The sequence below is a fragment of the Macaca nemestrina genome, chromosome 7 (assembly GCF_043159975.1).
Source record: "Macaca nemestrina isolate mMacNem1 chromosome 7, mMacNem.hap1, whole genome shotgun sequence".
NCBI classification, from domain to species: domain Eukaryota; kingdom Metazoa; phylum Chordata; class Mammalia; order Primates; family Cercopithecidae; genus Macaca; species Macaca nemestrina.
In genome coordinates this window covers 2840055-2981240 of record NC_092131.1, presented here as the reverse complement: position 1 = coordinate 2981240, position 141186 = coordinate 2840055, and the positions used below count along the sequence as shown (strand labels likewise).

The 141186-nt window shown below is 55.1% G+C and overlaps 2 protein-coding genes, 2 long non-coding RNA genes and 1 pseudogene across 12 annotated transcripts; 1 reads left to right on the top strand and 4 right to left on the bottom strand.

Annotated features, from left to right (window-relative positions):
* The first annotated feature begins 38659 nt into the window (after positions 1 to 38659).
* Positions 38660 to 48752, top strand: C7H14orf180 (chromosome 7 C14orf180 homolog). Of its 7 annotated transcripts, none has more exons than XM_011755009.3 (8): positions 38660 to 38805; positions 39070 to 39121; positions 45278 to 45404; positions 46068 to 46110; positions 46512 to 46582; positions 46688 to 46814; positions 47198 to 47233; positions 47501 to 48752. In XM_011755009.3, the coding sequence occupies exons 3-8, from the start codon at positions 45294 to 45296 to the stop codon at positions 47704 to 47706; spliced, it is 594 nt and encodes a 197-aa protein (XP_011753311.1). In that variant the 5' UTR covers positions 38660 to 38805; positions 39070 to 39121; positions 45278 to 45293; the 3' UTR covers positions 47707 to 48752. The 7 variants fall into 7 exon arrangements, with proteins under 7 accessions (XP_011753311.1, XP_011753310.1, XP_011753316.1 ...); XM_011755013.2 differs by lacking the exons at positions 38660 to 38805; positions 39070 to 39121 and adding exons at positions 40692 to 41112; positions 43751 to 43930; XM_011755008.3 differs by lacking the exon at positions 38660 to 38805 and having other exon boundaries at positions 38837 to 39121.
* Positions 48753 to 50580: 1828 nt separating this feature from the next.
* Positions 50581 to 52692, bottom strand: LOC112428030 (uncharacterized; annotated as a pseudogene).
* On the bottom strand, positions 51274 to 64642 carry LOC105489836 (transmembrane protein 179). The gene is made up of 4 exons (XM_011755016.3): positions 64269 to 64642; positions 56485 to 56622; positions 54673 to 54751; positions 51274 to 52925 (listed from the first exon to the last, which is right to left on the bottom strand). The coding sequence occupies exons 1-4, from the start codon at positions 64571 to 64573 to the stop codon at positions 52746 to 52748; spliced, it is 702 nt and encodes a 233-aa protein (XP_011753318.2). The 5' UTR covers positions 64574 to 64642; the 3' UTR covers positions 51274 to 52745.
* A 17554-nt stretch (positions 64643 to 82196) lies between these two features.
* LOC105489835 (uncharacterized) lies at positions 82197 to 101363 on the bottom strand. Of its 2 annotated transcripts, none has more exons than XR_011625466.1 (8): positions 101096 to 101363; positions 98911 to 99110; positions 98328 to 98482; positions 95914 to 96116; positions 88751 to 88946; positions 85345 to 85405; positions 84638 to 84719; positions 82197 to 82695 (listed from the first exon to the last, which is right to left on the bottom strand). It is a non-coding gene; the product is annotated as an uncharacterized lncRNA (long non-coding RNA). The 2 variants fall into 2 exon arrangements; XR_011625467.1 differs by having other exon boundaries at positions 98328 to 98449.
* A 10306-nt stretch (positions 101364 to 111669) lies between these two features.
* LOC105489838 (uncharacterized) lies at positions 111670 to 140929 on the bottom strand. Of its 2 annotated transcripts, none has more exons than XR_003019884.2 (3): positions 140845 to 140929; positions 113581 to 113762; positions 111670 to 111886 (listed from the first exon to the last, which is right to left on the bottom strand). It is a non-coding gene; the product is annotated as an uncharacterized lncRNA (long non-coding RNA). The 2 variants fall into 2 exon arrangements; XR_011625318.1 differs by lacking the exon at positions 140845 to 140929 and adding an exon at positions 114508 to 115380.
* Between the last annotated feature and the right edge of the window lie 257 nt (positions 140930 to 141186).

The following is a 141186-nucleotide window of genomic DNA, read 5'->3' as shown; positions in this document are numbered from 1 at the left end:
TGGAGTGTCTTATAAATGACAATTAGGTCAAGTTGATTGACAGTGCTCAAATCTATTTTTCATTAGTTTTTCCTAGTTGCTCTATCAATTATTGAAAGAAGACTATAATGTTCATTTGTCTATTTGTCCTTGTAGTTCTATCAGTATTTGTTTCGGGTGGTTTGAAGCTCTATTGTTAGGTTCATAAACATCTATGATTGTTAACTCTTCTTGATTAACTGATATCTTGGTCATTATGGAAATGACCTTCTTTATACCCCAACAATATTGTTTGTTCTGAAATCTACTTTGATATTGGTATAACCATACCAACTTTCTTCTAACTAATGTTAGTAAGTGCATATTTTCTCATCCCTTTACTTTAAACGTATGTGTCTTTATAGTTAATATTTGTTTCTTGTAGGCAGCATATAATTGGGTCTTGCTTTTTTATCCAATGTTAAAATCCTTATCTTTTAATTTGGGTGTATAGGCCATTTTTACTTAATATGAATGTTTATATGATCTATTAAATTCTATTTGTCCCAATTTGATTTATAAGGCAGGATTTGAATAGATATTTAACCAAAGATGATATCTGAGTGGCCAATGAGCATGTTGGAGGATTCTCAACTTATTTTTCCATTACAAAAATGCAAATTAAAACTACAATGACATACAGTTGTGCACTGCTTAGAGGGACTAAAGTGACTGACCTCACCTGGTGCTGGTGAGAATGTGGATGGACTAGGGCTCTTATTCACTGCTGGTAAGAATGTAAAATAGTGCAAGAACTTCAGAAAATAGTTTGGCAGGTTTTCTTAAAGTTAAACATGCACCTACCATATGACCCAACCATTCCACTCGTAGGTATTTTTACCCAAGAGAAAAAAAGTTTTTCTATACAAATATCTGTACATTGATGTTACATCAACTTCATTTGAAATTGTCCAAACCTGAAAACAACTAAAATGCCCACCGACAGATGAAGAGAGAAATTGCTCCTCTATCCATACAGTGGAACATACTCAGCAACAGAAGGATGAACTGTTGATACATGAGACAAGATGGAGAAATCTCAAAATAGTTATTCTGAGTGAAAAAAAAACAGACAAAAAAGGGAGTACATATTTCATGACTCTATGTGTATAAAATTCTAGAACATGCAAACTAATCCGTAGTGACAGAAAGCAGATCCGTGGTTGCCTGGGGAGAGAAGCCGCAGGAGATAGGGAGGAAGGAGAAACGGAGTTCAAAAGCCAAGAAGACGCTTTAGGAGCAGGGATTTGTATATCTTGATTGTGGCGATGCTTCACAAATGTATACATATGTCAAAACGTATCAAATTGTCCATTTTTAATATGGGTCGCTAATTGTATGTCAATTATACCCCAAAAAAGCTGTTTTTCAAAAATCCACTTTAAACTTAGAATTTACCACCAAAATCATACAAATAAGGACTAGGCCTTCCAAAACCCTAAAGAAAAAAATAAAATAATTAAGAAAACAGTTCACAAAGCCAAAGATAGGGAAAGGAAAAGGATAACAAAACATAAATAACAGATGTGTCAACAAACATGTCTGTTTTGACAATAAACACTTTAAAGAAAACCATCCAAATATACACTCCTCACAAAGGGTATATGTAAAATAAAATACTTAAATGTTAAAAAGAAAGCAAATAAATGTTGGGCAAGCATAAACAATAAGAAAGAGAGCTGGTAAAATGAGTATCAGATAAAGCCAAAAAGTACTAAAAGAGACAAACAGTAATTTGATTCTGAAGAACAATTAAAGACCCAATGAGGGCACAGCAACCATTAACCTTTAAGCAGGGAATAATTTATCATCCAAATCTACAAAGCAAAAACTGTAAGACATAGAACTGGAAATTAGCAACAAAAAGGCAAATGTTAGCCCCAAGGATCAAGCTATATAAAGGCACACTTTAATTGTGTTCATTTTTTATTTGAATGGTGAGATTGTTTTGAATGAATGGGAGAAAAGTTACATCCTCCAACAGTGATTGTGGAACACGGCTTCAGGAGTGCACAGGGAACCCTCAACCCTCCTCCCCACCTGCCCAGCCCTACTTTGGGCCACGAGAAGAGGAGGCAAAGCAGAGACTGTCTTCAGCCATCAGAGTGATGGTGTATGAGAGGCTATTCCTTCTCCTCGTGGCAAACCCAGCTCAGAACTGGCTCTTCTTTCTCCCTAGAGCCCTCTCCCGCCGGAGGAACCACCTCATCTTGTCATCCCAGGAAGGATTGGTGCCCATTTATCTGCGGCTTCCTGACCCAAATAGCCAGACCTTCCACAGATTTGCCTACAAGAGGGTTAGCGTGTCCTGCAACTCAGATGCTTTTCCGTCACAATAAATGCCCATATTGAAGGAATCAAGAATAAACACCCACATCCACCATCACAGCGTGGTAAGAACACTACAAGGTCACTGATGAGAATGAAGCCAGATATCCCTGAACCCCACCGTCCTGTGTCATGTTGGCTGAAGCCTCGTGCTCTGTCCTGTAAGAAGCCAGCTGGGCACCTCTTAGGGTTCTGGGCATCCCTGGGGGATTACGCCCTGTGCTCACTCTGGGTGGAGGAACCCGACCCCAGCAGAGGCCACTCGCCCCTTCCTCGGCTCCTGCCACTGCTCTCTTCTCCTGAGTCCATGCAAACATTGATGCCAAGTTCCATCCTGTTCCTTATTTGTCCCAACACTCCTCCAAGAGTCCAAACTATTGCGGTCTCAGGAGGTGGAAAATGCTGGTAGCTCAGAAAGGCAAACATCTTGCACATCTTCCACCAGGACAAGCTGCTCCCTGCAAGAAGGACAGCAGCGCAGATGGTTAAACGACAGCTTCCGCACCCACTCCTCAAAGACGTCCATAATCTCTCGCCTCCTCTAGGTCCTGGGAGCCATGTGCTCTCTGCACTCTTGCCTTGAGCCCCGCCCCAGCTCTGGGAGGCATATGCTCCTGGCCATCACCCCTAATCAAATGGGGAAACTGAGGCTGGGAGAGGATGAGGGACTCAGTCGAGACTGCAATCACACGAGGTTCGTAGCCCACCGTGCAGCACGTCAGTACACAGAGGCCGTGGGCTGCAGCAGGGGAACACTTCTGTAATTGTAGGGCAGCCGGATGAGGAGATGGGAGGAAACCTCAGATCCACCTGTCATCCCACACACGCACTGTCCCATCTCAGGAGGACCTCACTGCTGCCCTTTCCCGGCTGTACTGATGGCCCAAAGGGATGCAGGAACCATCAGGACGCAGTCCCTCTGGGGGTGCGGCGTCCCCGCACTTCCCCTGCCCTCAGCGCACTCTCTATGGGGTGGCGCTAAGCCATCCCCCAGGCTGCGGGCGGAAGATGAACTAATCTGAAACATTAAACACGGCTTTGGAACCAACTTGGCTCTCCGGATGACAACTCCCTTGTTCCAGATGGTGTGGGATGGGCTCTTAAGGGGTCTGGGCAGGTGATGGGCTAAAGTGTGGGGATTGCTGACTGGTGGAGAAATGTGGAGGATGAAACAACTGCATTCCTGTACTTTATTGGTTCCTTGGTGGGAGTCTTCACACCTGTTGGCCTTAGCTGTGCTACTAGAATTCAGGATCTGAAAAACACCTTAAGCAATTCTTGGGTAAAAAGACCCAGGCCCAGAGAGTCTCTCTGGCGGAAGAACGGGGGAGCAGGTGCTCAGCCTGCCGAGGGACTCTCCGTGCATTAGAGCTGCGGGGAAGTGGGTGGAAGCAGCCCGGCACACCCTGGTCAGTGTCTCACTATAACTGCCTGAAGCCTGCTTGGATTATCATTAACCCTGTGAGGGTGATTCAGAGTGGAGTCAGGCAGGATCCAGTATGGGTTAATCTCGCAAGCTGACGCCAAATGAGAGCCAGATATTTGAAAATGCAGATTCCCCAGCCTCTCAGCAGCGCCCTCAAGTAGGTCAGTGGCTGCTCCATCTGGCCCCACATCACTCAGGCTTAAGTAAAACGTGCCTGGCTTCAGAGAGAGGAGTGAATGTGAGTGTGTCTGTAAGTGTGTATCTCTATGTCTGTCTGTGTGTGTCTGTGTGTCTGTGTGACTGTGTCTGCGTGTGTGTCTGAGTGTTTGAGTATGTGTGTCTGTGTGCCTGCAAGTGTGTGAGCACGTCCCTCCATCTGTGTGTCTCCCCCATGATCCCCACTGTGGGCCTGGCCCCCTGACCACACACACTGTCCCATCTCAGGAGGGTCTCCTCCTGAGGATCTCAGGATCTCCTCCTGTAGGGGAAACACATGGTCTCCCCCATGATCCCCATTGGGGCCTTGCCCCCCGACCACACGCACTGTCCCATCTCAGGAGGATCTCACTGCTGCCCTTTCCCGGCTGTACTGAAGGCCCAAAGGGATGCAGGAACCATCAGGACTCAGTCCCTCTGGGGGTGCAGCGTCCCCGCGCCGCCCCAGCCCTCAGCACACTCTCTATGGGGTGGCACTAAGCCATCCCCCCCAGGTTGCGGGAGGGAGATGAACTAATCTGAAGCATTAAGTATGGCTTTGGAACCAACTTGGCTCTCCGGATGACAACTCCCTTGTTCCAGATGGTTCCTATGTGCGCCCACGTTCGTTAGCATGCTAATTTATTCTGACTCATTCCGGAGCTGGCGCGCGGGCTGGCACACACCTCTATGCCAGCACGAGCCCCTGAGGCCTTCGATTCCCAGCTGGAGCGGCCCCTCCCCGGGGGCTGTCACACGCGCCGAGGGGAATAAAGGGAAGGGAACAGTTGGGGATGTGGCTTCAGTGGCAGCCCAGGCAGGCTGTAATTTCAGCCCTGGTGCCCTGACATTCACAGCAAGCTTTCGCTCTGACAGAATCCTCTCCGAGGGCAGCAACACCCTCCAAGGACGTTCGGCCTGGGAGGTTCCGGGTGGATCTCCCGCTGCAGCTAAAATGCCAGCCAGGCCCCCACAAGGAAACCCAGAGCAGCAAACACGGAGGAAGAAGTCGCTCCCTCAAAGGCAGCGTCTGGGGGCTGTAGGAGGCTTCCTGCCGCCGGCCCCACCCCTGGTTGTGAACTCTGTGACCAAGACAGCAGGGACCGAGGGCCACTCACACCCCACAAGCGGGAAGGATGGGAGCCGCCTGTCAGCGCCCTGCCCACCTCCGGGTGCCCGCCTGCCCTGGAAACAGTTCCACCCACTTCCTGCAGCCGAAGCAGTGGAGTCACCCTGGGACGGCCTGGAGAGGAGCCCCCAGAACGACCCGCATGAGGACACTGAGCTGCAAGAAGCACACGCAGGGTGGGGAGCTCTGGACCGTGGGGCCGAGTTTGGGGGACCCGAGAGAACGCACACATTCATATCCCTACATTCCTGGTTCAAGAGACGGACCAAACCCCAGGTGCTCGGTGGGACCACAGGAGAAGCTAACTTAGCTCAGGAAGGCACAAGGGCAGTGGCCAAATCGCCCCCAGGTTGAGCCCTGCCAGTCGCCCTTTACGATGTCAGCCCTGGAGCATCTCTCCGGTGAGTCAGGGCAGCCCTCCAGAAAGAGTGGACCTCCTAGAAGTCGGGGGGTCCTTGAATAACACTGTCATCCCCAAGTCAGGGAGGGAGTTCAGGGGACCAGGGGATAAGCAGAGTTCCGTCTCCTCAGAGGCACCGGAGGGCCCGCAACCCCACCCCCATGTCTTCCTCAGGCTCCTGAGGGCGTAGTTGGAAAAGCACCTCATGGAATTCCCACACTGGCCCCTGACCCCAGGACTAAGGAGCAACACGGTGGGACCCGGCACTCTCCTTGCTGCCAAACCCCAAAGCTCCAGCACATTCCTGGAGGAATTAGAGAGATGGTGCCATGCCCCAAAGATTTGGAAATGCAGTCAGTTCTCCCTCTACCCCCAAGTACACACAGCTTGGAGCTGCACCCGATGCGGGGTCCTCATGGGGCATTAGCCAGGCACCTGGTTTTCCCTCCCTTCCAGGAAATCAGGAGCCCTCTAACTCTTGGGCTGGAGGGAGGCTGGGGCGTCTCCACCACCTGCTCTCAGGGGCGCAGCAGCGCCCCTCTCTGTTCCAGAGTTTGGTCCACAGAGGTGATGGCCGCAGGACCACCTGGGCCTCATGCTGGCACATGTCGGGGGACTCACTGTAGAACCAGAGACTGGAACACGGAGCGCCTTACCTGCCAGAGGTAGGAGACAAGCCCCACTGGGTAGCACAGCTCTTGACACAGCCACGAGGAGGGAGTGGCAGGCGAGGGAGAGGGGACAAAGCAAGACCAGGCCCTTCCTTCCGCCGATGACCGCAGGCATCACCAATGCCCAAGGGTTAGGCGGAGGGGAATTCCGGGCAGGCGGCTGCAGTGGGAGAGTTCCAGAAGAGAACCCTCCCCGCGGGTAAGATCCTCACGTGAGAGATGGCCCCTGGCTCATGTTGGGCCCAGGGGGGCTGTGGACACCTGACAATGTGACACCAAAAGACAAGGTGGCCCAGCTGCCCCATGTGAACTGGACGTCCCCTGATCCGCTGAGCCCTCGAGCTGGGCCACGCCCAAGATGCTCCTTCCTCACCAGGTGAGTGCCACGTGTGCCGGGCCAGGCCCATGCGCCCACAGGCCCTCAGGTACCCACAGCTACATCTGTGGCCTCATCTGTGGCTCCCGGGCTGGCTGATGGGTGGTCTGGAGGCTGGTGGCAAGAAGCATCACCCAGCAGCCAGGCCTGAGCAGGGCACAATGACAGTCATGTTTCCATGAAGTGGGAGTGATGTGAAGCTAAAGTCCTGGGGGCCCCCAGGCGTGGCCAGAGGCTGGCCATGAGAAGGACGGAGCTGGAGACAAGGGGGAAGCTGTTGGTGGCAAGGATCGTTGGAACAGACACGGGCTGCACACACACCTGCATCCAGGTGACCACTCAGGAAGACCCAGATGGGGAGGCTGTGAAGGACCGGGTGACAAGACACCCCAGCAGGTGCAGCCAGAATAGGGGCAAGGTGGCTCCAGGGCGGTGGGGGCTCAGCAGCGCAGACTCCCCTCAGGGATGCCCCTGCTTGGATGCAGGTTGTCAGCAGCCACCACCCAGGGGACAGTGCCAGCTGCCTGGTGCAGGTTGGTTATGCTGGGTGGACAGTGACGCATCCTCTCTAGGAAAGATGGCCATTCGGTCACCAGCCCCTGGCCCCAGCCCAGCTTTCCAAATGTCTTATTCACCAGCAGGGTCCCCACAGAATGTCACTGCTGTCCCAGGAGCTCGCTTCAGAGGGAAGGAACGGAAGAGTGAGCAGGTGTCATAGGATGACCTGGTCTCATCCCGAACCCACCATGAGCCCCTGTGAACAGCTAGAAGACTGCAAAAGATGAGGGGCCGCAGCCCTCTTCCCACCACAACAAGCCACCAACACAGAGGCTCTCCATGCCCTGAGTCCTGGGGTGTGAGGTCCTGGCTGCACAGGACAGGGCCCAGCCCGGCTCCCACCACAGCCCCAACGTCCTCCCCAGCCCTGACTCCCACCGCAGCCCCAACGTCCTCCCCAGCCCGGCTCCCACCACAGCCCCAACGTCCTCCCCAGCCCGGCTCCCACCGCAGCCCCAACGTCCTCCCCAGTCCGGCTCCCACCACAGCCCCAACATTCCCCCCAGCCCCGGTTCACCACCCCAACCCCAATGTTCTCCCCACCCTTCGCTTCCCATCCCAGCCCCCCCACTCCACCCCAGCCCCAGCGTTCTCCCCAGCCCCGGTTCCCCACCCCAACCCCAATGTCCTCCCCAGCCCCGCTCTCACCCCTCCCTCACCGGTCTCTGGTCTGTCCCTCCTGTCCCTCCCATCCCCTCCCAGGCCTGCCCTTGGAGGTTCCACAAAGGAGGTTGTCAAATGCCTGTCCAAAGCACGTGCCAATCAGGCCCAGAGGGTTTTACAGCCTCCAAGGAGGAGGAAGAGTAGGAGGAGGAGGAGGAGGAGGAGTCGGGGAACCACGCCTCCCCATCCAGGAAGACAATATTTCACCATCAAGGACATGACCCTGGGTATTTACAGATGGTAATGAGACTGTCCACTGCTTGAAGTTACCATAAATAAGCAGTGAAAACTGCTGAGTTTCATGCAATTCTCCCTGATTGCCTGGAAGGCGTCATTATTTTAATAAAAAAACTCATCAGCCAGCCTACCCAGCTCTCAGCGTGTTAATTACAGAGGCTAGTGCCCCGCCTCCCTCTCTCGGGCCCCAGCTTGACTCTTCTCTCCACAGCCTTTGATCCCAGGGAGTCCGGGCAGGTGGATGGTATCGTCCAGTGGGGAGGAATCCCAGCCCTGTCCCGTCTCAGGTGCCCAGACGACCTCCCCACACTGCACAGCACAATCCTGGCACTGTCCTTTCCTCTCAACCACAAGGTCTCACTGGGCCATGGGCACAGAGCAACACCAGTCAAGCCCGAAATTCTATGTGGCCCCCAAAAGCAAGAGGACAAGGAAAATGGGACCCCAAGAACAGCAGATTTCATGAAAAGGACCCAAGAAGCCAAGGCGTGTCCAGCACAGCACGCAGACAGGAGCACAGCACGCAGACGGGAGCGCGGCACGCAGACTGGGTCAGGCATGTCTCCAGCTACACGGGCAGACGTGTCCAAACACATGCCGCACCCCTGCAAAAGCACAAAAGGAGGCACCATGCACATTCTTCCTCACTGTGAACGCCTGCAGTGCGTCTGTCATCATGGCTGGGGGAACAGGGCCCATGCTCTTTTATGGTAAAAGAAGTGAACTGAAAGAAAGAGAAATTGTGCTTCCTCTCCTTAAAGCACACCAGGATGTCCCCACCTAGGGGAGAACAGTGACAGCCTTCCCATGATCTCCTGGGCCTTCTGGGGACAGGACCTGCAGCCGCTGATTCTGCCCAGGCACCAGTGAATCCTCGTGAACATAAATATATCTTGGGTCCTCTTGCAGCCAGCAATGACCACACTGCACAGTTCTGGGCCACTGCGATGTAAGGAGCGGTCCTGGGTGGGTGCCCCAGGAAGTGCTACAGAAGAATAAGACTCAGCCATCAGTCTTGCGTCCCTCTTTCACTCTCTTTTGTCCTTGGTCCTGTGCCTTCTTCCTGCCTGGAACACGGATGTGATGCTGGACGTGAAGCAGTCATCTTGCAACCATGAGGCTAAAAGCAGGACAAAAGCTACATTGCGAATGAATGAACAGAAAGACAGAAAGAGCCTGAGTCCCTGCCAGCACCATGGACCCCACATCAACTTTGGGTGCCTGCTGAACTCCAGACTTCTTGATACATAGAAATAGAAAACTCATTTGATAAACCATGTTAGGTTGGGTTTTATGTAGTGCAAAGTTGAATGTATTCTTAATCAATGTTCCCAAGAATAATTGTTATTAACAACAAAACCAAAGAAAGCCCCTTGTAGCGAGTGGAAGCAAATTGGTGTAACCGCACAGTTCCCCAGCTCCTGGAACCTGCATCCCGCCTGCCCCGCAAAGTTAGGCATAGTGTTGGACTTGGCTTGGCTGATGGAATGGGAGAAGTTCCATGTCACCTCTGGGAAGCCGCATTCAGCAGGCAGTGCTCAGCTCTCCATCTACTTCTCTGTTCCTGTTTCAAAAAACCTGGGACAGGCGACACATGTTGATGTGGAAGTCAACGCTCAGGAGGGCAGCTGCCCTGGAGGCCTTCGAGGTGGTTCGGGGCTGGCAGCACGTGGAGCTGCTGCAGCTGGGAGATGGCTTGTTACTGCCACATGGTGCAGCCGAGCTCAACGTGTCACAGAAAATAGCAGGGGAGAGGTTTAAGTGGGTCTTTATCTTGAAAAGTAAAACCTCAAAAATAGTCTGCTATTGCATTGGATAGAGATTTGGGTTTTCACTGCCACCCTGCGCTGGTTGTTAGAATGTTCTCCAGGCATGGAGAATGTATTGTTTGAATTTGTTATCCGTTCTCCCAGGAAAATGATTGGCCACGCTGCACGGGCAGCTGCACGTGAGCTCCCTGCGACAGTCACAGGCCCCTCGACGCGGTGCTCAGACCATCTCCCTGCGACAGTCACAGGCCCCTTGACGCGGTGCTCAGACCATCTCCCTGCCACAGTCACAGGCCCCTCGACGCGGTGCTCAGACCATCTCCCTGCCACAGTCACAGGCTCCTCGACGGGGTGCTCAGACCATCTCCCTGCGACAGTCACAGGCCCCTCGACGCGGTGCTCAGACCATCTCCCTGGAAGCATCCGTCCCTCCACCTCACCTTCGATTTCACCTGGAATGGCTCAGCGGGCCCTGATCCGTCAGTGGCTTTGCAGGCACCTGGGCCGTCCCACACATCATTCTCAGCTCCCGAAACCGCGTCAGTCACAGGCACCTTAACTGCAGTCCCCGGTGACCGGCCACTATTGGGAGACTGACCGATATGGACTGGAAGGGAGTCAGTGCTGGGGCCAGTTTGGATGAGGGGGGTGAGCAGGCTGCCTCCCTCCAGATGTTCCCCAGGGGACCCCTTTTCCTCTCACTGTTTGCACTCCCAACCTGCCTCTCTCTGGGCTTCCTCCCTTCCTTTTTCACCCGGACGCACCTCCTGGCCCTACAGAAAGAAGGGAGGGCAGCACCCCATCTCCCAGGCCGAGGGAGGCAGCTCCATGCAGCGATGTCAGGGTATGGAGGGCAGCACCCCATCTCCCAGGCCGAGGCAGGCAGCTCCCTGCGGTGATGTCAGGGTATGGAGGGCAGGCGGGGCACGGAGGGCAGGCGGGGTATGGAGGGCAGGGGCTGGGAGCAGGGGTCTTCACTGCAGGTTACAGCCAATTCCCCCAAGTCAGGGTCAAAATTACAGCCCATCCCACAGCCCACCCATCCTCTGCCCTCCCGATCCAGTCAGGGTCCCGGTGGTGCCCTTCTGTCTCTGAGAAGGTCCCTCCCCACAGTGGGAACAAAAGCAGGGAAGAATCTCCAGTCCGGTGTGCCGGTGAGGGACTCGGAGCTGGGAGGGGCAGGCAGACAGTTCCCACTGGCTCCTGCTCACATCCAGGGCTTTTTAGGGACCCTGCCCCAAATGGGGTCCTTGAAGCCACTCGGAGAATGCCCAGCTGTGGATGTGTCCCGACAGCAGCCGAGGACGCTCAGGCCAGCAGGAACCGCTGAAATCAGCCAGGCCCAGCCTAGCCCAGAGGACGGCTCCCGCTGCACCCTCCCTCCTGAGCTGGGCCTGCCAACTCCCACAACTCCCCCTCCAGCCAAGGCCAGGCCTGACAGCCCCTCCTCGCTGAGGCTCAAACATCCACCACATTCGGCTGATGGCTACCCCAGCTCTGCCTCAGGTCCCTGGCAGGCCGGCCCCCTGCTGCTGGCAGCCACGCACTGGCGTGAGACATCTGTCCACACCCACACCTCCTCCTGGGGTCACGAGTCTTCCAGAAGGTCCCTCAGCCTCGAGGTCCGCCCCAGCCTGTGATGCTCCTGTTGGGGGCGGGGAGCAGCTATGACGGTGGGGAGAACCGTCAGTGCAGGAAGGACCCACGGGTGCCGCTGTGCGGGTGGTTTTGGGGGTGCCGCTGTGAGGGTCGTTTTGGGGGTGCCGCTGTGAGGGTGGTTTTGGGGTGCTGCTGTGAGGGGGGTTTGGGGGTGCTGCTGTGAGGGTGGTTTTGGGGGGTGGTTTTGGGGTGCCGCTGTGAGGGTGGTTTTGGGGGTGCCGCTGTGAGGGTGGTTTTGGGGTGCTGCTGTGAGGGGGTTTTGGGGGTGCCGCTGTGAGGGTGGTTTTGGGGGTGCCGCTGTGAGGGTGGTTTTGGGGTGCCGCTGTGAGGGGGGTTTGGGGGTGCTGCTGTGAGGGTGGTTTTGGGGGTGCCACTGTGAGGGGGTTTTGGGGGTGCCGCTGTAAGGGTGGTTTTGGGGTGCCACTGCGATTATGGTTTTGGGGTGCCCCTGTGAGGGGGGTTTTGGGGGTGCCACTGTGAGGGGGGTTTTGGGGTGCTGCTGTGAGGGTGGTTTGGGGTTGCTACTGTGAGGGGGGTTTTGGGGGTGCCTCTATGAGGGGGGTTTTGGGGTGCCGCTGTGAGGGTGGTTTTGGGGTGCCGCTGTGAGGGGGTTTTGGGGTGCCGCTGTGAGGGGGTTTTGGGGTGCCGCTGTGAGGGTGGTTTTGGGGGTGCCGCTGTGAGGGGGTTTTGGGGTGCCGCTGTAAGGGTGGCTTTGCTCCCGCCTGAAGGCAGAGCTCACCTCCCTCGGCTCTCCCTCCCCCTGGGTGAACAGCCCAATCCGGGACCTGTCCTAGCCCATGTCTCGAGGCCTGTTACTGCTGAGGACAGACCTGACAGCAGTCCCGGTAGGTCAGATCCTGGGGGCACCCGTGAGACCCGGGGCAGGAGGTGGGCAGGCGCCAACCTCGGGCACAACTCCGGTGTGCAGCGTCCATGCCCGGGCAGCTGCCGTGTTGTCCTGCTGTGGCCCAGCCTCTTGCCTTCGCAGGGTAAAGTAGCTGTAGGAAATCTACTTTGTAATAAACCTGTTCATAAAAGTGAAATGTTGATTAAAGGCTCTGTCTCCGTGGGGAATCGGTTTTGATGTCCCTGTGCGTCTTGCAGAAGCAGGTGCCGCGCCTCAGGGGCATCACAGGGAGCTGCGCCTGGCCAGGGAAAGTCTGGAATTGCCCAAAGAGCTTCTGCTCCCCAGGCCTGGACCCCAAACAGCTGCCCCTGGGTAACCTCCCTCTGGGAACCAGTGGGACAGGACCAGAGGGAAGGCTGGGGAGGGGGAGGACAAGGGAGTGAAGGGGGCTGGAAGGACAGAGTGGGAAAGGAAACCTCTCACCCACTTCCACTCACCAGGCGCCCTCCACTCGCCTCCACCAAATCTCGGCGATCTAACCTATGACATCTCGTGATGAGGCAGGCGGCATCACCTGTTTTATAGGAGCACCGGGTTAAGCCGCTGGCCGAGGGAGCCGCCCCCGCAGGGCCCGAGAGCGTGCGCCTCCTCCACTTGGCATCCTCCACGGGTGACGCATAGGGCCTAGTGGAGAAGGCATGTCTCTGCAGAAGCCGCATCAGCAAAGGAACCAAGAAGGAAGGGGACAAAAATAACCAGCTGGCCACTGCCGGGGCAGGGACACCCACAGCTGCTGACAGCCAGAAAAGAAAGAGCAGCAGAAGGGGCACGCAGCTCTGGGGGGTCACAGCAGCACCCCCGGGGGGTCACAGCAGCACCCCCGTGGGTCCTACCTCTAGCTGCACCTACCAATGCCAGGCCATGCAGGGGACTGAGGACAGCGGGCATGGTACCACTGCCACAGACACTGGGCACGCTCTGGGACAAACGGCCAGCCGCTGCAAAACACAAACTGCACAGGGGAAAAGACCAACAGAGGCGCAACCCCGTAGAAATAGACACAGGACACCAGGGGAGATGGGAACAGTAGCTATGTATGCGATGATTTGAAGACACTGTTTTTCATTGTTAGGTATAACCACATTGTAGTTACTTTTCAAGGCGGCCTTCTTGTTTAGTGATATTTACAGATGCATGAATCCAATACGGGGGATTTGCTCCATACCCCCCAGGTGTGGACATACAGATGCTGGAGAGGAGACAGGAGACTGGGGGTCGGCACTGGGATGCTGGTGGAGGGGGCAGAGTCCACGGCACTGTCCCCTCCCCGTGGTGTGCTTGGAATTCTCCACAACCACCTTTGAGGAAGGAGCTCACATAGAGACCTGCAGAGGGGCTTGGCCACTCTGGGGTGTCAGGGGCCACAGGGCCCTCTGCCCAACCCACCCACTCCGGGAAGGGGCCCTTCCTCCGTGCAGCCCCTCCAGTCCTCAGCCTGGGACCCCCCGTTGTGAGCCAAACACTCCCTGAGGCACAAGGATCCAGGCCTCCAGAATGGGGGGCCGAGAGGTGAGCAGGGAAAGCCTGGGGCGAGGGGACAGGAGGGCAGGAGAGGGCTGGAGCTGCCTGGAGGTCCCAAGTCCAGAGGTGGGGCACCCCATGGCCGCTGTCTGTCCGAAACTCTGTGGCACCTGTGGATCTGGCCAACACTCCCTCTGCAGTGAGGGGGGACTCCCAAGAGGAGAGGCCACCCCTGTCCTGCTGTTCCCTAAGCCCCTGCACCCACTTGCGTCCCTGAACCCCTCGCTGTGCCACCATCAGCCTTGCAGTCATCATCGGGCAGCCTCCTGCCTTCCTCCCGCTGAAAGGCCTACTTTGGGAGGTCAGTCCGACTCAAAGGCAAAGTTGCAGAGCTGGACTTTTGGGACCCCCGTAACCCAGCCACAGTGGCCCCCAGCACCCGCAACACACCAAAGGCATGCCTCTGTCCTCAGCCTCGCTGCCCTCCGGCAGGACGGGGCCTCCCTCCTGCAGTACTGGCTGTGGGTGGCTGCCAGGGAATGTCCAGCTGTCACCCCAGCCCCTGCGGCATCTCCTGTCCCCACACAACAAGCCAGGCAGGGCTCAGGCTGGGAGGAAGAGGCCCTGGGCCTCCCCTTCGTCTGCCTGAACTGTGAGGGCCTGGGGTGGTGTCCAGCTTCATTAAATAATGTCAGAGAAGCTCATCCTGCTGGAGCTCGGAGCCTCAACGACCACCCAGGAAGCCCTCAGAGTGGCTGCAGCCACCTTTCAAGGGGAGAGAAGGGCAGGAGCCACACTAGGCCTCGGAGGGCTGGAGGTATGCCCACCTCGGAAGGCAGAGACTCCCGGACTCTGCTCCCCGCCCACCCCTCAGCACCACTGTCACTCCTCCGTGCAGGGGGCAGACTGCACCTCAGAAGAGTCCCACGGCCCGTGGTCATGGCAGCTAGACTCAAGTCTGAATCTGCACGGGGTGACACGAGGAGCAGCAGGCCCAGGACTTCTGGAGGCCTCGAGCTCCTCTGCACCAGACCCACTGAGCCCATCCCAGGCCCAGGGAACCCAGGCCGGGAGGGGGGGCAGGTTGTCACCGAGCCATGGACACCAGTTTCCCCCCAGCTGCCCAGGGCACGGGGTAGCCCCAGCATCGCTTTGCCATGTTCCGAACCCACACCGCCAGGCCCCGTGCTCCACAGTGAGCCTGTCTCCGATCCAATATGCTCTCCTTCCTGGCTCATCCAGCTGGAGACTTTCAACCTCACTGTAATTTACAAGGCAGCTGGAGCACAGGATATTTTTAATAAAAATTAGGTACAAGCAGATACAGGGGATTAATAGTTGTATTATGATTTTATAGTTCTCCATATACAGCGTCACGGAAAAGACAATCAGAGAGCAGGGCCATTTCAGGCAGATAAAATGGGGCATTTATTTTTAATGGAAAGAGAATTTCAGGACGCATCCAGCCATGGAGAAAGCTGCTGAGGGCCTGCGCTGGGTGGAACAAAGAGGAGGCTAGAGTTTCGGCGGCCTCTCTGAAGAGCGCTGTGGAGAGATTCTGGGCTTGCGGGACCGGGGCAGGCTCCACCCTAGTGGGTCTCCAGGTGGGGACCAGCAGCCCAAAATCAGAGCCACATGAGCCCTGCCAGAAGAGGGACCCAGGAGGGGGCCCAGCCCCTCACCTGCCTGCTGTGCAGCTGTGGGCGAGTCTCTCTGAGCCTCAGTTTCCCCACCCGTACAGCAAGGACTGGATGAGCTCCTAGGAAAGCGGCCACTCTGCAGAGCCAGGGCGGGGGTTGTGGAGATGCAATCCACAGTCATCTCTGCTGCTTTCCCAGGGAGCAGACACCCAACCAAGCACCTGCCATCTGCCCTGGGGTCACAGCTTCCCTCAAGTTCAATCTCAGCGGTGTGTGGCCACCAGCGCCATCCCTGGGGACACAGCTCTTCTTCCCCCACCCCAGCCATATCCAGCAGGGGCTGAGCCTCTCCAGGAGCCACCAGGCTGGCTTTGAAGCCCAGAGCTTGAAAAAGGCACTATAGGTGGGAAAGAAGCCATCATGGCCGCTATCTTCAAAGCCAGAGGCTGTGGCAGCTGGAGCCCCTGCTTGGGCTTTCCTGGAGCACAGGTCTTTGAAGACATGCCCAGCCCTGCCCCTCACCCCAGGCTCCCAGCCTCCTGCAGGAAGCTCTGCACCCCTGGAAGAACGAGGGACGAGGGGGCCGCTCAGGAGCAGGCGGGGCACTCGGGGGTAGGCAAGAGGGCTGCAGTGACACCGTGCCTGGGCTGCCCCCCCACCTCCCTGGAGCCCAGGGCTCTCCTCTGGCCCAGAGCACCCGAGCTCCCTGTGCAGCCTTTTCCAAACTGGAGCTCAGAGGAAGCGGCCATCATGCCCCTCAAATCCTGTCCCAGCAGCACGCTGGCAATGGGCTGGCCCAGCCAGATAGGCGCACGTGGGCCAGAGGGTCACCCCCTCTTCCTGCAACTCAAGGAGAGGAGCCCAAAAGGAGATCCCCTCAGGGCCTCCCAGCACACCCAGACTGAGGATGCCAGAACCAAATTATGACCAAGGGCCCTGGGAAACTGAGAGAAGACAGGGAGGTCAGGGAAGGCAGGCTCTGCAGGAGCCCCCCAGGCCCCCTCACCTACCCAGGGGGTGATGCCCTGAGCCCCCACAGGAGCCAGACCCCCAGGCTCTGAAGGAAACAGTCACTGTGTCCACTCCCGGCTGGCCACCCCTCCCCAGGAAGAGTCTCTGACCTCACCCTTCCCCAGTTGCCCCAGAACCTTCCAGAATCAAAGGAAACCACAGACTTCTCTGCCATGATTTCCAGTCCCCAGGAAGCAGGAGACCCTCCTCCGCAAAGTCCACCTGAGGGTAAGGCTGGAGCGACTTCGGCTCCCCTGTCTAGACCCCCCTCCGGAGCCAGCAGCAGGTGCCTCACGGAGAGAAGCAGCTCCAGTGCTGAGAGGCCTAGCAAAGGCCATGGGGTCCTTCCCTGAGGTGTTCAGGCTCTGACGGGCCACGGCTCATGGAGAGGGGAGTGTGCCAGGTTTCCCCCTACTCTTCTTCCAGGGACCACCTCCCCACCATCCCAGGACACACCAGCAGACCCTGTGTGTCGGGCTCAGGAGCTGCCCAAGGGTCTGGTGTCCAGGCTGGTGAGGAGTGGGCCACCAAGAGAACGGGCATGCTTGGCTGGGGACTCCCAGCCAATCCAGGTGGGATTCGCTTAACTCTCTGTGCTTGACACCCAGAAGTCACCAAATGAAGGGACCACCAAAATCACTCATGGTGAACATGGCTCCGTAGGGATGTAGGCTCAAATCACAAGGGCCCCTCTCAGCTGGGAAGGTAGACCCTGGCTCAGCTGGGAGGTGAACTCAGACTTGGCCGGGAGGTAGACCTGGGCTCAGCTGGGAGATGAGCTCAGACTCAGCTGGGATGATGGCCCCAGGCTCAAATGGGAAGTGGACTCAGGCTCTCCTGGAAGGTGGGCCCAGACTCAGCCAGGATGTGACCTCAGGCTCGGCTGGGAAGTGGCCCCAGGCTCAGCTGGGTGGTGGACTCAGGCTCAGCTGGGGTGATAGACCCAGGTTCAGCTGGGAGGTGGACCCAGACTCAGCTGGGAGGTAGAATCAGGCTCAGCTAGGAGGAAGAACCAGGCTCAACTGGGAGGTGGCCCCAGGCTCAGCTGGGAGGTGGAGTCAGGCTCAGCTGGGGTGATGGACCCAGGCTCAGCTGGGAGGTGGAGTCAGGCTCAGCTGGGAGGTGGAATCAGGCTCAGCTAGGAGGAAGAACCAGGCTCAACTGGGAGGTGGCCCCAGGCTCAGCTGGGAGGTGAACTCAGGCTCACCTCGAAGGTGGCCCCAGGCTCAGCTGGGAGGTGGACTCAGACTCAGCTGGGAGGTGGAATCAGGCTCAGCTAGGAGGAAGAACCAGGCTCAACTGGGAGGTGGCCCCAGGCTCAGCTGGGAGGTGGAGTCAGGCTCAGCTGGGGTGATGGACCCAGGCTCAGCTGGGAGGTGAACTCAGGCTCAGCTCGAAGGTGGCCCCAGGCTCAGCTGGGAGGTGGAGTCAGGCTCAGCTGGGGTGATGGACCCAGGATCAGCTGGGAGGTGGACTCAGGTTTGGCTAGGGAGGTAAACTGAGGCTCAGTACAGGTTGAAGCACCATCACCAGGGCAGCCTGGTGACAGGTAATGACATTGGACTGCTTTTGTGTGAAAGAGGCAGCACTTAGTTCTTACTAGAAGAGACGCTTAATCTGAATATGGACTGGTCTTTCCTGGCCACAAGGCTTCTGCAAAAATGACCATCTTTCCCCATCAGCCTGGCCTTCCACACAACATTGCTGTTAGCCAAGGATCTCCCTTCAAGCTGCAATAGACTCAACCTCACAGAATCCACTGGTCTGGTCTGACGTCCCCACCGTCCGGCGGCTGCCAGCCTGATGGACTCGCAGAGTGGTCTTCGGAGACTCAGGGATGGCACCAGCTGGGTGGCGATGCCCTGTGGGGCCTGCCAGGGCCCTGCGGGATGCAATGCAGGCTCCCGGTCAGTGACGCACAGCTGGGACTCACAGTCTGGGGATCCGGGGCTGGAAATTGGGGCTTTTCCTGTGGTCACCCCTGTGACCCTTTAAGTTATAACTCACCCTTTGAGTCTTGCAGTCTGGTCCTTGAACTGCAGATGGGCCAGCCAATCTCAGAGCCAGGCCCAACGCCTCCAGGCCAGATGGACTCACCCACCTCCAGCCCAAGAGCATCCTCTGAGGAGGGGGATTAAACTGAGTCTCCAGAGACCACCTTCCCGCGGCACCTGCTTGTAAACTAACTCACCTGGGAGGTAGGGGACCACTGGGTTCCACACATGGAAACAAGGGTGGTGGGAGAGGCCGAGCTCCTCAGCAGGGTCTCCATGGATGGGACAATCAACAAATGCAGAGCACACCCAGGAGCCTGCAAAGGCCGCCCTGCTCCCACGGCCCCTGCAGAACCAAGAGGCTTCCACTTTCTAAATCACACAAATTAATTTAGAAATCAGAGCGGCTCCCACAGCTAGACTGCAGATTTCAAAATAGCTTAACAAATTACCAAATCCCCTTTAAGAAGACAAATTATTCCAGCTCCTCCACCAGCGCCTGGTTAATTATGCATGCACTTTTGTTAGGCGTTAAATATTCACTAGCTGTGGGTTTGCACTTGTGACCCGTTGCCTCATTTCCATGTGGGCTGGCTGTTGTGCCCCATGCTGTCCCAGCACCCAGGGATGCTGGCCTTGGGACCACCGTGCAAGGTGACGACCCAGCAGTGCCACCTTCACTGACCATGGCCACAGCTCACCTCTGCCTGCCCAGGGCTGCCCTCAGTGCAGGCAGAGCCTGCATCCCCCTACCAGCCTTCCAGGCCACACCATAGCCTTGGCCTACAAGGCCTCCTTGCCACCCTGCCTCCCTCCATCCTCGTCTCCAGGCACACTCACCCACTGGCGTCTCCCCGGGGCTGCTGTGGCCTTTGTCCCTCTTCCTGGTCTGAAGAACACCCAGGGATAGGCACGGGGTTTTCCTGACCCGAGGTTCAGGCCTCCAGTTCCTGACCAGCTTCTCCACAATGGCCCCACACGCAGAGTCTGCCTCGCCCACAGAGATAAGGTCATGTTCCCCGACCCCGGGCGTCCAGGGAGTGGGAGACCAGGAGGGCACCCAGGCATCCAGCGCTGCCTTCCTTCTTGAGGCAGGTCCCCAGGCTGCTAGAGCTGTGGCCCTGACTCCCTGGACAGTGGAGACACCTGGGCGGGACTCACCCCCAGGCCAACTAGAGGGAGCTGAGCCCTGGAAGGACCTGCACCCCTAGTGGGGCCACCAGAGAAACCCCTCCCTCCTCTTCCCCGAGACTCGACAGCCTGGCTGTCCCCTGAACCCACCCCTACTCCCCCCAGGCTGCCTGGGCGCCCCGCATTCACTGTTTCCACCCTTGGCAGATGGGGAAGGGGAAGCCAGGCAGGACGGAATGTCCCACCCAGGGTGCCCCCAGAACAGTGCCACCCAGCCCAGGACCCAGGCTGCCCAGCCCGGTGCCTCTGTGCCCATCCTGCTTCACACAGACAGGCTCCCCAGCTGCAGGGACATTCCTCGCCCTCCCTCTCCTCACACTGAGGGCTCTCCTGATTTGAGATCAACTTCCAAATGTCTTTCTTGAATGTTCCGCCTAATTAACTTCACATTAAGAGGACTGAAAAGGACATGGCAGCCGTGCCAATCCACAGCCCGCCCCGCTGCGACGGGGAGAAGTGCGTCCCACTCAGCCTCCAACGCCTGCAGTTTCATGCCTGCGGGCCTGGCTCCTCCTCCTCCAGGACACTCAGCCCTGCTGCCCGGTGCACACACACACGCGCACACACACACACGCACACAAATGCACACACATCCATGCAAGCGTGTATGCATATGTCCACACCCACATACATGGACACAGATATATACATGCCGCACACGCACACACCCGTGTACACGCACATGCGTGCATTGCACACAGGCACAAGCTTGCATGCTCACACATGCACACGGCTCGGAGCAAGCTCCCGAAGCCATTGAGTGGTGCCACCTTGTGCCTTGTCCTTGGGGACCAGTTGAGGAGCCACTGGGTGACAGGGACCACTCCTAGCACCCCTCTTTCAGGCACAGAGGAGCTGAAGCCAAGAGAGGGAAGGGGCTTGGTTCAGGGTCCCCCAGTGGCTAGCGGCTGGGAAGCTCTGCAAGTTTGGGTGCCTGGCAGTGCCTTCCACAGCCGCCCTCACCCCCTGACCCAGCCTTGTGACTCCCCTTGGCCCCACCAGCGTCCGTGTCCACTTCCTCCTGGGCCCACAGCACTTCACACCTGTCCTCGCCATAGCTGGGCCCAGACACACTCTTCAGCAGGCAACGTGGCCCCCTTCACGGGGTCTGAGTTGGGCACCAGCGTTCAGGAATTAGGAGGTTCCATATCTGTGTCCCCTGTCCTGCCTGGCTGGCAAAGTGGGGACTCAGCCTCCCTGTAGTCTCCACCTGCTTCCCTCCACCAGGCAGGTCTCCCCCTCACCTCCCGCCCTCCTCTCGCACCAGCTTCCCATCCCAGCCCCCAGAGGCCAGAGGGCTGGGGCGCCCTCCCCAGCCAGGTGGGGATGGGTGGAGGCTGGACTCTTTCCTCCCTGCCCCAGCTGCCTGCCCCACCGTGCCTGGCCTGCATCCACTCACAGAGCAAGAGATGCTCAGCTCAGCTTCCTGGGCTACCCAGCCTGCTGTCACCCTGCTCATCCCAAGAGAAAACGGACCCCCATTCCCTGCCTCAGGCCCCACCACAGATGCTGGGACTCCAGCGCACCCACCGGGACCCGCCCCTCAGCTCTTGTGAGCCTCACATGCCCAGGCCGAGCCACCGCCTTCCCCTTGAGGCTCCACAGGACCCCCCCAGCGTCCTCTGCAAGGACCGAGCAGAGACACAGGCAGCTGCCCTGAGCAGCACAGAAGCTGGGGCAGGCGGTGGGTTGGTGCCTTCACGCTCACTTTGGAAACTGTTGGTTCAGCAGTCTGGCCGACTACCTGCTCTGCGTGCCGGTGGCCTTAAAACCGTCCATGCTCATAAATCACCTGGGATTTACATAAGCGCCGGTGGCAGGTAATCTTTCAGAACGCCCCCACCACTCACACGCCGCCAGCGTGCTTACGCAGGGTCAGGATCCTGGGTGGAGCGGAAGAGAGAATGAACTGACGCGGGGCTGGGAGCCTGACAGGCAGCGTCACCAGGGAAGTTTATGGAGTTGGAGGCAGGGCTGCCTGTGCGTCCAGCTCCAGCTCAGCCAGGCACCCGGGCTCGGGTTGGAGGGGCCACGGAGGCTGCTCCTCCTGCCCCACGGCGGTCCTCACCTCTGCTCAGCCCCTGCCTTGATGCCCAGCCCGTGACTGGGACACCACCCAGCCTGCAGCCCTCCAACAACAAAGAGCCTCCGGGGCCTGCCAAGGGATGGGGAGCTCCTCCCTCTGGGATTTGCTGGCGAGAGCAAGTCTTGCTCCATGGAAAGGAAGTGCTAACGGCGGAATCCACACCAAGAGAAACGGCCACAAACAGCCTCTGCCCCAACAAGTCGCATGGGCCCCAGAGCCACACGAGGAGGACCAAAAAAAGGAGTTAAATACTTCCTGGAGACATTTTCCAAGACCACCCCCACCCCGTGGCAGAAGGAGGTGCCCCCCCAGCCATGTGTCCCTCCAGCCATGTGTCCCGCAACCATGTGTCCCTCCAGCCATGTGTCCCGCAACCATGTGTCCCTCCAGCCATGTGTCCCGCAACCATGTGTCCCTCCAGCCATGTGCCCCCCCAGCCATGTGCCCCCCCAGCCATGTGCCCACTTTGATGCTCCTCCACCAGCACGGACTCTCAGAGCCCCGCCTGGGTCAGACTGTGCAGGCAACGGTCAGGCCTCTGTGTGAGCAGGAATCAGGGCTCAGGGTGGGCTGGGATCAGAGCTCAGGGTGGGCTAGAATCTGGGTCCAGGGTGGGCTGAGATTAAGACTCAGAGTGGGCTAGAATCCGGGTCCAGAGTGGGCTGAGATTAAGACTCAGGGTGGGCTAGAATCCGGGTCCAGAGTGGGCTGAGATTAAGACTCAGGGTGGGCTAGAATCCGGGTCCAGAGTGGGCTGGGATCAAGACTCAGGGTGGGCTGGAATTAGGGCTCCATGTGTCTGGAATCAGGGCTCAGTGTGAGCAAATATCAGGGCTCTGTGTGAGGTCAGGGCTCCATGTGGGCTGGGATCCGGGCTCAGTTTGGGGCTGAGTCAAAACGCTCTGGCATGGCCTCACAGAGGTAGCTGGACTTGCTCATGGTCACACAGCAGGCGACAGGTGCTGGTGGAGCTCCTGGGTCCACGAGGCTCAGGCCCCATTGCTCTTCCCCACCTGCAGAAGCCACCACCCCCCTTGCAGCCCATGTCTGGGCTGTGAGTCCCTCGGAGCTCTATGGACACAGCTGTCTAGCCAGTGAAAGGGGTGGCCAGGGTCCCCTGGGAGCTGCACAGCACACGGGGTCCAAGCACATGGAAGGATGCTGGGCAGACACCCTGAGGCTCAGACCCACATCCCCCAGGAAGGACAGCTTGGAAACTACCCCACCGCTCCCCAGCGGCCAGAGGGAGAGGGTCTCCCTGATGAGCCCAGGCTGCTCCCAGAGGGAGGGAGGGAGGGAGAACAAGGCCACCTCTGGACACGCTGTCCCAGCCAGGAGCAGGTGGCTGCACAGAACAAGGGCCTGTAGGGTGAGCCTTGGGGCTGCCTTTCAAGGAAAGAGTCATCACAGACCCCTCCTCCTGTGCTGTGGGGGAACTGAGGCCCCTGGTCCCTCAGCCCAGCGAAGGCTGCCATCACTATCCTGGAACCCCAGAGAAGGGGCAGAGGACCCTCATCCATCTTCCTGTCCCACAGAAGAATCCCAGGGGAAAACCCCACCCCCAGCAGAGGAAGCAGCCGTCAGGACACCAACGCCCAACACCCCCACGGCCGCCAGATGCTCTGGGAAGGCCGCGCCCACTCACACGGCCTAACAGCCCTGCAGAGGGATCCCAGGTGTTAGGGAACAGACTGCACACCCACCCTTATCCTGGGCTGTGACCGTGAGGAGGAGCCCCCGCCCTTCCCCAGAACACAGCCTGGCTCCTGGCACAACAAAGAAACACGGGTGTGGGCGTGGCCCACTGCACAACCCCACCCCCAAAGCCAGGGCTGAGCCTACCAGCCCACAAGCCCTGAAGGGGCACGGGCGTGTGCTGCCTCCCTGAGCACTGAGCACCAGGGCCAATGGCCAGGCCGCCAGGCTGGGAGCCCCTCCCCAGAACTGTCTTCAGCCCCCTTGCCTGTGGGGCCCCTGACCCAGGTGAGGTTGTGTGTGGGGGAAGAGGGGATCCTGGTGCCCCCAGAGTGGAGCCAGCCCATGCATGAGGATGCCACTGGGGAGCCACGTGGCCCCACTGGGATTCCCCCGGGTGTCCCGAGGCTGCCGCACACTGCAGGCCTGTGAGTTTGCAATTTGTCCCAATAAAAAAGCTGCCCTGAGCCCAGACACCCACATGGGTCCTGGTGCTCCTACCCTTAGGAAATGCATTGCTCTCCCTGGGTTCCCCTGGGTAGCGAGGCTCCTGGGCCTGAGGGTAGTGTGGGACAGCCCCGCGGCACAAGTCCCTGGTCCCGCCAACCCCCACCCCGCAGGTCAGGCCCTGCATCCTGCATCCCTCTTCACTGGCCAGTCCTCCATCGCCACCTGGTGGCCGTTGCTCCACGACTGCCGGGACGGCCAACGTGCCCAACCCAAGCTCCTCCAGGACTGGCGCCTCCTGGGTGGACACTGGGCAGCTGTCCTGGACCTGAACTCGCCAGACTTTGGCAGAAGGCAGGGTTCAGGGGTCTCCAGCCCTTGTCCTGGATGGGGAGGCGCCCCGGTCCAGGCATTGCTGGAGCAGTGCCCTTGATCTTGAAAAGGAGCTTCAGTCATCAAAGGGGCTCCATCCCTGGAGGGCAAACAGCAATAAAAAGACACAAACAGGCTGCGTTACAGCGGCCCGGGGGAGGGGCTTCCTGATTGCGAATCCAATTCTCATTCCTGAAGGTCTTTAAAACCCTTCCTGAGCCATGTGATTGTCTCGAAAGAGCTGTTATTACTCTTATAAAAAAAACTTATAAAAAATTCTAATCAACATGGGTCTTAAACCGTAACGTCTCAGCACCCAGCGCTGCCTCCGCAACTTCGTGGGGCTGGCGGGAGGGACATTTACGAGCCATTCCATGCCCTGCGGCTGCCCGTCAACCGTGGGGCTTTTGTCACCCGTCAGAGCGATAACAACGGTTTTGTAACTCAAAAGTTATTTATTAACATCGGTATCTTCCACGTGAGGGTCTCTGGCAGCCAGGGTGGCGCTGAAAGGTTGGGGGTCCTGTCGTGGACATATATGATGGTCCCCAGCTCACCAGACCCGAGAAGCCTCCAAGACGTCACCACTTTCTGCTGCACCCGCTGTCTCGACGATGCATGGCGCGTGCCTCACCGGCACAGCGGGAAGCCAGGCTGACCTGCCGGCAGGACAGGGCGTCTGAGGCCCCAGGCAGCTGCTTTCCTCAAGGCCACCATCTAGCCCCACACACGGCAGCGATGCCTTTGGTCAGGGCCACATCCAGGCGTGCACTGAGCTAGAGCGCACCGGACCTGAGCGTGCAGCACCACCACTCTGTGGACCTTATCAGGGCAGCATCTCAGGGGCAAGTCTCCCCACCTGGTACTCCAGGATTAGCACCGCCTCGAAGTCAGGTTGGAGTCGCGCTCGGCCACGCACCATGAGTGACCTGAGCACGCCTCATCCCCAGAGCCCAGAGGGAGCAGTCCACGGCTCAGGGAGAGCCTTTGGGGACAGAGTACCCAGTGCCCCACGGCTCCTTAGTCATCATCTGGGGAGTCTGACTCCTCCTGAGCTGGGGGCCCCCAGTGGGAGGCTGCCGAGCCAGCTCTGGGCCCCGGGGCTTCCAAGGAGCCTGTCCCCGGGAGCAGCAGGTGAGCTGCGAGGAGCAGGCAGGTTTGTCACCGTGAGTGTGCAAGCTGTGGGGGCCTGGCCCCTCCGTGCCCTTCCCCGGACACATCTCCAAGGCAGGTTGCCTTTCCCCATTCCCTCCAGTTGCAGGTTCTGGCCAGTGTCCCCATGGAGGTCACACGTGCTGTCGGCTCCTGAACCAACTCCAGCTTTGGCCCAAGGGCAGGAGCCCAGCCTCGAGGACAAGGACAAGCGCCAGGGCCCTGGAGACAGAACCAGCAGGGCAGGTGGTGCTCAGCTCCTCGGGGCCCTTGGGGCTCCACTGCAGCAGCGGTCGTACCCTCTCCTTCCCCAGAGAGGGGCCAAGATGCGATTTGCTTCCTCACCTCCACGCTGAGAAAGGGGGGGCCTGTCCCTGCCTTGGAGACTGTTCCCCAGGGCTTTCTTGCACCCCGATGCCATTTGACTGACCCTTTCAGGAGGGTCTCTGACTCACCACCGGTGGGCAAGGTGTGAGCAAGCAGGTGCTCAGACAGTCACGGGTGCGGGCTCTGCAGGTGAGCACTGCCCAGGTCGCTTAGGGTTCCAGAGACTCTGAATGGAGAGAACCCCACATTCTCTGCCTCTGAATTGTGTGAACGTGACCTGAACTCGCCGACCACAGCAGAGAGCAAATGTGTCAGAAATGCCCACCTGTGAGACCCAGGCCTTGCCTCGGGCTTTGGAGAGGCCGGTTTGTGGTTTAAGGACAAGCCGGGGACAGGGTTCCTCAGGAGTGACCCATCACTGGAGGCTCAGGTGGCTGCAAAAGTCAGAAAGGGCAGAGGACAATCTGGGGATGACTCCTGGCCCGCCTGACACGTGAGGGTCATGGTTTCTCCTGTGCTCGTTGAGGTCTGTATGGGGCATGGTAAGGAAGCCCCTTGGAAGCAGAGGACCCGGGGCTGGCAGAAGCAATGACAGAGGGAATAGACTGCACCTCACCAGCCTCCCCGCACCCAGCTTGCTTGCCTCCACCCACACTGCAAGATGGAGCACATGGGAAGGCATTTGCACACACAACCCCTCAGTGCCCCAGACAGCGCCCTGGCCTGGGGGTACAGACGGGCAGGCAAGGGGCACACCTGACACCCGTCAAGCAAGACTTGCCGAAGTAGGAGGCTCAGGAGTGAGGCGGGACAAACACTGGCACAGGAGGCCCAGGCCCGCGAGCACCTAAAGAGGCCCCTGGGGGAGGAAGGGCCAGAGTGGGAATGCGTGTGACACCCAGCCTGGGACACGAGGAGCCACAGCCGGCAGTGCAGCAAGCAGGGGCCCTCTGGGGCCTGAGGTGGAAACCAGGGGAGGCCAGCACTTCTAGACAGCAGCTCAGTCACTCGCTCCACCTCTCAGAGTTCCTTTTCCAATATTCTCCCCGCATTGTCCGGAATCCAAATATTCCCACTTTTACAAGCAGCTTCCAGATAGCGGTGTGCAGGAGGCCGAGCCACACCGTCTTTGAGGAGGCAGGCGAGATGAAGATAAGACCAGAGAAATCCATCACACTGGCTTTTCAGGCCACACACCCTCTCCGGACCCTGCCGAGATTAAGATGCACAGTCCGTTATGGGGGCCCGTGAAGCCGGTGCTCCTCAGCCACAGACATGGAGCCGTAATTCAGCCCAGAAGCGGGGAGATCGCCCCCCAGATAAACCCCTAGCAGCTCTAGAGTGCTGGCGGCCCTGGGCGTCTGCCCCACTCCCAGCCCCAGGGCAGCCTGGGGAGGAGGGGTTCTGGAGGACCCCAGCCCCTACACGGCCCCCCACTCCCTAACACTTGCTTGGGCCTGGTGGGGGCGGGAGGCTAGACAATGAACTGAGGCAGCCCCTGAGGGCCACCTGCTGCAGCTCGGGGACCCTGGGGACAGGGCCAGACGGCCATGACATGTCTCAAGGGCCTTTGCCAAGCCTGGCATCCTTGTCCATAAAAGGACCAGGCCAGGGCCGGGTGCGGTGGCTCACACCTGTAATCCCAGCACTTTGGGAGGCCGAGGCGGGTGGATCACGAGGTCAGGAGATTGAGACCACCCTGGCTAACACGATGAAACCTCATCTCTATTAAAAATACAAAAAATTAGCTGGGTGTGGTGGTGGGCACCTGTAGTCCCAGCTACTTGGGAGGCTGAGACAGGAGAATGGCGTGAACCTGGGAGGCAGAGCTTGCAGTGAGCCAAGATTGCGCCACTGCACTCCAGCCTGGGTGACAGAGCGAGACTCCATCTCAAAAAAAAGAACAGGGCCGGTGGCCAGGTGCGGTGGCTCACAGCTGTAATCCCAGCACTTTGGGAGGCCGAGGCAGGCGGATCACCTGAGGTTGGGAGTTCGAGACCAGCCTGACCAACATGGAGAAACTCCGTCTCCACTAAAAGCACAGGGCCGGGCGTGGTGGCACATGCCTGTAATCCCAGCTACTCAGTAGGCTGAGGCAGGAGAATTGCTTGAACCCAGAAGGCAGAGGTTGCACTGAGCCGAGATCCCACCACTGCACTCCAGCCTAGGCAACAAGAGCAAAACTCCATCTCAAAAAAAAAAAAAAAAAAAAAAAAAAGGATGGGGCTGGCCAGGGGCAGGGCTTTCACCTTCACCACACCAAGCTGAGGACAGAACCCAGGCTGGGGCCGGGGCAGGAGGAACTGAGGTCGTTCAGGCCTTGTCTGGCCACCCTAAGGGGTCAGCCCCTCTGCCCAGGAGCTCAGCGATGCTGCCTGTGGCCACGGGGTCGCCTGCTCTACCTTCAGCCTCAGTTTCTCCCTTGTAAAGGGGACATACAGCCCCTTGGGAGCCATGAGCTTCGGCCACTACTTGTGAAGCACAGAGGGAGCTGGAGCACAGAGGCATCAGTCAGGCACGTGCTGCTGCCGCGGTCCACGTGGGAGGTTACGTGCAGCCCTGCAGTGGTGCTGGGTGTGGGCCCTGCACCTTCAGGGCCCCCCTGGTGCACCCCGGGGGCTGTGAGGCCAGCTCGCTGCCTTTCCAGCTCATCCACCCATTTCTCTGCTCTAGCCCTTCCCCAGGGCTCCTGCATTCAGCCCCTCCAACCCCAGCTTGGCGAGCTGCCCCTTCTGTCCTGCTCCCACTGCCACCCCCAGCACCAGCCCTTCCCAGTGCCCCTGAGCCCTATGGGACCCCTGCCCTGCCCCTAGGCACACCTCAGCCACAGGCCATGCCCGGACATCACCCATGGCTGGTCCTGGGGCCACAGTACACTGGACACAGGGTTCCAGTGTGCTACATGAACCGTGACAGGATCTGTGCAGCAAAGGGGGGTCCCCGCATACCCCGAAAGCCCCTCCTGCCCTCAGCCTCCCCAATACCTTCAGCAGGAAGGTGTGTGCAGGGTCTCTGGAGGCTGCCGCCCTCCCACCCACAGCAGCCATCCTGGCTTGGGGCAGCCGGAGTCAGCCAGTGCAGCTTTCAAACAGGATCATAGCGAGAACGCCACATAAAAGCTCTAAATAAACCCCAAAAAGGAAAATGGGACTGTTTTACCACTGAATCAATTCACCTCTAATTTTAATGCTCTGAAAAGTATTTTCTCTTAATGACTCCATTATTTTATCATACGGTGAGCAATAAACTCCCTCCGCATGTCTGCCACAGCCACAGCCTCTCGGGTGTCTGCCAGGCAGGGACTCCTTTATAGGCGGCTCTGTGCACACACAGCACCTGGCTCTCGTTTAGTGGTGATTTTATAGAAGATTCCCCCATTTCGTGTAATATAAAGTCTAGAACTTAATTAGCCACTGCCAGCTCCTCGGGCTGCTATGGAGTAGGTGTGCTCGTGCACCCGCAGACCACACACACCATGACAAAGTTACCGACCCTCTCGAGGCAGCGTCCCTGTGGCTGGCATGGTCACACGCCCCAAACGTGAAGCACTCAGGACCCCAGAGGGCTCCTGGCCTCCCGCCTCGTAAGTGGGTGCAGGTTATTAATCCCCAGCTCCCTGATGGCTCTCCCACTGGGACATACACATCCCTCATAGGCAAACGTGATCCCCATCAGGGAGCTGGCGGTCTCGGGAATGACCTCCATGTGGGCTCCTGGGGAAGCCCAGGCGACTGTGCAAACCCAGGCGACTGTGCAAACCCTGCTGGCAAGGGTGCCGCCCTCCACGGTTTTCCAGGCCCCAGGGTGGGCGCATGTACCGGCTCACGGTGGGTCTGCTCCAACTCAGTGGGAAGAAGAGATGCGAGGACGCAGCAGCAGCACCATACGTGGGAATGGGGACAGCTGCGGGGGGCAGGGAGCACAAGTGAGGGACAGGGCCAGGGCAGGTGAGGCCAGACGGATGGACATGGTGATCAGGGTCGGACACAGTTCCTCCTACAAGAGCCTGCTTGTGCCCTTTGATCTCTGACATCTCTCTTGGGTGCTCCACATCGAGAGGCCCCCAGGGCGCATCTGACCCCCTCCTCCAGTAAACCTAAATTAATTCCTTATTGTGCAACCTGGACAACTGTACATGGCCAATATTCAGGGGTCCCAACAAACTGCCTTGTAAATTGGAGGCCAGAGCCTGGCTTCCCTGTGTGGTGCTAGGCAAGGCACTGCAGCTTACACATGACACACACATGGCACACACGAGTCACACACGCAGCACACACATGCCCCTGCTGTTCCCACCTGACACTGGGCACTTACCCACACGCCTTCTCCCCCAGACAAAAGAGCAAGGGAGGTGGGAGGGTAAATGGGGGGCATGAGTAACCTCACAGCACCCTAGATGCTAGGGGAACAGGCACCGGTGGGCCAGGTGCGTGTGCACACCTGCCTGGGCATGAGCACAGCTGTGGGGTGTCTACGCAGGGCTCACGCATGCGGCCCAGAAACCTCCTGCGTACTAAGACAGCTCGTTCAATATCTGTAGCATGAGGGGCACTCCTGGAGGGGTCTTGGGCAATTCTCGACCTAAATGGCTATTGGCAGACTCTCCTCTCCCTGCGGGCCGGGAGGAGTCACAGAATGACTTTGTAACAGTGCGTTCTCCCTGCGTTTACCCCAGTGGGTTCTACAGGCTGGGCCTTGTCAAAGCGAAATGGGCAGGTGCTGGGCACTGGTGACAAGGCGGTGGCAGCACTTGGCCACACTCAGCCTCTGGGGGCCCCAGAGGTGCATATGTCGTGGTCCTTCCCTTATGAGCGAGGAGACAACAGGGCTGCGTGCAACTTGAGTGCCAGGGAACTGGGAGAGTGGGGCTCACGCGGCACGTCTGCCCACCTCTGCTGAAGCCTGGATCCACACAAAGCCTCTCAGGGTTAGAGCTTGCTGGGGCCCCGCCAGGGATGTGAGACAGAGAGAGAAGGTGTGTGTGCGCGCATGCGTGTGAGACTTAGTGTGCCTGGTTGTGCACATGTGACTGCGTACGTATGAAACACAGACAGGCGACGGTTCACAGGAACTTCTGTGGCACACTTGAGCCAGGGGAGCCCCCTGCTTCTCACTGTACAAAGACCTCACGCTCTCATCCGAGACCAGAAAGCTATGGATGGGGTTGGTGGCTCCTCCAGGAGCTAAGCTCCACCTCCCACTCCTCAGTCTGACCCTGGCCTCCCTCCCCAGCCCTCCCCAGCCCTCCCTCTTTCGGTTTTTTGTTTGTTTGTTTGTTTTTTCCTATCCCCACACTCCTCTCCTGTGGCCCTGGCTTCAGGCCCCTCCCCAGCAGAAGCTGCAGCAGCCCCAGTGCAGTGGTGGGAGGGGCCTGGGCAGACTTGGCAGTGCCCACTGTCCTATGCCCCTTGCCTGGCGCCCCAGCCTGGCCCCTCATGCCCACCCCATGCTGGGTAGGGAGGCCCCATTGTGAGCCTGTCGCTGCTGCCGCCAGAGGCCACCGGGGCCCAGCTCCCGAGAGGATTTTTCTCAGGCCTGTTTTAGTGACTTCCTCTGAACTTCTTGCGGCTGGCTGCACCGTGGGATTGCAGAAAGCCCCGAGAGCCCCAGGGAAGCGGGCATCGAATCACAAGCAATGGCACTTCCAGCACATCCAATCAGTTTTGTTGTTCGTAAGAAATGGAAACAGGACATGGCAAGAAAAAGCCAGTTTCAGGAACAGGGCTTCTCCCCTCAGGCTCCGGAAAGGGCAGGGAAAGTCTCGGTTGGCCCATGACTGGGACCCTGGAGTCCAGACCCGAGATCCCCACTCCCGGCCACAGGACATGGTCAACAGGTCCCCGCCTGGCTGCCCCACCTCTGGGAGCCCTCCTGCCACCCTGGCTGGCCTCCTGAAGGCTCTGAGTGAGGTCAGGCCCCAGGAACGAGGGAGGGGCTGCTCCTGAGTCCCCAGGGCCCTGGGCTGAGTGGACCCTGCTAAGCCTCCTTGGCCCTGCCCAGCTTCCTTCACGCAGAGCTGCTGGTGCACGTGCCCCAGAATGAGGCAGGCACTGCCCCACAGAGAAGGCTTGCCCATCCCTTCCCTCTGTGTCCCAGGACAGGGCCTTGGCTGCTGCCCAGGATGTCCTGCAGCAGCCCCTCCCCCAGCCAGCGTGTCCCTCAGTGCTCTCCAGCAGGCACAAGACCAGAGAGCCACATGCTCTGTGCTCACCCTGCACACCTACCCACACACCTCCCCCCAGACCTCCTGGTCCTCGAGTCTTTGCTTCCCACAGGCCCCTACCTGGTCATCCAGGCCAGCTGCCATGGCCCAGGAACCTGCATCCATCCTTCCCTTGGCCACAGTGACACCCAAGACAGTGCTCACAGCTCATCCCTGCCCTCAGGGCCCCTGAGGGGTCACCAGTGCCACAGCCAGTCATGTCATGTGGCACTGACTTTCCCAGCCAACCACCTGGGGGCCAGGGCTAGAGTTTTTCCTCCATTGTCCACAAATCATGGCTATCACTGTTGCATGGGTTCCTGGAGGTCTGGACCCCCTGCCACATGATGTACTAAGCATGACATCACGAATGAAGCTGATGAGCATCATTTTCTACAGACCAGGAGTGTCCCAGAGCACTGGATTGCAAGAGTAGCAAGAAAGTACCAGTGGCTGGAGCACTGCTGTCTCTCACAGTGACTGGGTGGGCCCCTCTACACTGAGGTGGTTGGGAAGGACACGCTTCCTAGACACACAGCACACACCCAGTGCCAGAGGATGTGGCGACTTGGTTCGGTCAAGGTACCGCATCTGGCGGCGCAGTTTCCATGTGGGCTGACTCTGGGTTGGGTTGGGTTCGTCCGTCACCATCGGCCATGGTGCTGCTGGGTTTTGTGGACCATGTGGGTGAAGAGAGTGGGAACAGTGGGGACAGTGGGATTGGCCATGCCTGTATCTTTTGAGTCTTCGGGGATGGTCCTAATTTCTGCAGATGCTCAGGATGTGTGGAATGACTCTCTTGGTCAGGGTCTTAGAAGCTTCCACTTATTTGTTTGGGTTTTTTTCCTGCCCAAATGGCTCATAATCATTAGGTCAAGGAACCAATGGGTGGGCTCTGCCAGCTGCAGAGTACAGTCAGCTCCTTCCCTTGGGCACGAGAGGCTGAGGGTCCCAGGACCACTGCAGGGCGGGCTTGTCCCCAGGTCTCCGGGACCCCTTACTCTGCCCACGGTGGTGTTCTGGGTCCCCTGATGTCACTGCCAGCTCAGAGCCTGCACCCACAGCTCTCAAAAGATTGGGAGAGTCTCCTGCCCAGCATATTGTTTCTCTGCCTGGACACTGTCTTCTGCCCTTTCAGGCCAGCTGCTCCTCACACGGCAGAAAGATCAGGAGAACCTGCACTTCCCAGAGGGCCAGAGGGCTCCAGGGGGCACCAGGGAGGGCGGCACCAGTGACGGGCACACCTGGGCCAAGGGAACTTTGGGCACCCAGGCTCTGGGCCACTCAGAAACTGCCAGGCAGGCACCCGTGTGGACCAGAACTGTGTGCCTGCCTGGCCAGCCTAACCTTGCCGCTTTTACAGGGAGGCACATGGGAGCCCCTCAGAACCTGCCACGGCCCTGCAAGGAGAGCATTCCCCTGGGGCAGGAGGCAGCGGCTCTCAGCCAGGCACTGACTGCCCAAGGTCGCAGAGCCAGGACAGGGTGTGGGCGGGGCCCTCCCTCCCCCCAGCTCTGGTGCCAAGCTCTTCCCAGTGTCTTGTGCCCCACGTCCCAGCAGCCGTGTGCAGGGCAGTCATGACCAAGTGCGGCACCCAGTGCCCTGGCTCTAAGCCCACTCTGTAAGCTGCTGCCTCACGACCCTGCAAGGAGCTTCCTCCTACAGAGCCCCTGTCCTTATCTGCCAGTGAGGCCAGGCCTGGGGCTCAGGGGGCGGCGGGGAGGGAAGGGGAGCTAAGCCCTGTGAGGAGCTAAGCCGTTGCACACAAGCATGCATCCTGCCCATCGAGCGCTTGGAGAGCACAGTTAACAGAAAGACCCAACTCCGTAGAATATGGAGTTTTATTCTGAGCCAGTATGAGTGACCACGGCCCTGGAAAAAGTGCACACACCCAGGGAGCCCTGAGTGGGTGGTCCTGAGGCAGCCAGAGCCCAGCTCTGCTTCCTACGAGCTTTACTGTGACAGAATTTCAGGCAGTCATAATTCAAGGAGCTTCTACATCGGTTTAGCACAGAAAGGCAGAGTGTCTTGAAGCAGTGGGGGGACAGGTCATCAGTGGAGCCAGAGATTCTTTCATTTGCAATGAGTTAAAGAAGTAAAGCTTTTTCTATGAATGTGGAGTCATCAGAAAGGAAAGTTTTAAGTTAAGATTAAGAAGTCTTTTAACCGATACACTGGGTCACAGTGGCTTGTGGGGTGCGTGACTTGACCCTGGTCTGGCGGCCTTCGGTCCTGTTTATAATTTGTGTCGGGGTCACAGTCTTCTGATCGCTAGGTTAACGTCAGTACTGGTCGGCCCTGCCTGAACTCCCACAGGGAACTGGGAGAGCGAGGCATGTCTGCCCTCCCGTCCCATCATGACTGGGAACTCAGTTTTTCCGGTTTCTCGGGAGTCCCTTTGGCCAAGAGGGGGTCTGTTCAGTGGGTTGGGGGGCTTAGGGTTTTATTTTTATTTTACAGCACGCAGCACTTTTGCACACTGACGGTGTGGCCTGCACAGTTCTGGGCACATGTCCACAGATGTGTGGCATGCCTGCGTCACAGAGAATGCACGCTTCTGGCGTGAGAATGAGGCTGTGTGTGATGTGTGGGAATGCTCGGCCCTGGGCCTGCCGCAGCCAGGTCCCTGCAGTGGGTCCTCACGCCCGGAGACCAGGGATGGTGCCCACAGTGGGAACCTGGGCTGACCGGCTGCCCCCAGGACCCACGTCTGCAATTGCCCCACTGAAGCCCAGACAGACCCCCCACACGGCCTCCCCTCCGAGCACAGGACCCTCAGCAGGTCAGGGTGGTGGTGGAAGGATCTCCCGGCCCCTCCAGCCAGCCCCTGAGATGCTGCTGGAGAAACAGCTGTGACAGGCAGCTCCGGGAGCGCCAGCTCAGTTACGGCTTATGTGCGGCCCCCCAGCCAGCTGGCTTTCAGGAAAAGACCGACTTTGTACATAAAATTTATCACTGTAACAATGGCTCCTGTAGAGAGAGGAGGACGTTCACAGCCTCTCGGAGGTCATGAATAATGGAGGAGAAGGAAAGGGGCCGCTTTGGTTAGTGTTCCGAGGGGCCCAGAGGCCCCCATTATCTCGGCTGATGGGAGCAGCAGGGGCCCCAGCAGCTATGGCTCTCACTCGCGGAGACCAGTGTGTCATCACCCAGGCCCCCGCCACACTCGGGGCTAGGGGGAGTGTCCATGCTTCCTGTATTCTTAATAAGGGCTCTGACTTGGTGACGGGGTGACCGTACATGGCCCTGTCAAAAGGCCCTGCCTCAGTCCGAGAATGACAAGCTACAGGCTCTCCGGTAGGGGCCTGGACCTCCCACTCCGGGCTGTGACCTGGGGCAGGACTCCAGCTGCATCCACAAGCCGGAAGAGCAGCATATCTCCAGGCAGCCACATGTCAGGGGCCAGTGAGCAGACACCGGAGCCAGAGTGTCACAGGTCACCCCCACACGCCCAGAGTCTTCTCCCCCGTCCTCCTACCTCCCTCCCCACCTGAGGTCTGTGGGGCCCTGAAGAGTCCCCAAAGGCAAAAATCCTTCTTTGCTTGCCTCCAGTGACGGGGAACTCACTACCTCACTGTCAGTTGTTCCTCCTGTGGGCAGCTCTGCCTGGTGGGAGGTTCTCCCCACTAGCCCCTGCACAGAGCAGCCTGTGCCTGAGGAGCCCCAGCCCAGATTCCAGCTCTCACCCAGAGCATGCGTCAGCCCCTCTAATCCCAAACCCACACTCCTCCCTCATTTCCCCCATTTCCTCTCCTCCTCTCCTGGACTCCACCCTCAGGCTTCACTCCCATCAACCCCCAGGGTGCCCGGGCCGAGCCTACCTGTGACCACCACGTGGCAAATCCTGTGGGGACCTCACTCCTTGTCCATCCTGACCTAGCACTGGCTGAGTGTGCCAGCAGCAAAGACCTGCTCATGTGGCCTCCGCTGGCCCTGGACTCACCCGCCACCCCAACCCCTGCCTGCCCTCTCCCACCCCCATGCCTTCTCTCCAGGGCCCCCTCATGATGATCACAGCTTATGGGGCCTCTCATGACCCCATCAGCCACCATCCCCACCCAGCTGGAGACCCTCGACCAAGCCCTGTCAGCGGGTTTCCAGCGGTCATGAAGCAGCTGACTACCCACAGCAGAGACGAGCACTGCGAAGACGTGTTCCCACTGCAGTAGAGGGAGCTGGGCTCAGGACGGCCTCAGCTGGGCTCTCCCCCTGCAGCCAGAGGGAGCTGGGCTCAGGACGGCCTCAGCTGGGCTTTCCCCTGCGGCCAGAGGGAGCTGGGCTCAGGACGGCCTCAGCTGGGCTTTCCCCTGCAGCCAGAGGGAGCTGGGCTCAGGACGGCCTCAGCTGACAGGGGTGCAGCCCTGAACCCTGGAGACGCCTGGAGAACCTTTGGACCCATTTCCAGCACAAGCCCTGGTGCTTCAGTCAGCACAGCCTGCACGAATTTCCCCCTAGGCTGTATGCCAGACAGGGGAAGGGCCAGCCTCCAGGCCTCTGAGCAAGAGCACCATGGCCCACTCTCACCCTCGGGCCAACGCTGGCCTCTCTTATGCCTGGGGTCCTTCTGCTTCAACCAGCTGTGGACCCCATCCCCATCTCCCGGACCCACCGGCCCTTTCTTCTCTGGCCTAGGTCAGTCTAGATACTCCACACCCTCCAGTCCCACCCAATCCCTGCCTGGAACCACTTATGAGGCCATGCTGAGGCCCAGGGCTCTCCACATTCCAACCAGACCATGGTCCAGAGAGGGCTGGGAGTCTGGGCCAGCACCACATGGCCATGACCGGAGTAGCCACAATCACCAGCCCTGCAGTCTCCACTCCCACGTGCCACCCCACCCCACCCACCTTCCAGGACCACCCCAAGGAAAACAGCCCAGACCAGCCAGCTCGCTGGACTTTCCCAGCACTCAGGAGTGCCCGGTCACCGGACATGCTCCACCCTCCCGCTGAATGACAGCTGGCCTCCGCTGCTGTGTCGCCGGGGCACTGCCCAGGGTGGGCGCACCACAAAGACCTGGGGAGGGAGGGTGGGGTATCCCATCATTCCCAGCTCACGGGGAGAGATGAAGGTGTGGCGGGGATCACCTGGCTGAACAGTGACAGAGCCAGGCCCAAACCTGGGCACCACGTCCTTGGCACCACTGCCTGTGGGCACATGGGCCCACCTGCTGGCTGCGGGCAGGACTGACACAGCCGAGCTCCTCCCTGGCACTGCCTGGCACAGGCACCGGGGACCCCCTGTGGACCCGGCAGCTCAGCACTCCCCTGGGCCGGCCTTATCTCGCCTTGCAGAGCCCAGGCTGGAGTGAGGCGCAGTGGACGGAGGCGAGGAGGGTGCAGCCAAGCCCTATCAGATAAGGCCAGAAATACGACCCTGCTGGGACCTGAGCCCCAAGCCGAGCCATCAGCTCGCTAATAAATTACACGGAGCCGGTGTCCACAGGGGCGGCCCGCATCGCCTTTCCAGGGAGCACAGAGAGGGGGCAGCACCCGAGGTCTGTGGGCTGGCCGTTCCCTCCCTTCTGTCAACGAGAAGGGTCAGGAAGGAGCTGTCCTGGAGGCCCCCAACTTCAGGCGGTGCAGCCTGACCTCTTAAATCCAGGAGGAGCAGCTCCAGCCCTGGGAAGCCAAGGAGAGGTTCCCAGATCGGGCACAGGCGGGAGAGGGGTCTTGTCTGGCTCCAGGACCTCTCTCTTCCCAGGAAGCCAGGCTGCCAGCAGGACCATCCAGCCTTCCTCAGTGCTGTCCCTGGAACAAGAGTCAGTGCACCACGGCCCTCCTGCCAATCTGGCCCGCCCCGTTTGTGTAAACACAGAGCGCACCGTATGCCATATTCCCCTCTACAAGAAAAGTTTGCTCTCCCCGCCCTGTACTGAAGACAGCAGCAAAGGGAGTGCCAGTCCCCTGAACCCCGCCCCGATGGCCGCATTGTGCATGCTCAGATGGTGGGTTCCAGGCCACTGTGCCCAGGCAGCCTCTGTGCACACTGTCCCCCAGCCTGGCACACCCTGGGCTCCCGGGGGTCCTGTAGCTTGACCCAAGGGAGATGCACCCCCACTCCTAAGAGAGCAGCATGGGTCTCTCCACACCTCCTCCAGCAGTCCCCTCAAATAGGTCAAAGTCCTGCAAACCAGGCAGGGGTCTGCCCACATGTGGTGGTGCCCTCACCAGCCTCTTTCAGGCCTGCCTTTACGTGCACCAGCAGACGGGGGGCTGGCAAGGACGGGCCGCCAAGCCTGAGCTGGGCTGCCACCTCCGGGCTGTGTGACTTTGGACAGGGTGCCTCAACTCTCTGAGCTGCACTTTCACCTACAAATAAGGGGCAGACTCAGCAGCTGCCAGGCAGGGCGGTTGGACACCCACCCGGGACAGACCCTGAGAAAGGGTGATCCCTCGCCCCTGCCATCCCTCACTGACCCAGACATTGCCCCCTCCTGCCCGGGCAATATCGAGGCTCGGCCAGTGTGCCCCAAAACAGCAGCTTGGGACCCATTCTTTGCCTCTCCCTCTGGCAACCCCAGGTCAGGACTCACAGGGGCACAGGGGCCAGGGCAGGGCGGGGCGGGCACCCTCTCTACTGTGGAGGCCCCATGCCAGGTCAGGGTCTTACTGGAGGCTGGACTCTGTGATCACCTCACCTCCCACAGCCCCACAGTGCCCTCCCTCTCCCACTCCGCCCTGAATTCCAATCCATCGGTTTTTCCAAGAGCTGCGCAGCTCCGGAACTGGCCTGGGAGAGGGGCACATTTGGGCTGGGAGGGGCGGGAAGAGCATCAAACTCTGGTCTCATCTGAAATCCTGGTCTGTTGTCTACTGAGGGCCTGGGAAAGAGCCACCGGGGCCAGCGGCCTGTCCTCGGGGTCACCGCTATTTCTGCCAAAGGGGAGAGGTAATTATAGCCTGGCTGCTGCCAGCTGGCCCGGCTTTGCAATCCAGCAGAGAGAGCTGGAGACGGAACGAAGGCCACAACAGACCCGGCCCTGCCGGCCGGCGGTGGCGCCTCCAGACCAGAGCCCTCGGGAAGGAGGCCTGGGCAGGCCTGGCCCGTTCACCTGTGTGCCCTATAGTTCTGCCTGAGGCTCAGCTCTCAAGGGCCTGGGAGGGGTGCTGCCAGCCAAGAGGGTCCAGGACCTCACTGGACTGTGCCCCACAGGGAGAGCCTGAAGAGCCTGTTTCTGTCCCTCAGGGAGCCAGGAGGGAGCCAGGTGAGTTCCAGCCCCAGGGAGAGGGGGCTCACTTCCCGCTTGGGTGTGAAGCTGCCAGAGCAGAGATTGCCAAGGGCAGGCACAGGTGGGGAATCTGCCCCAGTTGGGCAGCAGGTGCGGGCAGAGACTGGGCAAGAGCACACACCGATGACCCTGAGTGACCTGGACAAGCTCCAGGGTGGCCACCCTCTCCTCTTCTCCTGGGACTGATGGTTTCCCTAAAATGGAGACAGTCCCAGGCCAGCCCCGTGTCCCCACTGAGGCCAGGCCGCCCCTGGGGGAAGCAGTGAACGTGGCCAATTCAAACGTAGCAGCAGGGCTGTGGGTCTCCAGCCACACAGAAGCCTCCAAAGGGTACCTGATGTTGAGCGAAACAGCCTGGGCAGGGGGAGAAGGGGCTGCACTCTTAGGGGAATGCAGGGAGCCGTGTCAGGCACGAACCCAGCCAGCCTTCCGAGAAGGGCCTTCGTGGGGGGCTTCCTCCGAGGGCAAGTCTACGCAGGCCCAGCCCAGCAGGAATGGGTTCGTTACTCCAGTAACTGGAGCCTAGTTCTCAGCATTTGGGAATCCCTGAGAACTGGCTCTTTTCTGAGCCAAGTCAGAAGGAATCCCTGTCCTGCCCTGTGTGGCCATAGCACTCCCACCTAGCACTGGATGCCATTTCTTGGGCACCTACTGAGCTTTTGCAGTGCCCTGGACAGTTGGCAAACAACCCCCATTCCACATATGGGAGGGAGAGCCTGGGAGGTCCCTGCCTTGTCTGTCCAGGGCTCTCGAGGCCTAGGGTGGCCCCTGCACCCAGCAGGTGAGCAGCCATCACCCGGTGGTGCTGCCACCCTGAGCCCTAAGTGCACCTCCGATGTGAGGGCCCATCTAGGCACGGAGAGGGGCCTCACGGGGCCACCAGGCAGCTCCTGCTCCTGTTCCTACCTGGTAGGGCCTGCAGGCACCTGAGCAAGCCTAGCTGGCCGTCAGCCCAGCCAGGGGCCTCCCCACAAGTTCTCCCTCTTACTTAAGTCGAGAACCCATGTTGTCTGGGGAGCTGACAGCATGGTTCCAGTGGTGAGCATTGGACTGGGAGCCACGGCTTTTCCCAGGAGCCCAGCTGCCCCTCCTGGCCGTGCTCTGCCTCCGCCCTGCAGAGGAAAGGCCAGCAAGGCAGTGTCCACGGTCCCAGTCCTCTTCCACTAGGAGAAGGCACAGCCTGCATCTGCAGCCCCAGGGCCACTGGGTTAGGCCTGTGGCCAAACTACCAAGGTGCCGGGAGACTGAGGAGGCCCAGCGCCACCTGGGGCCACCAAGCCCTTGGTTGACGGCCTCCCCATGGACCGGGCTGTCCCGAGAGCAGCAAGTCGGCCAGGGCCCCCAGGGCCGCTGAGGCCACTGCTCTGTGTCACCGTAATGGAAACTTCTCAGCTGGTTGTGAGCTGCAACAGCTCTGGTTCACACCCTGCGACAGCAAGGCTCTGACCGCCAGTGGATCTCAGGGCCGGTCAGGCGGGTGAGCCACCCCAGAGGTACAGCACCAGCAGGAGCCCAGGTGGGCAGGGGCAGAGAGAGAGAAAGAGAGAGAGACAGCGTGTGTGTGTATGTATGTGTGTGTGTAAGTGGTGGGTTTGGGGGCTGCGAGTCTCCAGCTTCTCCCAGGAAGGTCTCTGGCTTCCCAGGAGCCTGGCCACCTGTCTCTAGCCCCCAGGTGAGTTGCCCTGGGGGAGGCTGCACCTGCAACAGAGAGGCAGGAAGCCCAGCCTCGGCCTGCGCTCGCTCAGGCCCCAGGACCCTCTGCCCCGGAAGGCTGTGAGGCTGCCGTGTGAATGGGCGCAGTGCCAGGTGAGGGGTGAGCCGGGAGTGTGGGGCCGCATGCTCAGAGCCGAGGAAGGGCCCTCCCCGTGTGGCGTGGGTGGTGTCGGGATTTCTCACGAGCCAGCTGCTGCATGGGGGACCCTGCCCACCCCGAGGAACCCTCAGGGAGGACAGAGAAACATCAGGAGGTGGACTGTGGGTGAAAGGGCGGGCGGCGTGGGGCAGGCAGAGGCAGCAGCCTGGGAGGAGGCGGGAAGCCGGTGGGCGGCGTCCTGGAGGACGGGACAGGAGCGGGAGGGAGCAGCAGTGGCTGGGCCCCAGAGCCTGGTGTTTTCCAAGCCACTGAACCAGGCGAGAACCACTGGCCGGCCCCCATGCTCCACTGCAGGCTGATCTCGAGGCGGGGGGGACTCAGCGCTGCCAGGGCCGCTGGGCTCCGTCAGTGCCCTCTTGTCTCTCAACAGCTTCAAGATGAGGTGGGGTCTTTGGGGTACTGGGCTAGACCCCCAAAGACTGCTGGAGGGTCACAGCCCAGACCAAGGTCCTGAGCCTCGGCCCTCACGGCCCCACCTCCCACCAGCAGCACGGGTGGGTCACGCCCACAACTGGGAGCTCCGGGCCCTGACTCCAGCCTCTGTCCCAACCCAAGCTCTGAAATCTGGCAGGCTGTTCTCCCTTTCTGGGCCTCAGTTTCCCCTCCCCCAGGAAGCTTGGTGCCCTCTCTCAGTAGAGGAGCTGGTAGGAACCCCCCAGCCCCCCAGCACCAAGGGAGTCACCATGGGGGTCCTGTGCCCAGAGTGGGGGTAGAGTCCCCTCGGGTGGACACACCCTCCCCAGCCGCGGGCCTAGCAGGACACTTGCAGGTCCAGGCTCTGAAGCTATTTTCTGCCCTTTATCTCCCATCTGTCACGAGGCCTCCAGTTACACACTGTCCCTGCCAGAGGCCCCGGGCCTCCCCGCCCCCACCTGCCGAGCATGCCAGAGCCGCTCCTCCCCTGCTTCCGGTGGGGAAAATGAGGCCCAGGGAGGTCACACCACTTACCCAAGGTCACAGAGCCAAAGAAGGACAGAGCCCCGGACTTGAGCCGGGCCTCCCTTCCAGAAGGGGAAGAATGAAGCCCAGTTAGGCAGGGGACGACAGGGCTCAGGGAGGCTGCCCGGGAGCAGAGCGTGGCCCAGGGGAAGGCGCATCTCTGGAGAGGGCCCCAGGGATCCCGGAGGGGAGGTGTCATCCCATAGGAAGTCCTGACTGTCCAGACACGGCCAGAGCTACCTGAGCTCTGTTCCTGGGCACATCCCCTCCCCGAGTGATGCCAACAGTGGCTGATGGCACAGAGCACAGGCATGGTGCGGACTCAAGTCTGTACGCTGACTCCCACCCTCACGCGAGCCCGCAGATGCTGCTGCTCTCCTCACCCCCATTTCACAGCTGAGCAGACCAGGGCCCAGGCAGATTAGGAGACTTGCCTAAGGTCACACGTGGTCACACAAGGTGCTCCGGAGCCCGCACCCGAAGAGGGGGAGGTGCTGTCCCATAGGAAGTCCTGATTGTCCACACTCATCAGAGCTCTGTTCCCCAGAAGGCGAAGTCACATCCTCTCCAAGTTATGCTGCTCAGTGACAGACGGTTAATGCCACAGCCAGGCACCCTCACAAACACATTGCCCATGCATGCACATTCACATACTCACACTCTACACAAACACACACACATTCACCCACGCATATGCAGATATGTTCACACACATGCACATGGGCACATGCATGGACACCCACACATGCACTCACACACACATGCACATTCATATGCATGCACACAAATACAAGTACACATATGCACACACACACACAGATACCCCACACGTGCACACTCAACCCTCTGACACACGTGCTCACTCACACTTGCACACTCACACGTGCACATTCACACATGCATATGCACTCCATTGCATGCAAACACACTTGCACACTCAGGGACATACTCACACATGTGCACACACACATTGTTGTCCCACCATCCCTTGGACAGACCTCAGGCCAGGGAGGGCTGAATAGCGAGAGCTGCTGGCAGAAGCTGGGGGAGACTCCGTCCAGCCCTGCATCCCGGCGTGACTCCGTTGGCCCAATCCTCTCCAGGCCTGTTTCCTCATGAGGGGTGAACCTGGCTGGGCCCCCTGGAAGGCTGCTGCAGGGCCGTCTGGCGAGGGGGCTGTGGCCCCGGGCACACCAGCCAGCCCCAGGCTGTGCAGTCCCAGGAGATGGCCCCGGATACACAAGCCTCCTTCCGCCGGGCAGTGGAGAGCCCAGGCTCTGGGTCCAAGAGGTCACTGGGGGCTCTGCTCCACCCCCAACCCCACCCCTGGGCTTTAGCAGAGTTTCTGTCCCACCCAGCGTGGAAACTGAGTCAAGGGTATCCAGAGAGCCCTTCCAGCCCCAGCCCTGCTATGGACAGGCGGTCAAGGTTGCCCTTGGGGCATGCCAGGCAGCATCCCCAAAACACCAGGACAGGCCTGGCACTCTGCGGCTTCCCTAACCCTGGGGATCACGCAGAGCCCACATTCCAGGTGACCTGGCCCCAGGAGACGGAGCCCCAGCTCGACAGGGCCTGCGAGCACAACCTCTCCCATGGCCACTCTCTGAGAGCAGGTCCTGAAGATAAGCCGCCCCTCCCTGCCACCCCCCGGATGGCCGGCTCCTGCCACAACCCTATTTGCAATAAAAACCTGATCCTGCGATAGCAGAAAATTGCTGTCTTTTGAAATAATTGAACCCATCCAGACAGCATCCTCCCAGACATCACTAACAGGGCCCTCTGCTTGTCTGCAGGATTTATGCCTGCTCGAGGATGCGGTCGTGGCCACCCTGTTGTCTCCTGTAGAGGACGGCACCCAGCTGCTGGAGTCACTGGGTCTCCACCCAAACCAGCTCCTCCCACAGGCCTGCCCTGCACCTCTGAGGCACCCACCCCTTTGGGGGACCCTTGGAGGAGTTGTCCTTGAGGACCATGTAGGCCCCTCACTCTCGCCCTCCCCCTTCTCAGCCCTTGGGGGCAGGGTCCTTGGAGGACCAACGGGAGCAGGGAAGCACCTCAGGAAATGCAAACACCTGTGCTGTGAGGGGCAGGGGCCACAGTGCCCTCCAAGGACCCCAGAGCAGAGGCGAACCTGGGGTGGGGTGAAGGGCAGCAGGAGGCTCCCACACTACCCCCTATCCAGCTGGGAGCAGGGCTGGGAGGACCTGGCCTGGTATCAGCTCCCAGGGAAGCCCCAGCCCCCTCTCGCCTCAGTTTCCCCACCTACAGCGAGAGAGGCAGGCTCATCACTCCCAGAGCCCTTGAAAGACAGACACTCGGTGCCAGCTCACCTGTATGGATGCCCGGTAGGCTCTGCACCCCTCTGTAGGGAGGAGGAGTGCCCAAAAGTCAAGAACCCCGCCAAGGCTGTGAGAGAAAATCCACACTCGGGGGCTCCACCGGTGAGCAAGAATGAGAGCAAAGCCTTCACCGCCATAGACACAGGGGCGGAGGCAAGGAGGCGCCATTCACAGCCAGGAAGCAACCAGCTCAACAGGGGAGGGCGCAGAGAGACAGAGATAGAAGTAGAGAGAGAGAGACAGAATCAGAGAGAGGCAGGGAGACTAAGAGATGGAGACAGAGACAGAGACATAGAAAGATAGAGACAGAATCAGAGAGAGGCAGGGGAACAGAGAGATGGAGACAGAGTGATAGAGACACATAATGGGGGGGAGGGCAGAGAGAGACACAGAGAGAGAGTATGAGCCGTGCTGAGGGGTGGGCCCCCAGGAGCCCAGGGGCATCCCACCAGCACCAGCCCAAAAAGGTGGCATGACCATCTGGGAAGCCTTTCTGTGGGCCCAGCCTCAGAGCCCTGGCAATTCCCAGTCCCCAGCCCCAGGACCTCCCACTACTAAAAGGAGACAAAGCGAAGATGTTTCCTACACCTTGTCCATGGCCTCCAATCACTGAAAATGACAATACTAAAATGCAAACTTCCTGAATACCCGATCATCGAGGGCGACTTTCAATGATGGGACCTCGGCCCCGTGGAATACTATGCAGCCCAGTGGAATATTATGCAGCCATTAAAGATGACAATTACGAAGACTGTGGCAGCAAAGGAAATTGCATGCGATGGCATTTCTGAAGGAACAGGCAGCAGGATTTATCTGCGCTGGGGACACCACTGAGGGAAAGGGCTGTCTACTCGTCAGCGTGGCCGGCCGCAGGCGCGGGCAGCCAGCCTGGCTTCCGGGGAGGAATTTTCTGCTCTTACTTTCATTCCTCTGAGTGCCACTTGTGCAGTAAATAATAAATAACGTCTTTGCTTATCTTAGGACCATGTTCCAGTAAATGAGGACTGCAGCAGGAGCCTTGAGCCCTGACTCCCGGCCAGAGACACGACATCAGACCAGAAAGAATGAGGAGGCTGCGTGGGGCCCACGGGCGTGCAGGGCAGAGAGGGTAAGGCGGGCCACTGGGACGCAGGTTCTGCAAGCTGGCCTTCCACTGGGGGCTGGAGGGGGCAGGGAGCAGACAAAGGAGGAAAGGCCATCCTCCGCCCCAGGAATCAAGGGGTGATGGGAGGAGGGCAGGGGGATCACTGAGGGCTGGAGGGAGCAGGCGGGGGCAATGGGTGCCTTAAAGGGTTTGGTCTGGCAGACAGGGTTGGAGGCCCCCAGGTGGGGCACACCGCTTGGCAGAGGAAGTGGGAGTCATGGAGGGCTGTGGAAGAGGCAGCCCAGGGAGGAGGGTGTTAGAGGAAAGAAGAGGGTGGAGAGAGGAGGACAGGTCAAGACTGTCACCAAGGGTCAGTGTTAGGGTTAGGGGCCCAGACCTCAGACCCCGAGGCTCCATCCAGCTTCTGAGGCACTGCCAGGCTGGGACAGGCCACAGGCACAGCAGGAGCTGGGCCAGACTCAGCATGGACAGACCTCACGCCCTCAAGGGGCAGCCTCGCCAGATGCCAAGCAGCTGACTGTGTGCATCGAGCAATGCCCCAGCCAGGAACAACCTCAGAGCTGGCCCGGCTCCCAGGGTGCCTCAGTCCCAGTTGTCACCATGTCACAGACAAGGATGCTGAGGTTCACAGCAGCCTGAAACTCCTGCTCCATCTTCCAAACTCAGGCTGGGCCCGTACACGTGAGCAGACCTGCGCAGAAGGGCCCAGGTAGACGAACGGGCAGGAGCTGCCCCTGCCTGCAGCACGCGAGGCTCGGCCCCAGGGAAAAGGAGGCCGAGGCCACCAACCAGCCCTCCTCACAGCCCTGGCCTAGCCCCTGCCCCATGCCCCAGGGAAAAGGAGGCCGAGGCCACCAACCAGCCCTCCTCACAGCCCTGGCCCGGCCCCTGCCCCATGGAGCTTGCAAACTCTGGCCTCTTAGCCAGAGCCCCTCTGCCAATGCAGCCCCCTCCCGCTGTGCACATGTCCCGGGGACCCTGAATCCGAGCCTGAATCCGAGACAGCGGGCAGAGGAAGAGAGGCTCAGTGGGGCCTTGCATGAAGAGACGGGGGCAGGAGGGGCTCCTGTCTTGCCTAGGTCCCTGAGGCTGAGTCTGGCTGCCCGGCAGTGCCTGTCCAGGAGCTGCCCCTCACCCCACAGGAAGTGACAAGCCCAGCATCGCACACCAGCCGGGACAGGGTACAGGTTCCAGGACGGTGCTGCTGGGCCCCACACGGCTCAGACCTGGGTCCCCGTCGGCCTCCTGCCGGGGACTCACCGGTCTGCTTTTCGCCCCTGTCCCAGGAGGACAAGAAGTGCCCCCCGTCCATCCTGAAAAGGAGCCGGCCGGAGCATCACCGCCCAGGGGCCGAGCCCCAGAGGACCTCGAGGCGTGTGCGGTTCCAAGAACCCCCAGCGGTGACCGTCCACTGTAAGAGGCACCCGCAGCCAGCGGCTGGAGAGGATGGGGTTGGGCAGAGGGAGGCGGGGACTCCGGCCACACCCACCCAGCTCTGGCAGGGCCCAGGACATGGGGGGCCATGGCCACCTGTCTTCAATGGCAGAACCCCTGGGCCCGTGGGGTCACCTGGACACACAGTCCTGGTCCGTCAAACGGCAACTGGAGGAAAACATGACAGCGGCTTCTCGAATGACCGTCCTCTTGAGGAAGCATCAGGACCTGGCTGGGCCTGGGTCTCTGACCCACGAATAGTCTCAGGGGTCCCTCGGGGGTGCAGGGTGAGGCGAGAGGGCAGGGACACCCGATGGACTGAGGCAAGTACCTCCCAGCCGACTCTCCGTTCTCCTTCCCAGACATTGCTGACAGGAACACCACGGCCACTGTCAGGGGTGAGTTCCAAGCCCACATGCCTGTACCCCACTGCCCCCTCCTTCGGTGCACCCACCCTCATTCCCTCCCCAAGGGAGGTGTCACAGGGCCAGGGCCTCTGAGGAGTCCCTAGTGGGGGGCTCTTATTGCAAGGAGGCCCCTCGAGGCTAGAGAGGGGCCATGGGCAGGGATAGGGCGGAATCTCCCCATCCCTTCCCCACCAGCCCCAGTCCTCCAGGTAAGGGTGGGGCTGGCTGGCACTGACCCTGCCTGCCCTCTGGCCGCAGTGCCCGGCAGGCCCAGGCCACACAGCGGCTCCCTGCTCCTGCGGCTGTGCGTGTGCGTCCTTCTCCTGCTGGCCCTGGGCCTGTACTGCGGCCGGGCCAAGCCCGTGGCAACGGCACTGGAGGACCTGCGGGCCCGGCTCCTCAGCCTTGTCCTGCACCTGCAGCACGCGGCCCTCACCTGCTGGCACGGCCTCCTGCGGCTCTGATGGGCAGGACGGGTGGGGCTTCCCGGACAGCTCAAGCACTCCGGGGGCTCTGAGACAGCCTGAGCCCTGGCCCTGCTGCTTGGTGAATCACGAGGGCCAAGAACGGCTGCTGCCTGGGGGCCGACTGGGAAAAGCGGGACCCCATGGCATGAGACTGGACATGGGGGGCACAGCAGGCGGCCCTGCCACACTAGTCAACACAGCCCTCCTGTCTCCTGTGTTGGGTCCATGTGAGATTTATTAGAAAGAGGATTCAACTGCTAACAGTTGGGGCTCCCTAGACTCACCCAAAGGCCCCTCCCTTGTCCCAGCAGGAGCTCCTGCTGCTGCTAGGGCCCGGCCCGGCCATTGCTGTGTGCACCCGCTTGAGGAGGGGGGCACGCTGCCTGTGTTCGAGGGGCTGCTCAGAGGAGGCAAACCCAGCCTTTTGCAATTAGGGCCTGTGGAGAACCCAGACCTCAAAACCCCACAGGAAGGGTTTGGTTGTCAAGGTGGGTCCCTCTGATGTGAGGTGCCATCCTCTGAGCCCAGGTCTGACCCCCTACTCAGTCCCATGAGTCTGGAGAGGCCCCAGGGGACGACCCCTCATCGGGGGCAGCTTCAGGTGTAGAAGTTGAGGGGACAGCAAGGGGCCCAGACACCCCCGGCCTTCAGAACAGCCATCTGTGCCCAGCTCTGCAGGCCGGGGGCACCCAGCCGAGCCCAGGGCCAGCCAGTGCCACCCACCAGCTGGGGCCTGTAGGTCCCGGAGACCGTCTGTGGTTGTGGCTTTGTCACCAGATTGCAGAGCTGAAGGGAGCCCTGTGGGTGACAAACACTAGGGGCCCCTCCAGACCCTACATGGGGGGAGGGCCGAACAAAGCAGGGAGGCCCACGGTTAGGGACCAGGCAGAACTGCCCAGAGAGACACAGGGACAATCAGACCAGGGTCCTCGAGGCTCGCCTGAGAGGGAAGGGCACGGCTGACGACCTGTCTGGTGGTTCCTCTCTGTCCCACCACTTAACTGGGAGACACTGCTCTATTAAAACACACCGTGGCTTCCTTCCGTCTTGGCGTTTTTATAGAAACAAGAGAAACCAGAACCGATTTGCTAAGGAATCGGCCTCAGTGGCCAGAGTGGATGTCCTGGGCCCCTGGAACCTCCCCGTCTCCTGCAGGCCTGGGAGTGGATGAGTCCACTCGGGCAGGGGATTAACCAAGCCCCCGGGTCTTGAGGGATGCCCGGCTGGCTCCCTTCACCCTGCAGTCAGGGTGTGTCCCCACAACTCCAGGTGCCAGGGAACAGGCGCAGTGGTCTCCAGGGTCGCTTTCAGCTTTGGAATCCAGGGAGCCCAGAGTTGTGGTTGGAGGCAACAAAAAGGGCTGTTTCCAGAAGTGGCCCAGAAGGGACCATGGTGGGGGCTCCCCCGGGAACCCTCCAGCATCATGCTTTCCCCACAGTCACCACAGCCCCACCTACCCAGGCCCAGCCCAGCCCACCCCACCCAGGGAGGAGGATGGGCAGGTTCCTGCCCCATATTCTGGATGCAGAAGCAGCGGCTACCAGAGGTTGGGTCTCAGGGCAGTCATAGACCCAGGCTCAGCCCCCTCTCTGTGTGCTTGGGCCACCCTCCAGCCCTGGTTCTGATGGGGGACGCCACCCAGGCCGATCTCCCCCAGCTGCGGCTGCCTGTCCACTGCAAAGGCAACACAAGGACATGCCTGGCTTTGCGGGGTCCTATGCTACGATCTCAGGTGCTCAACAAATATTGCTCAAAGATGGGCACCACACCCCCAAGAAATCCTTCAAAATTGATCCTCCCACCTGGGGAAGCAGCACAGGAAGCAGTGAGACTCGAAGCCAGTAGAAAATGTACAGAGAGGACGGCAGAACCTTGGGAAGGCCATCTTCCAATTCCTAAAAGCTTCGGACACAAAAGGCCCAAAGCCCAAGGGCACTGCGTGTGACCCACACATTCCAGACAGTTAAAACCTCGAGCCAGGCTGGCCGACCGCGGAGAGGGCAGAGAGAACCCCACACACTCCTCATGCCTGCTGGAGACTCAGGCGCTTTTGTTTTTATTCTGACTCTGAGGGTAGACACATGTAAGCTGAAGGGTCTTCACTTTCAGTTTAGCCAGAGTGGAATTAGAACAGAGATATCCATTATCAGACAGCCAGGAGAGAAGCAAAGGCACCTCAGAAGCAACTTGGCGGACCCGCCTCAGGAACCCCGGGTCATGCCTGTACTTCCCACCTTCCTTCCTGGGGAGAGGCCCAGCCCCCTAAGGGACCCTGGAGAACCCACAACCAGGGCGCCCAGCCCCTGCCCAGCACAATTCAGGCCCAGCTGCCCCTTCCCAGGGTGATGTGTCTGGGCTCCGGGGACAGCCCAGTCCGGGGTGGGTCTGTGTCTGCATGCAGCCAAGCATTTCCGTCACCCTGGCTGTGGGGCTGTTCCAGCTCCTGGGATCCAGCAGTGCAGCCCCGAGGACAGACCCAACCGGAGCCAACCCTCAGGTTCCAGAACCACCCCTGCCTCCTGCCCCTCCTTCTGGGGCCCTAGATGGCTCTGGCCTGGATCAGGGCTGGGCAGAGGGTGAGGCAGGAGCCACCCCACCTTCTGCTGGGGACACAGACAAGGAGCTCTCCGGGCTGGAAAGAGTCCCCTGTTCAGTGGGTCAGGGCTGGCAGGGGAGACAGGGAAGCCCATCAGCTTAGGGGGCCTCGGATTCTGTCCAAACCCCTTCCCTCAAGGACCTGGCTGCCAGCTGGAAACTCAGCTGGGCCCCAAGGCCACAGCCCCCTTGAGCTTCCAGAGCCTCGATCCCCCGGCCTTGACGTCCCCAATGGGAACCTGCCTTCACCACAGTGTGACGGGTCACCTGCCAGCCTCACTCGCGGGACCCAGGGTGATGCCCCCACCGGGACCCTCCATGTGGACCCAGGCATGTGGCCTCCAGGAGGCTGGTGCCCAGCCACCCAGAGACACCAGCCAGCTGCTGATGGTGGACGGGGTGGGTCACCAACACAGGGAGCTAGGGGCTCGCGTCTCCCTGGGAGGGTGGGCGCAGCAGCAGGGAGCACTCGGCAGCACTCAAGCCAAGAAACAGACAGCCGCTCATCGAGCCCCGGGTGAGGAGGCCCCGCCCCTGGAATGAGTCCTGTAGAGGTGGACCCTGGGTTCTCCTGAGGGGTAGGGTCCACAGCCAAGCAGCCCCCTACCCTGGGGTCCCAGGTTCACATCCCAGCTCCTCCACTTGCCTCTGTGGAGCCTCAGCACACAGACTCTGCAGAATGGGAAGGCGCTCCCTCCTCTCTCAGGTGGATGCTGGATGTGGGAGCCCATGGGAGGGGCAGAGGGGCTGTCCACACAGCACCCACGGCTCCCATCACGCACACAATGCTCACACACATATGCACACGCACGGGCATGCACACGCTCACATGCAACACGCGCACATTCACATGCGGTTCCTCACGCACATGCCACACACACTGTGCAGACACACCTGCCCAGGCACCCAGGCACTCACCTACATTCCTCCCCACACGCCCTACATGCACACTCACGCCACAGGTACAGTCACACCCTCACACACACTCACTCACAGCCTCCCATGCACACTCACAATCAAGCCTTCACAAGCACGACAGTCACACCCTCTCACATGCAGTCACACCCTCACATGCAGTCACACCCTCACATACACTCACAGTCTCACCCTCACATGCAGTCACACCCTCACATGCACTCAGTCACACCCTCACATGCAGTCACACCCTCACATATACTCACAGTCACACCCTCACATGCACAAGTCACACCCTGACATACACACAACAGTCACACCCCCACATGCACACTCACAGTCACACCCTCATATGCAGTCACACTCTCACATCCACAACAGTCACACCCTCACATGCAGTCACACCCTCACATCCACAACAGTCACACCCTCACATACACTCAGTCACACCCTAACATGCAAACTCAGTCACACCCTCACATACACTCAGTCACACCCTAACATGCAAACTCAGTCACACCGTCACATACACTCAGTCACACCCTCACATGCACAAGTCACACCCACACATGCACAACAGTCACACCCTCACATGCACACTCATGCACACTCACACCCTCCCATGCACACTCAGTCACACCTTCCCATGTACAGTCACACCCACACATGCAGTCACACGCGCACATGCACACTCACAGTCACATCCTCTCATGCACTCACATACACAATCACACCCTCCCATGCACAAAGGCACTCACAGAATCACATCCCCCATACACACCCACACACAGACCCCTGCCATGGCTCCTGGCCCAATCCTCTGTGTGGCAAGTGTGCCCCCCAAATCCCCAACCAGATGATGCCCCTGCCTCTGTGGAGCCCAGATTACCACCTCCGTGCCCCTCGGCCCAGCACAGACAGGACCCACACACAATGAGGCGAACTCACAGGCCTCAGAAGCCTCCCTGAGCCCGGCCACGGGGTGTCCCAGGCCTATGGCACCCACCCAGGAGGGAGACTCAGCCGGGGAGGGGCCAACCTGGGGTCAGAGGCTGGAAGGTGCCGTGAGCTCCTCCCCACACGTAGCCTCTGCCTGGATGGCAGAATTCATGCAGAATTCGTTCAGGGCTGAGTGACGTCTGGCCACCCCTGGGCCAGCTGGCATGGAGACAGCATCTGGCCAGGGTTGGGGGAGACCAGCTGGACGCCCTCCACCCAGGCTGGCCAGTCAGGTCCTACTGGGACAGCCATGGGGCCCTGTGCGAGGCCTGGAGGTGCCCCCCACCCCCCGCCCCACACCCGTAGTCTCTCTGCACCATCCTCATCAGGGAGCCAGCACCCACCCAGTCCACTGCTAGGCTCACGAGTGGGCACTGGGGCGCTCACCTCACTACGCTCGAGGGGACACACGCAGGGCTGCATGTGGCCAGGGCCCAGGCAGAGCCCCCCAGCTGCTTCCCCAGGCAGGCCCATGCCCCCAAGCGCAGCCGGGAGGTCAGGGGCCAGCTCCCCTGCCCGCGCGGTGCCTAAATGACGGCGCTCTTCTCCTCTTGGAAGGAGGTGCGTGGGGACGGCCGGGCCAGCAGCAGCTCCTTCTCGTGGATCAGGCTGTCCAGCAGGTCCTCCTGACGGTAGTTGTGGTACACCTTCAGGAAGGCCAGCGTGGTGATGGCCAGCCAGGCCAGCCATGAGGCCCAGAGGCCAAACTGCACAGAGGGCAGGGGCAGGGTCAGAGGCCGTTGGGAGTCCGCTGTCAGCGCACCCCCCTCCCACCAGGTCCCAGGCTCTGCTCTGCAGGGAAAGGAGGGGACTCAGAGGAAGGAGGAGGCTGAGGACATGGGGCAGGGCCGGATCCTGAAGACCCTGCCCAAGATCAATCTTCTGAGTTCTTTCCTGCAGCCAGCATCGTTTTCCAGCACCTGCGCCCCTCCCGGAACCCACTCTGGAGCAAAAGCCCTGGGCACTCAGACCCACCCCAACTCCAGGCCAGCCAGAGGCCCTGGGGAGGGGCAGTGGCCAGCGGCGAGCGCGTTCTCCTGCAGCAGCTCGGGCCTGTGGGCTCTAAGGAGGGCGGGTAAACAGCGGAGGCTCCTTCAACCACCAGAATAAATTGACCTTTAGCTGCTGTTTCCAAACGGTTGAAGGAGAAACAATTTAATCAGAACCAGGCCTGAGCCACATTAAGCTGATTCTCATTTGAGCGTATTTGTCATCAGACTGCACTCACACCTTAATCCAACTGGCACAAATTAGGCCTGAGGCCTCTTCCACTCACTAAATTTGCATGGAAGTGTCTTTGACAGATCCAGTTCATCACGGCAAAGAACACTCAGGCCCACCTATGGCCAGCCCCTTGGAGGGTTCTGGCCAGGAGAAGCGTCCTCAGCCAGCCACAGCCAGCAAGAGCCTTCAGAGGCCAGTCTGGGGTCCGCAAGTGGATCTGAAGCCGGTGGGCCCTGATCAGTGCTGGCAGGAGCCAGGTGTCTGGTCTCAGCCAACCCCACCCGGCACCCCTCCTCTGCGTCACCTCCGTCTGGGGCACACCTGCAGACTTCAAGGAGCAAACCCAATTCCAGGGTTCCCCCTCCGGCCCTCACAGACCACTGATGTGTCCCCACAGGTCTGCATTTCAGCAAATAGGGTCCCTCAGAGTGGGGTCCACCATGGTCCCCCACCGAGTCTCCTAGGGGGTGGGGGACGCAGCTTATACAAGGGTAGGGTGGCAAAGCTTCTGAATTCCCAAGTGGGATCCCCTGCATCCTTCCTTGGACTCCGTGTCAGCGTCCCCCTGGCTAGGAGACGTCCCTTGGACTCCGTGTCAGCGTCCCCCTGGCTAGGGGACGTCCCTGGACTCCGTGTCAGCGTCCCCCTGGCTAGGGGACGTCCCTGGACTCCGTGTCAGAGTCCCCCTGGCTAGGGGACGTCCCTTGGACTCCGTGTCAGCGTCCCCCTGGCTAGGGGACGTCCCTTGGACTCCGTGTCAGCGTCCCCCTGGCTAGGGGATGTCCTTGGACTCCGTGTCAGCGTCCCCCTGGCTAGGGGACATCCCTAAGCCTCCAGCACTGACCTGAACAGGCTCACCTCACGCTGGCACCAAAGTCCAAGGCCCTCGTCCCTGCACTGGACCCCCAGGATCTGATGCCTGGTTTCGTTTCTGACACCACCTCCTCCAACACTTCTCACTCCAGACTCCAGGGCCTTGCCACTTCCTGATTCTAACTCACTGTGGCCATCTCCTCCCCAAACCCACCTACAAAAGCCCAGCCCTCCCCCACCTGCAGGAAGCCTTCCAGAGTGCTCCCACTGCCTGGTCCCGTTGTCAACCACCTTATCTGCATAGGAGCCTGCCTCCTCCTCTGGATAGGGGGAGAGTTCAGCGAGTGTCCAGCAGTAAATGCCCCCCTCCCAGCATTCCCAGCATTGCAAGCCTCCCCTCCTGCCCAGAGCCCCTACCTGGGCAATAGCAAACTGATCGTAGAAGGCGGAGTTGTCCACACCCAGCTCCAAGTCGATGTCCTGAAGCTCTTCACAGCTAAAACAGGAGGACGTAGGGTGGAAGGTGACCACCAGGACAGCCAGTGCAGGACATGGCTGAGCCGCTGGCCAGAGAGGCACGAACTTTGCCCTACAATGGTTGGGGGGCAGCAGGGAGTCTCCGAGGACACCACGGGCGATCGGCCTCGAGGCCTCCTCCATGGAGCAGTACAGCCTTCGGGAAAGGAAACCTCCAGGCCCCTCCCCATCCTGGCCCTGGACGGCCGGAAGACACCAGCTCGGCCTCTGCTCTCCCGGACCCTCTAACCCCATCCCCCACACTCTGAGGGTCATGGAGTCTCAGAGGCCAGGCCCCTCCCCATCCTGGCCCTGGACTCCTGGAAGACACCAGCTCAGCCTCTGCTCTCCCGGACCCTCTGCCCCTGTGCTCCACACTCTGAGGGTCACAGGGTCTCAGAGGCAGGAGATGCAGGGCTGCCTCAGCCATACAGAGATGGAGGTGGCGTCCCCACCAACGCTGCCCAGAGGCTCTGCCCCCGTCACGGAGGCATCTGTGGAGGCAGTGGGCATCAGAGGGCCCGGGAGTGAGCCAGGCCTGGGCTGCCGGTGTCCTGCACCCCCAACATAAAACATAAAGCCAGGACACATTGACAGAAGCAGGGTGCCAGAGACAGGGAGCCCAGCAGCCCCCACACCCCCTGGAGGGGCTGAAGGGCTGGAAACGGTGTCCGTGAGGCCAAGGAAACTTTGCCTGTATACCAGGAGTTGCCCACGCTCTCGGGAAACAGGTGGCCAGAGCCAGCAGGCGGAGCTGGGACAGTGCAGGATGGGGCACAGGGCACAGCTCAGCACAGGAGGCCCTGCAGGGCCACACGCCCAGGTGCTCACGCTTTCCTCTGGTTTGTGCCCCAGGTACCCCAGAGTGGAGGCACGGAACAGACAGGCAGGGAGCCCCTCGGCTCTGCTGCCATCTATTGCAGATGCTGCGGTTTCAGGTCTTGGTTTGCTTAAAGGAAGAACGTGGGAACTCTGGAGGGTTCCTGTCTTCCAGGGTTTTGGCCTGGGGCACTGGATGGTGCCCCTCAGGGCTGGGCATCCCACTGTTGGGGGCAGGCAGTCACCGTGCTCCACTCTGGGGCCCCCCACAAGCCAAATGATGCCCCTGCTAAGATCCCAGAGGGACCACCATGGCTCAAAGGCCTTCATCCCCAACCTGCCTGGGAGCTGACCCTCACCCTACCAGAAGCTTTCTCTGCTCCTGTTCTTCACCATCCCTGTCCCCTCCACCATCTTCCAAATCCCACACCCTGGGGACCAAAGCCCTGAGCCTAATGCTCTCCCTGGGCTCTCGCATTCAGCCAGCACAGGACAGAAGCCCAAGGGTCTCCAGCTGTGTGGTCACATCGAGCTTCCCAGGACCTGGGGCTATGCTGCATGGGATCTGTCACGCAAGCCCTGGTGGCAAGGACAGGGCAGCCGGAGTCTCTGATCACCTGGAGTCACCCCCAGCCATATTCAGCCCTAGGGATGATCGCTCGTGTGTGACGTGTGATGCTCCCTGCTCCCAGAGCGGGAAGGTATCAATGTTGCGGGGCAGGTCTCAGGAGAGGGCCTGTCCAGGTATACACAGGCAGGGGCACAGTGGTACCAGGGACCGCAGACTCAGGATGGGCTTCACGAGGGAAGATCACCCAGAGCAGGGCAGGGTGTCAAGGGATTTTCAGGGGAGGTGGGCCAAGGCTGAGGCCGAGGCAGGTGGGGCAGGCACACCTGTGGGCTACGGTGCCCTTCTCGGTGATGGTGTCGCACCACATGGTGAAGCCCACACTCACGATGGTGCTGGCAATGAAGACCAGGAAGACCACGAAGGCGCTGACCAGGAGGTTCAGGAAGGCGGAGAAGAAGGAGCTGCAGCCAGAGACAAAAGGGGCAGACTCACTGGATGCCACCTCCCGGGAGACCCCCCACCAAGCTGCAGCCAGAGACAGGAGGGGCAGGCTCACTGGACACCACCTCCCGGGAGACCCCCGCCCCAAGGCTGCAGCCAGAAACAGGAGGCTACCTCCCGGGCGACCCCCACCAGCAGCACCTCCAGACCCTCAGGATTCCTGGGTTGGGCCCTGTGGGGCCTCGAGGGGTTGCTCCCCGTTCCTGCAGTCCCTTGGGCAGCTCCACGTGCCCGCCCTGGGCTGCAGGTCACACCTTCCCAAAGACCCAGGACCTGGAACCCTGGTCCCCATCATTTCATAAAAGAGGTTGCACCCAGGGTGGAAATGAATGACACCCTTGCAAAGCCGCCCACACACAGTCACCAGCAGCTCTGGCCCAGGTGCTTGTGTCCCCCCAAATCCTTATGTTACAGTCCGCCGAGGGGTTAGAAAGTGGGGTCTTTGGGAGGAGAGGAGGTCATGAGGGTGAAGCCTCATGAATGAAATGAGCGCCCTCCCAGAAGCAACCCCACCGAGCTCCCAGCAGATAAGGACACAGCAAGAGGAACGGGCCCTCAGCAGGCATCGAACCTGGATCCCAGCCTGGATCCCAGACCTCCAGGCTCCAGAAGTGTGAGCAGTAAATGCCTGTTGTTTACAAGCCCCCAGCCTGTGGTGCTGAGAGCATCCATTCACCCGCAGGTCATCAGCACGTGGCCTGGACCCCTGGTAGGACTTGCTTGATGGGCTGACTCTGGTTTATCCATTTAAACTTAAAAGGCCGGGCTGTGATTGGGCCCATCTGACCAGGGCCAGAGCATGGGGAGCACAGGAGGCGGGGTCATGAGGAAGGAGCTCGCTTAGGGCTGGGCCACACTGCCCCGGGGGTCTGAAGCCTCTGCCAGGGCGCACACAGCCATGGCTTTCAGAGGAGGCTCATGTTTCCTCTTCTGAGGATACCGGGCACGTGGTCGGGACACCCACCCCACCCAGCCCTCCTGCCTGGCATGCAAACGTCCACCATCTCTGAATTGCTCCAACAAGATTCAAAGTCCTTCCAATGGGCCTGGCATGGGCTCAGCCTGGAATGCACATGGAGGCTCGTGGGGCAGGGATAGGGACTGTCCCTCCAGTGGGAGCCCCAAGGGGGACTTCCTCCCAGGCAGACATCAGCACGAGCAGCACGGCTGAGAAGGGGCTGCTCCCGCCTCTCACCTACAAGCAGGCTGGATGTTTGCCTGTGTGCTGTCAGCACGCTGGATCTAAGGTAGGTGACCCACGAAACAGCTTCACAGTGATCACTGAATAAACAAGGTCTCCCTGGAATCTCAGCCAAGAAAACATCAACGCCACCATCATCCGAACTCGGCAGCTGCTGATGAGGCAACGTGGAGGCCAGCGCGCTGCCTGTTCATTCATTCATTCATTCAGCAGGCACTTTCTGAGTACCCGCTTGCCCTGTGCTGGGCACAGAGGGCAGAGTGATACAAAAGACGAAGTCCTGGCCCCGGGAGGTGCCCCAGCCAACATGCTGAGGATAAGCCCAGGCCACAGCACCCAACTCAGAGCAGGTGGCACCAGGCTACTTTGTAACATCTGGTGCCTCCAAGGAACCCGTCCACTGGCTCCAGCCCCAGCCACACTGTTTTGGTGACCGCTGGGCTGACAGCAGAACCACCCCCCAGGAATGGGAGGGCTTGAGCCACCCCAAGGAGTCCCAGACAAGGGGAGAGGACACAGGGACACTCTTAAAGCCACGAGCTGTGATCCCAACAACCACACCAAAGGGGGCAGGACCAGCAGGACTCATATACCTAAGCGTGGGGGGTGATCTGCCCAGGCCTCACGGTCAAAGATGGCTGGAGGGTGGGTACCGTATGCCAGTAGACAAGCCGCAACCCCCACCGCAGCGCCACATCCAAAGCTCTCTGATGACAGAAAGAGCAGTGGCAAAAGTTTGCCAGGATGGGTGCGGGTTCATTCTCGGTCCCTCTCTGGCCCAGTGTGCTGTGAGTCTCAGAGCTGTCATACGTGGGACTGGCTCCATTAGCCCAGTCCAAGCCTGAATCACTGTGTACCAGTGTCTCCCGCCTGCTCTTCGCAATGCGTCTCCTCCATTCTCTGTCTGGAGGCTGAAAGGTACGGACCATGGCAATGACCCCGTGCCCTCTGGCTTCTGGCTGGGTTTGGGCAATGGGGTGGAAGGGTGGGAAAGCAAGGTGGGAATTTGCTACCAGGTCCCTCCACTGAAAGTCACTGCTGCCCTCCAGGTGACCCACCCGTCCAGGTCCCATTAGCCAGGGATGGGGACAGCACCACCTCCACTATAGTCACAGAGCGGGGCACAGTAAGCCCACTCCACCTCTGCAGCCTTGGACCAGCTGCTCCACCGCAGCCAAGGAGGAGGTGGTGGCGAGGCATGGCCAGGGTTAGCTCCACAGCCAGAGGCAAGGAAGCTGCTTGGCATCAAACCCGGCCCGCTGGATGGTGCTGGAGTGGGGGCAGAGGACAGTCCTTAGCCAGGCTCCCGCAGGGCACATCCGCCCCTCCACCTGCCGGACAGCCCTCCTGTGGTCCTCCCAGGGACCTGGTCCGGCAGGGGCACCCTCCGGCACCTGGCATTGCTAGACTTCCCTGACAGGCCATCCCAGAGACCTCCCTGGAGGGCCAGGCTGACCACAGTGCAGACAGTGAGGTCGGGCTAGGGCCTGTTACCCAGTGCCACATCCCAATCCCCCTCGGGAGGCTGGGGCAGCACCCTCCACATCTATAGTATACCGAATTCTAGACAGGCACGTGCACAGCTTAAGCTTCCCTGAGTGGCCCGGCTCCCTAAGGGCAAGGTCTCCCTGAAAGACCCCAGTGCCTGCAAATACCTGGCCCAGCGCACCTGAGATACGGCAGAGGCTCTGGGCCCAGGCGACCCACTGTCCGCTTCCACCGCTGAGCATGGGCCACAACACAACCTCCAACAGACAGAAAAGCCAGTTATCTGGAGACTTCAGACATCCAGCCACATCCCTATGAAATGGGCCTGATTTTGGAGTCTTCTCCCATGACCAGATCGAGGAGTTCCCCACGAGATAGGAAAGGGACCCCAGGCTGGGGCCGCTGCCGGCTGACAGCCTCGGTCTGCTCCTCTCATTCCTTTCTGCTCGGTTTCCAGGGATCCTGCCCAGGCTCTCCAGGTTGTTAAAGCATTGGATATGTCCAGAGCCTCCCCAGATCCAGCTCCCCAGAGGTCACAGGGCCACCCAGCCCCTCCCTCACCAAGGCCAGGCCAGGACAGTGGTCAGGAACAGGAGCCCGGCACACACAGGGTTAACCCTCTCTCTTCACTGCCGCTCAGGGTGCGCTGCCAGGATGTGCCATCTCCATGGTGACCACTGTCCTGGAAAGCCCAGCAATGTGAAGGCTCAGCCGGGCAGGCAGATGAGTTTAACACAGTGCCCCTCTGGCCTGCCAACCACAAAGTGCTGCCAGCCCACGTCCTCAATGCTCCCTCTCAGCACAGCCGCCCCAGGCCCATGGCTGCCTCAGCAAACCCTTCTGCCCCGAAATGGCAAGCCCCCCTGAAGCACAGGCGCCATTCCATTCATTCATTCATTCAATCAGCAGCCAATAAGGCAGCATCAAGATGACACCGCTCTGCAAAAGCTACCCCCGCCCCCGCCAGACTCTAATCTTCACACTTCTGGGCACGAGCTCTCAGGGCCTGGACTCTGCACGAAAGACACCCCCGTAGGAAGAGGAAGCTGGCACCTGAGACATGGCCTCTGCTCCACAAGCTCTGGACCCGCCGTGTGACCCTCAAACAGACCTCAAACAGGCCCTGCGCTCGCACTGGCGGGAGGGCAGTTGGGTGGCCTCTGAGGGTGGAGTCCACTTTAGAGGATTAGAGCGTGTGCCGTCCTAACCAGGCCCAGCTCTCTATCGGCCAGAGTCTGATGGGGTCAGCAGGCTCCTCCATGGGCTGGATGTCCAGTGGCCGTTGATGGCCCTGAGAGCCTTTTTCCACCACAGGAGCTCCCTATAAAGGCCTGTCTCAGCCCCTTGGCTGGTCCTGAGTCCCCTTTACCGACCTGGACTTGCTTGCCTAGTCTATGTAGCTGGAGCAACAATTGAGTTGGAATTGGCCGCCCTATCACTGGGCCCTGCAGACCCAATCTTCCCAGGGGTCCAGAACTTCCTGACATGGCAAGTCTGAAGGGTGGACCTGTTGGCCAGACAACTGAGTCTGCACAGGTATCAGGGCCAGGTGAGTGACCACAAGGCAGCAGGCCTCAGGACCCAGGCATCTTTCTGTCAGTCATTCAACAAACTTTATCTGGTGACTCCTACACACCATCCCCTGTGCTCAGCCCTAAGGACACAGAGATGAATAAGGTGCATGCCTGCTTTGGTTTCACCCAGCCGTGGGTCCCCTAGGGTGGGAACCTGTGGCCTGAGATGGCTCTTGAGAGCATTAATCTACGCCTACAACCAGAACTCAATGGAGGGCTGACACTTTGGACAGATGTCATCGCACAACCCATCTGCCAATGGACTGTGCGGTGCATGAGGTGGGGGACAGGTGGCCACATGACCACGTGACCTGAGCCACTAATTCCTGATGGCCAAGAAGGACACGGGCACCACATGTCCCTGGAAAAGAGCAGGCTGGGCAGAGGTCAGTGGTGGGAAGATTGGTGAACCCCTGAACTGAAGCAAAGGGGCTGAACCTGAAATGTTCCACCACAGGCCCCCTCCCTGAGAGCAGGAGTCGCCCGGGCCTGACCTCCAGTGGGGTCAAGGCCATGGTGAGCCTCCACAATGTAGACCCCCTCAACAACCCTAACCCTCACCCTAACCCCCACAGGCCCTGAGCACACCAGGTCATCTAAGGCTTCCTAAATCCCATACGGGCCGGTCAGCAGGGCTGCGGCAGAGGCCGCACAGTCGGCCTGCATCCCAGTCGGCTCCACCCCATGGGAGGACGGAATGCCACAAAGAGTGCTGGGAAGGCCTGAAGACTCCCCAGGAACCTGTCTTCCGCCTTTGGAAGGAGATGGTGCCAGCAGTTTGCCAGGGCTGACAGACAGATACCTTCCGTGAGACAGCAAGAGGCAGAGCTGCTGTTATGGCGTCCCTGGGTCTGCTGCCCAGTGTGTGCAAAACAGACCACGCCCTGTGCGACCTGGACTCCTGTCTTGCAAGCTCTGGGGCTCTTTTCTCCCCTCTCCCTGTCCCCCGCCTCTGGTGGAACCCCCTATGAAATCTCACATCACTCCAACCACATAGCTGGGTCCTATCTAGACAGCCACCATCTCTCAGTCTCAGTTGGACCACAGGCACCCTGATGGACACCCAGGAGGCAGGGAAGACGTGTGTGAGCAATGAACCAACTGTGGCCCCACCTGGCCTGCACACTTCACCCTCAGCTTCCAAGACTAAAGGACCTCAAGCCTTGGGAAGCTGACCCTACTCTCTGGCTGTCCCACTCCCTCTTCACGCCATGTCTCATTCAGGGAGACTTCCACCTGCCTGCCCTGCACACACAGCCCAGACTGGGTAACTCTCGGGTTTGGCAACATGGGTGCAGATGATGTCTCAAGCCTCTTCTTGGGACACCAGCCCTGGAGTGGGCTGAGGGGAGGAGGACGGCTGCAGATGGACAGGACACCATCCTGCGCCTGGCCTGACCCCACCTTGAGCAGGGCTCCAGTCACACAATTTGGGTCCATGGCCCCACAGTACCTGGGTCCTCCCAGGCTGACAGCCAGCTTGCTACTGACCCCCACCCAGAACCTTAGTGTCGTGGGTGGAATGGTGTTCCCCAAAAGTTATGCCCAAGTCCCACCCCTGGCACCCATGATTGTGACTTTATTTGGAAACAGCATCTTTGCAGGTGTAATTAAGCTCTGGATTTCAGGATAAGATCTCCCTGAGTTTAGAGTGGGCCCTGAATCCAGTGACTGGTGTCCCTGTAAAAAGAGGGAGGACAGAGAAGCAGAGAGAAGACGCCCTGTGCGACAGAGGCAGCGGGTGGTGGGACAAGTGGGTTTAAGTCCAGTTGGTGGAACTGTGCTGCAGCAGCCCCAGGGTGCTCCTACCCACAGGCGCTGGGATTCTCACCCCTCCTCCAGATTTTACAGCCCCACTCGGCATAGCCCTGGCTCCATCCCTTCTCCCTGGAACCCCTCTTCTTCCCCTCTCTGGCCCCTCTCTCAGCCAAAACCAAGTGGTGGGCTCACAGGGGATGGGCAACAGGAGGGCCTCCCCACTCCTGCCACCCGCACCCCTCTGAGTCCTTCTCATCTCCTACCCTCAGGCAGGGAGTGAAAACCTACAACAAAGGATGGGGGTGGGGGCAGAGTTTGGGAGGGGCCTGGGTTTCATGAGTGCTCTCCCGGAACCTCTGCAGGATCTAGGGCTGCTCCTGGGCACAGCAGGCCTCCGCCAGGGGAGTGGGAGGGCCCACAGAGGGCAGCCACATAGGGGGTGGGTGGGCGCACAGGGGGTGGGTGGGAGCACAGAGGGGGCGGGTGGGCGCACAGAGGGGGCGGGTGGGCGCACAGAGGAGGTGGGTGGGAGCACAGAGGGGGCGGGTGGGAGCACAGAGGGGGCGGGTGGGCGCACGGGGGTGTGGGTGGGCGCACAGGGTGTGGGTGGAAGCACAGGGGTGTGGGTGGGAGCACAGAGGGGGCGGGTGGGAGCACAGAGGGGGCGGGTGGGCTCACGGAGGGGCGGATGGGCGCACAGGGTGTGGGTGGGAGCACAGGGGGGTGGGTGGGAGCACAGAGGGGGCGGGTGGGCGCACAGAGGGGGCGGGTGGGAGCACAGGGGGGACGGGTGGGTGCATGGGGGGGTGCGAGGGTTCACAGAGAGCACCTGCAGAGGGAGTGGGTGAGCCCGCAAAGGGCCCCTACAGAGGGAGTGGGTGGGCCCCCAGAGGGCCCCCAGGGCGCCACTGGCTAAGGGTACCACCGCACCCCAGGTGAACCAGGTTGTATAGGCTCCAGTATCCAGTATCCTGCCGGAGCAGGAAAGAGAAAGAGGAAAATGGAGGCCAGGATGAGGAAGGCCCTGAGCCCACAAGGCACAGCCCCCGCCCTGCCGTCTCTCTCCATGAACCAAGGCCTGAGCTCGAGGTGTGCCTGGGTGGCTCCCCTCCAGACAGCCGTCTGCCGTCCCTTGCCTGGGGCGATAGTGCCGGGTGGGGCTCCCCAGTACGCCTTGTCACTGGGACCTGGAGAGCCCAGCGCAAGCCCTAGACCGGGCTGGGAGCTGTCGCCGGTCCTGGCGAGTGTGGCCCGGCTGAGCCCGCCCAGGAAGGTCCAGGCCTGCTGGGTGATGACGGTGCAACATCTGCAACCCAAGTGGGCAGATGTCCGGAAGCGGGAGGTGATGCGCACTTGGGGAAGGGAGGCACTGGCCTTGTATGCAGGACCAGTGGTCGTCATGGTCCCTAGATGTGTGTGTAGACAAAGGGCGGTCTGCATGGAGGGGGTGAGGGCTGATTGTTGACATTTGCGGGCCTCGGAGCTACCGGAGAGACGGAGGCACTCGCGCGCCCCCCTGGGGAGGCGGGTCTGGGGGCGCTGTGGGCATGGAAGGGGCGCCGCGCCGGGAGCGGCCCCCACTTACCCCTCGTGTCCCTTGCAGAGGAAGAAGAGCGTGCGCCAGGCGTGCGCGGCGGCCAGCAGCAGAGACAGGAGGCTGGCGAGCAGGCTGAAGCGGCAGGCGGCCGGTGGGCCCCACTCCTGCACCGTGAAGCGCTCGCGCTCCTGCACCGTGAGGTTGGCGCTCAGCCACATGCCCTCGGTGAAGAGCAGGCAGCGGCCGCGGAAGTCGTGGCCGTTCTCGGACAGCGGGACCACCACCACGAAGCTGAACAGGAAGGCCAAGAAGTAGCAGGCGCACTGCGCGAAAAGGAAATTGTTGAGCGCCATGGCCGGCCCGGGCGAGAGCGGCGGCGGGGAGGCCGCGGGAGGCTGCGCCGGGCGGGGAGCCCGCGGGAGGCTGCGCAGTGGCGGCGCCGGCGGGTCCCGCGCGCCCCTCCCGGGACGCGTGCGCATCGGCCGAGCGCGGGAAGCGCCTGCGGTCAGCACCGCGGACAGCTCCTGGTGCTCGCGGGCTAGGAGCCCGGGGTCCAGAGGCTGGTCCCGGCCAAGCCGGAGAAGGGCGGCCTGCGGGAGATGCAGGAATTTTACCAGGTCGGCCTGGGGAGACCGACCCTGTGCCTCTAAAGACTGCGGGAGCCACCTGTACGGGCCTCACACAGGCCGACTCTGGGTCCCCAGTTCCTCATCAGCTCGAAAGAAAGGAGGCCACGAGAGACAGGGCGGGGCGGGGATGTTGGAGGACACCCCCAAGGTGCCCACAGTGAGGTGTAGGAGTGCGGTTTGCAGTCCAGGCTGAAGTGATTCCTTTGCGGGAGTCCTGGAATGCAACGTATGGGGGGAGGGGCCAGATCGTGGAGGAGTCGGGGTCCGTGGGACTGGGACAGAGGTCATCCTCGAAGAGAAGGGGAGGGTGAGGCCGGGTGTGGGCAGGAGGGGGTGGACCGTGAGCTTCTGCAGCGCCAGCCCTCCGCGGGGATGTGTGTTACACTGCGTGGCACGGTCAGGACCCTGGAGCTGCATTTGTAAGATAAATAATGGGTGCCCCGAGCCCCTCATTAAGACATCTTTGCTGAGATGGAAACCGCTGATGCATTAATTAATAGAATTAATGCCTTTTCTAGTTGCCTTTAAAATTAAGTCACCTTTAGTCCAATTCCCAGAGTGAGGAAGCCCTAACATTGCTCCTCCTGGTTTAAAGTTACATCAGCATTTTTGCTGCAAGCACTAAAAAATCTTTTTGTTTTATTGACTAAGTAATATATGCTCATTTCTTAAGTCAAGTAATAGAGATATGTATACAATAAAATAGAAAGCCTTCTCCTCATCCCACTCCCCTACCCCATCACACTACCAGGGGTGACCACTTTAATAGCCTGGCATCTATTTTTCTAGACATTTTGCTAAGCACATAAGCACACACACACACACAATTAACAAAAATGTTTCATACTATACATAGTTTTTGAAGGCTGATTCTTTTATTCAACAAAATGTCAAGGAGATTATTTCCTGCCTACACATACACCTATTTCGTTCTTTTTAATAACTGCATAACTCCATTATAATGATGATTCCACAATTTGCATAACTATTCCTCTTAAGGTGGATGTTTTGTGTCTCCAGTTTTTCCTGCCTCAAATGCTGTCATGTGAACATCGTTGTACACATATGTTTGTGAGCTTGCACAGGCATTTTTATAAGAGAAATTCTTAGAAGAGGAATTGCTGGGTCATGGGGTATGCACATTTAAAATGTTGACAAAAATTGCCAAACTGGCTTTAAAAATGTTGTTCAGCCGGGCACAGTGGCTCAAGCCTGTAATCCCAGCACCTTGGGAGGCCGAGACGGGCGGATCACGAGGTCAGGAGATCAAGACCATCCTGGCTAACACGGTGAAACCCCGTCTCTACTAAAAAATACAAAAAACTAGCCGGGCGAGGTGGCGGGCGCCTGTAGTCCCAGCTACTCAGGAGGCTGAGGCAGGAGAATGGCGTGAACCTGGGAGGCAGAGCTTGCAGTGAGCTGAGATCCGGCCACTGCACTCCAGCCTGGGGGACAGAGCGAGACTCCGCCTCAAAAAAAAAAAAAAAAAAATGTTGTTCAAATTTACCCTCACGTCTGGGTTGTAGACCCCTCCCCCTCCACGGCTGAGAAACAGCAGTTGTATTCAAATCCTGCCAGTTTTCACAGAATGTGCTCGTTGCTGTGTAAACTTGGACTTGCTTTGGCATCATGAGGCTGAGCATATCTTCTTACACTTGCTACCATTTGCAACTTCTTCTCTTCTGTGGATTGCATTTCATTTTGCAATCACTTTGAAATCGGGCCTTGAAGGCCAGCCACGAGGTCGGCAATGGCCACTCTTCTCTTGGAGAATCCACTCAGGGTTGTCACCACTCTTGGAGTATCCCCAGGGAGCCCACTCAGGAAATTCACCCCCTCCCCTGACTTGAGCAGGCGTGGAAGTCCCATCCACTCATTATCCAGCAGTTTGACCAATTTGAACACATCTGGAGGGGTTACACTTCTAGGCTTTGGCCGACATGAAGGAGACCACGACAGCTGACAGGGAACCGCCAGCACTGGAAACTGCAGACTAGGTTGGAAAGATGATTAAACATCTGCCATCTTCAAAGGTCAAAGGTGCGAGACTCTGGCATGTCTGTGATTAGTTCTATTTAACCTTCAAAAATCAAAGACTTCTCTTGTTTGTATTAGTCAGGGTTCTCCAGAGACACAGAACCAGTAAGATGGAGAAAGAGAGAAAGAAAGAGATTTATTTTAACGAATTGGCTCATGTGATTTTATAGACTGGTAAGTCTCAAATCTGCAGGGTGGGCCAGCAGGCTGGAGACCCAGGAAAAGTCGATGTTGTGGTTCAACGCTGTGGCTGCAGAATTCCCTCTTACTGGTGGGGGAGGGGGATTGGGAGGTGGGGTCAGTCTTTGGTTCTATTCAGGCCTTCAACTGGTTGGATGGGGTCACTGCTATAGTTTGAATGTTTGTCTCTTCTGAAATTCATGTAGAAACTTAATCCCCAATGTAGCAGTGGGGCCTTTAGGAGGTGATTTGGTCCTGTCCTTATGAATAGATTAATCTTTTCATGGATTAATGGCCTAATGGATTCATGGGTTGTCTCAGGACTGGTACTGATGGCTTTATGAGAAGAGAAAGAGAGATGAGCTGGCACACTCAGCCTCCCCACCATGGATGATGCCCTGCCCCACCTTGGGACTCTGCAGGGAGTTTCCACCAGCAAGAAGGCCCTCACCAGATGCAGCACCTCGACCTTGCATTTCCCAGCCTCCAGAAACTGTGAGAAATAAACGTCTTCCCTTTATAGATCACCCAGTCTCTGGTATTCAGTTTTAGCAATAGAAAACCAACTAAGACACTCACCCACATTATGGAGGACAATCTACTTTACTCAAAGTTCACCATTTAAATGTTAACCTTGTCCAAAACTACCCCCACAGAACCATCCAGAATAATGTTTGACCACATCCCTGGCACCTTGGCCCAGCCAAGTTAACACATAAAATTAATCATCTCTTTATTGAAGAAAGTCCAATCTACAGAAAATGTGGAAAACTCCAAAATTCACTTTTAAAAGCCAACATTACATTAATACCAAAATCTTATCAAAACTGTGGCGGAAAGACATAGGAAATTTCATCTACAAATATGGATGCAGAACACTTTCAAATAAAATATTGGGACATTGAACACAACCCAATGTATTAAGAAAGTAAGAAAACAAGAATGGGTAGACTTTAGTCCACAAATGAGAGAATAGCTTTGCTTTAGGAAATCTATCAATGATATGCTACATCAGCAAATAAAGGAGACAAACCCACCTTTTCGTATTAAGGAATATAAAAAAAAAAAAAACCTCTATGTAAAATAAAACTACCTAAACGTGGTCAAGACTACCTTAAACCACATTATAAATCTGCACCCATTCAGATCAGGAACGACACAGGAATGCTCACTGTTGCAACTATTATTGACCATTTTGGGGGCAATTCTACCTAATGAACCAAGACAAGAAAATAAAATAAGCAGTATAACTATGGAAACAAAGAGGCAAAACTATCTTTACTGGAGGATAATATGATTCTACACCTAGGAATCTCAAGATACTCTATAAAAATATTAGAATTTGCAAGTTAATTTTGTTCTGAGTCTGAAACCTCTCTTAGGTCCAGAAATTGGGCCAAGTGTCTTGACGTCTCGGACGGTTCCCCTTCACATCCTATGATGGTGTCAAGTGCACCAAAGTAAGCAATGCCTCTGCCTTTCCTCCAGGGATGCCTAGTCCTGTTGTCCATCTCCTCCGCTTTCTGTTGGTCAGGACACGCTGGCTCCTTCTTTGACTTTGCTGCTCTTTGGGATACCTGAGCTCACCTTGCTCCCAACGATTAGGTGGCACCTCCTGGTCTGTCTTATCTGGGGATCCCACCAGCCGCATTGTTCTCGGGGCACCTAGTCCTGTGACGGCAGCTCCGACCATCATCCCACTGAGCTTCTCAGTGATTCTGCCCCCTCTCCAGTGCAACTTTCTTGCTCTGGTAAATGGAGACTCCTCTGCAGACACCCTGCAGACACCCAGGAATGGGGCCTCGGTGGGTGCTGCAGCCTTTGTAGCACGGCCACTCGAGCGCGCCCCTGTCCCTGAGCTCTTACTCCCTCTCCCGCCATCTGTCCTGGCCATTCTATTCTACAGGGGTGAGCATCCACCTTCCAAGCTTCTTAGAGCCACTTAGATGAGTTTTCTGTCACCGCTGCAACAAATCGCCACCACGGCACAAATGGATTATCTGACAGTTCTGGGAGGCCAGAACATCCCAGGGTCAGAAGTCGAAAATCAAGGCATCTGCAGGGCTTTGTTCCCTCTGGAGTCTTCAGGGGAGAATCTGTTTCCTTGCCTTTTCAGTTTCTAGAGGTTTCTGTGTTCCTTGGCTACTGGCCTCCTTGCTCCATCTTCAAAGCAAGCAGCACCAGTCCAGCCCTTCTCATGCTCCACCCCTCTGGTTTCTGCAGCTAGAAGACTCTCTATGCTGACATTAGACCCATCTGGAAAATCCAGGATACCCCCCAACCTGAGGTCCTCAACCTTAATCACAAGCACAAAGTCCCTATTTCCATAAAAGGTAACATACTCATGGGTTGCAGGAATTGGGATTGGGATGTGGACATCTTCAGGGCATTACTCTGTCTGCCCCACTATCCTAGGAACAAGTTAGCCCTGCCTCCCAGGGCTCTTGCCTGGTGTTAAACCTTTGTATTGTACGACACCTCTACCTTTTGGATAAATTCTTTCTTACCCAACATTTATGTTCTACTCCCCTGCCTGGATCCAGCACGCTGTGGTCCAGGGACATACATATCCCTGCCTCCTCCTGGTGCATGGTCTTCAGATCCTGCAGAGCCGTCGGGGCACGCTGGCCTCCCTCTCTCAGCAGAGCTCATTGTTTGACGTTGGTCACCAGCAGGAGAGATGGAGTAGCCCCTCCCTAGAGGGCCATGCATTCTCCTTGCAAAGCAAACCTGCGGATCATCTTCCAACAAGGTGTCATGGGTTGACTGCGACCCCAACAAAGATATGTTGAAGTCCGAACCCTCAGCACATTAGAATGTGGTCTTATTTGGAGATGGGGTCTTTACAGAGGTAATCAAGTTAAAAGAAGGTCATTAGGGTGGGCCCTCAGCCAATGTAATTGATGTCCTTGTAAAAAATTCGGTGACAAACATGCATAGAAGTAGAATACCACAAGAAGATGCAGGCAGAGACTGGCATGATGCTTCCTGCTAGGGTTTCAATGTGTCCCCCAAAATTCATATGTTGGAAATTTAATCCCCAGTGTGACAGTGCTGAGAGGTGGGGCCTTTAAGAAGTGACTAGGTCAGGAGGGCTCATGAATGGATTACCGTCCTTACTGGGAAAGTGGGTTATTTACCTTGGAAAAGGACTCCTTATAAAGAAAGAATTAAGCCCCTGTTTCTCTTGCATGTGTGGGTTCTCCTGCCCTTCTGCTTTCACCATGAGGGCCCTCGGCAGATGCTGGCACCTGAATATTGGACTCCCAGCCTCCAGAACTGTGAGAAAATGAATGTTGTTTAAGCTGCCCCCACCTATGGCACTTAGACTCAGCAGTCCCAGAGAACTCATACACAAGGAAGTGCCTGTCTCTGATGTGGAGGAGCAAGCCCCTTCTGTAGGCCCAGAGGCTTCCAGAAGGTATGGGAGAGCCCCAACCTCTGAGCATGTCGTCACAGGTGGGGTTCTCTAGAAAGCAGACTGTAAGGTGGAGAAGTACCCAGAGAGGCTTGTTGGAAGGGCTCTGGGACCACAGATGGGGAAGAAAAGATGAAAACAGAAGAGGGCAGAGAGGCTGCTGGCTGAGACAGTCTCAGTGGTGGCTCAGCTGACCCCAGGGTCAAGGGCTCTGAGCCTTTGCAAGCACATGTGGACCAGTCACTGGAAGCAGCTGGCCTGGGACAGGGAGTGACCTGGAGTGAGGCAGCATCAGAAGAGGCTGGCAGCTGGGAACCATCGAGGGCAGCTCATATGGCAGTTTGAGGAATAAGTTCTTCTCTCCTAAAGGGGCCCGCCATGGGGGCCTGAGGCTGGCATGGCAGCCTTGCCAAGGCTGAGGGTCCTATCACCTCCGGAGCTACGCTGCCCTTAGAATTAAGCCCTGGGCTGGACCTCCACCTTTCCTTGCCTCCAATTGTAGGGGATGAGACTCTCAGGACAGGCTGCCAAGCAGGCCCACTGCCCCCCACACCAGGCCTTGAGTGGAGACGAGTCAAGCTCGGCTCCCATCATCTTTCTCCAGAAATTTGTAGCACCGAGCAACAGCCATCTGATCCATGGTTCTGTGATTCCTGCATTGCCTCCGCCTCTCGTGCTTCTGAGATAAGGCACCAACCAGTGCACTTCCTCCTCTACCCGATACAGCACCTGGGGCACCACGGGGAGAGGGTCCCTGACACTGCAGGGCTGTCACTTCTGCACTAGCCACAGCAACAGGTACCACAGCCAGTGACTGCCAGTAGTTAGTCTAGCCCCAAATCCTATGTGTGTCTGCTTCCCAGGACCACCCTAGGTTAGGGGAACAGATGCTAGACCTCGAGGTTTGTAGACAGGAGCACTGAGGGTGGGGGTTCCTCTCAGGAGCAACACCTGTGAGCCACCAAGAGCAGCAGGACTGAGCCGAGGGAGAAATGCTCGGTGACACAGAGGCAACCCCCTGGGAACAGCCCCTTCAGAGCAGCTCCACAGAGGAGCAGGAGCTGGACCTTTGTACCCCCGCACTGACCCATCATTGGACCCAGGCTGCCTCCAAAATTAAGTCCCAAAACTTTAAAAGGCTGATAACGCCCACTCCTGGCCTGCCAAAGCTGGGGACCCCAGGGAGGAGGGAGCCTCGTGGTCTTCTGGAGGAACCTGGCACAGTCGGTAGAAGCTCAGAGCGGCCGGGCGCGGTGGCTCACCCTGTAATCCCAGCACTTTGGGAGGCCGAGGCGGGAGGATCACCAGGTCAGGAGATCAAGACCATCCTGGCTAACATGGTGAAACCGTGTTACTACTAAATAAAATACAAAAAACTAGCCGGGCGAGGTGGTGGGCGCCTGTAGTCCCAGCTACTCGGGAGGCTGAGGCAGGAGAATGGCGTGAACCCGGGAGGCAGAGCTTGCAGTGAGCCGAGATCGTGCCACTGCACTCCAGCCTGGGCGACAGAGCAAGAGTCCATCTCAAAAAAAAAAAAAAAAGCTCAGATCGTCGCACCTGCTTAGACCCAGCTCCAACACTTCTGAAACATGGGGGCTCAACAGAAAAGCCTCATTTCATAAGGCCATGTGTACATGAATGTTTATTACGACGGTTTGTACCAGCCAAAAATGGAAAACAACCAGAATGTTTACAAACCAGGGAGCAATTAAATAAATCCTGGCACCTCCTTATAATGGAAAGTTTTGAGCTATTAAACAAGAGTCGGGTCTGTGGGTACTGGCTTGAAGGATTATCTGTCTAGTGCTATATTTTAAAAAGCAAATTGTAAAGTCATGTGTTTGTATTATCCCATTTATTTTTTATAGTCTTTAAAAATTTAATACTTTTGCTATTTACAAAATCTTTTTTAAAGTTTAAATAATTTTCAGTTCAATTTTTTGGATATTGTGAAAGGTGATCGACTTTTTCCTCTTATATGGGTGGAAATTGTATATTGAACTTCTTTTACTTTTTAAAAATTTTACCTTTAAAATATTTTAAATTCACATATAAGTGGATTTGCTTCTGGAACTACTCTTCCTTTTGTCTTTGGTGTGTTATACAAATAGCACATTTTTTTCGTATGGACATTAGCTATTTATTTCATCTTTTTTGATATAATTCTTTTTATTATTTTACTTTAAGTTCTGGGATACATGTGCAGAACGTGCAGGTTTGCTACATAGGGATACATGTGCCTTGGTGGTTTGCTGCACCTGTCAACCCGTCATCTAGGTTTTAAGCCCCTCATGCATTAGGTATTTGTCCTAATGCTCTCCCTCCCCTTACCCCCCATCCTCTGACAGGCCCCGGTGTGTGATGTTCCCCTTCCTGTGTCCATGCATTCTCATTGTTCAACTCCACTTATGAGTGAGAACATGTGGTGTTTGGTTTTCGGTTCCTGTGTTAGTTTGCTGAGAATGATGGTTTCCAGCTTCATCCACATCCCTACAAAGGACATGAACTCATTCTTCTTTATGGCAGCATGGTATTCCATGGTGTATATGTGCCACATTTACTTAATCCGGTCTGTCACTGACGGGCATCTGAGTTGGTTCCAAGTCTTTGCTGTTGTGAATAGTGCCGCAATAAACATACATGTGCATGTGTCTTTATAGTAGAATGGTTTATAATCCTTTGGGTATGTACCCAGTAATGGGATGGCTGGGTCACATGGTATTTCTGGTTCTAGATCCTTGAGGAATCGCCACACTGTCTTCCACAATGGTTGAACTAATTTACTCTCCCACCAACAGCGTAAAAGCGTTCCTGTTTCTCCACAGCCTCACCCGGTTGTGACTACCGTCTGCATACATGTGTGAGGGGAGAGAGATGCTGTGCTCCAGCCGCTGTCGCTGGGGCTAGGGGAGGACACTCCCAGATCCCTCTATGGAGAGGATGTCCACCTGGAACTTCAGGGGTGGTCTGGCTCCCCCCACTGGCCCCCAGGCTGCAGAGCTGCCTCCTATCGTTGTCCTCTGCTGCAGTGCCGCCCCCACCTCAGGGATGCTTTGCTTTTCTCCTTCCTGCCAGCTCCCAGTCAGGGCCTGTCTGACCTGTTGCCTGAGGCCTGGAAGGATCCAGGACAGCTGACTTTGGCCAGGTGTGGGAAAGAGTCCAGAAATACGTAGTCCAGCACCCAGGTGCACCTGGAACGTCTCTAAAGCAGGAGGGTATAAATAGAACACTCCAGAAAGAGTGTCCTCATCAGGCACTCCCTTGCCCCCACCACATCCCATATGAGGGAAGCTGTGGATCAGGTAGAACAGCCAGGCCAGCAGGCAGTGCCCTAGGGCTCGAGGCAGGGCCCATGGATGGTGCTGCAAGGCCTCTGGTGGAAGGGGAGGAGGGACATGGCTGGAGGAAGAAGCAAGGCTGAAAAAGATTGGGGCTGGGAAGGGGTCAGTGGAGACTCAGAAAGCAAACCACAAAAGATCTAATGTCTTCATGTTTCACTCCATTTTTTTGGCTCCTACTGAGGGCAGACATAAGATTATATAAAGAAGACTGCTCTCCATCCGAAAGATGACTGAGGGGCACTGTTCATCATCTCACTCACTGCACTCCACCTGAATATGACACAACGGAGTCCTCCGTGCATGGGAGAGAAATGAGTGGTGCCAACCACTCCAGAAGAACACCCAGTGAAGGCCCCTGCAGAGGGGTGAATGGGTGGAGGGTGGTTGGGTGCATGGGGGATAAGAGGATGAATAAATCAATTTGTACATCAGTAGGAGAGTGATAAATGGATGAGAGGGTGGGTAGGTGACTGGCTGGATGAATGGATGAATGGATGGGTGGATGGATGAGTGGGTGGGTAGATGGATGCATAGATGGATGCATGGATGAATAAGTGGGTGGGTGGATGGAGGGGTGGATACATATATGGGTGGATGGATAGATGGATGGATGGATGCATGGGTGGATGCATGGATGGATGGATGTTTGGGTGGGTGGATGGATGGATGGATGTTTGGTGGATGGAGAGATGGATGGGTGGATGGATGGATGGTTGTGTGGTTGAACGTTTGGGTGGATAAATGGATGAGTGAATGGGTAGATGGATGTGTAGGTAGATGAATGGATGAATGAGTGAGTGGATGGATGAAGGGATGGATGGATGGATGGATGGATGGATGGATGGATGGATGGATGGACAGATGGATGGATGGATGGATCGATGGTTGGGTGGATGGATGTTTGGGTGGATGGATGAGTGAGTGGGTAGATGGATGGGTAGGTGGATGAATGGACGAATGAGTGAGTGAGTGGGTGGGTGGATGGATGGATGAATCGATGGGTGGGTGGATGTTTGGGTGGATGGATGGATGGATAAATGGATGGAGGGATGGATGGATGTTTGGATGGATGAATGGATGGATGGATGGGAGGGTGGCAGGAAGGATGAAGGATGAAGGATAAATAAATGTATTGATTTATTACTCACACATTGATGAATGTGTGAGTAGGTGGGTAGGTGGATTAATCAGTGGAGAGATGAGGGGCAAAGAACGATTAACAAATTCTTACAGCCATATTTTGGAAAATACCAGCAGCCTGATTCTGGCAAGTTAATCGCTGATACAGGAAATCAGAATGTTGATGTGTTGATTTACCCTGAGAAGTTACTGTTTACAAGACTAGAACACCAACATCCATACTCAAACTGTATTTGCTGTCAGCAATGCTATCTGGGAAGGCACAATCAGAAGTCATCTTGAAGAGCATGGAATCAGACGGGGAATAAGATTATTTCATGATAATGAGCTCAAGCTAAGAGGAGCTGCCTTGCATCTCCCAATAACATACACCTGTCCAGGTGACCACAAGTACTTGAGGTCTAAAACAGTGGCTCCCTCTCCCTGGACAGTGCTGGGAAGGGCATGTCAACAATGTCTCCCTTTTTCTGTGATCCCATGGCTGTCTTTATGATTATCATGTCCCCTTATGATTAACACGTTATTTCCCTGAGCTTATTCCTTTGCTTTTCCAGTTTCTTCAGTTTAAAATCTTAACCTATTCATATTCAATCTTAATGAATCAATTTAAGTCTATACATTTTCCTGTTGGTAACACTTTGGCCATATCCCATAGGTTTTAACATGAAATGTTCTCATGGCCATTTGGCTACAGATAGTTAACAGTTTCTATTTTTGTTTTAATACCTGCTAAAATAATTAATAGTGTATTTCCAGCTATACTCATTTTGATGGACTTTCTTTTTGCCATTGATTTCGAATTTTATTGATTTGTGGTCACTGAAGTTAGCCTTACATGTTAATTTTTAAGTTGTCAAAATTCTCTTAGTCATCTAGTACACGTTTTTTTAAATGTTCTTGCTGTGCTAAAAAATTTTTTTTTATTTGTTGAGTATGTATTTCTATGTGTCTATTAGATCAAGCTTTAATTGCTTAAATTTATTTATAGTCTATTAAATTTTCAGTTTCTGGGGTAGGTCTCCCACCATGACTATGAATTCATAATTTTCTATTTTTGCTTAATGTATGTTTTCATTATATATTTCAGTTTATGACTCTCATGGACTCTTCTTTTTTTTTTTGAGACAGTCTCGCTGTGTCACCCAGGCTAGTATGCAGTGGTACAATTTTGGCTCCCTGTAGCCTCTCCTCCTGGGTTCAAACAATTCTCCTGCCTCAGCCTCCCATATAGCTGGTACTACAGGTGTGCACCACCATGCTGGCTAATTTTTGTGTTTTTAGTAGAGACAGGGTTTCACCATGTTGGCCAGGCTGGTCTCGAACTCCTGACCCCAGGTGACCTGCTCACCTTGGCCTCCCAAAGTGCTGGGATTACAGGCGTGAGCCACTGCCTCTGGCCTCATGTATTCTGTATGAGTTGTTTCATTTGTCAATATGAAGTATCCCCTTTTGTCCCTTTTAAACATTTTGCCTTAAATTTTATCTTGTATTATATAAATATTGCTAGGACTACTTGTATTTTTTTAGCATTTTTGATAGACTTTTTTATTCCTTTAATTTTTAACTTTCTAGGTTACCTTAAGTATGTCTTTTGTAAGCAACATTTCAGTTAGAATTTGTTATTTGTTTCTGTTCAATCTGAGCATCTCTGTCTTTTAACACATGTGTTTAGTCCACTGACATTTATTATGATTTCTGATCGAATAAAATCTTACTTTATATTTCCTGGGGTGTTTTTGTTTTTCCCCTTTCTCATCTTATTTTAGAAATTAGGTTTATTTTATTCCATTTTTCCTCACCTGTCTTTGAAATACTTACATTCTATTTCCAATCTCCTTTTGATTACCTATAGATTTAGAAAATACACACTTAAGCATCTATTTTTCCGACAGTGTCAAGAATTTGTCAGAGTCGAGATATTCTCCAAACAAGATGAGACCCATCACAAGATGTTGCTTTTGTCCACTCCCCACATCTCCCTCAAGCCTCTCGTGTTGATCCTACAGGGAATTTTACTGCGAGATGGCTATCATTTTTAGCAATCAGTGCCTATTCGAACTTAACAATATGCTAACATTATTGTACTTTTACTTCCTCCCCTGTGAAATGTGACTAGCAGCACCAGGCTCGTGGCATCGTGAGGAGTCAGTGAGATAATTCACACACAGCACTCAGCAGAGCACCTGAGCAGCAGCGGTGATGATAACCGTTAGTCAGCATCGGCTCCCGGGCGCCCTTTTCCTCCTGCTAGACACATCTTCTGGCAACTTTTTCAGAAAATCGAGGGACTATGGGAGCTAAATGGTTGTTTGTTTATTTGTTTTTTGAGACAGAGTCTCACTCTATCACCAAGGCTGGAGTGCAGTGGTATGATCTCGGCTCACAGCAACCTCCACCTCCTGGGTTCAAGTGATTCTCCTGCCTCTGCCTCCCTAGTAGCTGGGATTACAGGCGCCCACCACCACACCCGTCTGATTTTTGTATTTTTAGTAGAGACAGGGTTTCACCATGTCAGCTAAGCTGGTCTTGAACTCCTGACCTCAGGTGATCCACCTGCCTCGGCCTCCCCAAGTGCTGGGATTACAGGTGTGAGCTGCCCCGCCTGGCTGGTTTTATTTTCTCTCTGCTTATAAATAGTGGATTGTCCGAGGATTTCACCTCACAACTAGGAAGATTTGGAGTCTTAACCTGTTCTCCCAACACTGCAGATGAGAAGGCAGGTGTCAATCGGATCCTTGTTCCTTTTAGATAATTGGGGTTTCCCCTCCCCCTACCCACCCGGCTTTAGCTGTATCACTGACGATCCACATTGCACTTTGATGTAGCAAGGAATGAATTGGGGGAGTTTGGTTATTTGTGTTTATCCTGCTTGGCACTTGGTGGGCTCTTTCAGTGAGGCCAGCACCTGCCTTTAGCTCTGAAAAGGTAGAGATGAAAACATGCCCTGGCTGTTGTCCCACCCCCAGCACCTCCCCTTTATTCTCTTCCCCTGAAATCCTATGAGAGGGATGCTATGGTCTCTAGATCGTCCTCCGCATCTCAGCTTGCCTTTTGCGCTTCCCAACTCCATCCCTTTGTGTCACATTCTGGTAGACTCCCTCAGCATCCTCGCCCAGCTCCCTGCTTCTCCCACAGACGCCCACTCTGCCTCCCATCACTGGAGCTTTTCTTGCTTTTGTTCTTCATGACTTTTTTTCATTGCAAGACCTCTCATGGGTTCTCTGCAATAGCCACTGGTCTCATTTCTCTCTGAGGACACCAGTTATACTTGCTCTAGGTCCTCTCTGGTGGCTCTGTTGGTTCTGCTTCTCTTTCTGCTTGTACGGGTTCACATCTGTACAAGTGCACACGGTATGGACTTTCCTCGGAAATTGAGCAAGACTTGACTGCGAGGTCACCGTTGCAGCAGAGCCTCCGCGTAGGTCCTCTGCTGGATTCGTCTGCCACAGCCCTTGCAGGAAAGGCTGAAGCTTCGGCTGAGACGTGAACAACACTGACGGTGAGAGTGCGGGACCGGCCAGGCCAGGTCTGGCTAGGGTCACTTGGTAGGGACTGGGCATGGATGCTCCCACTCCTCCCGGGGCCACCAGATACCAGACCATGATCCCGTCTCTTTGAACTGAGATCCACAGTCACTGATCCTGCCCAAGGCAGAGCCTTCTTCACTGCAGCCTGACCCACGGTGGGGGAGGAGGGCAGTGTGCGCGGGTGTGGCCAATCATTGCCCAACTGAGAAAGCGTCACTTAAAGCTACACAAGTAGGAGGCCAAGAAAACGGTCTGTACAGGTACTCAGGGAGATGCAGAAGCTTGGACACAGTCAGAAAAGGAGTAAGTGTTCACCAGGAATGCTAGCTTGGAGAACTTTCGCCCTTGACATGGCACTTTCTTTTTTTAAAGGAAAAGTTCCATATCTCAGGAAAGCAAGATACGAACTAAACATGAAAAATTGTAAAGCTTTACTATTACAAGGCCAATTGCAAAGCATCAAATTTGTGCATGTCGGCAAAGCAATTGTTCCTGAAAAAAGTGCAAATTGCTACTTCACTGCATGTAAATGAACCACTAATTGCTTTTTGCAAACAATATTTATGCAAATGGCCCTGCACTCTGCAAAGCTGCACAGATTATCCATTTGCATGTACATTCGTCTCCGCCCTTCCTTTCATCTCTCAGTGAGTGGAAGAACTGCAGACACCAGCTAGCTGGCAAGCCCCCAACACACACACACACACACACACACACACACACACACACACTTCTTTTCTCTGTGTTCCTGCAGGTCCCTCTCTGCTACCTCCTTCCCTGCTCTTTCCCCATCATCTCTGCCCCACAACCCCACAGGAAGAGAGGTAAGTGTCCCACAGTCCTGCCTTGCATGTATAAAGGCCCTGTTCTCAAAGCCTCTCTGCCCGCACGTGAACGTAAAGGCCCAAGCCGCCGGCCCTGCTGCCAGAGCTAACAGTATCAGGCTCCTTCAGCAAAGCCCACAGACAACCTGGGAACTTAGAGAAACCTTTTGCAAGGCACAACACCATTTTTCTAATATGTAAAGACTTTCTAGAAAACAATAAGAGCAGGGCCTACATGTTAATAGAAGAATATAACCAAGTAAGATAACAGGTGCAGAAAATAAAATCAACTAATTCTTAAATATGTGAAGAGTCTTAAAATCATTCACAACCAATAAATGCACTCTAACACTCTCTAAGAGGACTTCTGAGCAACCAAAGAGAATAGCATCTGCCTAGGTCTGCATCACCCCCAAAATCCTCCAGAATCAGTGCAGGTCAACAGGAAGGTCAAGTGAAACCACACAAAGACAGGAATGCCCCAACTTCAAAGCAACCTCAGGGGAAAAAGGGGAAAAAGGAAAACATCCCAGCAAGCAATTGCTCACACTCTTTGCAGTGGGTAAGAGCAGTCCAAGAATAAGACAGGAAAGACAGAAGGGGAAAGCTAGAGGGGGTGTAGGAGTGCTCTAAAACCGGCAGAAATAGCACCATTCCCCACGGTGAAAACACTGAACAAGTGCCCTTAGGTCCACCTGCTAACTGCAGAGATGGGCCCAAAAGGCACACGCAACCTGAAGTGGCATCTGTGAAAGGCAGAACTTCAGGAGAAGCAAACGGTGAAAAAGAAGGGAGATGTGCTCTTCAGGCATCCAGCGGCCAAGGCAAAAAGGAGGAAAGGGGAGAAGTCCCAGGTCCTGTAGGAAAAGGTGAACCAGAAAATACAAAGGACACATATCCCCTACTCCCAGCACACACTCATACACAGATTCATTCGAGAAACTAGACTTTGCCACACAGACAGAGCAGACTGTGCTGAAGCAGGAATCTTGTAAACCACCCAAACTCACAGAATGATCAGAAGAGTATTGTCTATTTAAAGCTACTAAAAATAATCAACACACCTCAGTTGATAAAAATTCCACTCCTGCAAAAAAAGAAGTAGGAAAAAACAGCAAGGCCACACTCTAAAGTGAATGAAACATACTCACAGAAGCACCTGGGGAATAGGAAAACCCACCCTGAGTTAGAAATTCAAACTCTTAGAATATAAGCAGACAAAAGCAGAAATAAATAAAAAGGGTTTGCTGAAAACAGGAAAGAAATTAAAGAAATGGACAAAATCATCTCAGAAATGAAGACTGAACTATGAGATACCCAAGAAATAATAGACTTAAATAAAGAAAGGCAATAAAGAGGGAAAGTAACTAAGAGAATGAAAATGACACCACAAAAGAAATAAAAAGGGCCACAGAGAAGTGGAGAACGTGGGAAACAAGCAAAGAATGAATTACACATGCATAACTGGAGCCCCCGAAGATGCGAAACAAAGCAATGGGACAGGCATCATATTTCAGATCTTAGTCCAAGAAGATGCCTTGAAACTGAAAGACTTAAGTCTATGTATTGAAAGGCTCCCCACCCATGGATGCCGAGAAAATTAACCAGACATGACCAACTCTGAGAAAATATCTAATTAAACTTTTATGTTTCAAAAACAAATTTAAAATAACTTATAAGAACAAAGGAGCCCGCCTGGCATCAGATTTCTCAAAAGTAATAGCAAAGCAGGGCAAAGTGGAGTGACATTTTCCAAACATCAGTGAAAGAAAGTCTGCACCAAGCATTTTTTATTGTAGAGAAAATATGTCGGTATTTCTGCAAGGTCATGGCTTTCTGAGAAAAAATTACTGGTAACCTGGGTTAACGGATGCCTGGAAGGGAAACCAGCCTTGAAAGACTCAGATAATGAAACGCCCAGGAGAAGGCCCAGTGGCTCACACCTGTATTCCCGGCACTTTGGGAGGCTGAGGTGGGAGGATCACTTGACCCCAGAAGTTTGAGGCTGCCATGAGCTATAATCGCACCACTGCACTCCAGTCTAGGCAACAGTGTGACATGTCAACTCAAAAAAGAGAGAGAGCGGGAGAGAGAGAGACAGAGAGAGAAAAGAAAGAGAGGGAAGGAAGGAAGGAAGGAAGGAAGGAAGGAAGGAAGGAAGGAAGGAAGGAAGGAAGGAAGGAAGGAAGGAAGGAAGGAAGGGACGGAGGGAGGGAGGGAGGGAGGGAGGAAGGAAAAGAGAAAGAGAGAAAGAGGAAAGGAGGGAGGGAGAAAGAAAGAAAGAAAGAAAGAGAGAGAGAGAGAGAAGAGAGAAAGAGAAAGAAAGGAAAGAAAGAAAGAAGAAAGAAAGAAGAGAAAGGGAAGGAAGGAAAGAAAGTAAGTAAGAAAGAAAGGAAGGAAGGGAGAGAAAGAAAGAGAAAGAAAGGAAAGAAAGAGAAAGAAAAGAAAGAAAGAGAAAGAAAGAAAGAAGAGGGAGGGAGGAAGAAAGAAAGAAGAGAAAGGGAAGGAAAGAAAAAAAGAAAGAGAGAGAGAGAAAGAAGGAAAGAAAGAAAGAAAGAAAGAAACAAACAAACCCAGGGAGATGGTTGACAGGTTTATCTCCCTTTTGGTATAACTTTAGATTTCCAAGCCAGATGAAACTCAGGACCGGCTGGGCGCGGTGGCTCACGCCTATAATCCCAGCACTTTGGGAGGCTGAGGCGGGCGGATCACGAGGTCAGGAGATCAAGACCATCCTGGCGAACACGGTGAAACCCGTCGATACTAAAAGTACAAAAAAATTAGCCGGGCGTGGTGGCGGGCGCCTGTAGTCCCAGCTTCTAGGGAGGCTGAGGCAGGAGAATGGCCTGAACCCGGGAGGTGGCGGAGCTTGCAGTGAGCCGAGATGGCACCACTGCACTCCAGCCTGAGCGACAGAGCGAGACTCCATCTCAAAAAAAAAAAGAAACTCAGGATCATTTCTTTACATCCCAAAGAACTGTAAACCTGGGGCCTTTCCCTTCTCTTCTCAGAGAGGATCTGTTGACATTAGAAAATAAAGTTTATCTTCACTGTCCCATGGGTATAACAGCTCCTACATCAGCTCTAAGACTCATAATCTTCAGGCTTCCCTCCTGTAGAGCAAAACTCCCTGTTGCACAGGCAGGCTCCTCTCGCTGTCACCACATTGTCCCAAGTGGGGAGCAGTCACAAGGAACCAATGCCAATATATTCCGTAAATAAAAAGTGAGTCTCCCTCTAATCCGGAAATGCTGTGCCCACTCGTAGGATTGTCAGCGGCGTTGGAAACAGAGCGACTCCATCTTGAGTGAGGGCTGGAAAATGAGGTGGGGATTTGCCGAGCTGCATCCTCAGAAAGTGAGGCATTCCAAGCCTCTAGCTGTTTACAGTTAAGGGAACAAATTAATAATGTTTACTAAACAGACCCAGACTTGGGAGTGTTCAGATATCCCAATATCTAGAGAACAACGGCATTCCTAATTTTGCTTTAAAGGTAATAATATCGATTCTTGCAAAACATAGTAATTAAGAAGATTAATTCTTTATCACAAACCCTCATAGCAGAGCACGTCTTCCCATATATACCAGCATTGTACCCAGGGTGTACGCGTTCCTCCTCTTACTTTCGGGAACGCCCTACTCTGTCCACGGAGTAGCTGTCCTTGTACCACTTTACTTTCTTAATAACCTCGCTTTTACTTTGCACTGTGGACTTGCCCTGAATTCTTTCTTGTGTGAGATCCAAGAACCCTCTCTTACAGTCTGGATCAGGACCGCCTGTCCTGTAACAGGATGAAATATATAAGCATAGATATACAAATATATCAATATCTAGTGAAGCTTCCCTTCAAATATCAAGGCTATGGAAAACAGTTTTAACAATACAAGAACTTAGAAAATTCTGAACCATAAGCACTTCTCTTTTTTTTTTTTTTTTTTTGAGATGGAGTCTCACCGCAACACCCAGACTGGAGTGCAGCAGGAGTGCAATGGGACAATCTTGGCTCACTGCAACTTCTGCCTCCTGGGTCCAAGCAATTCTCCTGCCCCAGCCTCCCGAGTAGCTGGGATTACAGGCGTGCGTCACCAAATTTGGCTAATTTTTGTGTTTTCAGTAGAGATGGGGTTTCACCATGTTGGCCTGGCTGGTCTCAAACTCCTGACCTCAAGTGGTCTGCCAGCCTCAGCCTCCCAAAGTGCTAGGATTACAGGCATGAGCCACCGCACCCAGCCCATGAGCCCTTCTTGAAGAATCTACTAGAATATTAACTTCATCCAACCTTCAGCACAAGGAGCATTATAAGGGAAGAGGGTGAAAGGTTCACATACTAATGTTGCGCGCAGTGACAAGGTAGGAATATCATAACTTGGAAACACTGTAGAAGAGAGAGGGAAAGAGGAAAAGAGTATCAGCTCATTTACAGTGACACAGGCAATCAGTGAGACAGTTACTGCCCAAAACTAACAAACCCACAGTGAAAGTTTAGATGAGAAAACAGGAAACTAAGGGCACTAAAAAAGTATAAGTAATCCTTAGAATAAAAATACAAACCCCTGGCCGGGCGCAGCGGCTCACGCCTGTAATCCCAGCACTTTGGGAGGCCGAGGAGGGCGGATCACGAGGTCAGGAGATAGAGACCATCCTGGCTAACAAGGTGAAACCCCATCTCTACTAAAAAAATACAAAAAAATTAGCCGGGCGTGGTGGCGGGCGCCTGTAGTCACAGCTACTCGGGAAGCTGAGGCAGGAGAACTGCGTGAACCCGGGAGGCGGAGCTTGCAGTGAGCCGAGATCGCGCCACTGCGCTGCAGCCTGGGCGACAGAGCGAGACACTGTCTCAAAAACAAAAAATAAAAAATAAAAACCCCTAAGAAAAACAACAGGAGAGAAAGAGCAGAGCTTACACATCACATCGTGAGTGTCACAATATACACATATTAGAAAATATTTAACAGCTGACACTGAACACATGAACCTGTCATGGTCCTGTTGCGTTGCTCTAACGAATACCTACAACTGGGAAATTCACACACAACACAGTTCTTGGAGCTGAGAACTCCAAGGTCAAGGTGCCAGCAGATTTGATGCCTGTGAGAACTGCTTCTACACAGATGGTGCCTTCCACCTGTCCTCACATGGCGAAGAGGCAAACAGCTCCCTCAGGCCTTAATAAGGGCCTTAACAGGGCACTAATCCTATTCCACATGTGGAACCCTTACCACATCCTAGTACATCACCTGGGAGCTGGGTTTCAACATAGGAGTTTTTGGGGGATGTGAACGTTGAGACCATCAAAAAGTCACGGACTTGATTTACTTACCACGAGAAAAAAAATCACTTTGGCTCACAAGTGACATCCAACTACATGTTGTATTCAAGACGCAGTAAAGTGATCCAAAATGCTGGAATTGAAGGGATGAACAAAGGCACATGAGTCGTATAAATGCAGCAAGAAAAGAAACGGGGACCACGCTAGCCGGCAAGGTAAAATTCAAGACAAAAAGCATTAGGCAGCACGAAGAAGGACTTTTTACTGCAAAAAGACACAATTCACAGCAAAGATCAATTATGCAACAAGTTGCTCAGGGCCAGGTGTGGTGGCTCATGCCTGTAATCCCAGCACTTTGGGAGGCAGAGGCAGGAGGATTGCTTGAGCCTCAGGAGTTCAAGACCAGCCTGGGCAACATGGCGAAACCCAGTCTCTACAAAAAAATAACAAAAATTAGCTGGGCATGGTGGTACATGCCTGTGGTCCCAGCTACTAGGGAGGCTGAGGTGGGAGGATTGCTTGAGTCCAGGAGGTTGAGACTGCAGTGAGCCGAGATCATGCCACTGCACTCCAGCCTGGGTGACCGAGCGAGACCCTGTCTCAAAAATAAATAAATAAAAATAATTCAGCAACCACCTTCATGAAGCAAAACCACAGAAACGGTAAGGAGTCATAGCAGCAAACTAGTAATTTAGCACATCACTCCCGGAACAAGGCAGCTCAAGTGAGCAAAAACATAAGTGAAGTGGTTGGCTCACGTCCTCGAGGAAGCAGGCAGGAGCTGAAGTCAGGATGTCAGAGGTACATTACGGGCAGCACCTGCAGAAGGTGACAGTGGAGAAGGCACAGGATTGGACAGGCAGAGCTGGGGGCTGAGACGCATGTCTGACAAAGTCTCAACAACCCTAGGGGAGTTTCAAGGCAAAGACTGTGCATGAAAGGCCCAGGTGAACAAAACTGGCCAGGTCCTCATCCCACACCTGCCCCTGCCATTGCCTGAGGCTGCCCAAGCTTTACAGCAGCCCCCGAAGGGGCTACAGCTGCAGGCCGTCAGCTAACTGCTCCTCTCCAGCAGGGAGACCAATTCTTCCGGAAAGGAGATCTGAGCAGCACACCTCCCTGGCTGCCACATAGAACACAGAAGATCTAAACAACACAGTGGCTCCAGTAGAGCAGTGGGTGCATTTTATATTCTCACACACACACACACACACACACACACACACACATACACAGACACACAATTTACAGTTTTAGCCTGGAGATGGATGGTGGTGATGGTTGCTGAGCGATACGAATGTAGTTAATGCCACTGAACTGTTCACTTGCAATGGTTACAATGGTAAGCTTTATGTTATTATATTTCACACTTACAAACCTACACTAAGATACCTTCTCATACGGATAGAAATTACAAAGCATGACAATACACTCTGTTGGCAAGGCTGTGGGAAACAGTAACTCTTACACATTACTAGTGGGAGTGTAAACTGCTGCAAGCCTTTAGGGGGTGAATTTGGTTTGGAGTATCTTTTTTTTTTTTTTTTGAGACAGAGTCTCACTCTGTCACCCAGGCTGGAGGGCAATGGCACCATCTCAGCTCACTGCAACCTCCGCCTCCCAGGTTCAAGTGATTCTTCTGCCTTAGCCTCCCAAGTAGCTGGGATTATAGGCACGTACCACTGCACCTAGCTAAGTTTTTTTTTAATTTGTAGTTGAGACAGGGTCTCACCATGTTGGCCAAGTTGGTCTCAAACTCCTGGCCTCAGGTGATCCTCTGGCCTCGGCCTCCCAAAATGCTGGAATTACAGATGTGAGCCACCATGCCCAGCCAGAATTTGGAGTATCTTACAAAACTATGGCATGTAGTTACATTTCCACCTGGCTATCCCACCTCTGGGGAGCCACACGGAAACTGCATAAGCACAGAGTTATTCATTGCAGCCTATATGGGGAAACCCTGTATATCAGGCAACTGGAGAGTAGTGGATAAACTGTAATACATTCACGCGATGAAGTTCTATGCCGCTTTGAAAAAGAGTAACAATGACTCCCACGAACTGAGCTCTGTGAGTGACTTCCAGAACTTTTTACATTATAAAAGCGAAGAGCAGAAGAGCATCTACAGAATGCTTTCTTAGTGTAAGAAGTAAATGGAAATTGGAAATTATACATGCAGCTACTCTTTTGTGCAAAAAGAAACACAGTGATATGGTTTGGCTCTGTGTCCCCACCCAGATCTCGTGTTGAATTGTAATGCCCAGTGTTGAAGGTGGGGTCTGGTAGGAGGCGACTGGATCACGGGGGTGGTTTCTAATGGTGCTATCCCCCTAGTGCTGCCTCCCACAGAGTTCTCACCAGATCTGATTGTTTGAAAAGTGTGTAGCTCTTCCCACTTTGTTCTCTCTCTCCTACAGTCATGTGACGACGTGCTTGCTCCTCCTTCACCTTCTGCCATGATTGTAAGTTTCCTGAGGCCTCCCAGCCATGCTTCCTGTACAGCCTACGGAACTTTGAGTCAATTAAACCTCTTTTCTTTATATTAACAAATTACCCATTCTCAGGTAGTTCCTTATAGCAGTGCAAGAATGGACTCCTACAAGAATAATAAACAAGAAACATATAAGGTTGTTTGGCTACAGAGGCTTGGGTAAACCAAGGGGGTGGAAAAGATGGGGGAATGGGAACAGGGTAGAAAGTAGGGGAAAGACACTGTGAGCACTTTTATTTTCTATTGTTCTGACTTTTAGAACCATTTTAATGCTTCACATGCTCAAACATAAATAAGTAATTAAAATTAATTAAAGGGACCAGAGCTGCTTGGAGAAATAACTGCAGAAGGGAAAAATCATAATCTTGAACTACAGAAGTAATCAAAAAAATGAGAGGGATGTGTCAAAAGGACACAGGGGTGGCCAAAAGTAGCTCCCAATGGCATCAGCGGGGAAATCTGTACAACAACATAAATAATAATCACATTGAACTAAAATAGCTAAAATCAGAATTCTTGTGTCTATACTGCCATAAATAATTGAATGAATAATGAATAAATATATAAATTATAAAAACATTCAAAAGAAAACTATAGTCATTAGAATTTTTAAAATCAGTGAATAGATTCATAGAAGTTAAGACACAACTGTGGAGAAAATTACTATCTGTAAACGTCTGAATAAACCACCCTGCAGGCAGAGCAAAGAAATGAAAAGATGGAAGATATGAAACAGCGTCAAGAAGGAAAGAATGAAGTCTACCTTATCTCTAATTGGAGCTCCAGGAGAGAATAGAACTGAGACCATGTTTGAGAGACCGTGTGCGGGTCCCCAGAACCACCCCCAAACATGAGATTTGCTAAAAGGATTCACAGGACTCAGCACATTGTCTTACTCATGGCTAAGATTTACTATGGCAAAAGAATCCACAGAAAAATCAGCAAACGGAAAAGTCTCACAGGGTGAAATCTGGAGGAAACAAGGCACAAGCTTCCAGGAGCCCTGATATGGTTTAGATCTGTGTCCCCACCCAAATCTCATGTCAAATTGTGATCCCCAGTGTTGGAGGTGGGGCCTGGCAGGAGGTGATGGGATCATGGGGGCAGATTTCCCATGAATGGTTTAGCACCATCCCCCTTGGCACTGTCCTCAGGATGATGAGTGAGTTCTTATGAGATCTAGTTGCTTAAAAGTATGTAGTCCCCACTCAGTCTCTTCCTCTTGTTCTCCATGTGACACACCTATTCCCCCTTCTCCTTCCACCATGATTGGAAGCTTCCTGAGGCCTCCCCAGAGGCTGAGCAGATGCCAGCATCATGCTTCCTAAACAGCCTGCAGAACCGTAAGCCAAGTAAACCTCTTTTCTTTATAAATTACCCAGTCTCGGGTATTTTTATAGCAATGCAAAAATGAACTAATGTAAGTCCTCTCCTAACAATAGTCACATAATATGTACTTAATTACCCCAGCAACAAATTGTGATGACACAGGTGAGTTATTATCTACCAGGGAAGTTCATCAGAGTTGCAGTACCCAGGGATTCCAGCTGGTCACACTGGCACCCCCTGCCTAGCACATACCAAAACTCCAGGCTCCCAGAAGAAAAACAGGTGTTTAGCATAAACTAACTTTACTGTTTGCACAAACAGTTTAGGGACAATGAGCCACTCACTCTTTTCACTTCTGGAAATGACAGGCACACTCCTAAAATCCATGTTTGGCTGAGGCCATCCTTGTGAGTAGCTTTTCTAATGGTGAGCAGTCTCAGGCTTGCCACAGTCATTCTTTTCTTCACTGAGACAATGGCTGATAAGTTTCCAGAATTGATGAAAGACAGGGATTCTCAGATTCACAATTCCTAATAAGTTCTAGGCAGAATAAATAAAATTAATCACAAACCTAATTATATCTCAGTGTATAATTGCAGGACATCAAGACAAAGAGAATATATTAAGAGTAAACAGCAAAAACCAGAAGTATTGGTTTGCTAGGCCTGCCGTAACAAAATACCACAGACTGGGAGGCTTAAACAACAGAAATTCCGTTTCTCACAGTCCTGGAGGCTGGAAGCCCAAGCTCAAGTTGTCGGTGTTGGCAGGTTTGGTTTGTGCTGAGGCCTCTCTCCTTGCCTGGTGGATAGCCACCTTCCCACTATGCTCTTCCACGGCCTTTCCTCCGTGTGTCTCTGCCTCTTCTTATAAGGACACCAGTCAGATTGGATTAGGATCCCCCTCAGTGGCCTCTTTTTTAACCTAATCAACTTTTATAGACCTTTTCCAAACACAATTACATTCTGAGGTGCTGGGGACTGGGATGTCATACTGGGGAGTGGGGCACAATGTAGCCCATAATGGCAGATAACCTACAAGGGAACTATAATTCAGCTGACTTCTTAACAGCAATAATAGAAGCCAGAACAGAGTGAGGAAATGTCTTTACCATGCTGAGAGAAAATATCTGTCAACCCGTAATTTTATACCCAACAACATTGTCAGTCAGGGTGGCAACTATATTTTTTAAAACACTTTCAACAAACAAAAATTAAAAATTGAACAATCACTTTCCTTCACTGAAAGAATTCCTAAAGGATATTTTTCAGAGAGAAACAAATTAAATCCAAAGGAAGGAGTGAGAGTCAAGAGGTAGTGGTGGGGTGCTGGGCATGGTGGCTCACGCCTGAAATCCCAGTACTTTGGGAGGCCAAGGCCAGTGGATCACCTGAGGTCAAGAGTTCAAGACCAGCCTGGGCAACATGGTGAAACTGTGTCTCAACTGAAAATACAAAAATTATCCAGGCATGGTGGCGGGAGCCTGTAATCCCATCTACTCAAGAGGCTGAGGCACGAGAATTGCTTGAACCCAGGAGGCAGAGGTTGAAGTGAGCTAAGATCATGCCATTGCACTTCAGCCTGGGTGACAGAGTGAGACTCTGCCTCAAAAAGGAAAAAAAAAAAGTAGTGGTGAGGGGAAAATATAAAATATGTAAGTAAATCCAAATGAGATTAATTATTATTAAATAATGATAGGGACCAATTTTGTGATACGAAAACAAGAAATAAGACAAAACTAAAATAACAGTTCAGAAAAACATGTACAGAATAGTATAATTACTGTTAAAATATTCCAGCATCCTTTTAATATTCTAGAGGATTGTATGGATTTTGATTGCATTTAGACTTTAAGCCAAGTATGCATGTATCTACTAAAAATAAAAATAGAATTTGGAAAGAAAAAGGAAGAAGAAAAAATGCCTCAACCCCACAGCAAACAGAAAATGAGGGAGAAAGAAGCCAAGGAAAATCACAAGAAATAAAAATCACAAAATAAAATTGTAGAAGTGAATCCAAATGTGTCAATAAATATGAATAAACTGAATTTGCAAGTTAAAATAGAGCTTTGACAAAACCAAATCCAGCTATGTACTTTCCTAAGAGATGCAAAATATAAAAACAACAAAAATTTAGTTTTCAAAAATAAATTTTAAAAATTAGCAAATACTGGCCAGGCTCAGTGGCTCATGCCTGTAATCCCAGCACTGGGAGGCCGAGGGGCAGATCATGACGTCAGGAGATCGAGACTATCCTGGCTAACACAGTGACACCCCGTCTCTACTAAAAATACAAAAAATTAGCTGGGCATGGTGGCGGGCACCTGTAGTCCCAGCTACTCAGGAGGCTGAGGTAGGAGAATGGCATGAACCCGGGAGGTGGAGCTTGCAGTGAGCCGAGATGGCGCCACTGCACTCCAGCCTGGCTGACAGGGCGAGACTCCATCTCAAAAAAAAAACAAAAAAAAATTAGCGAATACTTTGTTTTCTTAAAGTTTATGAAGTTATATTCATATCAAACAAAATAGATTTCAAGTAAAAAAGCATTAGTAAAGATTCAGAGATTACCGTAGAATAACAAACATAGCTTCAAATATATAAATGAAAAAGGTTCAGTATTACAATGAAAAATTGACAAGTTGACATCTGAGTGGAAGATTTTCCACTTCACAACTGAAAACCATAGAAACTAATAGGGATCAGAAAGAAGAGAAAAGCACAGTGAAGCAGCACAATCTAAGGAAATGCAGCTGAAGTAATGCTAGTGAAGGGAAATATGTAACCTAAAACTGCACAAATTGTAATAAAATTCTTGAGTTAAGATTCTTGAGTTAAAATTCTTGAGTTAAGAATCCAAATCAAGACACAGGAAAACAACCGTACCACAAACCCAAGAAAGTAGAAGAAACGGAACCATAAAGGTATGCGCAGAAATGAATGGAACAGAGAACAAAAATCACTAAGAATGACTGGCCAAAACTAGATTTTTTTTTTCTTTTTTTTGAGATGGAGTCTCACTCTGTCGCCCAGGATGCAGTGCAGTGGCATGATCTCGGCTCATGCAACTTCCGCCTCCCAGGTTCAAGCAATTCTCCCGCCTCAGCCTCCCTGGTAGCTGGGACTACAGGTGCGCACCACTGCGCCCGGCTGATTTTTGTATTTTTGGTGGAGATGGGGTTTCACCATGTTGGCCAGGCTAGTCTTGAACTCCTGACCTCAGGTGATCCACTGGCCTCGGCCTTTTAAAGTGCTGGGATTACCGGCGTGAGCCACCGAGTCCAGCCAAAACTAGATTTTTGTAAAGCGAAATGGTAAAATAGACTAACGTCTCTGTAAGTACTGTTTTAGCTGAACCCCACAAGTTTTGGTAAGTAGTTATTATGCAAATCTAAACATTTTCTAATTTCTTTTATTATTTTGTCTTTGAAAATGAATTATTTATACGTATGTTTTTCATTCGGCAACTATGGATTTTGTTACTACTTTTGTTACTGATTTTCAAGTTTCCCACAGTTTGATCAGAGAATATGGCCCAAACAATCCACTTTTTGGTAATTTTGAAATGTGGCCGACTTTTGAAAATGCCCCATGGGTGCCTAGAAAGCAGGTGTGGCCTCTGACTGAGTGCCGTTGCCCCAAGTGTCTATTCAAACAAACTTAATTGTGCTTTTCACATCTTCCCTACCCTTGTTCATTTCTGTACTTGTCAGTTATTTGTGACCTACTGAGCACTTGAAATGTGACTAGTACAACTGGCATGAGAAGCTGAATTTTCAATGTTATTCAATGTTAGTTCATGGAATTTATTTATTTATTTATTTATTTATTTGTGTGTGTGTGTGTGTGTGTGTGTGTGTGTGTGTGTGTGTAAGACGGAGTCTCGCTCTGTCACATAGGCTGAGTGCAGTGGCGCCATCTTGGCTCACTGTAACCTCCGCCTCCCGGCTTCAAGCGATTCTCCTGCCTCAGTCTCCCGAGTAGCTGGGATTACAGGTGTCAACCACCACGCCTGGCTAGTTTTTATATTTTTAGTAAAGACAGGGTTTCACCATGTTGGCCAGGCTGGTTTCAAACTCCTGACCTCAGGTGATCTACCCACCTCGGCCTCCCAAAGTGCTGAGATTACAGGTGTGAGCCACTGCGCCCTGCCAGTTCATGGAATGTAAATAGTTCCATGTGGCTAGTGGCTATAGGGCTGCACAGGGCACAGGGCAGGCATCAAAGCTGCTGTTTAACAAGCGGCATTGGGAGCTTTGGCTTTCCACACAGGAAGCATTAAATTCAATCCCTGCCAGGTGTGGTGGTTTGTGCCTGTAATCCCAGATAGTCGACAGTCTGAGACATGAGAATCACTTGAATCTGGGAGGCGGAGGTTGCAGTGAGACAAGGCTGTGCCACTGCACTCCACCCTGGGTGGGTGACAGCAAGAAAGCGAAACTGTCTCAAATAAATTAACTAATTAATTAAATTCCTATTTTATACCACATGCACATTAAATTCCACATGGATCAAAGACTAAAAGGTGAAAAGCAAAACTATAAAACTTTTCAAAGAAAGCTTGGGGGAATATGCTTATGATATTGATGAGTAGGATGATTTCCTAAACAAGTCACAGTGTTAACAAACAATAATGGAACATACTGATACATTTGTCTGGATTAAAATGTAAAATGTCTGAAAGTCAAAAACAGACTACAAAGTGAAAGGCAAACACAGACTTGGAGAAAATCTTTGCAATGCACGTGACTAATAAAGAATTGAATCCAGAATATATAAAGAACTCTTATAAAAGTCCATTTTAACAAAAAAGACATCCAACCCAGCTGAAAAGCGAGCAGAGGGTATGGTCAAGGTCATTGTGTCCCCAGCTCTTCACACAAGGGACGCCGGGCCCCTGCCACCCTCCAGCCCTGCCTGACTCCTCCCAGGAGAGGACTGAGCCGCCAGACAGGCAGGTGGCAGGCATGGGTCTCTGCCTCTGTTGCATGGAACAAATATCTTCAAAGGCCATGTGCTCAGGACCTGGGCTCGTCTTCTCTCTCTGCCCTCAACCTTTGCAAAGCAGCAACCCTGGAGAGCCTGCCGGCTGTGCCTCCCGACGCGCCTCCAGGTAGAAGGCCCCGTCACACACCTGTGCATAACTTCGTCCCCTCCTCTACCCTTGCTTTGCAGAGCAGAGGGTGATTCTCCAACACCTGTAGACCCTGGCACTCGCTTCTCTGTCCTACTCAGGTGCGGGACACCAGAGGGTCTTTGCTGAGTTCCTGAAACCTCAACAGGAAGGAGCAGCAATTCCCAAGGAAGAGAACCAGGACCAGCCAATGCACGCATACAGCCCTGCTCCAGGTGCGGAAATGCCCACTGGAAAACAGAGAAGCTACTTCCCAGGCACCAGCCTTGGAGCACCCACGGAGTGCAGGGGTCAGAAACTCCTACACCCTCCAGGGTAGGGGCAATGGAATGAAGCTGTCATGCTTGATTGATTCCAGAGGGAGCTGTCAACAACAAATAGCACGCAATGTTGGCCTCTGCTCTTGCATTATTCTCTGCACTTCTGTGGAGGCCAGCCGCATCGCACCGCTGAATAACGTTTCCAGTGGCATATACCACAAGCTGCCACCAGAGCTCCTCTTGGTCTTGTTCATGTGCTTGTTTTCCATATGTGCCTCTATGTTTTGTACAGAAAAAGAGTAAGATATTTTGCTGCCACCAGGGCCAATTTTTGCCCCCATGTGAGTGACATTGCCACTGGTGAGAACACAGAGCCCCTTGTAGTCACATCCTGATGGCCTCCGCCATTGCGCTGGGGCCAGGTGAGCATAGAAATGGCAGCAGACCAGGGCCTTCAGGCTGCCCCTGCCCCTGGCCTGAGGCCCTGCAGTGCCAACAGCAGAGGCCCCCATGGTGTGAGGCGGCCGTGCTGCCAGGGCAGGCCCCAGAGAGTTGAGCCCACGGCCACCAGCCCCAGTCCACTGTCCTGCTGCCTCCTGCAGCTACGTAGGGTTCCCACCGGGGTGGACACAGCCCTCCCAGGAGCCCAGCCCTTGCTGCCATGACCACCACTGCTTCCCAGCTGAGAGCCCACCCTTGCAGGCCTCTACCTGGTTCTTGACAAATTCAGCCCCATTCACCCTCCCCTCCCGGCAGCCTGTTAGTGGCTCTGGGGAAGCTGGCACTGATTAATGACAGTAACAGATGACATCCATCTGCCCATCAGGTGAAAACTCACCGCTGGCATCTTTCCTGTCAGACTCTGCGGGAAGCATGGGGGCCCGTCTGGTTGGGACCTAAAGTCCCTGGCCGCCCCCTGGCCTGAGGTCTCCAAGCAGGGCCTCAGACAGATGTGGAGACAGATGAGCCCAGTGGGGCCAGAAGGGCCAGCTCTGAGCCTGACCAGGACTGACCAGGAGCCCTGTCCCCACAGGCCAGCTGCCTTTCTCAGACCTCTCTGAGGTGAGCGGTGGACCCCGCAGGTGGGCTGGGTTCCCTGCCTTCACCTCCACCCCTGTCAGGCCCCCCTAATCCCACTGACCTGGGTCAGCTCTGCCACCTGCCCTGTTCTCTCCAGACCACCCAGAGCCTCAACTGAGCCACTGCCCCGGGTCCTGCCGTGAGTGGACAGGAACCAGCACGGGCTCCCAGCCACCACCTGCCCACCCCGCCCAGCTGCCCCAATGGGGCCTGACAGGGAGGAGCCCACACTGGCGTGCCTGACAACAGCCATGACCTTTCCTGTGCTGCAGAGAGGGAAACTGAGGCTCAGTAAGGCCAGACAATCTGACCGCTCACTGGCCTGGCCTCCTGACCCCAAAATCTGTGCCCCAGGGGAAAGAGAAGAAAGAGGTAAGCGCATCCTACAGCACAATCCCCACGCCAAGGTCTGTGTTCCCTGCGGCAGGGCCCTGGGTTGGACATGAACGCCCAGGTCCCCCATGGCCTGCTGACCCCAAATGGGAGAGGGCCCAGCCCCAGCAGCCCAGCCCAGCACCACCCCAGAGGGAGCCTCGAGATCAGTTGCCACGGCCAGGACACTACAGAGAGGCCCAACAGGACCAGGGGCTTCAAGCCAACAGCGTAGGGCGTGTTTTCTCTGCAGAAAAGCCCTCTGCTCCCCAGAGAGAAGTGTGCCTGCACCTGGGATCTGCTTTGCATGTAGAGGGGGCAGTGGCCCCACACGGGGGGCTGACGGGGCCAGAGTGCAGCAGAGACGCTGTGGCAAAACCCACCGCAGATCCCAGGACACGAGCCCACAGCCCAAGGCGGACCGGGCAGGGGAGCAGTAATGGGTTCCGCACGTCCCGCAACGTGCCTGAAGCGGGGAGGGGCTGGGGGTCAGCACACACAGGAGGCAAAGGTCATGGAGGGGCATCTCCGATCCCATCAACCCCGAAGTGCCCCGGGGCCGGCCCAGGCATCCCGTGGACCGGCAGTTGATGGGGCCTGGCGCACCCCTGGGGATGGACCCTCAACAGCAGCCTGAACAAGGAGCCCGGAGCCAGGAGACGCACCTGCTGCCCCAGGGAGGTCCCCACTCCGGGAGGGTCGGGGTGTGGCAGCCGGTAGGGGTAGCTTCCGCTTCATCCACAGTTGAAGGGTGTCCAGAGGGTGGGGGAGGAAAGGTCTCACCCACTGGACTAGCTGGGCCTGCCGGGAGATTGGTTCAGTCTCGCCCTGCTGGGGGATGCGTCCTGAGTGGAGGGGGCTTTCCAGCCTGCAAGGGTCACACAGGAAGCCCAGGGTCACCACTGATGAGAGGACAGGGCTCCAAGGGGCTGGGCCATGTGATCCTTGCCCCACATCCCCTGGGAGGGGCTGGACTGTGTGATCCTGGCCCCCACATCCCCTCCGAGGGGCTGGACTGTGTGATCCTTGCCCCACATCCCCCCCGAGGGGCTGGACTGTGTGATCCTGGCCCCACATCCCCTCTGAGGTTGAGGTTTGAGGATCTCACGAGTGTCCCATCTCCTGTCCTGCATCCTCACCCATGCTCCACCAGCATCCCAGCCCTGGCTCTTGCACCCATCCCTCCATCCTTTCCTCCCTCTCCCCTCCTTCCATTCCAACTGTCTGAGCTGGCTTGGGCACCGTGACTGCGTAGCACCCACTGGGGGTTTAAACCACAGACACCTCACCATCCTGGGGGTGGAGATCAGGCGCAGGGCCGCACTGGGACCCCGGGAAGCAGATGACAGCTCCCAGCACATCTCCTGGGCATGTCTGTGGATTGCTGGGGCTCCCAGCAGCTCTCTCAAGCCCTGGAAATGCCTCCTGGATCTGCTATATCCATCTGGAGCCTCTTGGTGCACAGGGGCACACACAACACCTCCACTCTCCACCCCGAAGGATGCCCGCTACAGCAGGGTCCTCATCCACCCAGCCTCCAGCCACCCTGTTCTAGGGGCACCTGGGTCCCCAGCCAGCTTCTAACTGGCACCCACGGCCAGTGCTCTTGGCTCTGGAGGAAGGAGATGGAGGCTTTGCTTGACGTTCCTTCCTCATGGGCATGGAGATCCCCCTCCAGGGCCCCTTCCCCTCACCCCACCCGGCAGCCAGACCGCAAATACTTCACACAGTACTTTGAATTTAATGGTTCACATGGGCTCCTCTCTGAGCTACTGCCTTTTATTTTATGACTAAATTAATATTATACATACAAGAGCACATTTAAGACACCCGGCAGAGGAGCAGCAACAGTGGTCGTGTGGGAAAGGATAAATTTTTACACACAAGCGTCTCTGGGCCATTAACGGGCCACGCATCCATCTGTCTCCGCAGCTGACCTTAATCCCGTCCTGGCGCCTGGGGCCTGAGGCTCGTGGAATCGCCTGCCACACATGTCTTTGCGGACCACTAATTTGTGCATGTTCAGGATATATTGGGTTTCATAATTTTTATATGCAAATCTATAAAAAGCCCTTTGCTATCTCATTTAAATCACTGAATAATTAACCAGACTATCCAGCCCACCTCCGTTCTCCTCAAATCCCTGGAAGTGAGAGGGGCCAGCACTGACCAGGAGAGCAGGGTCCCAGGGCCCCCTCTGGACAGACTGCCCCCACAGTGGGGCCAGATCTGCTGGACCCAGGAGGCCTGGGGGGGCTGACCTACCTCCTCTGGGATGTGGTCAGAGCAATGGCCTGAGCCAGCCCTGTGAAGACCCCGGCCCCAACCCCAGACAGTGCTTCACCCGCAGTCTCAGAGAGAACAGCACAGGCTGTAAGAGAGATTCCCTAGACAAAAGGGCAGAGCACCTGTCCAGTGATGTGGAACCCATAAGACCACTGAGAGGTGCCCCTGCACCCTCCCAAGCTCCCTCCTCCACTCCCTCCTCCATCCACCCATGCATCTGTCCTTCCATTCTTCCCTCCTCCCCTCCTTCCCTATCCATCCATGCATCTGTCCTTCCATTCCTCCCTCCTCCCCTCCCTCCTCCCTTCCCTCCTCCCTCCCATCCATGCATCTGTCCTTCCATTCCTCCCTCCTCCCCTCCCTCCTTCCCTCCCTCCTCCTATCCCTCCTCCCTTCCCTCCTCCCTCCCATCCATGCATCTGTCCTTCCACCCCTCTCCACCCCTCCCTCCTCCCAAGCTTCCTCCTCCTCTCCCTCCTCTATCCATCCATGCATCTGTCCTTCCATTCTTCCCTCCTCCCCTCCCTCCTCTATCCAAGCATCCGTCCTTCCACCCCTCTCTCCACCCCTCCCTCCTCCCCTCCCTCTCTTCCTCCACTCCTCCCTTCCTTCTTCCCTCCCTCCATTGCTCCCTCCCTCCCTCCCTCCCTCCACCCAGTCATCCAGCTGAGGCCCGGCCCGCATGCTGGGGGTGGGGAGGGTGCCAGGACTGGGAGGGGGCCTGTCTCAGACAGCGTGGGCTGCCCCCACAGAACCCGCAGACAGGCAGCTGCAGCAACAGACTATTCCTTACAGTTCCGGAGGCCGGAAGTCCAGGATCAAGGCTCCGGCGGCTCAGCTCCTGGAGAGGGCAGCTTCCCGGGCTGCAGACACTGTCCCTGGCTGTGTCCTCACGTGGCCTTTTCTGGGCACAGGCTGGGGGCGTGGCTGATGTTACTCTTCCTCTTCCTGTAAGGGCCCTCATCCCATCATGGGCCCCAGCCTCAGGATCCGACCCTAACTGCCTCCCAAAGACCCCATCTCAAACACCGTCACATGGAGGTGAGGGCTTCAACCCAGAACTGGGGGGACCCACACGTTCCGCCCATGACAGGCCTTGAAAGCCAGGCCAAGGAGTCAGCCTGGACACTCTTGCCAGCGGAGCCCCAGCACCAAGGCAGGCCCATCTCCCCTTTAGAAATCCCCTCTCCAGGAGAGACGGAGAGCAGGCCCTGCCTCTCTGAGCCGAGTGTGCCCTTTGTAAGAAAGCAGTCCTCGTGACTGTAACTCTCTCCTGATTCTGAGAGTCCCGGAAACTGTCAAGCCTGAGGGGGGGATCACGGGAACCCCTGGATTTGTAGCCAGTTGGTCAGAAGTGTGAGCCTGGGACCCCCTACCTTGCAACCGGCATCTGCAGTAGGGGCAGTTCTGTCTGTGTGACCTGCGGGTGATTTCTGCAGAGCACAGTAGCTGGGGTGGGGATGGGCCGTCTGTGTCGGCGCAGTGGTGACCCCACCCTTGGTGGCTAGAAGGCAGCCATGTCGCCTGCATGGGTGCAGATCCTCGTGTCTCCAGGGGCCTGGAGGACCCACGCAGCCTGGCAACAAAACATGAAGAACGAGTGCCACCCACCGTCTGAGAGCCCCCATGGGTCCTGCTGAGATCCAGGAAGTACCAGTGTCAAACTTCCCAAGGTGATGGTGGTGCCTCTTCTCAGGACAGAGCAGCCCCCACGGTCTGGCAGCAAAACCTGAGGAACTGGTCCCACCCGTCATCTGAGACGTGCGTCACCACCCCACGCACTCTGCCTCCGAGGCTCCACACAGAGAAACGAGGGCATCAGGGATGCTGAGCCCAAATGCGATTCAGGGGAGCCCAGCTCTGGGAGTGGGGCATTTTGGGGCCACCTTCATTCTGTGATCTTGCTTTTTTTCCCTTTTTATGGATGTATAAGAGCTTGAGCTATGATAAAATCCTACGAGTAAATAAGTCTAAGAGCTCTCCGATGCATGCAAAGTAGAGCTTCTATGTGATAAAACACTGTGTCATAATTTTATAGGCAGCATTTTTTCTTTCTTAGAGGTACATAAAACAACAATGCACCTTATAATCAATGGTATTCAACAAAATAGTTAAAAAATAATACTCTGCAGTCCAGCAGGGTCTGTCCAAGAGAAGCAAGAACAGCTCACATTAGATCAATCCCTCAGGTGACTCACCAGTCTGCTAAAAGGACTAAAGGACAAAAAAACCACATGAATTATCTCAATAGACACAGAAGACCTGTACAAAGTTCAACACCTATTTATAATTTCTAAAAACTCTCAGAAGGCTACAAATAAAAGAGAACATCTTTAACCTGATAAACCTACTTTCCAGAAACCCCCAGGAAACATCAGACTTCACAGAAAAATCTAAGACACAATCTCTTCCAGACCAGAAATCAAGGGCGTCCCTTATCGCCACTCAGTTTAACATAATCTCAAAAGTTCCGGGAAACATTGCAAACAAACAAACAAAAAAAAGTAAGAAATGAAGAGGTGTAAGGACTGGAAAGGAAGAGATAAAACTGTCACGACTGGTGGATAACGTGGCCATCTATGTAGAAAATGTCACCGAATCGACAAACTACTAGGACGAACACTTACAAGATAAACCTACAAAAATCAATAATGTGACTCTATGGCAGCAATAATCAGCCAGAAAATAAGATACCATTCAGCAACTGAAGCAATTAAGTGGCTAGGAATTAAATTACCAAGGAACAGGCTGGCCTTTTGCTGAGAAAATTCCGGAACTCGGTGAAAGGACCCAGCCAAGCCACTGAAAGGAGAAGGCACCATGGTCAGCTCGGGAGTGACCAGCAGCACAGCCCACGACATCACCAAATTAGCTTCTAGATTAGTGCAATGCAAAGCAATGTTCCAGCAGGCATTTTAAAGACACCCAACCACAGCCCTATTCCAGCACGCTATGGAAGAATGAGCGTCCTTGAATGGGAAGCTAATTGAAAAGCCAAGAGAAAGGGCTCACTCCACCAGGATGAAGACAAACTATGAAGCCATGGAAATGAAAGATAAAAATAAAAGCCAGCACGCTGCCGGTGACGGAACAAGCCCACCCTGAACAGATTCAGGGACGTGTGGGAACTCACTTAGGTAAAAGGCGACTCCCACAGATCAAGGAGAACCCAGCGTAGGGGAAAGTGGCTCATTATACGGAGACAAAGTCACATCTGCCGCAGATGGACTAAAGAGGAAACTGACAAAGAAGCAGGGAGGCTAGGCAGGGCGCAGGGAGGAGGCGCACTCTCAGGACAAGGCTGATGCAACCCTAGCACCAAAGACCACCGGTAATCACCCTCCACGTCCACAGCAAAGTCAACAAAAGAAAGATGCCCCCGGCCACAGGGTGGAGAGTGGGCTGGAGGGAGCCTGGGGACCCCGCTGGGCTGTCCCCTGAAAGTGGCACCAAGCCTGCTGGAAGGCATCATCTGCTGGGCCTGAGGCCCACCCCAGACAACATCGGCACTCTGGACCCCTCCTGCCAGCACTTAGCCACCCCCTGCCCACTCAATCTTACCGAGGTGTGCATGGCCGACAGAGTTCAGGCATTGAATTTGCAGCTGGAGACAGGGCCTTGACCTCGGGGACTTTGGAGGTGCTGGAACTGGTCAGTGGAGGGCCTTCTGTGGGACTTGGGCATGGACAGCAGCTGCAGGCCAGGCTATAGCTGGGACCATGGGATGCAGTGGGGGGACCTCAGGGGCAAGTCCAGGGATTCTTCCAGCCCCCAGTCCCAGGCCCCCCTGGAGACCCCACTTCCCTGACTGCCACTCGCAGTCCCAGCTTCAAACAGGTTCTTTGAGGGGGAGGAGAAGCAATCTCCTTCATATAAATGTTTAATTGGGAATTAATATGGATGAGGCTCTGGAGTGATGGGGCTGTGGGTTTAATAAATATTAACAAGGAATGGGCCTCCCCTTCCCGTGCCTGTGCTAATCCCTCTGTTCGTGTAACATCCATTATTCACCGTGTTTCTCAACGCCAGCCCCGGGAACGGGGCCGGGTCCTTCCCCCTGGGGCTCCTTCCACGAAGGTGCTTTGAATCCCTGGCCTCGGGGGCTGAGGGTTCCACTACAGGGTGTTCCACTACAGGGTGGACAGATCGGCTTTCTGTGGGTGTGGAACTCTGACCACAAGGACGCTCACTGGCCCGTCTTCCATTGGCACAGACACACACTCACTGACCAGGAAACCCGTATTCCTGCCTTACCTTCAGCCCCACCGGTCTCCTACCACTGATGCCACCTCTGCCTGGAAGCCCACCTGGTCTGCCCGCAGGGAGCAGCGCCCGTCCCCTGGGGCAGCCACAATCCTCTCTCCTGACCTGGCAGGGGCTCAGAGACCCAGCGACCCACCCAGCCCGCTGCAGGTGGGCTGCTCCAAGGCAACCCAGTTCTCCTATTGGACTCCACCAAGGGGTCCAGACCCTGTCCACATTGCTGCCTGGCCGGGCTGCGGGTGGAGCTCTGGCGCCCTCGTGTGGCCTGAGTGTGCAGGACCTCAGCAGTGGTTCCCCATGGGAGGATCCAGGGAGCCAAGCCCAGTATCAGTGATTACCCAGGTCAGTCTGGGAATGTACAGACCCAGCGTGTGGCACTGGGACCGAGCCCCACCCTCAGCGTGGGTTTCAAAACAGTGCACTCGCTTCCTAACCTGAGAACGTCCCTGTCCACACAGAGGGAGAGCCCTGCTGCCTGGGCTTCCCTCCCCTACATTGGTCAGGCCCCCTTCACTGCAGCTGCCCCCAGAACCTTGCAGGGATTGGGGCGTGGAGCCCGGGACCTCTGCTGCCCAGGCCCACTGAATATTGGGCAGCCCAAAGCCCTGACCCTACCTCCCCTTGGCTCCTAAACACTGCTGGGCACGTGTGCCTAGGGGCAGCACGGCCCCTCCCATCCATGGGATGCCAACCCCCTCCAGTGATGCTCACCACGTGCGGGGTCTCAGAGGCCCAGTCCTGTGCCCTGCCCACCCTCCTCATCCCTAGTGAGGATGGCCCCCATCCCTAATGCGCATGGCCCCCCATCCCTCGTGTGCACGGCCCCCCATCCCTAGCATGAATGGCCTTGTGGACTTAACAGGACCCTCCATGAATCTCCACGGGAAGTTCAAGACCCATCCCCCAGTGCCTGCTCCACCCTCCGAGGGGCAGGACCCTCTGCCCACCCCACCCCTCCATCTGTTCCTCCTCCCCTGGAGCCCCACCAAAGCCAGGAGGAGGGGAGGCAGGGGAAACAGCCCCCATTGGCTCCTGAGTTGGCCCCAGCAGAGCACCCGCACAGAGGCAGGAGCGGGGGGTCCTGAGAGGCCAGCTGTCCCCAGGGATTTCAAGATGCCCCCTGCACTCACTCAGCACCACCCTCATCCCACCCAGCCTGGCCAGACAGACAAGGGCCTGGGCCAGGGGGCAGGAGCAGAGGGTGATAGGGGCACAGACCTGTGAGGGTCATGGGGGTGAAGGACCTCAGGCTGGAAAGACCCCAGTGAGTGAGGAGGCCAGATCCCCATCCTTCCCAGCCCTCACCATCCCCACTGCCCCCACCCACCCCCAGCCCAGGCATCCCCTGAGAAGGCAGGCTGGGGAGACAGGGAGAGGACAGTTAGGGCAAAGGGGACCAGGACTGTGCTGAGGCTGGGCCACTCTCACTCCATCCCTTAAGCCCCTGCCTCTCTCCAGCCTGCCCCCTCCACACCCAGCCCACCTACTCCCGCCGCCCCTCCCTGGCATCCCACAGCTGTGACCACAGCTAGGACACCGCGGAGAACTCACCACAGCACTCAGAGCAGCCAAACCCTCCTCTTGGTCATAAGGACCTTCCCGGTGGCCCTCTCCGGTCTCACCTGCAAGCACCCCTCTGCTTACCCTCACAGAGGGGTGAGGGCATGAAGGCCCCGTAGGGTAAATGAGGGAATGAAGGCCCCACAGGGTGAAGGAATGAGTGAAGGTCCCATGGGGTGAATGAATGAGTGAAGGCCCCATCAGGGTGAAGGAATGAGTGAAGGTCCCATGGGGTGAATGAGGCAGTGAAGGCCCCATGGGGTGAAGGAATGAGTGAAAGCCCCATCAGGGTGAAGGAATGAGTGAAGGCCCCACAGGGTGAATGAATGAGTGAAGGCCCCATCAGGTGAATGAATGAGTGAAAGCCCCATCAGGGTGAATGAATGAGTGAAGGCCCCATCAGGTGAATGAATGAGTGAAGGCCCCACAGCATGAATGAAGGAGTGAAGGCCCCATCAGGTGAATGAATGAGTGAAAGCCTCATCAGGGTGAATGAATGAGTGAAGGCCCCATCAGGTGAATGAATGAGTGAAGGCCCCACAGCATGAATGAAGGAGTGAAGGCCCCATCAGGTGAATGAATGAGTGAAGGCCCATCAGGTGAATGAATGAGTGAAGGCCCCACGGGGTGAATGAATGAGTGAAGGCCCCACAGGGTGAGTGAGGAGTGAAGGTGGCTCTACAGCCTGCCCGGACCTGGTGAGTCTCACAAGCCCCCAACTCATGCGGCCTGGTCTTTGTCCAGCAGAGTCTGAGCCGAGTCCCCTCCGTCTGCACTGGCCCTGGGACCCCCTCTCTCCTTGACCCAGGGGAAGGGTCCATGCTCAGCCCAGGGCTGCTGGGAGGTGAACCCGACTCCCTGTGGCTGCGCCCCTGTGTCAGCCACCACTGCGGGTTCCACGGCTGAAGCTCCACTTCCTTCCTCCCAGAAAGTCTCAGCACGGGGCTCCACTGGGGATCCCTCAAGGTCGGAATGCCCCGGGCCCACGGAAGGGCCTTGTGCAGACATTTCCGCCAAGGTAGAACTGAGAGCCCTCTCGGTGGTGGGAGGGGACAGCTTGCCTGGTGCTGGGGGGAGGAGGTTGTTCTCAGGGCCTTTTCTGACCAGCTCTGAGCACTCTCTGGGACCAAGGCCACGGGAGCAGGGAGGCCTGGGGGCTGTGCTGGTCACCCACACACAGGACAGCCCCCGAGCCAGAGACAGCCATGCTCAGAGGCCAGAGAGGCCCCAAGGGGAATGGCACCCTTCCCCCCACCCAACCTGGTCAAGTCAGTGGAGCTACCGCCTAGCCTAGGGTTGGGCAGCCCACGGTGGTCCCAGAGGAGGAGAGTTGCCAGGTAGTGACAGCCCCACAGAGGGGCACATGGAAGCACCTGGACCTGATCCCAGAAGGGCTCAGGCACTTGGGTGCTGGAATCGGTGGGAGAGGCAGGACTGGGCTGCATGGAGGACGCCATCCACTGCCGCCCCTGGGCAGTCACCATGGCCCCAGGCAGTTACACCTACCACAGGGGACCCACGGGCTCAGCTTCCTCCCCACAGCGTTCACTCCTCCAAACCCAATTCTGGCGACTGACCGCCAGTGCTTCCCGCAGGCTTAAGGGGAATCGTGTTATGAACTAGAAGGGAATTTCTCTGCTTTGGAGAAAGTCCTCGGCTGTTTGTTGAAAAGTGTAAAGGGGGCTGGGCGCAGTAGCTCACGCCTGTAATTCCAGCACTTTGGGAGGCCAAGGCGAGGGGATCACAAGTTCAGGAGTTGGAGACCAGCCTGGCCAGTATAGTGAAACCCCATCTCTACTAAAAATGCAAAAAAATTAGCTGGGCATGGTGGTGTGCGCCTGTAATCCCAGCTACTCAGGAGGCTCAGGCAGGAGAATCACTTGAACCCAGGAGGCTGGGGTTTCAGTGAGCCAAGATAACGCCATTGCACTGCAGCCTGGGAGACAAGAGTGAAATTCCATCTCAAAAAAAAAGAAAAAGAAAAGCCTAAAGGAAGCACAGGAGGCCGTCAGTCCGGAAGCCCACCCCAGAGCCCCCTTCTGGGATCTTGCGTCGTGGAGAGAGGTGGAAAGGCCCCATGCCCCTCCCCAACCCGCTACCCACCTGCCCCCCAGCCTCGCGCTCTGACGAGCTGGCCTGGAGAGTCAGGGAAGGGTCTTGTGTCAGGTTGCTCTGGGTGCAGTTGCCCCTCCCCAGGACAGGGAAGGGTGACAAACAAATGGGTGGGACCGGCGTCCTGATGCTGTCAGGGTGACACGGCCCAGAACATATTCCCCTCTACAGCCTCCCTAGAGAGTCAGGCCCCATCCCTTCCCCTCCACCAGCTCCTCGTGCTCTGGAGGGATCACAGACCTGAGGAGACAGCCAGGGCCCCAACCCAGGGGGCTCTACCAGGGGAGCTCGAAAAGAAAGAGAAGGAGGTGGAATCGTGGGAATATTACCATCCCACTTTGCCCTGAAAGTAAATTTCAGGGCAAAAGTATTAAATGGAATGAAGAGAATATTCTGTTTAGGTTGAAAGTGCAATTCACCCTACTGGCAAGGCCAGGGATGTGTGTTTCACCCAGACATTGGCCTCCAAGGAAGGAAACCCTCTGCCATCCTTCTAATTGCACATGTGCAAATGGTACATGCACATGTCTGCCTGAGCTGACTCCAACACTCGTTCGTTCCCCCTGTGCCTGCGGGAAAGCAGCCCGGGCATCTCAGAAGTTAATGTGGGAGAGGCCAGTGGTCCAGAATGTGTACCAGGGTTCTCCAGAGAAACAGAGCCAATCGGACGTGTGGACACCTATCTTCGTATGCGTGTGACAGAGCTTGATCACAAGGATTGGCTCATGTGATGACGGCACTGAGAAGCCCCTAGATCTGCAGTCAGCCTGCAGGAGACAGGAGGGCCAGTGGTGCCAGCTGGAATCCAAGGCCAGGAGAAGACCCACGTCCCGGCTCAGTCAAGCCAGAAAACTCACTCTTACACAGCCTCTTTGTTCTATTTGGGTCTTCAATTGATCGGATGTGGCGCCCACACTGGGGAGGGCGATCTGCTTTGCTCAGATGGCAAATACTGCCCAGTGTATGAGGCTCCCCGAGGCCCAGATGAAAGCAGACCTCTCCCCGGGCTGCCCCCACAGCCACGCCACGCAACTGGGCACCTGCAACCTGGACTTGGCGGCAGTCAGCATTGGAGCCATCGACTCAAAAGTCTCAGCACACAGATTAGGAGCCGAGCCCTAGAAGTCCGCCTTGATTATTTCATGAGGCCTGTGCCCTTCTCTCCCTACCAGCCAAGCAGTTCCCAGGCAGGCCCAGAGGACAGCAAATCTTGGAGCTAGAGAGCGCCCGGCTCGAGCGTGACACAGGCGGGCATCACGGTGCTCTCTTGCTTCCTGGTCTTCAGGGTTCATTTTACTGGCGTTTAAGAGGCTGGGATGGTGGCTTTTGTTTTCTAAAATCCTCACGGAGCAAAATCCCATACAATCTTGGAGGAAATTAAACTTAGAAAAATTAGATGCTAGGCTTGGCCGAGACCTTGACGGGGCCCCCCACAGGGCCAGACTGACACATCCACTGAGACCACATCACAGTTATTAACCTTTTGCTCCAAAACATATGGAGAAAAGCTGCTAGAAACACGGGGAGAATTTTCCTAAACCACAGTCACAGCGGGAGACTTCAACACACCTCGCTGGGTAATTTGCCAGATCAAAGAATGAGTACAGGAAAAAAGAATATTAATAGAACAATTAACCACCATAAATTACTAGATCTACAAGACTTTGCACTCAACAAAGAAAGAAAGTGCATTCCTTTCAAATAACAAACAAGTGAAAAAAAGAGCATGTTCAAGAACCCTAAGGAAATCCCAGTAGATCCCTAAAGGGGAAATTGTGAAATTCTGATCACAGTGCAATAAAACAGGAAACTAACAACAGAGCATCTTCTTTAGAGTCCTCACCTCTTGTCAGCTTAGATGTGGGACAGAGACCACATCTGACACGTTTTCTCCTTACAGGCTAGATGACTCTGCTTCCTAGTCGGCCGAATGAGGACCAGGCTGTTACCTACACATCTTTGTGTTCTGCAAGTTAAAGGTGGTGAAACAGTTAATATCCACAGCACACAGCACGTGACACACACAGACAGCACTCAGTGAGTGTTAGCTGCCAACACTAGCGGAAGACGCGACACATACTTCTGAATGACTCCGAGTTACAGGAAATGAAACATCAAATTAGAGGTTCAACTAATTTGATAACAAGAGCACTACATATCAAAAACTCTGGATGCAGCTGAAGTGGCTCTCAAAGGATGAAGTATAGCCTGAAGTAATTTTTTTCTTTTTTTTTTTTGAGACCGAGTCTCGTTCTGTTGCCCAGGCTGGAGTGCGGTGGTTCGATCGCGGCTCACTGCAAGCTCCACCTCCCGGGTTCACGCCATTCTCCTGCCTCAGCCTCCCAAGTAGCTGGGACTACAGGCGCCCACCACCATGCTCGGCTAATTTTTTTTGTATTTTTAGTAGAGGCGGGGTTTCACCGTGTTAGCCAGGATGGTCTCGATCTCTTGACCTCATGATCCGCCCGCCTCGGCCTCTCAAAGTGCTGGGATTACAGGCATGAGCCACCGCGCCCAGCCTAGCCTTAAGTAGTTCTAACAGAAGGTAAGAAAGAATTAAAGTATGCTTTCATTTAAGAAACTAGAAGAAGAAAGAAAATATGACTCAGAAGAAATTTAGGGGAGCCTGGTCCACACCCTGATCCCTCCCTCTCTGTCTCCCCCGAGCTGTAGTGATGCCGTTTGTTATTGTGCTGTGGGGCCGTATTGTATTGTTCCTCGCAAACAGGGAACACATGTTACTTCCCAACTTGAACAGAAACAGGCTTCACACACCAGGAGTCAACTCCAGGCCTCCACAGTGCACGTATTCACACTCTTCACTGCCCACTCACATGCAGGGCCCCAGGAACTCAGCCAGCAACTTCTCACGGTCAGGGACATCGCAGGGGCAGCCAGCGTGGACCAGGCAGAGGTATCACCACGCCAGCTCCGAAACCCAAGCCTTCTTCCGCAGGGCTCTTCAAACATCTTCCCTATCATTTTATTCTGAACCTTTGTAAACACACAGCCAAGTTGAAAGAATTGTACAGCAGACACCATCTACCTCCTTCTAGAGTCTCCCATCAACACATACGTGGTCCGAGCTCTGCCCTGGTTTCTCCCTCTCCCCACCAGCTATGCGTCCTTCAGCCATCTTATTTTTTAAATACGTTTCATTGTAATTTATTTTTATTTTGTTTTATTTCTTGAGACAGGGTCTCACTCTGTCACCCAGGCTGGAGCACAGTGGCGTGATCTCAGCTCACTCCTGGGCTCAAGTGATCGCCCCCAGCCTCAGCCTCCCAAGTAGGTGAGTTTGTGTTTACAGGTGCTAACACCAACACAACAGCTAATTTTTGTATTTTTTGTAAAGACGGGGTTTTGCCATATTGTCCAGGCTGGTCTCAAACTCCTGAGCTCAAGTGATCTGCCTACCTCAGCCTCCCAAAGTGCTGGGATTACAGGCATAAGCCACTGTGCCTGGCCTCCCAACACTTTTTTTTTTTTTTTTTTTGACACCCGCTCTGTCACCCAGGCTGGAATGCAGTGGTATAATCTCAGTTCACTGGAACCTCTGCTTCCTGAGTTCAAGCAATTCTCATGTCTCAACCTCCCTAGTAGCTGGGATTACAGGCGCCTGCCGCCATGCCCAGCTATTTTTTTTTATTTTTGGTGGAGACAGGGTTTCCCCATGTTGGCCAGGCTGGTCTTGAACTCCTGACCTCAGGTGGTCCACCCATCTCGGCCTCCCAGAGTGCTGGGATTACAGTCGTCAGTCACTGTGACCGGCCCTTAACACATTTTAAGGTAAATTGCAGTCCACTCCCTCTGAGCCCTTCAGCAGGCAGATTATAGGGTGTTATATGTAAAAATGTTTATTTAGAAATAGAATGCTTGCTCCCCGGTGCTGCAAAGAAATAGCACTCTAACATAAATTTAATTATCTCAGTAAGGCTGTTTCTACTTTTTGCAGAAAGGGCACTCATTGCAGACGGAACAATGGTGAGAGCACATCTGAACAAAGGAGGGAAGCAATTTTTATTCCATACACAATTTGTCCCTGCTACTGTGTCCTGTCTCCATTGGCTGGAGCCAGACCTCACAATCTAAACTAAAAGCCTATTGGCGAACAGTTTAAAACTTTTCTAAATAGGTGAAAGTAATGGGAAGACAAAGGAAAAGAGGAAGTTGCTTATGCCAAATAGGGAAGAAGCATAGGCTGCAAGCTGGGATATGCCTGCGAGCACGTCCAGTACAGATATTTTGGTTAAAGCACAAAGACATAGAATGTATCACGTGCCTGTGAGCATGTTTAACAGCTCCATAGGATAGGGCTTAACAAAGAGTTATTAGCACAAAGCAAGGAGGCTTGAAGGAAATTAGTCTTTAAAATAAACTATTTTCTTAACACTTATGATTTATTCTTTAACAAGAAGGGAAACTGTGTAGAGGAACTTGGACTTCCCACACAGGGAACTAAAGTTCAATATTTGTTTATGATTCACTTTTCCTTTTTCCTTTTTTTTTTTTTTTTCTTTTTTTGAGACAGGGTCTCACCATGTTACCCAGGCTGGATGGAGGGCAGTGTGGTACAATCGTGGGCCACTGCAGCCTCGACCTCCCAGGCTCAAGTGATCCTCCCACCTCAACCTCCCAAGTAGCTGAGACTACAGGCATGCACCACCACAACTCAGCTAATTTTTTATATTTTTTTTAGAGATGGTGTCTCCCTATGTTGCCCAGGCTGGTCTTGAACTCCTGGGCTCAAGTGATCTTCCTGCTTCAGCCTCCCAAAGGGCTGGGATTACAGGCGTGAGCCACAGCACCTGGCCCCTTTTCTTTCTTTTTTTTTTTTTTTTTTTTTTTTTTCCTTTGAGATGGAGTCTCACTCTGTCGCCCAGGCTGGAGTGCAGTGGCACAATCTCAGCTCACTGCAACCTCCGCCTCCTGGGTTCAAGCAATTCTCCTGCCTCAGCCTCCCAAGTAGCTGGGACTACAGGCACCCACAATCATGCCAGGCTAAGTTATTTTTTATTTTTTTTTTAGTAGAGATGGAGTTTGCTATGGTGGCCAGGCTGGTCTTGAACTCCTGACCTCAAGCGATCCGTCCACCTTGGCCTCCCAAAGTGGGATTACAGGTGTGAGTCACCACACCTGGGCTCCTTTTTTCTTTGAAGTAAAATTTACATGTAGTAAATATTATTTGGCTATAAAGGGAATGAATTACTGATACATGCTACAATGTGGATGAACTTTGAAACCATTAAGCTGAGGGAAAAGAGGTAGACATAAAGGGCCACCCACTACATGACTCCATTCACATGAAAGTCCAGAAGACAGAAATCCATAGAGACAGAAAATAAAGGCCGGGCGCGGTGACTCACGCCTGTAATCCCAGCATTTTGGGAGGCCAAGGCGGCAGATCCCCTGAGGTCAGGATCCGCCTGAGGTCAGGACCATCCTGGCCAACATAGTGAAACCCAATAGCTACCAAAACTACAAAATTAGTTGGGTGTGGGGGTGTACGCCTGTAATCTCAGCTACTTGGCGGCTGAGGCAGGAGAACTGCTTGAACCTGGGAGACGGAGGTTGGAGTGAGCCGAGATCGCGCCACTGCACTCCAGCCTGGGCGACACAGCAAGACTCCATCTCAAAAAAAAAAAAAAAGGGTAGATTAGTGGTTGCCTAGATGACTTCTAACAAACGCATACACCTATCAAGAGGGAGAACACCGCCACCAATCCAGAATGTTCCCTTATGCCCTCTCCCAGCAAAGCCCTACCCCCACCCTACCCCAAAAGACACCCCCAGTACAATTTCTTGCCTGTTCTAGAACACCACATAAAAGGAATTACACAGCAGTTCCTGTTCTGTGGAAGGTCTCTCTTGCTCAGTGTCACGTTGATAAAATCATCCATATTACGGCACGGATCGGATCGCTCGTTCATACTGACATTCATTAAACAACGGTCGGACCAGTCCTACCGCCCTCCCTCCCCCCATCTCTCTCTCTCTCTCTCTGTCTTTCTTTTTCTTTCTTGAGATGGAGTCTCGCTCTGTGGCCCAGGCGGGAGTGCAATGGCATGATCTCGGCTCACTGCAACCTCCACTTCCCAGGTTCAAGCTATTCTCCTGCCTCAGCCTCCCAAGTAGCTGGGATTACAGTCACACACAACCACACTCAGCTAATTTTTGTATTTTTAGTAGAGACGGGGTTTCACCATGTTGGCCAGGCTGGCCAGTCTTTTAAATGAATCCAGCGAAATCTAAATATAATGGTCATTTAATCATCAACAATTTTTAAGAGACATTTTTTTAACAGGCTTAAATGTTTTCTCCTTTGCCTTGTATTTTCACACCACTTTGTCCATAGAATTTTATGCCAACATGACATATCTCCTGCTCGAAGTCCTCCACTGGCCTCACTGTGCTTTTCTGTAATGGAAATATGTGTATAAGTTGAAATGCCACTTTTCATTCTTTACTTCATAAGTCTCTTATCTTTGTTTCTGCTAGATTCATTATTTTTCCATTATTAGCTCACAGTTTCTCAAAACCACTGATTTGGATATAAATAATCTATATTATACATTTCGATTAAAAATTGTTACACAGAAAAAGGAAGTTTTCATTGGGGATGCATCTCCTGATGAAGGGGACGGGGCTTTTGTCCTCGTAGCCCCTGTTTCCATGGGTGACGATGACTTGTTTAAAAGACACTATTCCGCATGCTTTATGGGTTTTAGGGGCTAGCACTGAGCGACTGTGTTCACACGAACAAGTCTACCGGCCAAAGTAGGATTGGGGCAGCAGTTCCGCAAATCTGAGACGTGCCACCGGGGATCGCTGCTGCGGGACGGGGGCTGCGACGCCACCAGCCCCAGGATGGAGAGCGGCTCTCTGGGCGTCCGGGCAAGTCCATGCTCCGAATGGGGAGGCCAAGGGGCCGAGGAAGTCGAGGGTCTGAACATTTGCTGCCCTAGAGCCGCGTGAGCCCGCCCCGCCCTGGAACGTCCCCCCCCGGGCGCGCTCGCTTTTGCAGCCCCCTCCTGACTGGGGACCCTCCACTCCCCACACTCTCCTTCCATCCCCGCTTCCCTCTCCCTGGCCCTCCTCCTCCCCCGTCGTCGACCGAGACAAAGGAAGGCAATGCCACCGCTTACCGCCAGAGGGCGCGCCGCACACACACACCCCCCCCCACCCCGCCCCCCGCCAAACGGACACTGAAGCTGGGTGCCCCCTGGCCCAGAGGGGTGCAGGGGGAGAGGAGGCGCAGGAGGAGATGGGGTGGAGTGGGAGAGGAGGCGCAGGGGCAGAGGGGCCCAGGGAGCTTCGAGCCTCCTGCCTGGGTCCTGGTTTGGTTGCCCCCCCACCACCCAGTGCTTGCCCACCCTGCCTCAGTCTCCCCATCTCCCAGCCTGGGGGCTCCTCTGGCGGGCTGGGGCCCACCCTGGGGCAGAGCCACTGGGTCTGGGGACTGGTAGCATCAAGATGCCTCGAAGTCTTGGCCTAGTTTTCAGGATCCCTGTAATTAGGACCCCCACCCCCACAGGAGCCTGTCCAGAAGGTCCCGGGCGTGGCTGGGGTGTCGTGGACACCTGCCATCTTTTTGGAACGCTGCAGACATCTGCCTCTCACTCCAGTGCAGGGGGGCCTGGGCCCCCTCAAGGAATGGCTGGGAGTGGGAGGGTGGGCCTGAGGTTTCACAGCTCACACCTGAGGCCAGTCACAGCCCGACTGGGCCAGGCAGAAGCTGCACAAACTCCACACTGGAAAGGTGGGGCCAAGGGCAACCCCAGCCCACCTGCCAGCACTACCCCACCCCCAGCATCGGCCGGGCACAATGGGGCACACCTAGCCCCACCCCACCCACCCTTGACATGTAAGGCCTCAGCCAGGAAGTCCAGAAAGAGGAGGGCGTGGATGGGGGTCTCAGGAAGTCCAGAAAGAGGAGGACGAGCCATCGGGCCTGTGGGCCGCTCAGAGCAGGACAGGACTCTCTGGTCTAGAGGGCCCTCAGGCTGGCCTCCATGGGGTGCAGCGAGGCTGGGGTACAGAGCTGGGTCCCCACAGCCCTCACCTCCCTGGCCCCGTCCATCACAGCCTAGCTCCTCCTGGAGCCACCTCACCTCCCTGGGCCTCCATTTCCCCCTCCATAGAGCAGAGGTGTTGACGGCTCTAGATGGGAAGGCTAAGCCGGTCTGTCTTTGCAGAGTCCACGTGGTGGCGGCACACGGTCCGTGCTCCGCAGTCAGCATCCCATCACATGGTGGAGGGGATGTTCTGAACCTCTCTTCGAAACTCACAGAACCTGGGGACAAAGCAGGGCAGCGTCTTGTCATTGAGGGGTGGCCACAGGAGGGGCCCAGGGACCAGCACCAGGTACAGGAGCAGACCCATGGCCCAGCCAAAAGGCACCGGACACACTGGGCACGGCCGGGCCTGGGCTCCCTCTGACACGGGGCACCTGGACGGGTGCTTGAGCACAGCCAGGACTTCAGATGACAGCCATCCCCGCAAGCATCTGACCATGTGCGAGACCCTGCACCCAAGCTTCCCAAATTAGCCCCTCCTAAATGCCAACTCCAGAAACCATGAAATAATTGGCCGCTGTTTACGCATCGGAGTGGCTGGCCGTGCAGTGAAAGGCACCAAGCTGCTGGCGCGCGCGGGGTCATCTCCCTGTGGCTCCCGCTGTCCAGGGTTGCCCCCCTGCCCCCCTCCTGCAGGGCTTGTTCCCAGCAGGTGCGTCTTCCAGCTGGGCCTGGAGACCTGGCGCCATGCGGTCTAGCAGTGACTCTACAGCTCTCTCTTATGTGGCTCTGGGTGCTCCCGCCCGCCCCCCTCCCAGCTCAGCCTGGGCACCTTTCTCCTGGTCGCTGTGTCCCAGCACTCTCCCCTCAGGAGGCTTGGGCTGGCGGCTGTGAACATTTCCAACCGGGTGGTCCTGGCTCCCCACCAGGTTGTGTCCGCCTCCTCCCACCATGGCTGCTCCCCACATTGGTTCAGGGAGCCCCTGAGGAGGTCCATGGGGTCCCAAGCCCACCGATGCCCACCACTGCTTTCAGCTTCCTCCTGTTCGCCAACCACCAGGTTGGTGGTCTCTTCCTTCCCACTCTTACTCTGTGTTCCAGGGGAACATGCTGCCACCAGGCTTTACTGTGGACTGTGTCCTCTGTGTCTCTGGTTGTGCAATCTCGGTGGCTCGTGTTTTACAAGAAGGTTGGGGAGAGCCAAGGCCGTGATCACTTCTCCCGCATCCTTCTCCAAATCGAGAGGTTACGATATTTAGCCTCAGAACCACAGTCGTCTCATGCTCAAGGCCTGTGGGCCAGGAATCCCGAGTTGGTGATATTGAGCCAGGAATCCCGTGCTGGTGGTATGCACTGTTGCTTTTCCAAACAGAAAAAGAAGAAAAACTTGTAGGCCAACCCAGTTGACTCCTTAAACGACCTCTTCGAAACTCACAGAACCCAGGGACAAAGCAGGGCAGCGTGTATATATAAAGTTGATAAACTTCAAAGACGGCTGTGAAGTCATGAAAATCCATGGAAGAACCCTAAATGCATATTCCTGAGTGAAAGAAGTCAGTCGGAAGAGGCCATATACTATATGATTCCAACTCTAGGACATCCCAGAGAAGGGGAAATTACGGAGACAGGAAAAGGACCCGTGGTTGCCAGGGTTAGTGGGGAGGGAGGGATGAGTCAGCAGAGCACGGAGGGTGTTTAGGGTAGGGAGGGTAAACCAGTGCAGCCACTATGGAGACCAGAATGGCGATATTTCAAACAGTATTTCAAAAACTTAAAATAGAATTGCCACATCGTCCGGCCATTTCACTTCTGGGTATTCTCCCAAGAACTGAGTGCAAGGACTTGAACAGATATCTGCACACCCGTGTCCACAGCAGCATCACTCAGCAACACCCGAGGGTGGAAGCAGCCCCGGTGCTCACAGATGGATGAACGTGGTGTATCCAGGCCGGGAGAGGTGGCTCACGCTTGTCATCCCAGCTCATGGAAGGCCAAGGCGGGTGGACCGCTCGAACTCAGGAGTTCAATACCAACCTGGCCAACAGGTGAAAATCCAGCAATACAAAAAATACAAAAATTAGCTAAACGTGATGGTGTGCGCCTGTAGTCCCAGCTACTCAGGAGGCTGAATTGGGAGGATTGCTTGAGCCCAGGGAGGTCAAGGCTGCAGTGAGCCATAATGGTACCACTGCACTCCATCCTGGGCACCAGAGCGAGACCCTGTCTCAAAAAGAAAAAAGCAGCGTATCCATCAAAGGGAATATTATCCAGCCTCAAAAAAAAAAAAAAGAAAAACAAGAGGTCCTGACACAGGCTGCCACACAGGTCAGCCTTGAAGACATTATGCTGAGTGAAAGAACCAGACACAAAAGGGCATATGCTGTTTGACTAAGAGAGCGGTCACAACCCCAGAGAAGCAAACAGAATGGAGGGTGCCAGGCTGGGGGAAGGAGAGTGTGGGGAGTTCGTGTTTGCTGTTTCAGAGTTTCCGTTTGGGAAGGTGAAGAAGTTCTGGAGATTGGTTGCACAACAATGTGAATGTACTGACGGCCACTGAACTTGAACTGTACATTTAAACATGGGAAGATGGTGTGGGAACAAACCCTCAGTCAGTTGGTCTGGCAGCAGATTTGATGCAGATGAAGAGGGAAGTGAGGAATCAGTAGGGAAGACTGTGATCACCCCTGATTGGCACAGATAGATAAGGAGCTGTTAAGGGGGTTCAGAAGAGGTTAAGACATAGGAGAGATGGATAAGAAGGTTTTCCGTACTTCTGATCAAAATTCCAGAGGGGCTGGGCACAGTGGCTCATGCCTGTAATCCCAGCACTCTGGGAAGCCATGGCAGGTGGATCACTTGAGGACAGGAGTTCGAGACCAGCCTGGCCAACATGGTGAAAACCTGTCTCTACTAAAAATACAAAAATTAGCCAGGCATGACAACAGGTGCCTGTAATCCCAGCTACTCGGGAGGCTGAGGCAGGAGAATCCCGGAGAACCCAGGAGGTGGAGGTTGCAGTGAGCCAAGATCGTGCCAATGCACTCCAGCCTGGGCGAGAGAGCAAGACTCTGAAGAAAGAAAAGAGAGGAGAGGAGAGGAGAGGAGAGAAAAGGAAAGAAGAGAAGAAAACAAAAGAAGCCAGGCACAGTGGCTCACGCCTGTAATCCCAGCACTTTGGGAGGCCAAGGCGGGCGGATCACAAGGTCAGGAGATCGAGACCATCCTGGCTAACACGGTGAAACCCTGTCTCTACTAAAAATACAAAAAATTAGCCAGGCGTGGTGGCGGCGCCTGTAGTCCCAGCTACTCAGGAGGCTGAGGCAGGAGAATGGTGTGAACCTGGGAGGCGGAGCTTGCAGTGAGCTGAGATCGCGCCACTGCACTCCAGCCTGGGCGACAGAGCGAGACTCCGTCTCAAAAAGAAAAGAAGAGAGAAAGGAAGGGAAGAGGAGGGGAGAGGAGGGGAGTGAAGGAAGGAAGGAAGGAAGGAAGGAAGGAAGGAAGGAAGGAAGGAAGGAAGGAAGGAAGGAAGGAAGGAAGGAATTCCAAGAGGTGGAAAGAGATAAAATGGGAGAGCCCACCACCTCCCTGACAATATGGCTGAGAATTTTCCAGAACTGATAAAATATGGAAACTTCAGCCTCAAGAGTGCAGCACTCTCAAGCAGGAAGAATAAAAGCAGCCCATCCCTAGATCTCCCTTGGTACACTCAGAATGCTGAAGGAGAACTTGCTAGAGGCAGACCCCACGAATGGCAAGAACAGAAGCAGATGAACGTCTCCGAAGTGCTGAGGCAGAGGCAGAGGCAGAGGCAGCAGCCGGACCCACACGCCCCGCTCCACTCCCACTTACGGGTATGGGAGAAGCATCGGATGAGCAAAATGACTCCACCACCACCCAGTTCCTCAGCAGAGGAACCTCCACAGAATGCAGCTCAGAAAGAGGGGATGCCTGGGCTGCCAGAAAGAGTGGGGTGCAAACATGTGCAAACCTCAATGGGTGCTGGCTGTGTGCAACAAAGCCCTGTTGAAAGCGAAGGGTAATAATAAAGGCAAGATAGACCTGAGTATTGGGCAGTCGCAATGATCTGTGAGCCAGGAGGGGTGTGATCTGTCAGGAGGAGGATGGAAATGCTGGCTATCTTTGTATTCTAAATATACTTGTTAAAATTCTAAGAGTGACTATTTTAAAATAGAAATAGAGCATATAACTTCCACTTAACTCTTCAAGGAAAAAATAGAATGTCAGATTGAGCCAGAGCCACGGAAGAGCACTCAGGCAGCGGGAGCTACACGTGCAAAGGCCCTGGGGAAGGAGGGAAGAGGCACACGCCTGGCACTGACGTCAGCGCGGCTGGAGGCAGATGAGTGCAGAGAGGGGTCTGAGACGCGGCTGGAGGCAGCAGGACCAGACGGGATGGGGCTTCAGGGCTGTGGTTCTGAACTTCATTCCAACAGCAGAAAAAGGGAGGCATGTTTGTAACCTGCAGTGAGGCAGGAGCCACGGACAGGATTGCATCTGTGGCTTGCCAGCATCCCGCAGGCTCCCACGGGAGCAGACTGCCCTCAGGCCCCAGCGGAGCGGGGGAGAGCAGGCAGAACAATTTTGGCCCCTGGATATGGTGGTGGCAGGGGAGGTGGTGAGCAATGGAGGAAGGGAGATTTAGGAAGCAGTGCCCAGCTCCTCGGTGTGGGGGCAGTGAGGCGAGGAAAGAACATGGAGAGAGGCTGGCTCGGGGCTTGACAGAGTGGTGGGGTGTCCCATGGGAGGCAAAAGCAGATGGTGGGGCGGGCGAGAGAGTCACGGTTCTTTCAGCCTCATCAAGTGTGTTTCTGAGGACATGGAGGGCGGTGGGAGGCTGACAGTGCAGAGAGAGCGCAGGAGTGGGAGCGGGGCCGGGGGCAGGACCTGCCAGGCTCAGTAGCACTCGGGCAGTCTTCATAGATGAGATGGGGCACGGCCCCTCTGGAGAGGGAAGAGGAGGGGGTAGCAGAGGCAGAGCTGGGGCAGCCAGGGAGGTAGGAGGGTGCTATGGACTGAAGTGTGACCCCCCCCAAATCCTTATGTCAAGCCACAACCCCCAGTGTGACCGATTTGGAAATAGGGTCTTTAGAAGGTAACTACGACCTTTACGAAGTCATAAGGATGGACCCTAATCCAACAGGACCGTGGCCTTCCAAGAGGAGGAGGAGACACCAGAGGCGGACACAGCAAGGCCGGCAGAAAGGTTTCATCAGAAACCAACACTGACACTGACGGCACCTTGATCTCGGACTTCCAGGCTCCAGAGCTGTGAGAAAATAAATGTCTGCTGTCTAAGCTGCCCAGGCTGAGGTCTTCTGTTACAGTAACCTGGGCTCACTCATATAGAGGGGAACCAAAAGCATATGGGGTCCTGGCACCCACAAGCGAGCGTGTGTCAAGAAAGAGGAAGCAGAAACCGCGTGCATGGCTGCTCCTTCAGAGCACGCAGAAAACTGTGCAGACAGGGCACGGGCACAAACCCATGTGAGCAGAGAAGCATCTCTCCAGGTGCACACCCGCACTGCTGAGATGCAGCTGCCCCCGCAGGGCTCAGAAGTTCCCTGTGAGAGCAGCGCCATCCCCCATGCCTCCTGAGGCTGCCTGGGTCCCACAATGGCCACCGCGCCATCTCCTATCCCACAAGCCCTCCTAACCCTGCCTCTCCCCCATCAAGATGCAGGGGCTGTGTCCCCTCCCCTTGAGCCTGGCCAGGCCTTTGGGTCTCTGCTGACAGAGGACAACAGAAGTGAACTGTGTTGGCCTGGTGCATTACAAATGCTCACACCTGTAATCCCAGCACTTTGGGAAGCCGAGGCAAGACGATCACTTGAGCCTAGGAGTTCAAGACCAGCCTGGGCAACATAGTGAAACTCCCACCTCTCTACAAAAAAAAAAAAAAATTAAATTTAAATTAGCCAGGCATGGTGGCGGGCACCTGTAGTCCCAGCTACTCGGGAGGCTGAGGCAGGAGAATGGCGTGAACCCAGGAGGCGGAGCTTGCAGTGAGCCGAGATTGTGCCACTGCACTCCAGCCTGGGTGACAGAGCGAGACTGCGTCTCAAAAAAAAAAATTTTTTTTTTGTTTTAATGAGCCAGGCATGGTGACACACACCTGTAGTCCCAGCTACTCACAAGGCTGAAGCAGTAGGATCGCTTGAGCCTAGGAGGTCAATTCTGTAGTGAGCCATGATTGCACCACTGCACTCCAACCTGGGCAAGAGAGCAAGACCCTATCTCAAAAAAAAAAAAGTGACTGGGTGACGTGCAAGCTATATTCTGTCAACGAACAAGAAATAGACCAACACTGCAGATCAGGAAACAAAAGAAAAGGGGGGGGTCTCAGGAACTGCAATTCAGGAGACACAGATCTAGCCAGGAGCTCAATCATGTCTGTGCCAGGGAGGCCCGGCAGGGGCTTACAAAGGTTTGCAGTGAGTCTACACATCCAGAAGGTGTTGGCATGGTCCATGACCAACGGTGGGGGCTTAATAGCGTAGGACAGCTCTGGCTGATAATCAGTCTAGTCAGGTGTGCCTGTCCCCAGCAGACCAGTGATCAGGCCTGGTGCGAACAGTTCAAATCAAAGTCAGCTGGTTCATGATTTGGCCCAGGTCAAGGGGTCAGTTCCATCTGGCGAGTTGGACTGGGTCCAGCTCCTCCTGACCTCCCAGCTCCTTTTTATATAGCCCTGACATAACCATCTCCATTACGGAATTTCTTTTCACAGCTCTGGAGTCCACGCACCTCCGTCGTGTTCCCCTGGGAGGCTGACTCTTGGGCCCCTAGCCACCATGCTGAGTGAGCCATCACGGAGCTGGCCCTCCACCCCCCACTCAGGCACCTCAGCTGATGCCATGTGGACAGAGATGAGGCAGCCCTGCTGAGCCCCGTGCAAATACATGATCTCTGGGATTTACATTTGAGGGTCATTTGTTACACAGCAACAAACAGATGCATTTTGCCTGTGGCGCTAAGAGACAACCCCTCATATTGTCTTATGCCCAATTTCTGCCTCCAAAGAAAGAAAAAGTAAAAACTAAAAGACAGAAATGAAATCCACAAGCAGACAGCCCAGCACCACACCCTGGGCCTGGTAGTTAAAGATCGACCCCTGACCTAATCAGTTATGTTATCTATAGATTACAGACATTGTATAGAAAAGCACTGTGAACATCCCTGTCCTGTTTTGCTCCGATCTAATTACCGGTGCATGCAGCCCCCAGTCACGTACCTGCTGCTTGCTCAATCGATCACGACCCTCTCATGCACACCCCCTTAGAGTTGTGAGCCCTTAAAAAAGACAGGAATTGCCCACTCAAGGAGCTCGGCTCTTGAGACAGGAGTCTTGACGATGCCCCCGGCCAAATAAAGCCCTTCCTTCTTTAACTCGGTGTCTGAGGAGTTTTGTCTGCGGCTGGTCCTGCTACAGTGCATCAGCCCACGACAGAGCCTGGCCTCAGCTCTGCAGGTGGGCTGCACCATCCCTGGTGTCCTGGCGTCACTGGTAGGAGCACCTGTTTCTCTCTCAAAGGTGTCCTGGTTTGGAAGATGAGTGGTACTACCATCACATCCATGCAAAATCAAAGGGCCCCTGAGGCAGCCCCCACAATTGAAGGGCAGGCTGCCCTCAGAAGGGGCTTAAACCCCTGCCATTGGACCGAGCTGGCTGATTTAGTTTCCTGCCCTCTAAAGTGGAAATTAAGGAATTGACAATGAAAATGTCCCCTTTAGGCTGGGAGCAGTGGCTCATGCGGATAATCCCAGCACTTTGGGAGGCCCAGGCAGGAGAATCACTTGAGCCCAGGAGATGGAGGTTGCAGTGAGCTGAGATCGCACCACTGCACTCCAGCCTGGGTGACAGAGCGAGACCCTGTCTCAAAAAAGTCATAGCTTGACTTCCAGAGTCTTCCTGTCTGCCTGGTGCTGGTCAGTGATCTCTGGAAGCCCTCCAGCTGCCACCTTCCTTTCTGTCCCTCCCCAGGAGGGACACACAGGCCCAGAGGAGGTGACTCCAGGCAGGCAGTCCCGGGGGAAGGGGGCTCCACCCTTCCCCTGCATAGTGGGGAATGTTTGGGATCTCCTGGGAGGGGTCTGCCATGGGGGCAGTGTGGGAAGGTACTCAGAAACCACCAGCACCCCCTACCTTGGTGGTCCTGGATTCTGGTGGGGCCACTGGAAACACAAGCCCATGCAGGTCTCAGCAACACCACCCCCTCCACAGTGAGACCGGTGTCACAGTGACCTGCCCCAACTAGTCACAGGGCTCCCTCCTCCTTGGGACCCTCCCTCCTTCCCAGCCCCGAGCCCCTCCCTCCAAAGCTTCCCTGCTCCTACCCCATCCTTGTCGGGAGAAAAGACCTGCAGAGTACCCCAACAACCCTCTTCACTGAAGGAGGGGAGCACGCCCACTCACCCAGAAGGGGATTGGGAACCAGAAGTCGGGTTAGCCTCCCTGAGGTCGCAGGGCCTGATTCCAGCACCCCAGTGTCCAACACCTGCCCCCCATTACTGCAGGGTACTTTACAGCCCCCGCCTACACCTCAACCCCCCTCCACCTCCACATCTTACTGACCACTGGTGAGAAAGGGAGGGGCAAGGTTGGTTTCTGCATGGTACAGCTGGGTAAACTGAGGCAGCACATTCTGAGCAGCCCAGGACGCCCAGGTTGCCGCCAGCCCGTGGCCTCTCCTACCTTGCACAGGCTTCACGGTTTGCCAGCAAAGCCACAAACGGGGGCTCCGCGGGCCAGCGACTCACTGTGCCCTCCCCACCCCACCTCAGTTTCCCCCGTGGAGCTGGTCTGCAGGCCCGGCATCCACACCCCCCACCGCACTGCACCACTCTGCAGGTCGCTGGCACCTATTCTGGCTTCACTGGGACCCCCACCCAGATGCACCCTGCAGCCAACTCCACCAGACCCACGCTGCCCGAGTATTTTTAGCAGAGGTTCAGGTGTGCCTTAAACCTCAGCTGAGACGTGAATTTCCACCCTGATGGCTGCAGCCGGGAGCCACACGTCTTGCCTGGTGGGCGTGGGCGGTTCTGACCTCGGAGGCACAGCTGCAGGGTCTGCAGTCCTCTGGGAACTTCCTCCTCCCAGGTGCCCTGATTTAGGTTCCCCGGATGCCTCCACCCCAGGCCGCCCAATGGGCTCTCCCTTGCCCTGTCCTCCATCTGGAGCCCCTCCCGATGACGGTCGCCACCCCCTCTCCTTCTCTGTCTGGAAGCTTGGAGAGCAAGAGCAGATGCCTGGGTTCAGGTTCTCAGGGATCTGGGTTCAAGTCCTGGCCCCAGTTGCACTTGGGAAAGCTGCTGCCTCTCAGAACCCGTTTCCTCCACTGTGAAGTGGAAGGAAAAGTGCCCACAACGGGGGACTGTTGTGACTATAACCAGCCAGCAGTGCCTGCAGCACCCACAGACCCCCAGACATCTTCAGGGCTCCCTGTGCCCCAGTCAGCACCAGGAGCCTGCAGGACCAAGAGGGGCCCTGGCAGGGGTGCACAGACATTCAGATGTTCAGACCTGAGGCCCAAGACCTGCCTGCCAGGACAGAGACACTCCTGCCTGGGGATGCTGGAGTCCCAGAAAGTGAGAAGCAATGGCCCAGCGCCCTCTGCTCTCACTTCCTCTCCACCAAGCACAAGTATTAACACTAAGTATTAATTACGAAAACCTCAGCTCCCCGGGGGCGCCGGGAGGAAACGCCTGGCGGAGCCGTCTCCCACCCCGTGCAGCCTGGGTCTCCCTCCACGGTCCCAGCCTCTTCCACTGCCGCTTTCAGTTACCCGGCTTTGTAGGAGCAAGCAGCGTGTCCGTTTTCCTCTTTCTCAAACCATCTTAGCTGCTTTTGATTGGTATTCTTTCATGTAAAATGTAGAGTACATTTATTGATTTCTTAAAAAAAAAAAAAATGAAGCCCAAATGAGACTCTGATTAGAATCACATTGAATTTATTATGTCCATCTGGGGAGAACTATGTGTTATTTATAACATTAAGTTTTCCTGTCCATTCTGTTGGGTTTGCTAAGTAAGCTGACATGTGATCTGCAAATGATAGCAGATGACTGTGTAAGGTGACCTTGGGAATGTCATGGCTCCTCTCCAGGCATCTCCATCCCCACAGCACTCTCCTTCACATTCCAGAAACTTCTCTCCACCAGGCATGCCTTTGGCCAGTCCTGGGACAAGTACTGCCCCTTGAGGTTTCCAATACTCTGTCCCACCTTTATAAAGAGCCCCTTTGTTAAACACTGCCACAAGTAACCTGCTCTAAATGTGGGTCTGTCTCCTACTGGGACCCTGATAGGTCTAAGGGTTTCTCCCAGGAATTCAAGGAAGGTTTAATATCAGAATTCAATCCATGCAAATACCATCTGAATAGATGACAGGGCAAAAAGGGTCCCAATGTCTCAAGTGATGCCACTGGTGACTTTTTAAAAATTTCTGAGCAAATTAGAAATTGAAACAAATGAAATATTTCTAATTTGATAAAATTGTTCACCAAAAACCCACCACAAAAATACATTTATGGAAATAGTTGTTGCCAGGAGTTTGGGAAAGAGGAAGTGGTTGGATGGGTGGAACACAGGGGGTTTTTAGGGATGTGAAACTAATGTGAAAGACACTGTAATGGCAGAGACATGACACTACGCATCTGTCAAAACCCACAGAACTTTACAGCAAGAGTGAGCCTTAATGTATGCAAATTTTAAAGTTCAGTCAAGAGGCTGGATGTCTAGGACGGAAGGCGGGCCATGTGTGGCGAGAGCCTCTGGCTGTATTACAGATGTAGGGAGCAGCCTCACTGGAGGCGCTGGGGGAAGGGGCTGACCTGGGTACCCTCACAAATGATGAAGTCTGTGAAACCAAAAGCAAATGGACCCGCACATGAGCCCTGTACCCTGGTAGACAAATGCTTCTGCCGAGGGGTACAGGTGAGCAATTCCTACACCGCTGCCCCTGCACACTGGAGCTTAGCGATTAGGTCAGTGGATGGTGGGTGGTGGGGCAGGTTCCTTACTGTTGGGTGGGAGCTACAGACAAATAGGGGCAGGGGCTAGAACGACCCACTGCCGAGGGTCAGAGTCGAGACAGCAGCACCAGCTCCTGTGGGCTCCCTCTCCATGTAGGCAGTGTGATGGTTGACTTTATGTGTCAGCTCCCCTGGCCGTGGGGTGCTGGTTGGTTACTTCTGGGGATGTCCGAGCGTGTTCCGGATGAGATTAGTATTTGAATCAGTGGGCGCTGTAAAGCAGGCCCACCTGCTTTACAGTGGCGTCACCCAATCTGCTGAGGACCTGAATAGCGCAGAAAGCAGAGAAAGGTGAATTTGCCCCACTCTTCCTGCCATGCTGCTTGAGCTGGGACACTCATCTCACCTTCTCTGGCCCTGACACTGAGACTAATGCCATCAGCCCTCCAGCTCTCAGGCCTTCAGACTCAGACCACACTGCACCACCAACTTCCCTGAGTCCCAGCGAGTAGGCGGCAGGCATGGGACCTCTTGGCCTCAGGAATCACCTGGACCCAGGCTTCAGCTGGCATTTCCCCTGCTTGCACTTCTTTCTCCTGCCACCTTGTGAAGAAGGTGCCTACTTCCCTTCCACCATGATTGTAAGTTTCCCGAGGCCTCCCCAGCCATGCATAACTGTGAGTCAATTAAAGCTTCTTTGTGGGCTGGGCGAGTTGGCTCACACCTGTAATACCAGCACTTTGGGAGACTGAAGTGGGTGGATCACTTGAGGTCAGGAGTTCAAGACCAGCCTGGCCAACATGGTGAAACCCTGTCTCTACTAAAAATACAAAAATTAGCCAGGCATGGTGGCACGCACCTGTGATCCCAGTTACTTGGGAGGCTGAGGCAGGAGAATCACTTGAAACCAGGAGGTGGAGGTTGCAGTGAGACGAGATTGCACCACTGCACTCCAGCCTGAGTGACAAAACAAGACTATGTCTCAATAAATAAATAAAACGTCCTTTGTTTATAAATTAGCCAGTCTCTGGTAGTATCTTTATAGTAGCGTGAGAACCAACTAATACACCAACTATATTGAAATGCGGTCACCAAAATAATAAAGTAATTGTTATTGGATTTCTTGTTAATCTACTGATTCAGGCCGGGCACGGTGGCTCACGACTGTAATTCCAGTACTTTGGGAGGCCGAGGTGGGTGGATCACCTGAGGTCAGGGGTTCAAGACCAGGCTGGCCAACATGGTAAGACCCCCATCTCTACTAAAACTACAGAAATCAGCTGGGTGTGGTGGCACTCGCCTATAATCCCAGCTACTCAGGAGGTTGAGGCAGGAGAATCGCTTGAACCAGGGAGGTGGAGGTTGCAGTGAGCCGAGATTGTGCCACTGCACTCCAGCCTGGGCAACAGATAAAAAACCCTACTGATTCAGATCTAGCTGCAGCTCTCATGACCAACAGTGTTGAAGAAGGAACAAAAATGAGGCTTCAAGACGCCAAAGCAACTGAAACACGATGGGAAAATACACAGGACTTTGCTGACAGTGGAGTCCCAGGTTCTGTGGAGACTGCCAGGTCCTTTGGCCACATTCTCTATTGAGGAACACTCACTTTCGGCTAAAGGTTGGTGAAAATAAAGATGCAACGTTTTTCCATCTAAGTTCAGGGACACCTGAATCCCATGACCAGTGGTTCTAGTTTAGAAACCCAGCTACAGAGTTTACACCTGAGTGTGGTGATTACATCTTCACCATTTTCTGATTTTTAGAAAAAACAAAAAAACAAAAACAAAACAAAAAACTGTAATCTGAACCAAGGTATTTGATCTCCCTCCCTTCCTACAGGTGTCCATGCCCTTGGAGAAGGTAATCGGGGGTGGGTGTGCTTTTGACCCCAAAGGCTCCCTACATAGTCCAGGCCAGCCTGGGGCTTGGAGGAGGGCGGGTGAGCTGATGAGAACCTCCTCCCTGCTCGGCTTCCACCTGCAGGCATCTATGTGCCCACCACCCAAAACCTGGGCCTCCACCTACTGGCACCTGTGTGCCCACCACCCAAAGCCTGGGCCTCCACCTGCTGGCATCTGTGTGCCTACCACCCAAAGCCTGGGCCTCCACCTGCTGGCACCTGTGTGCCCATCACCCAAAGCCTGGGCCTCCACCTGCAGGCATCTGTGTGCCCATCACCCAAAGCCTGGGCCTCCACCTGCTGGCACCTGTGTGCCCATCACCCAAAGCCTGGGCCTCCACCTGCAGGCATCTGTGTGCCCATCACCCAAAGCCTGGGCCTCCACCTGCAGGCATCTGTGTGCCCATCACCCAAAGCCTGGGCCTCCACCTGCAGGCATCTGTGTGCCCATCACCCAAAGCCTGGGCCTCCACCTGCAGGCACCTGTGTGCCCATCACCCAAAGCCTGGGCCTCCACCTGCAGGCATCTGTGTGCCCATCACCCAAAGCCTGGGCCACGGGCAACTCCTGTGAGCAGGCTTCACCCTCTTTCCCTCTCACTACTCCCCACCCCAGCTGCAGCCCCCTCCTCCCTCCCCTTGGTTCAAGATGACCCCAACTCCCCAGGGGATTTCTATTGGGATCTGGTTTGGTTTTTCCTTTTTATGATCCCCTAAACCCATCTTCACCTCCCGACTGGGGCTCCCCAGGATGACCGGGGAAGAGCCCACATTCCGCGTGATTGATTCCAGGCAGCAAAAGGCACTTCTGGCAGGAACCCGCATCCCAGGGCAGGCCCTGGGGCACCTTGGGCCGGGAAAGACTGTGGCCCCAAAATCTCCACTCCCCGTGCTGCCATCTGAAACACCACCATGACGGATAATGTCTTAGCCTAGGGAGAAGCCACCTGTGCTGGCTAAAAGGGGTCCCAAGAGACCTGCCTGGACAGTGTGGGTGAGGCCATTGCACCCTCCCGCTGAGATGGTGGGCCCTGCTACAGAGCCTGATGCCCCCGAGGAGCTGGGACCACTGCCCTCCCAATACACATACACACACACACACACTGACACAAACACAAACACACACAGACACAAATATACACAGATGTACACAAACACAGACACACACACAGACACAGACACACATACACACAGATGCAAACACACACACAAACACACACATACACAGATGCAAACACACACAAACACACACACAGACACACATACAGACACACACATACACACAGATGCAAACACACACAAACACACAGACACACATACACACAGATGCAAACACACACAAACACACAGACACACACACACAGACACACACACACAGATGCAAACACACATAAACACACACACACAGACACACAAACACACACAGACACACATAGACACACACAAACACAAACGCATGGACACACAAACACAGATGCAAACACACAAACACACACACAGACACACAAACACACAGACACACACAAAAACACACACACAAATACACACAGACACACACACACACCCTTCACAACCTTCCTGGGCTGTTATCATTTTTTGCGGAGCTATCAAGGCAGGAAGATCCAGGAGGGACCCCAGGGCGGGGAGGGACAAACTCTCCCAGCTCGGGAAGACCGTGTTCATTCGCCTAAATCACTGAGTGAGCTCACACTAACAGGAAGTGTTTTGATTCCGCACTCTGAGTTAATCCCATCGCTGGCCAGACATGTTTGCTTTTAGGTTCTCTGGTGGCCCACAGGTCCCAGTTCCAGGTGGAAACATCCCGAGGCTGACCCTCCTGTCCTCAAACTGCACCCTCCCCCGGCCTGGCGCTGTCTGCAGGCTGTAGAGAGGGCCTGGGCTTTTCCACACCTTGGGCAGGTGTAGACCAGGGAAAGGCAGGTGTAGACCAGGGAAGGAAGAGGAGAAGGATGTGGACAACGCTCCACCACCAGAGAGCTCCACCACCACTCCGCAGGCCCTGGTGTGGCACCGTCCCCGAGGGCTGGCACTGGGCTGGTGGCAGGCCTCAGCCGCAGAGGGTGGCTGAGTCCCACGCACCGCCCCTACCCCTCTTCCTGAGACTGAGCACCTCTCTCTAGCCCCAGAGCAGGAGTTGTCCCCAGGCCCATCGGCCACTGCCCATGAAGCTGGTTGGAATTGCCCTCAGCGGCCACAGAGGCCCCAGTAGGGTCCCCAGCCAGGCCAACGTGCACTAGCAGCTCAGAAAGAAAGGCTTTGTGTCGGGTGACGCACCCTCCACCCCAGAATGTGGCCGTTCTCTCCTCCCACCCCTACAGCAGGGCTGAGGTTGTCCCGGGTACAAAGGCCTTTTGTCCCCACAATCAGCACGCCCGACGAGATGGCTCTGGAGCCGGGAGAGTGGCAGCCTCCATGGTGGCCACAGTGGCTCCCAGCTCCCCTGCAGCAGGGCCTCCCTCCTCCCCCAGGCCCGGGTAGAGGGCACCTATGTGGCATCTTCCCCAGCACCCCCTGGCTGCAGAGTACCCTGGTGAGAACGATCTAATCGGAGAGCCCAGGCCTATACACAACTTCTCTCTGCCAGCTGAGAAAGCACGTTTCTCTGATTAACTTGTGTTACCCACAATACACTGTAGACTAGAGAAGGCCAGGACCCTCTGAGGTGGGGCAGTGTCCCCAGGCTTGTGCTGGGTGTGGGTTCCACTGACCTCTTTATTTGTCAAAACTCATATACTTTAGGTCTATGCATTTTACTCTGGGTAGACTGTATCTCAGGCCTGTGGTGGTGGTTTACGCCTGTAATCCCATCACTTTGGGAGGCCAAGGTGGGTGGATCATTTGAGGTCAGGAGTTCAAGACCAGCCTGGCCAAAATCGTGAAACCTGTCTCTACTGAAAATACAAAAATTAACCGGGCATGGTGGCAGGTGCCTGTAATCCCAGCTACTCAGGAGGCTGAGGAAGGAGAATGGCGTGAACCCGGGAGGTGGAGGTTGCAGTGAGCCGAGATCGCACCACTGCACTCCAGCCTGGGCGACAGAGCAAGACTCCATCTCAAAAAAAAAAAGAAAAAAAAACTAATACCTGGACTTCTGGCCAGGCGCTGTAGCTCACATCTGTAATTCCAGCACTTTGGGAGGCCGAGGTGGGTGGATTGCTTGAGGTCAGGAGTTCGAGACCAGCCTGGCCAACACGGAGAAACCTCGTCTCTACTGAAATACAAAAAAAAAAAAAAAAATTAGCTGGGCTTGGTGGCACATGCCTGTAGTCCCAGCTACCTGGGAGGCCGAGGCAGGAGAATTGCTTGAACCTGGGAGGTGGAGGTTGTAGTGAGCCAGGATCACGCCACTGCACTCCAGCCTGGCAACAGAGCAAGACTTTGTCTCAAAAATAGTAATAATAATAATAATAATAATAATAATAATAATACCTGGACTTCTGCTTTCAAATAGGAAAGACGGGTCCCACAGGCAAGGCCACCACAACTGCTGACAACAGCTGAGGAGGCCGGACACACAGTGAAAACCTCACTTCGAAGGCATCGGGGAGCTGCGGAGGCTGCGAGGACTTAGCAGACTAAAATTCCAGAGAATCAACCGAGGAGGCCGGACACACGGTGAAAACCTAACTGCGAAGGCACCGGAAAGCTGCGGAGGCTGCGAGGACTTAGCAGACTAAAATTCCAAAGTATGGAGAATCGTCAGATAAGCCGGTGACCCACAGCCATCTTTTTACCTGGGGACATTTACTGATCTCGGGCACTGGGCTAAGGATTGAGCTTGGCCCAGGCAGAGAGCTGCAGCTGGGGTAAAAGAAACCAGCAAAGATTCTCACGGTCACAGGGAGGAAAGTGGCAAAATTGGAGTGTCCAGGGCCTCAACCACGCGGCGGGGCCCTCAGCACCACTCCAAGACACTTGTAGGATCTCAATGCTGCTGCAGAAGGAGGCTCAGGAGCAAGCTGAGCAGCTCTGCGAGGCAGGCCTGCACTTCCCACAGCCTTTCAAAGCGGGGAGATCAAGACCTGCCAGGCTCCCAAGCTGAAATCTGAAGAGACCAATCCCCTAAACCAGGGCAAACCAGAGGAAGCCTGAACGCCATCAAACTACACACCAGTCCACCTGGGTCCATCCCCCGCTGGGTTGAGGGACCTGCCCCTCTGTCCATCCTAACTGCCTGAGGATTTTCTCCCAATACAGGCCAGGTGACTCCAATTAGAACAACTCCTGTGCAAATAACAACTGTAATTGCCAGACAAAACATAAACGCCATAATATAAACTCACTAGGCTGGGCGCAGTGGCTCATGCCTGTAATCCCAGCACTTTGGGAAGCCGAGGCAGTTGGATCACCTGAGGTCAGGAGTTCGAGACCAGCCTGGCCAACATGGTGAAACCCCATCTCTATTAAAAATACAAAAATTAGCTGGACGTGGTGGTGGGCACCTGTAATCTCAGCTACTCGGGAGGCTGAGGCGGGAGAATCACTTGAACCGGGAGGCAGAGGTTGTAGTGAGCCGAGATTGTGCCACTACACTCCAGCTTGGGTGACAAGAACAAGACTCCATCTCTCTATATATATGTATGTATATATATACATATATATAAAATATACATATATGTGTGTATATATATAAATGCACTGCATTCTGAGTGACCAAAACCAGACAGAGGCTGTAGGGTGTTGACAATCAGGAAAACGGAATGATCCGAAGAACCAGAGGACAGAGTTTGGGGTGACCATGGCAGCTGGAATGTGAGGAGGAAATCCCAGAAAGGAGAGAGCCATAGACAGGGATTCCCCAAAGACTGCATCAAAAACAGCTCAGATCTTTGGCAGAACTTGAGCTATGTGCACACAGGACAGATCCCAAGCAACTCACATAACCGAAGAGAGATTTACCTGCCAGCCACACAGAGGAGGCAGTGTTTACCGTTTGAGTTCAGTCAGGTTAACTGCTTGATGAAACGAAACCAAAACAGTTAATAATCTGGAGAGGAAGATAACAGAATCTCACGTCCCTACTATGTCGTGTTCACAATGCACAGGGTCAACCCTAAATCAACAGACACATCAAGAAGCAGGCAAATGTGACCGAGAATCAAGAACGAGAACGGATGGGAGCCAGGAGACAAGGGAATATATCCTTAAAGTGCTGAAAGAAAACACATGGCCAACCTAAAATTCTACACCCAGAAAAAATATCCTTCTGAGATGAAAGTGAAATAAAGACTTTTCAGACAAACAAAAGCCAGGAGAATTCATCTTTGACAGATCTGCAGTAAACGGAATATTAAAGGAAATATATCTAGGCAAGAGGAAGATGATCGCAGATGTAAACATGAACGTGTAGAAAAAAATGAAGAATACCAGAAAAAGTAAAATACGTGGGTAAATTTAATTGAATATAGACTGCTCAGAACAATACTCGTAGTATGTTATAGAGTTTAAAATACAAGTAGGCCAGACGCGGCGGCTCATGCCTGTAATCCTAGCACTTTGGGAGGACAAAGTGGGCAGATCGCCTGAGCTCAGGAGTTCGAGACCAGCCTGGGCAACGTGGCGAAACCCCATCTCTACTAAAAATACAAAAAATTAGTTGGGCATGGTGGCGCACGCCTATAATCTTAGGTCTCAGCTACTGGGGAGGCTGAGGCAGAAGAATCACTTGAACCCAGGAGGCAGAGGTTGCAGTGAGCTGAGATTGTGCCATTACACTGCAGCCTGGACAAAAGAGTGAGACCCTGTCTCAAAAAATAAATTAATTAAATAATTTAATTTAATTTAATTTAATACAAGTAAAACCACACATATAACAACCACAACAAAGGAGGTGGAGGATATCTGCAATACAAGTGTACAGCCAAGTACAAAAGACTTATGTCCAGAACATATGTAAAGAACTCCTACAAATCAATAAGAAAAGGATAGACGACTCCCCAGGAAGTGAGCAAAAGGATTTGAAGACACTTCACCAAAGAGGATAGTCCAGCGGTCAGTAAGCATGTAAGAAGATACCCCAATTTCCTTGGCTCTCATGAAAATGCAAATTAAATCACGAAGTAATATCACAACCCACAGACTGGCCAATACGAACAAGGTGAACACTTCCAGTTATCAGCAAGGCTGTGGAGTAACCAGAACCCTCACACATTGCTCGTCACGTGAAAGCCGATAGAACCACTACAGAGAAGTGCTGGATAGTAACTTTTTTTTTTTTTTTTTTTTTTTTTTTTTTGAGACGGAGTCTCGCTCTGTTGCCCAGGCTGGAGTGCAGTGGCTGGATCTCAGCTCACTGCAAGCTCCGCCTCCCAGGTTTATGCCATTCTCCTGCCTCAGCCTCCCGAGTAGCTGGGACTACAGGCGCCCGCCACCTCGCCCGGCTAGTTTTTTGTATTTTTTAGTAGAGATGGGGTTTCACCGTGCTAGCCAGGATGGTGTCGATCTCCTGACCTCGTGATCCGCCCGTCTCGGCCTCCCAAAGTGCTGGGATTACAGGCGTGAGCCACCACGCCCGGCCGATAGTAACTATTAAAGATGAACACAGGTGGACCCGCTGCCAAGTTTCACCCTACAGAAATGCTTGCACCTGTTCACCAAAGACATGTACTGTGTGAGCACGTTCATGGCCACATAAAAGCCAAGAGCCAGAAGCCACTCAAACGCCCATTCGTTGTAGAAGGGATAGATGAGTGGGGGCTGCTCACCCCATGGAATGGCGCTCAGCAGTGACAATGACTGAGGTATAATCTCGTGCAACAAGGGCGACCTTGCAGACTGTATGCTGAGTGGAGGAAAACAGACACTGTGGAATCCCCTTTTAGGAAGGAGGCAAATAAGATGTAGTTATCTGGCCGGGCGCAGTGGCTCACACCTGCAATCCCAGCACTTTAGGAGGCCGAAGCGGGTGGATCACCTGAGGTCAGGAGTTGCAGAGCAGTCTGGCCAACATAGTGAAACCCCGTCTCTACTAAAAATACAAAAATTAGGCCTGGTGCAGTGGCTCACACCTGTAATCCCAGCACTTTGGGAGGCCGAGGCGGGTGGATCACGAGGTCAGGAGATGGAGACCATCCTGGCTAACACAGTGAAACCCCATCTCTACTAAAAAATACAAAAAATTAGCCGGGCGTGGTGGCGGGCTTCTGTAGTCCCAGGTACTCAGGAGGCTGAGGCAGGAGAATGGCGTGAACCCAGAAGGTGGAGGTTTCAGTGAGCCGAGATCATGCCACTGCACTCCAGCCTGGGTGACAGAGCAAGACTCTGATCTCAATAAATAAATAAATTAATTAATAAACAAATAAACACAAAATACAAAAATTAACCAGGCATGGTGGCACATGCCTGTAATCCCAGCTACTCAAGAGGCTGAGGCAGGAGAATCACTTGAGCCTGGGAGGCGGAGGTTGCAGTGAGCCAAGATTGTGCCATTGCACTCCAGCCTGGGCAACAAGAGTGAAACTCCGTCTGAAAAAAAAAAAAAGATACACTTATCCTGGGGGTGCTGATGGGGAGATCTGGGGGTAGAGGGGATGGTCTAATTCTGTCTGGATGTCAGTTAGAGAAGTGTGTTCAGTTTGTGAAGACAGCCCAGGCTGGGCTGGCTGTATCTTTCCATATCTCCACTATATGTCAGTGAAAAGTCAGCTAAACACAATCATTTATTTAACCAGCACATTTGGGAAGCAGAGGAAGGAGGGAACGTGGGAGGAAGCCTGAGTGGTGCTTCTCATTCCCCTACAGAATCAGTAGACCTTGATAATTGTAAAATATGTGGTTACATAAACATAATGACCCAGCCACTTAATGTTTTCCATAGTCATTTTTTTAAATCTAAGGAGATCATTAAGGAACCAGTATCTTTTGTTGTGGTAAAATATTTATCTGAAATGCAGCAACTCTTTCCATTTAAATCCAAATGAAATACAATTTGATATTTTATTTTGAAATAAAGCCTATCATCTTATCGCACTCCGCTTCTCAGCTACTCTTCCCTTCTTCAGCCCTCTTCTCTGTCTCTCTACGTAAGTACCAAGCAAGACATCTGGAACAAGGTTTAGCAATTTAATGAGGGTTATTTCTTAGTGGTTGGATTTAAAGTGACTTTTAGAGACTCTTTTTTGTACGTGTTTGCATTCATTTGCGTTTTAATAACAAGCATTTTTCAAATTAATAAAGCTGTTTTGTTGTGCTCCATCACTAGCTGGGTGACCTGGAGCAAGTTTCTCACCCTTGCTGAGCCTTGGTTTTGGCAACTGTAAAATGCAGATGCTAATATTACCAAATGCATAGGGTTTTTTTAGAAAGATTAAATTAGATTATTTTTCTAAGTGGCTATACAGCACACGAGGCCCTTAATACACAGTAGCTGCTATTATTATTGCCAAACGTAAATAGGGGAGAAAACAACAAAGAGACTCAGCCCTCCCTTCAGGAGGTGATAGTCTGGCAGAAAGAGGCGAGAGCAAATGCCCAGATGGAGCCTCATGAGGAGCCTACTGCCCTGGGCTGCCACAGGCATGATGGGAGGGTAAGAAGGAGCCAGAGGGCTGAAGCCTTGGAGGAACTGAGGAGTGGGCCAGAAGTGGGGGACCGCTGCACCCGCCCTGCAGACTCAGAGGGTCTGAGTCAGCATCCTGTCCTGAGGGTGTTGCCAGGCTGGGGAGCAGGGGAGACCCTGGCCTGCTGTGCCAGCGGAGGACTCCCTACGGGGGCTGTCTGCAGGAAGGTGATGGGTTGGAAAGCCCTGCTGTCCGCAGAGACTCCCATATGAGGAATGGGTGCCTTGGACCTGGTGCTGCAGACAGTGACATGGCTTGGCTCTGTGTCCCCACCCAAATATCCTCTCGAATGGTAATCCCCATGTGTGTAGGGAGGGACCTGGTGGAAGGTGACTGGATCAGGGAGTGGTTTCCCCCAGGCTGTTCTCCTGATAGTGAATTCTCATGAGATCTGATGGTTTAAAAGCAGCAGTTTCCCCTACACTCTCTCTCTCTCGCCACCTTGTAAAGAAGGTACTTGCTTCCCCTTCACCTTCCCCGATGATTGTAAGTTTCCTGAGGCCTCCCCAGCCATGCGGAACTGTGAGTCAATGAAGCCTCTTTCCTTTATAAATTACCCAGTCTCAGGCAGTTCTTTATAGCAGTATGAAGACAGACTAATACGGACAGTATCAGCAGAGGCTTGAGTTCATCCAGTGCTATTGGAAGACTCTGATGGATGGAATACATTGAAGGCACAGCCAAGGTGTGGAGGCTCTTGAGAAGACAAAAGGTGCCCAGCACACAGGTGGAGCTCTCTCCAGAGAGGTTTGCTCAACTCCTGCAGGCAGGAAGAGCTGCCCTGTCCTATAGCCCTCTGCATGCGTCCAGGCATCTCCCACCTGCATCATTTCACCCCCTGACAGCAAGCACCTTGGGGTGGGGTTGTCAGATAAAATACAGAACTCCCAGGTCAATCTGAATTTCAGATAAACAACAAATAAATTTCAGTACAAGAGTGTCTCCTACAATATTTGGGACATGCTGGTGCCAAATATTGCATAGGACATTATATTAGCCCGTTCTCACATTGCTATAAAGAACTACCTGAGGCCGGGTGCAGTGGCTCGCACCTGTAATCCCAGCACTTTGGGAGGCCAAGGTGGGCAGACCACCTGAGGTCAGGATTTCGAGACCAGCCTGACCAATATAATGAAACCCCATCTCTACTAAAAATACAAAAATTAGCCAGGCATGGTGGCAGATACCTGTAATCCCAGCTACTGGAGAGGCTGAGACAGAAGAATCGCTTAAACCCGAGAGGCGGAGGTTGCAGTGAGAGAAGATTGTACCATTGCATTCCAGCCTGATCAACAAGAGCTAAACTCCATCTCAAAAAAAAAAAAAAAAAACAAAAAAAAACTACCTGAGACTGGGTAATTTATTTATTTTTTAATTTTTTTTTTTTTTTTTTTTTTTTTTTTGAGACCGAGTCTCACTCTGTCGCCCAGGCTGGAGTGCAGTGGCTGGATCTCAGCTCACTGCAAGCTCCGCCTCCCGGATTTACGCCATTCTCCTGCCTCAGCCTCCTGAGTAGCTGGGACTACAGGCGCCCGCCACCACACCCAGCTAGTTTTTTGTATTTTTTTTAGTAGAGACGGAGTTTCACCATGTTAGCCAGGATGGTCTCCATCTCTTGACCTCGTGATCTGCCCATCTCAGCCTCCCAAAGTGCTGGGATTACAGGTTTGAGCCACCTCACCCGGCCAAGACTGAGTAATTTATAAAGAAGAGAGGTTTAATTGACTCGTGGTTCTGCAGGCTATACAAGAAGCACAGCTGGGGAGGACTCAGGAAACTTACAGTCATGTTGGAGCAGGAGGAAGAGAGCAAAGGGGAGGTGCTACCCACTTTTAAACAACCAGATCTCCTGAGAACTCACTATCAGGAGAACAGCAAAGGGGAAATCGCATCCATCATCCAGTCACTTCCCACCAGGCCACTCCTCCAAGGCTGCAGATTACAATTTGACATGAAATTTGAGTAAGGACACAAATCCAAACCTTATCAGACATACTTATCCTAAATCTGTATTCATTGTTTATCTGAAATTCAAATTTACCTCCATGCCCTGTATCTTTATTTACTAAAGCTACAACCCACTTGGGTGATGCTGTGCCCTTGCTTACCTGGTACCACCACTGCCAATCCTGTGCCCAGCACATAGCAGGCTTTCAATTAATGTTGAATAGATGTGGGGTGGGTGGATGGGGGATAGATGGATGGTGGGTGAATGGGTGGATGAATGGATGGTGGCTGGATGGGTGGATGGATGAATAGATGGATGGATTGGATGGGTGGATGTGTGGGTAGGTGGTTAGATGGACGGATAGTGGTGGGTGAATGGATGAATAGATGGATGGATGGACAGATGGATAATGGGGGTGGGTGGGTTGGTGGGTGAATAGGTGATGGATGGGTGGATCGGTGGATGGGTGAGCAGATGGATGAGTGGATGGATGGATGGATGGATGGATGGATGGATGGATGGAGCAGGTTGGCTGGGTGGGTGGAAGAGTAGACAGATTGGTGGATAGATGGGTGGATGCCTGGATGGGTAGGTGAATGAATGGGATTTGGACTATGTAAGAGGTTTTAACACTAAGCAGCCTTACGTGCCCCATGACGGGGCCAGGATGGGAGTAAGTGAAGTGCCTGCTGATGGGAAAACTCCCGGCTCTGACACCTCTTATCTCCTCTGGGACTCTCCTGCTCAGATTCTGAATCTGTAAAATGGGAATGTCCAGCAAGAGGAAGCCCCATGTGCTGCCACACAAGTTATATGTCCCTGACCTGGGTGCCTTGCTGGGGTGGTGGGGGGTGACTTGCCTGCAGACTTCAAAGCCCTGCCTGCCTGCCAGGATCCTTGACTTCCCAGCACCAATCAGACATCACGCAAAAGTGACCTCTCCACTCCCAGCACCAAGGAGTTGCCTTTGGACCCTGACCATCCTGATGGCCAGGCCAGGCTGGCCAACACCTCCCCAGCAGCCCTTCGGAGGCCTCCACTGCCCTGTGTCCAGTCTGACACAAGTGTGGCAGGTGGCCATGAGCACCGTGCCCTTCCAGCAAGGCCACTGTGGGCAAGGGCCTCAGTGGGCAAGGGCCTGTGGGCAAGGGCCTCAGGTAGGCAGGTCCGAAGCACCTGCAGACCCCGCACTTAGAAGCTACCACCCCGCTTTTTGAACCTTGTGTTTTAGAAAGGGTCTTCCATTCGTAGCATCTCCCTCTCCCCAGTCCTCCTCCCAGAGACTGTTTAAGGGTGGGCCTGGGAGCCCCAGTGTTCCCAGGGTTATTCCTAGGGGTAGACGTCTCATAAACAATGTTGTCCCTCCTCCCAGGGCCCCAGGGCAAGAAGCAGCCAGCCTGGACCTGCAGCCATTGTGGCCCCAGCCCAGGGGAGGGGACAGCACAATCAGCTCGAAGTGGAGTCAGAGGCAGGTGTTGTGGGGGGGGTGTGGGGACAGCTGGCCTGGCCTGGCCACCTTCCCTGCCTCCTGTGACATCAGCCCATCAATTCCCTCCCTCTTTTGCCCTCACTAGGTTGTGTCTCTGGCCCTTGCGGCCACAAGGTTCCTGACTCCTGTGTCCTTATGAAGAGCCACACACAGCAGCCGGGGGACTGCCCTGCCAGAACCGGCCCAGGATTCCTGCTGGATTCCGTGTGTCAGGACCACCCATTCTAGTAGAAGAGCAGAAAGCCCAGAGGGGCAAATCACATGCCTAGGAAGCAAAGAGGGATCCCTGGCCCAGGGCCGCCTGCGGGGTGAGAGGGCTGAGGCTGGGGTCTGCTGTTACTAGAGCTGAAACCTATGGACCTACCCAGCTCCCGTTTTTGCCACTGGGGAGACCCACGGGGAGGACCTGGGGGGACCGTCAGCCTTGGGTGTTGGTTGCCACATCTGCACGTGACGGGAGAAACATGTCATTCCAGGAGGACAGGAGGGCAGAGCAGCTAAGGGGGGCTGCCCAGACATAGGGGCATCCCGGGTATCCACCCCTGTCCTTTGGAGGCAAGAGAAGGGGCTGCACCCCTGGGTTTGACAGGCAGCAGCCACCTTCCAGAGGGAGAGCTGGCGGGGCCTTACCATACCCCCTTCAGAGTAGCCCCCTCCCCCCACCACTGCCCTGGACTCTGCGGCCAGCAGGCTGGAGGTTCCTAACGCTATGGGGGACAGAAGGCTGTGGCTGGCTGAGGACTTTGTGTCAAGTTCCCACTGCCTCTGGGGACTGGGGACAGCCAGGCCACACGCAGGGGCAGTGGGACTTAGCACCTGAGCCTGCTGAGCTCCGGAGAGCCCTGGAGGTTCTTGGTTCCCCGAGGTGGGGCAGGGAGGAGGGAGTCCCTGGTGTGGCCTGGTTCTGCTAGGCGGATCACTGAACACCCCCCTCCCTGATGAAGAGGCGAGAGCTGCTTCGGGAAGAACCACCTGCCCTCACCCCATTCGGTCTGGGACAGGCAGGGCACTGGCCTGCCGGATGCCCCCACCCCTGTGCCTGCAGCCCTGCTCTGCGCCCGGCTCCCTTACTCCACCTCTTTCCACCTCCTCCCCTTCCTCCTCCTCCCAAGGAGGAGGCAGATGGTGGTGGAAACTCTGCTTCCTTCATTTTCCGGAGCGTGACTCAGCACCGCAGCTGCCGCCTCAGCCCCCACACAGCAGCACGAAGCCTGCCCTCCCCTACAGTGGAGCCCGGGGGCTCCCCAGAGCACCCCTCCTGCAATCCATCTGGACAACGCAGGGCTGCGGGCTGCCGAGCCACCTTCCCCGGCCCCCAGCCCAGCGGACCCCTCATAGGCAGCTAATTTCCCGCGCGACAGCAGAGGGCGGAGTGCAGGCAGGTGGGCGGAGCTACAGTTCCAGATCTCAGGGACACACAGAGGTGACCACAGGGCTTCTTAGCTTCTGGGTGGCCACCCTGCCCAGGAGACTGGGCTGAGCGAAGGGGAGGGGAAGGCCTAGGTGGGACCCCAAGAAAGGACCCATCAGAAAACACAAGGAGGTAGGAAAATAAGAGAAATTTCCAGAAGCAAGAGGCTTGGCCCATGCGGAATGCCACAGAGCCAGGCCTCAACCCACCGGGGAATCTCTGAGGACACTGACAGCAGCCCACCAACATGGCCCCAGGTCCTGCTCTGAGCTCCGGTCGGCCCTCCTCCTCCCTCTATCAGAGCCTCCCCTGGGAGCCCCAGAGATCCTTTCAGCTCCTTCTCTCGGACAAACGAACCCTCCAGGCTGGGAGCCCCTGGTGGCTCCTCCCACTCCCCCCACTCGGCTCCCTCTCTCTGCCTCGCTCCCTTTGCGGTAGGCTTGGCCCAGGAGGGTCCCAGCTGCTCTGTAAGCCCCTGGGGGTGGCCGACGGGGGTCGGCTCCCCACTCTTGCCTGGCCGTAATCCCGGAGCTGTGCCTCGGGATGTGGGCACACAATTGTGCACACGCACATCATCTCGGCAACTGGGGTCTCCTGACAGTCCCCTTCCCAACCCCCAAAACAAGACCTGCCAGTGCCCCCACCCCTTCTTCTCCCTTCTATCCCCCTCCCCACAGCCCTAGGTACAGCTGCAGAAACTGAGGCTCAAAGGGGTCAAGTCCCTTCACTCTACATGGTAGAGCTTGGGTGGTCAGAGACCCCAGACCCCAGTTGAAGGCTCCTGCCCTGACATGGGAAGCCCCTCCTGTGGAGCCTGAGCAGGTGCCCAGGACCAGACGGGCCAGCCCAGGTGGGAGGCTTCCTGCCAGGAGGCCCTAAGGGTGACCTGGCCGGGGACACCAGTGCTCACAGGTCCGGTTGGTCCCAGCCCCAGTTCACCCTCTGTTTGCTAGCAGTGGCCCCTCTCCTCTCCCCCAGGACGCCCGACAGCTCTGCGCAGAGGCCTCATCCCCACCCAGCTGGGCAGACTCCGACCTTGCCACTGGGTTCCTTCCCAGTCTCCAGCCACTCCCCTCTTGCAGCTTCAGTTTCTGCATCTGCAGGTTGGGAGTAATGAGATTCCCCAGCCGGCCCGCTGGGAGGGCTGGGCATCCTGGGGGAGAAGGGGAAGGAAATGCCAGGAGCTGGGTGGAGCCAGGTCAGGGAGGCATGGGCCCAGCCCTAGCCCCAGCAGCCACTCTGTGGGCCCAAGCCAGCCCCGGGCCCTGGGCTTGTCCATCTGTAAGCAGGGTGATGGCACTGCTGGGCGAAGTGGCTGAGGGTGGGCCCAGCCCAGCTGCCCTCCCTAGGTGCCCATCAGGCCCAGCACTGGGGCAG

Bases quoted from the DNA above. Each gene is read 5' to 3' on its own strand.
- LOC105489836 (XM_011755016.3), bottom strand. From the start codon at position 64,573: ATGGCGCTCAACAATTTCCTTTTCGCGCAGTGCGCCTGCTACTTCTTG. The intron at 56,623-64,268 runs GTAAGTGGGGGC...CTCTGGCTGCAG, and splicing joins CTCTGCAAGGGACACGAGGG to CTCCTTCTTCTCCGCCTTCC. The intron at 52,926-54,672 runs GTAGGGGCTCTG...CCCTCTGTGCAG, and splicing joins ATCAGTTTGCTATTGCCCAG to TTTGGCCTCTGGGCCTCATG.
- C7H14orf180 (XM_011755009.3), top strand. From the start codon at position 45,294: ATGAGGACTGCAGCAGGAGCCTTGAGCCCTGACTCCCGGCCAGAGACA. The intron at 46,815-47,197 runs GTAAGAGGCACC...TCTCCTTCCCAG, and splicing joins CCCAGCGGTGACCGTCCACT to ACATTGCTGACAGGAACACC. The intron at 47,234-47,500 runs GTGAGTTCCAAG...CTCTGGCCGCAG, and splicing joins CACCACGGCCACTGTCAGGG to TGCCCGGCAGGCCCAGGCCA.